This window comes from Hyla sarda, chromosome 11 (assembly GCF_029499605.1).
Source record: "Hyla sarda isolate aHylSar1 chromosome 11, aHylSar1.hap1, whole genome shotgun sequence".
Taxonomy (NCBI): Eukaryota; Metazoa; Chordata; class Amphibia; order Anura; family Hylidae; genus Hyla; species Hyla sarda.
In genome coordinates this window covers 71,056,270-71,191,424 of record NC_079199.1, presented here as the reverse complement: position 1 = coordinate 71,191,424, position 135,155 = coordinate 71,056,270, and the positions used below count along the sequence as shown (strand labels likewise).

The window sequence follows — 135,155 nt, the reverse complement described above, 5'->3', positions numbered from 1 at the left end:
TCATGGTCAGTACTGACCGCGGTATCTATAGGGTTAATACTGCAGAGAATGGCGCAATTTCAGTCTCACCAGTTGTGATGGGATTCTGGCTGTGGTTGGAAAAATCAAACAATTATGTCTCTTAAAAGAAAATGACTTTTTTTCTGATGTACCTTGATCGCCTTCCTCTGGATTAACTGAGAAATGCTAGAGACCATTTATGTAAATGTTCTAAGCATTGGATCTGTTGGATAAGGCATTGTTTCTTCTATTTCTTATCGTTTTTAATAGGTGAGCTAATGTTATTAAATTGTCCTCTTATATAAGCTTTACAGGGCATCCCATACAAATTAGACAGATACATCATGGGAGCAATTGGTATCAAAGAAAAGCCAAAGTTGTTGTTCAAGAAAATCTTTATGTTGGGTACAGCTCAGAATGGTTTCATCTAAATGCCATCTAGATAAATCTGAGATAGTGAACCTTAGGAATACAGGGCAGTGGACAGATATTTAGATATATTTAGTCTCTTTTAAAGTTGGAGATGAAGATAGAATTTACAGTAACTCCCTGGATGCACTAGCCTTTGTGTTAGTAAAAATCCTGTGTACATATTGCTTAGTAATGTTGGACATTACAAATGTGGATCAAGAAAATGCAACTTGTCAAGATACAGGGCAGTTTAAATATCCTGCTGCTGGGAAGCGTGCAGTCCGGTGCTACAGCCGATTGACCCAGTCCTCTCATTTCAGGTTTTGACCAGCCTACAGTGAAGAACAGCCCTGCAACGTGCAGGGCATGGGTTAGGACAATAAAGAATGCTGCCATCCGCCAGAGAGAGAAATTAAGTTGCTCAGAAACTGGTGTAGGAAAGAGGGGTTTGCGTTCATGGAAAACTGGCCCGACTTCTCAGTCGGATACAGGCTCTACAGTAAGGATGGGCTGCACATCAATGGGAAGGATGCAGCTGTGCTTGGGGAAAAGATGGCATGAGGGGTGGAAGAGTTTTTAAAACTAGGGACCAGGGCTGTGGGAAACTACAATATAGAGGGGGAAGACAGTGTAAATAGAGAGTGGGGATAGGTAATAAAACTGGGGGTGAAGTGGTGGGAGGGGATAGAGCAGCCATTACTGAGAAGAGGGAAGGAAATCTGCATAAAACAATCAGGTGTGTGTATATATATATATATATATATATATATAGTAGCAAATAGGCAGCAGCAACTCCATAAAGTGCAAAAAAAGTGGATTTTATTTACACAACGTGAGGCGACGTTTCAGTTTGCTCACCAAACCATTTTCAAGCACTGCTTGAAAAAGGTTTGGTGAGCAAACCGAAACGTCGCCTCACGTTGTGTGAATAAAATCCACTTTTTTTTGCACTTTATGGAGTTGCTGCTGCCTATTTGCTACTATTCTATGGATCCCTGAACCTGGGCCCTACGCTGACGGCACCCGTGCACTTTATATTGGGGATGTGCTGCTCTCCTTCTGCTTTTATATATATATATATATATATATATATATATATATATATATATATGTATATATATTTATACTAAAGCCAGAAGCCTCTGTAATAAGATGGAGGAACTGGACCTATCCCTGTTGGAGGAAGACTATGACGTAGTGGGGATAAGTGAGACATGGCTGGATGTGAGCTATAACTGGGCGGTTAATGTTCAGGGCTACATTCTGTTCAGGAATGACTGTACAAGTAAGATAGGGAAAGGGGTTTACTTAAATGTAAAATCATGTCTTAGGCCCATTCTACGAAAAGGTATAGGTGAGGGAAATGATCATATGGAGTCTCTATGGGTAAAACTATGGGGAGGGCGTAAGAACAATAAATTAATGATAGGGGTTGGCCAAGTCGCCAAGTATAATGGAAGCAACAGAAAGCAAACTAATAAGACAAATAGATGGAGCAGCAAAGAAGGGTTATTTTATGGGGGACTTAAAGGGGTTGTCCGGTGAAACTCCAGAATTTTTTTTTTTAAATCAACTGGTGCCAGAAAATTTAAACAGATTTGTAAATTATGTACAAAGAAAAGAGCTTGTAGGTGCACTCACCGCTTAGCGGAGACAGCTCGGTGTAGGAGTCCGGTTCACTGGGAGCTGGATCACAGCATCAGCGCAGGTGTGGCGCTCAGAGGCTACGCCAGCAGTTTCACACGAGAATGCGTGTTTCTTCTGGCCTCAATGTTACATCATCGCAGCAAAAACTGAGGTTACCATAGTAACAGTAAACAGTAAAGTTATGCAAAGATCCTCCTGTATCAGGTAAAACGATTTTCTGGAGACCACCAAATTTTAGAACATCTACATTGTTCTCGTGACATACCATAAGGTGTTCAGCCAATCTTGGAATCCCTGTACCTTTTTTTAGGGTATATAAATCTTCTCTAAAACATGCGCACAATTGGCACTTGGTCTTCCCTATATAGACAGATGATATAATATACTACATATACACTTTTGCATGTGATGAATTGGGTAATAGGGTGGAAGATGCCTCCTAAATTGCAGGATGTAGCACAAGTGTTAAAGTGGCAAAATCTACAGTTGCCACATTTGTAGTTGCCTGACATTCTAGCATCCGTCAACCAATTTGTAGAAGTGTCAGTTCTTGTCTAGAATTTCTTAGTACATTTTTTTAGGTGATCAGAGATAGTGGAATTCTTCCGGAATGATATTAGAGGGGGTCTTTTTGCTATCCCACAAATGTCCTTATCATTCTCTAGGAAATGCCAATATTTCCGTATGGTGGTGTTGATAATAGAATTAGCCGGAGAAATTTTGAACGAGAGGGTGAAGCGTTTATCATCCTTTTCTTTGGTCCTCTTTCTATTCTTGTAACAAAGTAAATCTTGCCTGTTCATTCGTGAGACTTTATCTTGTGCACTATCCAGATATGAGCGTGGGTAACCTATATCGAGGAGTCTGTTCTTTAATTCGTCTGCTTGAAGTATAAATGTGTTGAGGTCACTGTTAAGGCGTTTAAACCTAATAAACTCACTCAAAGGAATCCCCCTTTTAGTATGGTCTGGGTGCGAACTAGAAAAGTGCAGGATGCTATTCTTAGCAATTACTTTTCTGTAACCTTCGGTACGGAGGCGCTCCAGTGTAATCACAAAATTGATATCTAAAAATTCAAGATTTTTCGTGCTGAAAACACTGGTAAACCGCATGTTCATGGAATTGGTGATATTCAGATGGTTAACAAAGTTGTCAAAAAGGTCTTCTGATCCCCCCCCCCCCCACACTATGAGAATATCATCTACATAGCATTTGAAGGCTTTAATGTGCTTGGAAAATAGGTTATTCGTTGAGAAAATATAATTGATATGGGCGTCCCGATAACAGTCCCAATCCTTTGTTTATACCAGTTGTGGTCATGTTTAAAAGTGTTCTGTGTGAGTATGAAGTTAATTGAATCGCACACAAAATTAACAAAGTCAACGGATTTGTCAGTTTGTTGGAGGAAGAAGCGGACAGCCTGTACACCCACATCAATAGGGATGCGGGTGTACAGGCTCTCCACATCTATGCTAGCTAAGCTGTAAGTAACACAGAAATATAAAAAAGCAACAGGAGGTTGAGTGAGGAACGTTTGGACAAAAGTAAATCAGGGTAAAAGAAAAGATGGGTCCTTACCCTTAGGTGTTGCGCTCAGAGCACAAAACCTACAGTAGCATTTAGGATGAAAGGAGAGGCCGGACCGCTGCCAGGGTGCCAGGGTCTGGTGGAAGTGCAATTAGAGAAATGTTCGGAAAAGAGATGATGAAGACCCCTGTCCGGGGTCAAAATGCGTTGCTTTAACATAATAAAATATTCATATCCATGTATGGACCAGCTCCTTCATTGAGGGGAACTCTTTTCCGAACATTTCTCTTAGCTAAGCTGTAAGTGTAAGACCAAGGCAGACTCTGGACAAATTGAAAGACATCCGTTGAGTCCTTCATATAAGAAGGTATGGAGGGGAGCAATGGGCGCAACAACCAATCTACATATTTAGATAGGTGTTCGGTCACGGATCCAATCCTAGCCACAATCTGATGACCGGGCGGTCCATGACTTATGCACCTTTGGGAGAATTATCCACGTAGGACTTTTTGGAAAGGGGGTAGAAGGCATTCGGCGATTTTTCACGACTCCCCTCTCAACGTAGATACGTAAAAACTATCTTAATTTTTCTTGTATTTTTAGAGTTAGGTCCTGAGTGAGAAGTTGATATGTTTCATGGTTGTTTAAAAACTTCTTGTTCGCACAGAATTTTTTTTCATCACTACAACTCCTCCTTTATCAGCTTTTACCACCACAAGGTGACTCTGTGTGGCAAGCCAATCCAGGGCTTTCAATTCTGCAGGGGTTACATTTTCAGATTTTTGTGGATAAATTAAACACTTCATATCATACATCACTGCTTGCATAAATAAATCTATGGGGGACCCAGGCAGGCACAATAGGGGGATTATAGGTGGACGGATTCCCTCCCGAAAAAAACACATCACTATCTTCTGGAGGAACTTCAATATCAGAAGCATCTGACAATTCAGCCAACATGCTGACAAATTCATTATCGACTGCTTCAAAACCATGCACAGCACTAAAACCCAATGGGCCTATTTTACAAGGAATGGTACCTTCTTTAGGGATCCTAGCACCCACTGACTTATTACCATACATTTTATTGAGGGACATTTTTCTGGTAGCTTTAAAAAGATCAATCTCAAAATTCACTATATCAAAATTTTCTTGTAACCCAAAATTTAAACCTTTAGCCATGACACATTCTGGTGGTAGCTCTTCATCTGAAATATTACTTACATTATCGACTGCTCTCACGCACTTCCTTTTCTGGAAGGTCCTTGTTGGACCTCGCCCCCTAACGCTTCCGTCACCTTGTCTTATGTCTAAAGGGGTCTCACTCACTGCACTCATAGTATTGGCTGATATTCTAGGATCTTTATTTGTCTTGTCTGAAATGCCGGTGTCCGAGTCAGTCATCCTGTAGTCAGGGCTACGGTGTTTTCTTGGAAAACAACGTCTATAACCTCCCCTAACACCTCCTCTTTAAGGGGTACTCACATTTTTTTTTATCAACTGGTGCCAGAAAGTTAAACAGATTTGTAAATTATCAAGTAAATAAAGAAGTGATAAAGGGAGGCACATAACAAAACCACGTGTGCAGGTATAAGGGTGGAAGTAACGTGAACAAACAAAACTAAGGTCCACATCTAAAAGGTAATAAACAATGCAGTCCAACCAATGTAATAAACTGTAGTCCAGTAGTGGTGTCAGGATCCAAGAAATTGAAGCAAATATACGATAAACAAGAGAAAAGATCCAGCAACTCACCGCCGAGATGACCGAACAAATGGAGGCACAACGAGGAAGCAGGTGGACAGATGGATGTAACGGGACGCTCAGAGGGGACTAACCATTTTTTTCCCTACAGGTGTACTTCATCCAACCTCTATTCACGTTATTGCAACCCGTATTTTTATTGGATCATCTGGTGCCCACGTGATCACAAAAAATAAAAAAACAAAAAACGTGAGGTTAGTGAATAATAACCAAATAATACCATAAATAGTTAAAATAGAGTCACAGGATACTTGCAGTAATACTTCATATTTCTTATTCAATGAAAGGAGATAGATCCACTTTATCATTTAAACCCGCTGGACCTTGTGCTTCCAGTCTTAATATCCACCGGGCTTCCGTCCGGGTCAAAGCTGCCTCAAGATCTCCTCCATTCATGGGTGAGTTAACCCTCTCGAGTCCTCCAAATCTTAACTGTTCAGTTTTGCTATTATGAACTTGTTGCATATGTAGAATAAATCTAGTAGTACCTCTACCGGTTCTAATCGTATATAGGTGTTCCCGGAAGCGTGTATTTAATTGTCGCTTCGTTTTTCCTATATAAAACCTTTTGCAGGTACATTCTATAAAGTATACCACATGCGTGGTTCTACATGTGATTAAATCTTGAACATGATGAATATATCCACCAAGAGTTATTGTACCAGCAGCTACATTGTATTTACAGTAGGTGCAACAACCGCATCTTCTGTTACCTTTCGGTGAACTTCTATTAAGCCAGTTTTCCTGCGATTTTTGTGCACAACTTTTTTTCTGTTTATTTTTTATATAGTTAGCAATAGTTCTGTTCTTTTTTATAAGTGATTATAGGATATTGTGTTGTAATTTCAGTTATATCCGGATCTTTTTGTAACAAAAAACAATTATTCAGAATTGCTTTCTTTATTACATTGTTCATTTGACTGTTTTTAAAAGAAAAAAAGCAGCGATCACTATTTCTTTCATTACTGAGATTTCCACTGTGATTTCTGCATAACAGTTCGTCCCTGTTGAAATTATTAATTTTTTCGCTAGTGGCGTCAATGATTTTTTTAGGATAACCCCTTTTTTGGAGTCTATTAGCTAGTTCTTTTATCTGCGATTCACATTTCTTGCTGTCGCTATTGATTCTTTTCAGGCATGTCATTTGACTAAAGGAAATTGAGTTTTTGATGTGGTATGGGTGTGAACTATTATAATGCAAGTATGCGTTTTTTTGCAATGTATTTTCTGAACCCTTCGGTCTATCTTCTATAGTGATCCGTACGTCTAAAAAGTCCAGACTTTTGTCACGGAATACACTTGTAAATTTCATATTTTTGTCATTTGTGATGTTTAGATAATGTACAAAATTACAAAAGGATTCTTGTGTCCCTTCCCAAATTACCAAAATGTCGTCGACATATCTCATGTATCCTTTAATGGATCCAATAAATGGATTGGATATAGTGTATATATATATTGTCTCTCAAAAACAGAAAGAAAAATATTAGCGTACGTGCATGAGGTAGGTGTCCCCATGGCTGCTCCATATTTTTGTCTAAACCAATTATTCTCATATTGAAAACAGTTATTAGATAAAAGAAAGAATAATGCCTCACAGATAAATTATATGAAGGATGGAGATTTATCAGTATCCTGCATAGCTTGACGGACAGCCTGCACACCCGCGTCATGGGGGACGCGAGTGTACAGGCTCTCAACGTCAATGGAACATTAAGAAAAGGTAGGTTGCCATGAGAAACCATGCAAACATTTTAACAAGTGCCCAGTGTCTTTAACATACGAAGGGGTGGGGAGTACCCAATCAGTGAATTTGTAAATTACTTCTATTAAATAAATCTTAATACTTCCAGTACTTTTTAGGGGCTGCATACTATAGAGGAAATATTTTTCTATTTGGATTTCTCTTATGTCACGACCACAGTGCTCTCTGTTGACCTCTGCTGTCCATTTTAGGAACTGTCCAGAGCAGCATATGTTTGCTATGGGGATTTTCTCCTGCTCTGGACAGTTCCCAAAATGGACAGCAGAGGTCAGCAGAGAGCACTGTGGTCAGGACATCACAGGAAATGCATTTCTTTTTGGATTTCTCTTTAGTATACAGCCCCTAAAAAGTACTGGAAGGATTAAGATATTTTTAATAGAAGTGATTTACAAATCTGTGTAACTTTCTGGCACCAGTTGATTTAGAAAAAAAAAAAAAAAAAAGGTTTTCCACGGTAGTACCCCTTTAATCCCTTAAGGACATACACTCCCCGTTTCCAAGTCCTTAAGGACCGAGGGCGTATGGATACGCCCTTAGCATTTCCGGCCCCCACCGCTAGCCGGAGGGGAGCCGGGGCCGGATGCCTACTGAAATCGTTCAGCAGGCATCCCGGCATATCGCCCAGGGGGGTCATTATGTCCCCCCATGTCGGCGATTGCCGCAGATCGCTGGACAATTCAGTCCAGCGATCTGCGGCGGATTCAGGGTCAATGACCCGGAATTACTGGCTGATCGGGGCCCGAACAGCCAGAGCCTGCAGGAGTGAGGTGGCACCTCACGATCGCCCTGATTCGTCGGCCGGATTACCGGCCGACCAATCAGGGCGCCTGCTGCGGGTGTCACTCCCGCAACCCGCTCCGCCCCTCTTCCGGAGGACGTGAGCGGGTGCGGGCAGAGGACCCCGGGTGCTGGGGACCCCGATCCCCGGCGTCCCTGTTGGGATTGGGGCCCCAGGAGCGGTGGCGGCGGCGAGGGACTGACCTGCAGTGTGGATCGTTGGAGGTGAGTGACAGCCTCCTGCTGTTGCTTAGCAAAAGCTCCCAGCATGCAACAAGGGCATGCTGGGAGCTGTAGTTATGCAACAGCAGGAGGCAGACCACCACAACTCCCAGCATGCCCTTATGGGCATGCTGGGACTTGTAGTTTTGCAACAGCTGGAGGCACATTCTTTCTATGGAAAAGTGTACCTTCAGCTGTTGTGTAACTACAACTCCCAGCTTGCACAATCAGCTAAAGTGCATGCTGGGAGTTGTAGTGGTGCATCTGGTGGTTGCATAACTACAACTCCCAGCATGCCAGTTGGCTGTCAGTGACTGCTGAGAGTTGTAGTTTTGCAACAGCTGAAGGCACACTGAGTTAAGTAGTAAACCAGTGTGTCTCCAGCTGTTGCATAACTACAATCCCCAGCATCCCCAGCCAATGTAGTATGCCTCCGGCTGTTGCATGACCACAAGACTCAGCATGCCCTTCCGCTGTCCGTACATGCTGGGGGTTGTAGCTTTTGCAACAGCTGAAGGCACACTGGTTGCAAAACACTGAGTTTGTTACCAAACTCGGTGTTTCACAACCTGTGTGTCTCCAGCTGTTGCAAAACTACAACTCCCAGCATGCACTGATAGACCGTACATGCTGGGAGTTGTAGTTTTGCAACAGCTGGATGTTTCCCCCCCCCCCCCCCCCCCCAATGTGAACGTACAGGATACACTCACATGGGCGGAGGATTACAGTAAGTATCCGGCTGCAAGTTTGAGCTGCGGCAAATTTTCTGCCGCTGCTCAAACTGCCAGCGAGAAACTACTGCGAACCCCCGCCCGTGTGACTGTACCCTAAAAACACTACACTAACACAAAATAAAATAAAAAGTAAAAAACACTACATATACACATACCCCTACACAGCCCCCCTCCCCTCCCCAATAAAAATGAAAAACGTCTGGTACGTCACTGTTTCCAAAACCAAGCCTCCAGCAGTTGCAAAACTACAACTTCCAGCATGCACTGATAGACTGTACATGCTGGGAGTTGTAGTTTTGCAACAGCTGGATGTCCCCCCCCCCTCCCAATGTGAACGTACAGGGTACACTCACATGGGCGGAGGATTACAGTAAGTATCCGGCTGCAAGTTTGAGCTGCGTCAAATTTTCTGCCGCAGCTCAAACTGCCAGCGAGAAACTACTGTGAATCCCCGCCCGTGCGACTGTACCCTAAAAACACTACACTACACTAACACAAAATAAAATAAAAAGTAAAAAACACTACATATACACATACCCCTACACAGCCCCCCTCCCCTTCCCAATAAAAATGAAAAACGTCTGGTACGCCACTGTTTCCAGAACGGAGCCTCCAGCTGTTGCAAAACAACTACTCCCAGTATTGCCAGATAGCCACTGACTGTCTAGGCATGCTGGGAGTTTTACAACAGCTGGAGGCCCCCTGTTTGGGAATCACTGGCGTAGAATTCCCCTATGTCCACCCCTATGCAATCCCTAATTTAGGCCTCAAATGCGCATGGCGCTCTCACTTTGGAGCCCTGTCGTATTTCAAGGCAACAGTTTAGGGCCACATATGGGGTATCGCCGTACTCGGCAGAAATTGGGCTTCAAATTTTGGGGGGTATTTTCTGCTATTATCCTTTTTAAAAATGTAAAATTTTTGGGAAAACAAGCATTTTAGGTAAAAAAAATAAATTTTTTTTTTACATATACAAAACTCATGAAACACCTGTGGGGTATAAAGGTTCACTTAACCCCTTGTTACGTTCCCCGAGGAGTCTAGTTTCCAAAATGGTATGCCATGTGGTTTTTTTTTGCTGTCCTGGCACCATAGGGGCTTCCTAAATGCGGCATGCCCCCAGAGCAAAATTTGATTTCAAAAAGCCAAATGTGACTCCTTCTCTTCTGAGACCTGTAGTGCGCCAGCAGAGCAATTTTCACCCCCATGTGGGGTGTTTTCTGAATCGGGAGAAATTGGGTTTCAAATTTTGGGGGTTATTTTCTGCTATTACTCTTTTTAAAAATGTAAAAATTATGGGAAACCAAGCATTTTGGGTAAAAAAAAATTATTTTTTTTACATATGCAAAAGTCGTGAAACACCTGTGGGGTATTAAGGTTCACTTTACCCCTTGTTACGTTCCCTGAGGGGTCTAGTTTCCAAAATAGTATGCCATGTGTTTTTTTGCTGTCCTGGCACCATAGGGGCTTCCTAAAGGTGACATGCCCCCCAAAAACCATTTGCCGCTCCTTCCCTTCTGAGCCCTCTACTGTGCCCGCTGAACAATTAACATAGACATATGAGGTATGTGCTTACTCGAGAGAAATTGCGTTTCAAATCCAAGTAAAAATGTTCTCCTTTTTACCCCTTGCAAAAATTCAAAAATTGGGTCTACAAGAACATGCGAGTGTAAAAAATGAAGATTTTGAATTTTCTCCTTCACTTTGCTGCTATTCCTGTGAAACACCTAAAGGGTTAATACACTTACTGAATGTCATTTTGAATACTTTGGGGGGTGTAGTTTTTATAATGGGGTCTTTTATGGGGTATTTCTAATATGAAGACCCTTCAAATCCACTTCAAACCTGAACTGGTCCATGAAAAATAGCGAGTTTGAAAATTTTGTGAAAAATTTCAAAATTGCTGCTGAACTTTGAAGCCCTCTGGTGTCTTCCAAAAGTAAAAACTCATAATTTTTATGATGCAAACATAAAGTAGACATATTGTATATGTGAACCCAAAAAAAATTATTTTGAATATCCATTTTCCTTACAAGCAGAGAGCTTCAAAGTTAGAAAAATGCAAAATTTTTATTTTTTTCATCAAATTTGGGGATTTTTCACCAAGAAAGGATGCAAGTTACCATAAAATTTTACCACTAAGTTAAAGTAGAATATGTCACGAAAAAACAATCTCGGAATCAGAATGATAACTAAAAGCATTCCAGAGTTATAAATGTTTAAAGTGACAGTGGTCAGAATTGCAAAAAACGCTCCGGTCCTTAAGGTGAAAAAGGGCTCGGTCCTTAAGGGGTTAATGTAACAAGCCCTAAGGACATTAGTGCTATACTCAAAGACTAGAGATGAGCAAATTTTTTGGAAAATTCGATTTGGCCAATTTGCTGAATTTCCCGAAAAAGTTTGGTTTGGTCCGAATTTATTCCCAGCGAATTACTATTAAAAACAGCTATTTCTTGGCTACAGAGAGCCTCAATAGGGGTGAAGAACACTTTGCCTTGTCGTAACACGCATAGGGAGTGTGCTGTGTTAGTGAAATAATACTGTTATTCAGTATGACATGCAGATTACAGGCATCGCTATTAGAATCACTGCCGCAGAACGTCTGGATGTGGCAGCAGGGTCGGGGGACCATATGGCGTCACAATTGAAGAGATTAAAGAGATTTTCTTAATTTAATTTTAATTTATAAAAAAAAAAAAAATGTAATCCGTTTTTGAAAACCTATTCTCCCATGCTCTGAGTGTCCACTTGAAAACTTGAAAAGGGAGGGACTGCAGTACCAGCAACTTGGACAGGAGCACATTCAGCTTCTGCGCCATTGGATGAGTGAGCACATACTGCTATAAGTTGCAGCCAGCTACCGCCTGTCCAAGCCCCTGCCTTTAACCCCCTCCCATGCTTATGACTGAGTGTCCCGGGTGCCCGAAACATTTACTTTGAAAAAATACTGTCTAATTACAAGATTAATATAACAAGGATATCACATGGCGGCACAATGACACAGCCTAGAGGTGGCATCAGCATGACAAGACCATAGGGCAGCACTATGATAGAGCCTGGATGTGGCAGCAGTATGAGGAGACCATATGGCAGCACAATGACACAGCCACGAGGTGGTATCAGCAGCAATAGGAGTCCTGAAAGTGACCCAGTGACAGAGTGGGGTGGTGGGTGTTAACCTGTTAAGGACCAAGGGCATACCTTTACATCCTGGGTTCTTTCCCTTTCTATAACGTGGGGCCATGGCGTGGTCCACAGTCATAGCAGGTCAAACAATGGCCTGGACCCGTGGCTAATAGCGTGCAGCACTGATTTAGCGTGCAGCACTGATTGCGCACTATTAACTCTTTAGACGTGGCGTTCAAAGTGGATCGCCGTGTCTAAAGTGAAACTAAACTACCCCCGGCTAGCTTAGGGGGCTGTTCAGGACTGCCGCGGTGAAATTGCGGCATCCTGAAGAGCTGTAGGACATGAGGAGGGTCCCCTTATCTGCCTCCTGGTGTCCGATCGCCAAATGACTGCCCAGTGCCTGAGATACAGGCATGAGCAGTCAAGCGGCAGAATCATCGATCAATGGTTTCCTATGGGAAACAATTGATCAATGTAAAAAATCCCCTATGGGGGCTATAATATTGCACAAAAAAAAAGTGGGAAAAAAAATTAATAAAGATCATTTAACCCCTTCCCTAATAAAAGTTTTAATCACCCCCCTTTTCCCATTAAAAAAAAACAAAAAAAAAAAAACTGTGTAAATAAAAATAAACATATGTGGTATCGCCGCATGTGGAAATGTCCGAATTATAAAAATATATCATTAATTAAACCGCATGGTCAATGGTGTACACGCAAAAAAAAGTTCTTAAGTCCAAAATAGTGTATTTTTGGTCACTTTTTATATCATGAAAAAAAGGAATAAAAAGCGATCAAAAAGTCAGATCAATACAAAAATTGTGCCGCTAAAAACTTCAGATCACGGCACAAAAAATGAGCCCTCATACCTCCCCGTACACGAAAAAATTGAAAAGTTATAGGGGTCAGAAGATGACAATTTTAAACGTATCCTGCATGTAGTTGTGATTTTTTCCAGAAGTACGACAAAATCAAACCTATATAAGTAGGGTATCATTTAATCGTATGGACCTATAGAATAAAGGTAACGTGTCATTTGTAACTAAAAATGTACTGTGTAGAAACAGAAGCCCCCAAAAGTTACAAAATGGTGTTTTTTCTTCAATTCTGTCGCACAATGATTTTTTTTTTCTGTTTCGCCCTAGATTTTTGGGTAAAATGACTGATGTCACTGCAAAGTAGAATTGGTGGCGCAAAAAATAAGTCATCATATGGATTTTTAGGTGCAAGTTATGATTTTTTTTTAAAGGTAAGGAGGAAAACATGAAAGTCCAAAAACGGAAAAACCCCTGGTCCTTAAGGGGTTAATACCAGTACCCAGTGACGAAGGCGGATGACAGAAGGAGAACTTGGCATCAGATGTGTGGCATCAGGTGGTTGGCAGGATCAGAATAGTAGCTGAGGCAGGTAGACAGAAGAAAACAGTCTCTTTTGTCAAAGTGTTGGTGTGCACAAGTAAGTATTGAGGATATGCATTACGTAAAACGTAACTTTTAATATTATTCTTAGGATAAAAAAAAAATTGGGGTCAATATATTTTATCTAACAAAAGGAAAGGTGTGCAAAAAACTTTGGACTTTCAAGTAGGCCAGAGGCACCAGGGAGGCAAGATGTTTGTGAAAGACACAGAACGAGTCTGTAGCAGTCATTCGCAGTACCCAAGAGGGTTTCATAACCCCTTACATTTAAAGATCAATGTTTACATTTGCATTAAGCATGTATTTAGCTACTGCTAAACTTCAAAAAATTACAGGCCCAAGGCCAGAAGCATCAGTTTCCCCCATATTAGGAGCATAGTTGTCCCCCAGATTAGGAGCATAGATGTCCCCCAGATTAGGCAGCATAGATGTCCCCCAGATTAGGCAGCATAGATGTCCCCCAGATTAGGAGCATAATTGTCCCCCATATTAGGCAGCATAGATGTCCCCCAGATTAGGAGCATAATTGTCCCCCAGATTAGGCAGCATAGATGTCCCCCAGATTAGGCAGCATAGATGTCCCCCAGATTAGGAGCATAGTTGTCCCCCAGATTAGGCAGCATAGTTGTACCCCAGTCAGCGCGGGCCGGTCAGATCCAATCAAAGGGCCGTATGTGGCAAGCGGGCCGTACAATGCCCAGGTCTGCCCCAGAGGGTTTCATAACCAACCATAATAGAGAACATTTTGTTGTAGAAGCATGGTCAATCTACTCAGACCCATCTGTCATTGGTGGCTGGAAATCCTGGCTGATCGATCCCTGATTCATCTTGACAAACGTCAGTCTCTCCACATTTTTAGTGGACAGACGAGTTCGCCTTGGGGTGACTATGACCCCTGCCGCACTAAACACCCGCTCTGATGGCACACTACTGGCCGGGCAGGACAGCTTTTCCAGGGCAAACTCTGCTAGTTGTGGCCATAAATCAAGTTTGGCTGCCCAGAAGTCCAGCGGATCTTCAATGGTAGTTGGCATGGCCATGTCAAGGTATGCCACCACCTGCTGGTTCAGGTCCTGCTCCATGTCTACCTGCTGCTGATGAGTTGCTTCACTATGCGGGTGAAGAAAGCTACTCATCAGCGACTGTAGACTCAGGCTGCTGCTGATTGAGCTGGTACTGCTCCTCCCACCCCTCCCCTCCCCAGCAACCATGGCAGTGGAAGGTGAGCGCAGAGGGCCCCCCGAGTCAGACCTGCGAGTGGATGGATCATGTGGTCGATAGGCATCAGCCAACTGACTGCGTAGAATCTCTCTGTAGTAGGTCAGTTTGTCCTCCCTCTCAGTGGGTGTAAAAAAGGCCCCCATTTTGGGATGGTAGCGAGGGTCTAATAAGGTGGAGATCCAGAAGTCATCCCGCTGACTAATTTTGACAATTCGGGGGTCACCACACAAGCAACTGAGCATGCATCGTGCCATTTGCGCCAGTGACTCGGAAGGACTACCTGCCTCCATCTCCACTGCATACTGCCACGGTGTGTCTGGGTCCTCTGTCTCAACTTCCTCATAACCCTCCAGCTCCTCTGGCTGCTCCTGCTCCTCCTCTCCTGTCAGAAGACTAGAAACACCGGCCATCTCATCCAACCTAAACTGTGCTCCACTCTGCCCCTCATCATCCTCCTTCTCCAGTTCAGCCCCCACAGGGCTCATGTAGCCTTGAGATGTAGGCGCAACGTCTCCATTGCCGTGAACAGCCATGGTTTCAATCATTTGTTGTAGGAAATGTAGGAGTGGAACTACGTCGTTCATGGCGTAATCCAGGCGACTCACAAATAATGTGGCTTCCTCAAAGGACCTCAGCAAACGGCAGGTGTCACGTATGAGCTGCCACTGGTTCACATTGAAGTTACAAAGGGGAGTACTCCTATCTGCTTGGATCATCAAGAAATCGGTGATGGCTTTTCTTTGTTCGTATAGTCTGTCCAACATATGGAGGGTGGAATTCCGTGTGGCCACGTCACAAATAAGACTATGTTGTGGGATACCGTCCTGACGCTGCAGCTCAAGGAAGGTGTGCTTGGCGGTGTACGAGTGGCTGAAGTGCATGCACAGTTTCCTTACCATTTTCAGGATGTTTTGCAAATGGGGTGAAGACTTGAGGAAGTGCTTGACAACCAGATTCAACACGTGTGCCATGCAGGGCGCATGTTTCACACTTCTTTGTCGCAGCGCGGACACGATGTTCTTCCTGTTGTCTGTCACCATGGTTCCCATTTCCAGATTTCGTGGAGTAAGCCATACTCGAATTTCTTTACGAATTAACTTTAGCAGTTCCTCCCCTGTGTGACTCCGCTCGCCAAGGCAAACCATGTGAAGAACAGCTTGACCCCGCTGTGCCCTAAACACATGGTACGATGAATGGCCACCGAGATTTGGACATGCAATGGAGGCCGAGGACATGGTGGAGCATGAGGAGGCGGCGACGCACACTGTAACAGGACCAACTGCCTGGGAGCGAGAGCGTGGAGGAGGAAGCGGTGTGACCTGTCCAAGTTGCTGTTGTGGCTGTGCAGGAACCACATTTACCCAGTGAGCTGTAAAAGACAAGTATTGTCCCTGCCCGTAGTTACAGCTTCACACGTCGGCGCTGCCTTGCACTTTTGAACACACCGACAGGCTCAAGGACTGGCCCACCTTCTCTTGTACAAACTTATGCAGGGCTGGTACTGCCTTCTTCGCAAAGAAATGACGGCTTGGGACTCTCCACCTCGGCTCGGCACAAGCCATCAATTCTCTGAAAGGTGCAGAGTCCACCACTTGAAAAGGGAGGGACTGCAACACAAGCAACTTGGACAGGAGCACATTCAACTTCTGCGCCGTTGGATGAGGGGGCGCATACTGTTGTCTCTTGGACATGGCTTCGCCGATAGATTGTTGGCGGAATGGCTGACTAAAAGTGGGAGAAGCAGGAGCGACAGAAGGAGGGTTTGACACACAGCTCCCTTCGGCTGAGGTGGTGGAGCCTTGGTTGGATGAAGGAGGGAGCAGATGGCCACGGGGTGATGCAGCAGGCTGGACCACTACATCGGAGCCACAGTTCTCCCAGGCCACTTTATGGTGGCGAAGCATGTGTTGACGCAGGGCCGTGGTGCCGACATTGGGACCCTGGCCACGCTTCACCTTCTGCCGACAGATCTTGCATGTGGCTATGTGAACCTCCTCCGGATGCCTTATGAAAAACTTCCACACCGCCGAGTATCTGATTTTCCCACCCGCAGTCCGCACTAATTGACTGCTACTGGCGCCGTCTCCAGGAACCCCTGTTCCCCTACCTCCCAGAAAGGTAGGCTGCCGCGAAGCAGGTGGTCTCCCCCGGGCACATTTGGCTCCTGAAATTCCACTACTGCCACCACGCTGACTGCCAACCGTGCTACCGCCTTGCTGACTCAAGGGCAACCTGCAACTCTCTTCTCCTGATGATGATGAAGCCCCTTCTGCACCCGGCTCCCAATTGCGATCGGCTTGATCATCATCGACAGTTGTGTGCACGTCACTGATGTCCTCCTCAGGTTCCCCAACAGTGTCTGCTTCAGGACCCTGAACACTTGCAACACCGCCTCCCACGTCCCTCTCCGCATCACTACTTGGCCGCCTAGCGGAGCAAGCAGCGCATGTCTCCTCCCCTTCTTGGCTGTCCAGTAGCTGCTGACTGTCCTCTATTGGATCGTCCTCAGTAAATAGTGGAGCTCAACCCACAGCATAAGATACTTCTTTAGGAGAGGGAACAGCATAGGACAAAGGCAATGGGAGGACACAGACTGCTCCCGGGCCATGCCAACTGAGGGTTGTGTCTGAGGAACCCACCGACTGTTGACTGGGGGTGTCAGATGTCACTTGTGATGATGTGGATGAGTGTGTTAACCAATCGACGACGGCAGATGGGTTGCTGGTGGAGACACGACCGCTGGCTGATAACGGGAGCTCAGGCCTCTCGCTGCGACTCCTGCTGCCACTCGCCCCAAATCTGCTGCCAACTCTGCCTAAAAGTATTTAGGCCTCTGCCACTCCTCTGTGCACGTCCTGGCACTTCTCTGCCTGACATACTTTGTGCGTTTATGAGGGTATTACAATAAGCTACACTACTCTTTAAACAGTATTTGTCTAGAACAGCAGCAGGTGATTACTTATGGCTGTCCTTGAACAGTATGTAGGCCCTTGACAGATTAACAGGTACTAGATGGTACAATACTTGGATGTACATATGCGGTATGCACTGATGAGGGCAGTAATAAGCCTAACTATTAGCAGAAAAAAAATCTGTATTTTTGTAAAACACCAGCCGGTGTATAATATTGTTTGGACTTTGACGGTATGGAGCACCTTCACAGCTTAACAGGTACTAAATGGTACAATACTTGCATGTACCTATGCGGTATGCACTGAAAACTGTTTATAAAAAAAACAAACAGCCAGTGAATAGTATTTTTTGGACTTGCACCGTATATAGCCAGCCCCTGGACAGATTAACAGGTACAAAATGGTGCAAATGCACTACAGTCCACTGAACAATCATGTATTTCTGAACAGCAGCAGGACCCAACAGTGCAGCACCACAAAAAAAAAAAAAAAATCTAGGGATTAAACCCTAAATTGCACTCTGTCACACAATTCTGAGCAGCAGAAGTTTTGTGGAGCAAATAAAAATAAACTCAATTGGGCTGAACAATGAGGAGATAAGATGCTTCAGAAAGTTCAGGCAGCTTGGAGATCTGTATGAGGCAGCTGACAGCTATCTGCCCCTCTCTGCTGCAATGCTCAATAACATGAATAGGATAACTCTCCTAAACTGGTAATCACAAAGTATAGGAGACTGGATGCCGGTGCGGTACTTTGTGATTACCAGTTTAGGAGAGTTATCTTTGTTGGACATCCAGGCATCTATCCTCATTTCTCCTTCCTGCCGGTGCTACATCTTGTTTCATTATCCTTCATATCGTCTATCAGGGTTTGGTCAGTGTGAGCCCCTTACTTTGATACATCTTTTCTTTGATGGCGGAACTGAGCATAAAAAGTGCTATTTTACATTAAAGGGAGTTTGGCCTATTTGATCATCAACAGAGTCCTCTGAAATATATACCTGTTACAATATCAGACTACCATAAAGGCATTCCTGTGGATCCATCCACTATACTTATCACTCATGATTTATGTATTATTTTACTCTGAAACAATTATAACTATGGAATGAGTTATGTGCTTAGCCCTTTAGATAGTCTTCAATATCTATACATCGACAGTGACCAAACACCTGACTAAAATACAACACCTTGACAGACCATAAGTTGTGACTCCATAAGACACGTATCAGTATTAGTACTTTATGTAACTTAGATCTCTGTGTGCATGTTTATGTGTGTCACACAAATTTTGTAAACTTTCAATAAATTATATAGCTTTACTACAATTTATCATCATTATTATGACTATCTAAGCCCAATTGGTGGATCCAAATAATTGTTTTTCTAATTTCTATAGTTTCACCAAGGGATAATTTTATCATATAGGCTGTGGGTGCCGATATCCATTACCCAACGTTGTGTGTTTTATGACCCACTTATATACCAGCTGAGTGTGTATATGTTACACTTATGAGAGGAGGACAATACGCTATGCTTAAAACTGTATTTGGCTACAAAAGCAGGTGTGTAGTTTTGGCTGGCCTTTCAGAGTAACTATGCCCTTATGACTTCAACAGGAACAAAATCGTACACCACGTAGGTGTGCGTACAGTATACATTTATGAGAGGAGGACTATACGCTCCACTATGCTTAACCCCATAAGGACTCAGCGTTTTTCCGTTTTGACAATTTCCTTTTTTCCCTCATCACCTTCTAAAAATCATAACGCTTTCAATTTTGCACCTAAAAATCCATATGTTGGCTTATTTTTTGCGCCACCAATTCTACTTTAAGTGACATTAGTAATTCTACCAAAAAAGCCACAGCGAAACGTAAAAAAAAATCATTGTGTGACAAAATTGAAGAAAAAATTTCATTTTGTAATTTTTGGGGGCTTCCGTTTCTACGCAATGAATTTTTTGGTCGAAATTAAACCTTATCTTTATTCTGTAGGTCCATACGTTTAAAATGATACCCTACTTATATAGGTTTGATTTTGTCGCACTTCTGAAAAAAATCATAACTACATGCAGGAAAATGTATACGTTTAAAATTGTCATCTTCTGACCCCTATAACTTTTTTATTTTACCGCGTATGGGCCGGTTTTTATCGGTACCATTTTTGTGTTGATCGGACTTTTTGATTGCTTTTTATTCACTTTTTATGATATAAAAAGTGACCAAAAATACGCTATTTTGGACTTTGGAATTTTTTTGCGAGTACACCATTGACCGTGCGGTTTAATTAATTATATAATTTTATAGTTCAGACATTTACGCACGCGACGATATCACATATGTGTTAATTTTATTTTTATTTACACAGTTTTTTTTATGGGAAAAGGGGGGTGATTCAAACTTTTATTAGGGAAGGGGTTAAATGACCTTTGTTAACTTTTTTTTTCACTTATTTTTTGCAGTGCTATAGCTCCCATAGGGAGCTATAGCACTGCACACACTGATCTCATATGCTGATCCCTGCAAAGCCATAGCTTTGCACGGATCAGCGAGATAGGGGCTTGATTGCTCAAGCCTGTAGCTCAGGCTTGGAGCAATCAAACCCCGATTGGACAACGCGGAGAGAGGTAAAGAGACCTCCGCCTGTGTCCCAGCTGATCGGAACATCACGATTTTATCGTGATATCCCGATCAGCCCGACTGAGCTGCCGGGAAGCGTTTACTTTTGTTTTCAGACGTGGCGATCAACTTTGATCGCCATGTCTGAAGGGTTAACAGCGTGCGGCACAACGATCGGTGCCGCACACTGTTAACCCAGGGTCCCGGCTACAGTTAGCAGCCGGGACCGACCCGGTGTGATGCAGGGTCACGGCGTGACCCCATTTTTCACACCGGGACCGGGCTCAGGGCGTATAGGTACGCCCTGAGTCCTTAAGAGGTTAAAACTGTTTAAGACTACAAAAAGTCTGTAGCTTAATTATTTTAACAGGAAAAATATAATTGACACTACGTAGGTGTGAGTACAGTTTACACTTATGAGAGGAGGACTATACGCTCCGCTACAAACTGTATAAGGCTACAAAAACAAGTGTGTAGCTTTGGCTGGCCTTTCACAGTAACTAGGCCCAAATTATTTTAACATGAAAAATATAAAGGACACCATGTAGGTGCACGTACAGTTTACACTTATTAGAGGAACAAGTACAAAAGAATGGGATGGAGTAATAAATTGATAAAAATATATTATGACTTTATTGATAATTCATTACATATTAAAAACAAGAAAAAACATCATTAAAAAATCATAAAAAATATATAGGACACTACGTAGGTGTGAGTTCAGTTTACACTTATGAGAGGAAGACTATACGCTCCGCTACAAACTGTATAAGGCTACAAAAACAAGTGTGTAGCTTTGGTTGGCCTTTCACAGTAACTAGGCCCAAATTAGTTTAACAGGCAAAAAAAAAACAACATAAACCACTTAGGTGTATGTACAGTTTACACTTTTGAGAGGTGGACAATACGCCCCGCTTAAAATTGTATTAGGCTACAAAAAAACAATTGTGTAGCTTTGGCTGGCCTTTCACAGTAAGTAGGCCCAAATTAGTTTGACAGGGAAAAAAAACGAACACCACCTATGTATGCACAGGTTACACTTATGAGAGGACAACATGCTCCACTACGCAACCTGTATTAGGCACTGAAATCAGGTGACTATGGTTTTTCGTGCTCACCCTAACTGGCCTGTTAGATTTAGAGTTGTAGTACACACTAGTGCTGCAGCACAGGGTCTCTGTGTAGTACAGCCCAGTACAGTATTATTATGCACTAATAGCAGATGACAATGGCTTTTAGTGCTCACCCTAACTGGCCCCTATAAGCGGTTGTTGCTGTACACCACACTGCAGCAGTACAAAGTCGCTGTGTAGTACACCCAAGAGTGTACTTTCTCTCTCTCTCTCCCTTCCCTGTCAGTGCTTTGGGCTTGTGGTGAATCGCTGCTGTGAAGCTGTTTTTCTGTGCAACACACACACTGCTCTCTCTCTCTGTCTGCAATAAAATGCTGTCTCTGAAATACAATGCTGGAATGGCTGGCCGCCGATTATATAGGGCTGTGACATCACAGGGTGGCTGATCGGCTGCATGCTGCATGTAATTCAGGGTCATCCCGCCTACCCTCCTTCCCAGAGTTCCTTGCCCCATGTCCTCACATGTGGATCCGCCATTTTAGATGCCCTGGAGCCTGGACCGCACTAAATGGAGTTTAATGAAGCCATTCGTTTCACCGAATCGCGGCGATATTCTGATTCATTGGGAAGCAAATTTTTCCTGAGATTCATAACAAATTCGGATTTGTTAGATTCGGTTCTCTCATCCACATCAAAGACTACTTCCACACTCTTTACTCTGAGTTCCTGCCGGACACCCCTCCAGTGAGGTATTGGTTGGGGAATGCTAGTCTTCCTACTCTGACTGATGAGGAAAGGGGTCACTTGAATGCGTTTGTGACCACTGAGGAAAGACATACGGCGATCAAAGTGCCGGGGCCAGACGGCTTTATAAGTGATATTTATAAAATGCTTAAAAGATGAGGAGGTAAAAATAAAAACGCAAAAAAACAAAAATCACTGCTTCATTAAGAGGTTAACTGACAGTCACAAGTGGGTTACCGCACTGGTCAGTACTGGGTCCACTTCTTTTCAATTGGGGAGATTTATCAAAACCTGTGCAGAGGAAAAGCTGACTAGTTGTCCATGACAACAAATCCGATCGCTTCTTTCATATTTGAAAAGGTGTCTAAGAATTAAAAAAGCAATCTAATCAGATTGCTATTATCAACTAGTCAGCTTTTTCTCTGCAAAGGTTTTGATAAATCTCCCCAAATATGTTTATTTATGACCTTGTAGAGGGTTTACAGAGTAGAATTTCTATATTTGCAGATGACACTAAACTGGGTAAAGTAATTACTACAGCGGAGAATAACATAATATTACAGAGGTGCAAAGAGAAAATAACATCACTAAGAGGATTAACGTCCTCGTATTTTGTGAAAGCTGGGATATGGACTGTATGATGAACTTGGCATTATAGGAGGTGCAAGTTACAAATGTGTATCAATAATATGGTGCAAACGGAAGACTTGTAGTACAGCACTCACCTTTTAAATGCCTAGAGGGTGAGGTAGGACCAGTTGGAAAGCCCACAAAATGAATTTGTCGCCCACAAGCTCCACAGTACTCTCAGTGCTCCTCTATTCTACTGTGACCTGTATTGATGATTAACCCCTTCCCGCAGAATGGCATTTACATTTTCACAAGAGGTAAAAGGGAAAAAAGCCCCCCAAAATTTGTAACGCAATTTCTGCCGACTACAGAGATACCCCATATGTGAGCGCAAAGTGCTCTGGGGACGCACAACAAGGCCCAGAAGGGAGAGCGCACCATGTACATTTGAGGTGATTTGCACAGTGGTGGCTGATTGTTACAGCGGTTTTGACAAACGCAAAAAAAAAAAAAAAAACCACATGTGACCCCATTTCGGAAACAACACCCCTCACGGAATGTAATGAGGGGTGCAGTGAGAATTTACCCCCCACAGGTGTCTGACGGATCTTTGGAACAGTGGTCCGTGAAAATGAAAACTTGTACAGCCCACTGTTCCAAAGATCTGTCAGACACCAGTGGGGGGCAAATGCTCACTGTACCCCTTGTTACGTTCCTCAAGGGGTCTAGTTTCCAAAATGGTATGCCATGTGTTTTTTTTTTTTCTGTTCTGGCACCTTAGGGGCTTCCTAAATGTGACATGCTCCCCGAGCAAAATTTGCTCTCAAAAAGCCAAATATGACTCATCTGAGCATTGTAGTTCGCCCATAGTACACACTTCAGGTCAACTTATGGGGTACCTCCATACTCAGAAGAGATTGGGTTACAAATTTTGGGGGGTATTTCCTCCTATTAACCCTTGCAAAAATGTGAAATTTGGGGGGAAACAAACATTTTAGTGGAAATTTTTTTTTTTTTTTTTTTACATATGCAAAAGTCGTGAAACACCTGTGGGGTATTAAGGCTCACTTTATTCCTTGTTATGTTCCTCAAGGGGTCTAGTTTCCAAAATGGTATGCCATGTGTTTTTTTTTTTTTCTGTTCTGGCACCTTAGGGGCTTCCTAAATGCGACATGCTCCCCGAGCAAAATTTGCTCTCAAAAAGCCAAATATGACTCCTTCTCTTCTGAGCATTGTAGTTCGCCCATAGTGCACTTCAGGTCAACTTATGGGGTACCTCCATACTCAGAAGAGATGGGGTTACAAATTTTGGGGGGTATTTTCTCCTATTAACCCTTGCAAAAATGTGAAATTTGGGGGGAAAAACATTTTAGTGGAAATTTTTTTTTTTTTTTTTTTACATATGCAAAAGTCGTGAAACACCTGTGGGGTATTAAGGCTCACTTTATTCCTTGTTATGTTCCTCAAGGGGTCTAGTTTCCAAAATGGTATGCCATGTGAGGGTTTTTTGCTGTTCTGGCACCATAGGGGCTTCCTAAATGCAACATGCCCACCAAAAACCATTTAAGAAAAACGTACTCTCCAAAATCCCCTTATCGCTCTTTCCCTTCTGAGCCCTCTACTGCGCCCGCCGAACACTTTACATAGACATATGAGGTATGTGCTTACTCGAGAGAAATCGGGCTACAAATATAAGTATACATTTTCTCCTTTTACCCCTTGTAAAAATTCTAAAATTGGGTCTACAAGAACATGCGAGTGTAAAAAATGAAGATTGTGAATTTTCTCCTTCACTTTGCTTCTATTCCTGTGAAACATCTAAAGGGTTAAAATGATGACTGAATGTCATTTTGAATACTTTGGGGGGTGCAGTTTTTATAATGGGGTCTTTTGTGGGGTATTTCTAATATGAAGACCCTTCAAATCCACTTCAAACCTGAACTGGTCCCTGAAAAATAGTGAGTTTGAAAATTTTGTGAAAAATTGGAAAATTGCTGCTGAACTTTGAAGCCCTCTGGTGTCTTCCAAAAGTAAAAACTCATCACTTTTATGATGCAGACATAAAGTAGACATATTGTATATGCGAATAAAAATTTTTACTTACAGAGAGCTTCAAAGTTAGAAAAATGCTAAATTTTCAAATTTTTCATCAAATTTTAGGATTTTTCACAAGGAAAGGATGCAAGTTTCCACAAAAATTTACCACCATGTTAAAGTAGAGTATGTCACGAAAAAACAATCTCGGAATCAGAATGATAACTAAAAGCATTCCAGAGTTATTAATGTTTAAAGTGACAGTGGTCAGATGTGCAAAAAACGCTCTGGTCCTTAAGGCCAAAATGGGCTTAGTCCTGAAGGGGTTAAAGAAAGAAATAAAGCTTCTACCACTTTGCAACTAAAGGGTGAGTGCTGTACTTCAATTCTCTTTACACCATAATATTACAGAAGCATCTGAGGAAGCTGACAGACAAGGCAAATGAAGTTTAATACATAAATATAACACTTATAATTATGTGCTAAATATACTGCTCAAAAAAAATTTAAGGGAACACTTAAACAACTTTAGTAACTACAAGTCAATCACACTTCTGTGAAATCACACTGTCCACTCAGGAAGCAACACTGATTGACAATCAATTTCAAATGCTGTTATGCAAATGGGACAGACAACAGGTGGAAATTATAGGAAATTAGCAAGACACCCCCAATAAAGGAGTGGTTCTGCAGGTGGTGACCACAGACCTCTTCTCAGTTCCTATGCTTCCTGGCTGATGTTTTGGTCACTTTTGAATGCTGGGGGTGCTTTCACTCTAGTGGTAGCATGAGACTGAGTCTACAACCCACAAAAATGGCTCAGGTAGTGCTGCTCATCCAGGATGGGACATCAATGCGAGCTGTGGCAAGAAGGTTTTCAGTGTCTGTCAGCGTAGCGTCCAGAGCATGGATGCGCTACCAGGAGACAGGCCAGTACATCAGGAGACATGGAGGAGGCTGGAGGAGGGCAACAACCCAGCAGCAGAACCGCTACCGCCACCTTTGTGCAAGGAGGAGCAGGAGGAGCACTGCCAGAGCCCTGTAAAATTACCTCCAGCAGGCCACAAATGTGCATGTGTCCACTCAAACGGTCAGAAACAGACTCCTTGAGGGTGGTGTGAGGGCATGACGTCCACAGGTGGGGGTTGTGCTTACAGCCCAACACAGTGCAGGACAGTTGGCATTTGCCAGAGAACACCAAGATATTCCCCACTGGCGCCCTGTGCTCTTCACAAATGAAATATAAACAACAACTTTAGGGGAAACCCCCAAAGGGGTGCCCTAAACTAGAAACCCCCCCAAAAATAAGATTAAAATGTAACTTTTATTAATGCATTTTAAACGCACAAACTAATCCAGAGACAATTGGCAACAGGTGATGTGTGTGTACAATAGTTAAAATGACATGGTCTGTCTAGCACACTTGAATCATAGTGATGGAAGAACCTCTTGATCTGTGTGCCGCAACACTTGTATGGCCACCACTGAGGCCCTAGCTCACAAAGTGTAATGGTGCTGACAGAAAACCCTGCATGTTAAAAATTAACCACAAGCCAGAGTTCTGACGGCATTTCACTGGCTACCCAGTGCCATCAGAGGCCAGAAACAGACTCCATGAGGGTGGTATGAGGGCTTGACGACCACAGGTGGGGTTGTGCTTACAGCCAAACACAGTGCAGGACAGTTGGCATTTGCCAGAGAACACCAAGATTGGCAAATTCCCCACTGGCGCCTTGTGCTCTTCACAGATGAAAGCAAGTTCACACTGAGCACATGTGACAGAGTCTGGTGACACCGTTGAGAACGTTCTGCTGCTTGCAACATCCTCCAGCGGTTTGGCAGTGGGTCAGTAATGGTGTGGGGTGACAGCCCTCCATGTGCTTGCCAGAGGTAGCCTGACTTCCATTAGGTAAGGAGATGAGATCCTCAGACCCCTTGTGAGACCATATGCTGGTGAGGTTGGCCCTGGGATCCTCCTAATGCAAGACAATGCAGACCTCATGTGGCTGGAGTGTGTCAGCAGTTCCTGCAAGAGAAAGGCATTGATGCTATGGACTGGCCCGCCCGTTCCCCAGACCTGAATCCGATTGAGCACATCTGGGTCATCAAGTCCCGCTCCATCCACTAATGCTACATTGCACCACAGACTGTCCAGCGGATGCTTTAGTCCAGGCCACCTCATCAGGAGCATGCCCAGGCATTGTAGGGAGGTCATACGGGCACGTTGACTTGTTTTAAGGACATTACATCAAAGTTGGATCAGCTTGTAGTGTGGTTTTCCACTTTGATTTTGAGTGTGACTCCATATCCAGATCTCCATGGGTTGATAAATTTGATTTACATTGATAATTTTTGTGTGATTTTGTTGTCAGCACATTCAACTATGAAAAAAAAGAAAGTATTTCATACGATTAGTTCATTCATTCATTCGGATCTAGGATGTGTTATCTTAGTGTTCCCTTAATTATTTGAGCAGTGTAATAAAACATTAGGTAAAACTTCTACTGAAAAAAGGACTTGGTGGTACTGGTGGACAGTAAACTCAACGTTACCAAGTGGCTACCAAGGCTAACAAAGTCATGGGATGTTTTAAAACAGGCATAGAGGCTCATAACAGGAACATCATTTTGCCTCTTTATAAATCATTAGTCAGACCACACATGGAGTATTGTGTCCAATTTTGGGAACCTGTATATAAGGAGGACATGGCTGAACTAGAGTGTGTATAGAAGGGCGATAAAGATAATTGATGGTATGGGAGGATTACAGGACCAAGACAGGTTATCAAGCTTGGGGTGATATGGTTTGGAGAAAAGACATCTATGGGGTGATTTGATCACATTGTACAAATATATGAATGGAAAGTACAGAGATCTTTCTAGTGATCTTTGTATGCTTAGGCCCGTTATCATGACAATGGGGGCATCCTTCACGTTAAGAAAAAATGAGGGGGATTCTTTTCTGTAAAAGCAGAGAGGCTATATAACTCTCTGCCACATGATATTGTGATGTCTGACTGAATGAACAAGTTGAAGTGGGGTGGGGCATGGAGTGGGGTCTATGATTCATATAATGATGCCCTGAAAGCCAATGGGGGCTCCTCTCCTTCTTGGTCCTACCAGGCGGCCAATCAACCAGTTATAGCCTAAGTAGGGGTACTGCCCAGCCAGGGATGAACAGCGTGATAAAATATGGGGCACATTTCCTCTATTTCAAAAGCGACTTACCCAAATGATGTCCCACAAAAAGAATTTGTGGAAACGAAAGCTAATTGCTATTTTTTCCACTGACTTTGAAATAATTTTAGCCACACATAAGGGATCAACGTACTCACTTTTGCCCTAGATGAATACTTTAGGGACTGTAGTTTCGAAAATGGGGTCACTTCTTGGGGTGCGGTATTATTCTGACAGCTAGAATGCTTTGCAAGATGAAGTGTGGCCTATAATTTGTATAATAATACTGTATCTTGAAAGCCAAATGGCGCTCCTCTCTTTTTGGGTCCCACCATGTGGCCATGCAACCAAATATGGCCTAAGCGGGGGTATTACCGAACACAGGACAAACAGCGTAATAAAATATGGGCGCATTTTTTACTTTTCAGATGCAATGTACAAAAATGATGCATTTGTGGAAAAAAAAAAACTTACATTTTTCCACTGACTTTGTAACCATTACAGCCACACAACAATGACTCAAAGTACTCACTTTTGGTCTAGGTGAATACTTTAGGGGGTGCAGTTTCCAAAATGGGGTCACTTGTGGGGGTTCTGTACGGTTCTGGCAGCTAAAACCCTTTGCAGGCATGAAGTGCGGCCTATAATCCATTCGGCCAAAAATGATGCCCAGAAAGCCAAATGGTGCATCTCTCCTTCTGGGTCCTACCACTCGGACAAGGAACCAAATTTGGCCTAAGTATTTCCAAACACTGGCTGGACAGCTCAATAAAAAATACAGTGCATTTCTTTCAATATCAGAAGCGATGTACAAATGTCCCACAAATGATGCATTTGTGAAAAAAATCTAATTTAAAATTTTTAACACTGACGTAATAATTCCTGCCAAAAAACTATGGTGTTAAAATACTCACTGTATCCCCTAGCGAATACCTTGAGGGATTTCGATTTTAAAATGGGGTCATTTGGGGGGGGTTCTATGTTCTACCACCTTCAAATTTCTGCAAACCTTACTTACCGTGATTGGAAGACTTACCTGAACCTGTAAGGCCTACTGTTGACTTCTAACCTGCGGAGAAACTGCATATATCACATACCTACTGACATGACTAAGCGGTAGAACTGTGCCTGAAAACCGCGACCGAGGGTTAGCCTTTAGAGGGCATACTCTATAAGAGAATATGAATAAAAAGGGGCGGGAGGGTGGGTTCGCCAAACGCAACGCACGCACCTGACTGACAGGGGTCGTGCGTTAAATACCCATCGCCTCTCCCACAAACACAGCCAAATAGGCTTATCCCTTGTGGTCGGGCACACACCGTGACTGGAAGACTTACCTGAACCTGTAAGGTCCACTGTTGACTTCTAACCTGCATATATCACATACCTACTGACATGACTAAGCGGTAGAACTGTGCCTGAAAACCGTGACAGAGGGTTAGCCTTTAGAGGGCAAAAACACAAAGCCGTGTGAGGATGAAAAAAATCTATTAGTTTATTGATAAATCACAAGACCAAATAGCTAAACACATCAGCCATATCTTTCTGTGGATCTGGTACATATGTGGCATAGCAGCTGGATTTCCACTAACCTAATTTCTGAATAACGTGAGGGGGAACCTTATGCCTAGATGCTGCAGAAGCTGCCCCTATCTGAAATGAGTGTCCTGAGAAGTGCCTAGGATTGCCCCCCCCCCAAAGTGGAAATTAAAGACCGGATGTGAGACACAAAGATAGATGAAGTTAGCACCGAATCCCCATAGGGTAGAAGAGGAGCGTCCTCTGAACTGCTGTCGAGATACCAATAACTCATGTAGCACTGCCACCGGGCACCAGGCATTCCGTGAAGGAAAATAGTTGACAGTATCCCCCACCTGCTAGTTTTAGTGACAGCAATCCTGAGCTTGAAAAACCCAGCCAAGTAGGTTCTAACCGTGCTTTGTGATAAGTGAAGTGCTCTGACGAAGTGGTCTGACGAAGCGCTGCTTGATCAGTGCGAAAGCAGCTGTTCACCTGTTCGTTCAAGGGTCCATGGCGTCCCGCTGATTTGAAGTTGTCTATGCACCGTTCACGGAATAAAGTCACCACCTGTTAATCTGAATCGTGAGTGCTCCCTCCATTTCTCACTTCTCTTTGAATGAGCTATAATACATAGTGAACTCTTCCGATGAAATGAGAGAATTTAAACTGGGTATGATTGACGAATATGGCGCGGACAAGTCGTAAATTAATCGTTTTTATTATAAAATTTACCACAAACAATTCCCATCGGGCTTACCCTCCAGGAATCAAAGGGTGCCGATGGAAACGGGACGATCATGTACCCCTTGTCGAGCTCAATTTGTAGTAGCTGAGAGATGGTTTCAGGGTCGCTGCTGGCTGACAGCAGGTTCCCACATTCGTAAGTACATTGCGGTTTCGTGACTAGGCCCGTGTGGAAACCATTTGCAAAACCGTCTAACAGCCACCTTACCCAACTAGCATCATGGTGATCAGCTAGCATCCTACCCAGGGCTGTCACCTTGACCCCGCCTAGTCATGTCTGCCCTTTTTGTGAGCAGACCGTACTGGGGTGAGCCATGTAGCACAAAAAACATACGTGCAACAATCTACAATTGCTATTATTGCATGATGACAAATTGGAATTATTACAAATTTGACTCCTTCCGAGGTACCTTACCGGCCGCCCCAACTTGTCCATGGAAGGAGTCGATTTTTGACCTGGAAAAGATGCCTGTCCAGAACCTTTGGAAGTACTCGGGTCATCTGCTCGACTGCCTATCGCACACCAGGCTGCTGTATGTGAAATGTACTGGCACAACGAACACGCTGGGGATTTGAGACCCGCAAAATGATTGAAAAACAATTCCGTATCCACATTGCTCCAATCCGTCACATACGCGTACTGGCTAAAAGCGGCCACCGCCTTTGCCGAAAAGTTTTTATGATAATCATAAAAATGCGATCCTCCATACTTATAGGAGAATTCCGTGATTTGCAACAAATATAAATCTAATTCCTCGCGGCGTTCAGGCTTGACCGAGCATATGACCTCTCTGAACTTACTGAATGCAATAACAAATTCATGGATATTGAGCTTACTACTCAGTCTAAGATCTTTGCTCTTAAGGACAACAGACAGTTCTTCACAAGCAACGGTTTTAGTATCCACCAGGTCCTGGGATGAAATAAGCAACAATGCTAAATTGATGTCGGTTCCATCCAAAATCTCTTTACGCAATTTAGCCAGTATGTAATGTATAGGCGATATCTTGGGTGAACATGCCTGCATACCTGAGGTACTCGGTACAGCAGGAGGAGAAACTACTGGAGTCACGGGAGCCGCTGCAGCCTGCACTGCTCTGTTCTCCAACGCATCTAATCTGGACTGAACACCCGACAATGATGCTAACATCGTATTCATCATGGAGTGCAACTGAGCTAGAGAGGTCTGACCAGCAGTCTCTTGCCGGCTACCACTCGCCGTAGGATCAGCCATCAACAATTTGTATAACTCGGCCTTGCAAGCCGTGGCCGGAAACAGCACCCCTCTCTTGCGTAACTCCTCCATTAGCTTAGGAATGCTCTGAAGCCGAGTCAGCCGCAACACCTGCGATAATTCCCCCTGAAGAACAGTCAGGTTTCACGGTAAATATATCGCCTTTTGTGTAAGTTAATTGCTGTTTAGACAAACACCACGGTAAAACAACAGCGCACCATAAGCTGCCCTATGACACGTGCCGGGTGACTAGCTACTGGTGCTAAGAGATGGACGATCTGAACGATGAGTCAGCGAACATCCTCCGTGATGAATCCCACCTGAAGATGAGTCAGGCTACACGGTAAATCATCACCTGTGTGTCAAGTAAATTGTTAGTAAAGTGTATCCGTTATAGTCAGCAAACACCTCTATAACCTACCACCACCTTGTGACTAGAACCAAAACCTTACAGCTACCATAACTACTGTACCTTCACCCTACTAACCAACCTTAACCAGCATATATGTGCCTGTGAACCTTAACAACCAATCCACAGTCCACACCAACCTTTCAGGAAATGAACGAACTATCAACGACGAAACGCTGTAACCACGGGCAACACATGTGTAATCAAAATGTGTTACTAAGCATGTGGCTATACCTGAGCTTATAGCCATCCTACATAAGTTATACGCAGATAACTATCCACCTAGGTAAAAGGATAAGTTAGCCAGCACTATTGATTCCAAACTATTATATGGACCTGGCTTACAGGTGCAAGCTGCTGGGCTAAATATACAGCAACAGAAGAATACAGCAGCACACTGCTAGCACAAAGATATAGATAAAACATGAGTATATATATATAGATACAACATGAAAAGCTATACAGCTATGGTGCAATAAATGGAAATATAAAATTATGAAGTTATGAAATAGTGAGGTACTTAGCTTGCAATTTGGCAGCCAAATAGCTTGGACCGTCCAACCACAGTAAGGTGACCTCATTTGGGACGGACCCTACACTATGAATATGCCTCTGTGTGAACAGTTCAGCAGGCATTGCAGGATCTGAAACATCCAAGCTATTTGGCCGCCAAATTGCAAGTACCTCACTATTTCATAACTTCATAATTTTATATTTCCATTTATTGCACCATAGCTGTATAGCTTTTCATGTTGTATCTATATACTCATGTTTTATCTATATCTTTGTGCTAGCAGTGTGCTGCTGTATTCTTCTGTTGCTATCCACCTAGGTACCTATCCTAAAACCTATGAGAACCCCTGTACCCCTGGCCGACTGTTGCTTATCCTGTATATCCACATCTGCACAAGTGACTACGGAAATATCATTAATCTGCCTGCAACGTGATGGTCATGTATGGAAGAAAAGGCACCAACGAACCAGCAACGATTGGTGGTTGTGCCATCTCACCCTCTAAAATTATCCCCATACCTATGAAGCATGCCCATCTACCTGAAACATAACCGTCCCTACTTACCCACCTGTCTGTCTAAATCAATGAACCCGTGTGACTGCGCACTATATAAAAGGTATATATATTTGCGCATATGCATATACACCCATATACGTCTTAACCCCCCCCTCTTTATTTTTTATTATTATTATTTTTTTATACTATGTACCTAACTCCACTAAAAAAAATATATATATATATATATATATATATATATATACGTCCTAATTAATTTACATGTTGTATATACATTTAATCTAACCAGCCACTGCTTTATTTACAATAGTCCTACTGACTGGCGGCGGCATCCATTCACTGCAGTCGTGCGGACCGGGGTGTGCGCCCCGGAATCAGCCTCCTGCATCACCGGGACACAGCAGGACAGTGGGGTAAGTCGCGGGGTGAGTCCCGGGGTACCCTGTACCATAGAGCAGGCACCAACAGACCGCAAGGAGCCACCCAAGTCCTGTGGTGAGCCTCTTGACAGCGAGCGGCAGTCCCCCTAAAACTGCCCGCCCATAATAAACATAGCCGTAGCATAATGAAACATGACATCTGAGCATAAAACCGAGCCGGAACACCGGCACTTACCTACTCTGTACCCAGTGCAGACCCCGACTTGACCCACGGACTCACCAACTGCTACCAGAGGGGAGGGACGTACGATCTAACAGCGATGCCATAAACTGAAATAATCGCCAAACGCAACGCACGCACCTGACTGACGGGGGGTGTGCGTTAAATACCCATCGCCCCTCCCACAAACACAGCCAAATAGGCTTATCGCATAGCACATAAAAAAAAGATTGTACTTTTTAAAATTTTCTAAATTTTTAACATTTCAAGTTAAATTGTTAGGCTTCTAATTAATTTAAAATGTTAATTAAAAACAAAAGAAATGCTTTCAAAATAAAGTAGACATCTGAAAAGTATACCGTATATACTCGAGTATAAGCAGAGTTTTTTCAGCACGATTTTTCGTGCTGAAAACGCCCCCTCGGCTTATACTCAAGTGAACTCTCCGCCTGTCAATCCCTTCTCAGTGGTCTTCAACCTGCAGACCTCCAGATGTTCCAAAACTACAACTCCCAGCATGCCCGGATAGCCATCGGCTGTCCGGGCATGCTGGGAGTTGTAGTTTTGGAACATCTGGAGGTCCGCAGGTTGAAGACCACTGCGGCCTTCGTCATCATCCAGACCCCCCTTTAGTTTTTTACTCACCTCCCCTCGGTGGGAAGGAAGGGTGAGCTGGTCCGGGCCATCTATGCTGCAAGGACCGTTCGGTGGGGAGGGTTAGTCGTTCCGGGCTGTCCATCTTCACCAGGAGGCCCTTTTCTCCGCTCCGGGCCCGGACTAGTGACGTTGCTTTGATGACGACGCACAGGGACGTTCGTTCCTGCGAATGAACGTCCCATGAACGTCAAGGCAACATCACTAGTACGGGGCCGGGCCCGGAGTGAAGAAGAGGGCCTCCCTGTGAAGATGGACAACCCGGAACAACTAACCCTCCCCCGGACAGTCCCTGTAGCTTAGATGGCCCGGACCAGCTCACCTTTCCTTCCCACCTTGAGGAGGTGAGTAGAAAACTAAAGGGGGGTCTGGATGATGACGAAGGCTGCAGTGGTCTTCAACCTGCGGACCTCCATGTGTTTCAAAACTACAACTCCCAGCATGCTGGGAGTTGTAGTTTTACAACATCTGGAGGTCCACAGGTTGAAGACCACTGATGAAGGGATTGACAGGCGGTGATGATGAAGGGGAGGGAATGATGACAGTGGTCTGGATGATGACAGGGGGGGATGATGACAGGCGGTGATGATGACAGGCGGTGATGATGAAGGGGGGATGATGACAGGCGGTGATGATGACAGGCGGTGATGATGACAGGCGGTGATGATGACAGGGTGATGATGAAGGGGGGGATGATGACAGGGTGATGATGACAGGCGGTGATGATGAAGGGGGGGATGATGACAGGGTGATTATGATGAGGGTGTTAATGATGGGGGTCTGGATGATGACAGGGGGGATGATGACATGGGGGGATGATGTATTTCCCACCCTAGGCTTATAGTCGAGTCAATAACTTTTCCTGGATTTTTGGGGTGAAATTAGGGGCCTCGGCTTATATTCGGGTCGGCTTATACTCGAGTATATATGGTAAGTTTAATAAACTATTTGGTCAGAAAATATAAATATATGCAACCTATTAATAAAAATAGTTTTTTTAAATTTCATGATTTTTTTGCATTGTAAAAAAAAAAAATACAAATTATTTCGGCTTACTTTTACTATGTGCATGAAGGACAACTTTTGACAAAAGAACAATGTCAGAATTATCATGATTGGCAAAATGTTACCATAGTTATTCTCTAATAAAGTCAGCCATCCCTGATTTGAAAAAAAAAAAAGGTGTTAAAAGGGGTTATCCAAGGAGCAAGACGGTTATTATCTTTCCATTGCAACCACTGCATGAGGGCAAAGACACACTCACTTGAAAAAAGGATTGGATGTATCAAATTTGGTGGTCAAACTTAACATGCAAAACTATTAGGTCAACTATTGTATGGGCAATGTTATATTTTAGTTGTTTCTGGAGATAAGCAGTGCAAGGTGTCAAATAAAGATCCAACTTCACCTGTTCCATCAGAATTGCATGCAAGTCTGCCTTGGATCAAGGCAAACAGACTGAGCGAAATAGCTACTGGACTTTTCTGGCATTGCTTACCTCTAGAAAGCAAAAGGATGACTTAAAAAAATAACAACAAAAGTAGTTGGTAATAATAAAAGGTCACCATCAGAATAAGAACATAATGGGTAAGCAAATAACAGAAAAAATACAAGAGCACAATGAGTAACTTCAAAAAGACAACGCATTAACTGAACACCTTTACATTTTATTGTGATGTAGACATATAATACAGTAACCAAATTCTTTAAAAATAAAAAATAAAAAAGGTCAGGTTGAAGAAATGTTGTCATTGTGTGGTTAATGAAATAAAGGATCCAGGCGACAACATTAACCCCCAAACTTTGGATTTACATATGACGGACATGTAATTCTAGCCTGTTTAAATCTAGATGCAACTGATGCCACAACTGATGACAACATCCAGTGTTTCTGAACATCGGACAGGGGAATGCAGCAAGATGCGCTTCCCTGTCTGGTGCCGGATGAATGTGAACTGTCCCATTCAAATGAATGGGATCAGTTTTAGCATCAGTTTCCTTCTGGTACATGTTCTACAGCGTCAGAGGGAAAAGATGCCAGACATATGTAATCCTAACCAACCTAACAGGACAGAGCTTGATTGTGACTTGTAAATCTCTAATATATGTTAACAGCTGATCAGATGCTCAACTGTAATATGTGAGTCTGCATAGCTCCAATCCATTTAATACCAGAAGGATTTCCTGTGTCGTCTGTTTTCTACAATATCCATTACTTCCATGATTTCTTCCTGAAAGGTCTTCAATGATGGGACATAGGTTCGCTCCAAAGCATCTTCTACAGAGGTGTCCTTAGGACCATCTAATGTAAGAGAAAACAAATAGGTAACAAGAACAAGAGAGGGGCTGTGTTCACACAGTAAAAAAAAAAAAAAAAAAAAACTGCTGTAAAATGAGCATAAAAAGCAGCAGCATTTTTTACTCTAATAATGTGTTCTATGAAAGTCTATGGGAAAGCATCCAGCTGATAGGCTTAACAAGTTGTCTCGCAATTGTCTCCGAGGGTGGGGGCCAAAGAGCTGAGGGTGGGTAAGTAGCGGGGGCCCTGTGCAGGAGATCATGGATCCTGTGGATACGGAAGACCTTTAAGGTCCCTAGAGTATCTCTTTAACCCCTTAAGGACTGAGCCCTTTTTCACCTTAAGGACTCGGCCATTTTTTGCAAATCTGACCACTGTCACTTTAAACATTAATAACTCTGGAATGCTTTTAGTTATCATTCTGATTCCGAGATTGTTTTTTCATGACATATTCTACTTTAACGTAGTGGTAAAATTTTTTGGTAACTTGCATCCTTTCTTGGTGAAAAATCCCCAAATTTGATGAAAAATTTGAAAATTTTGCATTTTTCTAACTTTGAAGCTCTCTGCTTGTAAGGAAAATGGATATTCAAAATAATTTTTTTTTTATTCACATATACAATATGTCCACTTTATATTTGCATCATAAAATTGATGAGTTTTTACTTTTGGAAGACACCAGAGGGCTTCAAAGTTCAGCAGCAATTTTAAAATTTTTCACAAAATTTTGAAACTCGCTTTTTTTCAGGGACCAGTTCAGGTTTGAAGTGGATTTGAAGGGTCTTCATATTAGAAATACCCCATAAATGACCCCATTATAAAAACTGCACCCCCGAAAGTATTCAAAATGACATTCAGTAAGCGTTTTAACCCTTTACACGCTTACTGAATGTTTCACAGGAATAGCAGCAAAGTGAAGGAGAAAATACACAATCTTCATTTTTTACACTCGCTTGTTCTTGTAGACCCAATTTTTGAATTTTTGCAAGGGGTAAAAAGGAGAAAATTTTTACTTGTATTTGAAACCCAATTTCTCTCGAGTAAGCACATACCTCACATGTCCATGTTAATTGTTCAGCGGGCGCAGTAGAGGGCTCAGAAGGGAAGGAGCGTCAAATGGTTTTTGGGGGGCATGTCACTTTTAGGAAGCCCCTATGGTGCCAGAACTGCAAAAAAACCCACATGGCATACCATTTTGGAAACTAGACCCCTCGGGGAACGTAACAAGGGGTAATGTGAACCTTAATACCCCACAGGTGATTCACGACTTTTGCATATGTAAAAAAAAAAAAAAATTTTTTACCTAAAATGCTTGGTTTCCCTAAAGTTTTACATTTTTAAAAAGGGTAATAGCAGAAAATACACCCCAAAATTTGAAGCCCAATTTCTCCCGATTCAGAAAACACCCCATATGGGGGTGAAAAGTTCTCTGCTGGCGCACTACAGGTCTCAGAAGAGAAGGAGTCACATTTGGCTTTTTTGAAGGAAATTTTGCTCTGGGAGCATGCCGCATTTAGGAAGCCCCTATGGTGCCAGGACAGCAAAAAAAAAAAACACATGGCATACCATTTTGGAAACTAGACCCCTCGGGGAACGTAACAAGGGGTAAAGTGAACCTTAATACCCTACAGGTGTTTCACGACTTTTGCATATGTAAAAAAAAAAAAAAAAAATTTACCTAAAATGCTTGGTTTCCCAAAAAATGTACATTTATACAAAGGGTTAAAGCAGAAAATACCCCCCAAAATTTGAAGCCCAATTTCTCCCGATTCAGAAAACACCCCATATGGGGGTGAAAAGTGCTCTGTTGGCGCACTACAGGTCTCAGAAGAGAAGGAGTCACATTTGGCTTTTTGAAAGCAAATTTTGCTCTGGGGGCATGCCGCATTTAGGAAGCCCCTATGGTGCCAGGACCGCAAAAAATACCCACATGGCATACCATTTTGGAAACTAGACCCCTCGGGGAACGTAACAAGGGGTTAAGTGAACCTTAATACCCCACAGGCGTTTCACGACTATTGCATATGTAAAAAAAATTAAAATTTTTTTACCTAAAATGCTTCTTTTCCCAAAAACTTTACATTTTTAAAAAGGGTAAAAGCAGAAAATACCCCCCAAAATTTGAAGCCCAATTTCTCCCGAGTACGGCGATACCCCATATGTGACCCTTAACTGTTGCCTTGAAATACGACAGGGCTCCAAAGTGAGAGCGCCATGTGCATTTGAGGCCTAAATTAGGGATTGCATAGGGGTGGACATAGGGGTATTCTACGCCAGTGATTCCCAAACAGGGTGCCTCCAGCTGTTGCAAAACTCCCAGCATGCCTGGACAGTCAACGGCTGTCCGACAATACTGGGAGTTGTTGTTTTGCAACAGCTGGAGGCTCCGTTTTGGAAACCATGGCGTACCAGATGTTTGTCATTTTTATTGGGGAGGGGAGGGGGGCTGTGTAGGGGTATGTGTATATGTAGTGTTTTTTTACTTTTTATTTTATTTTTTGTGGTAGTGTTGTGTAGTGTTTTAAGGGTACAGTCGCACGGGCGGGGGTTCACAGTAGTTTCTCGCTGGCAGTTTGAGCTGTTGCAGAAAATTTGCTGCAGCTCAAACTTGCAGCCGGATACTTACTGTAATCCTCCGCCCATGTGAGTATACCCTGTACATTCACATTGGGGGGGACATCCAGCTGTTGCAAAACTAAAACTCCCAGCATGCGCTGACAGACTGTACATGCTGAGAGTTTTAGTTTTGCAACAGCTGTAGGCACACTGGTTATGTATCACGGAATTTGTGACCTTACTCAGTGTTTCACAACCAGTGTGCCTTCAGCTGTTGCAAAACTACAACTCTCAGCAGTCACCGACAGCCAACGGGCATGCTGGGAGTTGTAGTTATGCAACCAGCAGATGCACCACTACAACTCCCAGCATGCACTTTAGCTGTTTGTGCAAGCTGGGAGTTGTAGTTATACAACAGCTGAAGGTACACTTTTCCATAGAAATAATGTGCCTCCAGCTGTTGCAAAACCATAAGTCCCAGCATGCCCATAAGGGAATGCTGGGAGTTGTGGTGGTCTGCCTCCTGCTGTTGCATAACTACAGCTCCCAGCATGCCCTTTTTGCATGCTGGGAGCTGTTGCTAAGCAACAGCAGGAGGCTGTAACTCACCTCCTGCTGTTGCTTCATCGCTGGACTGTCCCTCGCCGCCGCCGTCGCTCCTGGGGCCCCGATCCCAACATGGACGCCGGGGATCGGGGTCCCCAGCACCCGGGGTCGTCTTCCCGCACCCGCTCACGCCCTCCGGAAGAGGGGCGGAGCGGGTGCGGGAGTGACGCCCGCAGCAGGCGCCCTGGTTGGTCGGCCGGTAATCCGGCCGACGAATCAGGGCGATCGTGAGGTGGCATCAGTGCCACCTCACCCCTGCAGGCTCTGGCTGTTCGGGGCCGTCAGAGACGGCCCCGAACAGCCAGTAATTCCTGGTCACTGGAGACCCGATTGACCCGGAATCGCCGCAGATCGCTGGACTGAATTGTCCAGCGATCTGCGGCGATCGCCGACATGGGGGGGCATAATGACCCCCCTGGGCGATATGCCGGGATGCCTGCTGAACGATTTCAGCAGGCATCCGGCTCCGGTCCCCAACCGGCTAGCGGTGGGGGCCGGAATTCCCACGGGCGTATGGATACGCCCTGCGTCCTTAAGGACTCGGGATGCAGGGCGTATCCATACGCCCTGCGTCCTTAAGAGGTTAATGGAACACATTATTAGATTTAAAAATGCTTTTTATACCTATGCTAGTTTTTTTGGGGCTTTTGATTTTACAATGTGTGAACCCTAACTTAAAGTGGTTACTGAAATGTCACTAAAAGCTGCAGTGGCTATATTAAAGGGGTTCCAAACGTTGGGTGCGTGGGTCTTGAAATCACGGCCATGCCCCTCGTGCTATCACGGCCATGCCCCCTCAATGCAAGGCAAGTCTATGGGAGGGGGCATGACAGCCGCCACTCCCCCTCCCATAGACTTGCGTTGAGGGGGTGGGGCACGATGTCATGAGGGGCGTGGCCATGATATCAAGACCCCATTAGCCCGCACCCAGGGTTCGGAATTAAATGTTCAGGACGCTGGGGCGGTGGAGTATTCCTTTAAGTGACAGTAGTTCAGCCACTCTGTTTTTTGGGGAGGCAGCATTCAAGTATAGACGTTTGCCTCCTAAAACTGCTAGTAAGAGAAAACAGAGCTGTGTGGCTACATGGACTCAGGCTGTCAGGTGACTTTCCTCTGAGGCAGTTCTCACGATACGAGTGGAAGCCTCCTCAATCTTTCTACAGCAGCATGGTGGAGCATGTTTGTTTACTAATATCATCCCTCACAACAGAGACATTCTTGCTGGAGCAATATTCCTCAGAGTGTATAAGGAGACACCCATAAACATTAGGTTTGCCTCTGTCAGTCCCCGTGAGGCCCCGTGAGGCCTTGAAATTTGCCTCAGCCTCAAATGTAAAACCTCAAAATCAGGAGTCGCCAGGGGAAAGGGTCTTCTTGCCCAGCATATTTGGGTCAATCACAACAAACTGTAAATGCTTCGTGTGGGCTGACTGTACCCCTCCAAATAAACTTTTCTCTTAGAGATGGGCAATTTCTGACAGAGGTTAAATTTGCCCAATTAGCCTTTTAACCCCTTAAGGACTCAGCCCATTTTGGCCTTAAGGACTCAGACAATTTAATTTTAACGTTTTCATTTTTTCCTCCTCGCCTTCTAAAAATCATAAATCTTTTATATTTTCATCCACAGACTAGTTAGTATGAGGGCTTGTTTTTTGCGCGACCAGTTGTCCTTTGTAATGACATCACTCATTATATCATAAAATGTATGGCGCAACCAAAAAACACTTTTTGTGGGGAAATTAAAAAGAAAAACTAAATTTTGCTAATTTTGGAAGGTTTGGTTTTCACGCCGTACAATTTACGGTAAAAATGATGTGTGTTCTTTATTCTGAGGGTCAATACGATTAAAATGATACCCATTATTACATACTTTTCTATTATTGTTGTGCTTAAAAAAAATCACAAACTTTTTAACCAAATTAGTACGTTTATAATCCCTTTATTTTGATGACCTCTTTATTTTGATGAACTTTTTTATTTTTCCGTATAAGCGGCGGTATGGGGGCTCATTTTTTGCGCCATGATCTGTACTTTTTTTTATACCACATTTGCATATAAAAAAAACTTTTAATACATTTTTTATAATTTTTTTTTTAATAAAATGCATTAAAAAAGTAGCAATTTGGGACTTTTTTTTTTCGTTCACGCCGTTCACCGTCCGATCATTCATTCAAATCGCACACTGCCACAGATGCCGGGATCTGTATTGATCCCGGCACCTGAGGGGTTAATGGCGGACGCCCACGAGATCGCAGGTGTCGGCCATTGCCGGCGGGTCCCTGGCTGCGATCAGCAGCCGGGATCAGCCGCGCATGACACGGGCATCGCTCCGATGCCCGCGGTTATGCACAGGATGTAAATGTACGTCCTGGTGCGTTAAGTACCACCGCACCAGGACATACATTTACGTCCTGCGTCCTTAAGGGGTTAATTGCCTTTGGAAGAAGATAGTGCTTAGAAACTTCATAGGCATTCCAGATATCCTAGCATTATCCGAATCTCACCCTGAAGTCTCATTGAGTTTCCCAACCTTGAGACCAGCAACTTATTTGGCCCTGGCTTCATTTAGGAAGTAAAGGCAGATACAGGGCTAGAACATCCTTTAAAGGACTTCAAAAGCCATTTTCACAGGGAAAAAGGTTTAGATCAGCCACATTTTTCCTATTCTAAATCAGAGAGATCTACAAGACCCATTCTCAGTGTACAATCCCTAAACACATTCCTAAAATCCAAGCATTTCCATATATAAAGCATTGCATATCTGCGTTGTTCATTACAAAAAGACACGTACAGATGTCGCCATAATAAAAATGATCGCGTTAACCCGTCAGGATGCTTTTTCCTTTGTCAAGTTAAGGAAAGCTATCCTAAGATGTTAAATAAATGATTGGGTTTTTAGCATGTAACTGCAACTTTTCACCACCAGAAGGCACATGGAATAACTATTGGAATTACTGCGATCGATGAAGCTTCTGTAAGGCTAAGTTCACACTGCCATTTTGCACTGAAGGGACCTTGAATGGGTTTAAGCGCAACAGACACCGCCAGGATCCACTGACTTGAATGGGATCAATCAGGTGTCCGAGTATGTTACAGAAGTTGAGCAGAAAAAAAAAAAAAAAGATCAGAAGTATTTTTTTCTCCGCTAAACTCCTCCTGCCAAAGGACTGAGCGAAAGAGCACAGTGGTAGTGTGAATGTAGCCTTAGTATAATTGTAGTGTGTTGATGTTTAAAGAGTAGCTCCCACCTTCTGTATTTTTTTTTCCTGTCCCTACATATTGCTAAACTATCCCTAACCCCCTCCCTGCCTTTTAAAAAATGTTTGCTACCTTATAAATGTCTCATCTTCTGCTCTTCTCCCTAGCTCTCCCGGAAGCAGACTTCCCCAGCAGGAGCGACGTCACTGACGCCTGCTGGGTGAAGACTTCTGCCCTCACTTCATCTATGCTGTGCTCCTATAGGGAGCACGCATAGATGAGCAGTGTATCGCTCGGCACGCTGCTCCGGGGTCTCCTCCTCCCTGTTTAGCAGTGTAGTGTTATTCAGGGAGGAGGAGTATCGCCGCTTACCTACCGTGCTCACGGCCGAGACCCGGTGTGAGGTGGAATTTTGCGCCCCTGTGAATTCTCGCGTCCGCTCCTCCCCCAGCTCTCAGAAGATTTCCGAAAGCTAGAGCTGGGGGAGGGCAGAGCAAGGGGAGAGAGGAGGTACACGCCCCCTCCCTCCTCTCCCCGAGCTCAGGACGTAGATCTCCACGGGGAGAAGTACACGACCCCTCACTCATCTCCCCAAGCTGAGGACGTAGATCTCCACGGGGAGAAGTACACGCCCCTCCCTCCTCTCTCAGAGCTCAGGACAAAGATCTCCATGGAAAACCAGAGCAGGGGGAGAGAGGAAGCCAGAGCACTGTTCCATATCTCCCTTGCCTGAGCTCTGACTGTGTTTACTTTACACGGGCTGGGGATTCATACAGGGACTGGGAATAAATCTCTGCCTGGGGATGATTTCTATGTGAGGAGGAGGGGGGGGGGGGGTCCCTGTCATGTGTGTGTGTGTATGCTGAGAGTTGTAGTCCCTGTCAGGTGTGTGTGTATGCTGAGAGTTGTAGTCCCTGTCAGAGGTGTGTGTGTGTGTGTATGCTGAGAGTTGTAGTCCCTGTCAGAGGTATGTGTGTGTGTATGCTGAGAGTTGTAGTCCCTGCCAGGTGTGTGTGTATGCTGAGAGTTGTAGTCCCTGTTAGGTGTGTGTGTGTATGCTGGGAGTTGAAGTCCCTGTTAGGGGTGTGGATATGTATGCTGGGAGTTGTAGTCCCTGTTAGGGGGGTGGTGTGTAGGCTGGGAGTTGTAGTCCCTGTTAGGGGGGGGTGTAGGCTGGGAGTTGTAATCCCTGTTAGGGGGGGGGGTTGTAGGCTGGGAGTTGAAGTCCCTGTTAGGGGGGGGTGTAGGCTGGGAGTTGTAGTCCCTGTTAGGTGTGTGTATGCTGGGAGTTGTTGTCCCTGTTAGGTGTGTGTATGCTGGGAGTTGTAGTCCCTGTTAGGTGTGTGTATGCTGGGAGTTGTAGTCCCTGTTAGGTGTGTGTATGCTGGGAGTTGTAGTCCCTGTTAGGTGTGTGTGTGTGTGTGCTGGGAGTTGTAGTCATTGTTAGGTGTGTGTATGTATGCTGGGAGTTGTAGTCCCTGTTAGGGGTGTGTGTGAGTGTGTGTGCTGGGAGTTGTAGTCCCTGTTAGGGGTGTGAGTGTGTGTGCTGGGAGTTGTAGTCCCTGTTAGGGGTGTGAGTGTGTGTGCTGGGAGTTGTAGTCCCTGTTAGGTGTGTGTATGTATTCTGAGAGTTGTAGTCCCTGTCAGGTGTGTGTGTGTGTATGCTGGGAGTTGTAATCCCTGTTAGGTGTGTGTATGCTGGGAGTTGTAGTCCCTGTTAGGTGTGTGTGTGTATGCTGGGAGTTATATTCCCTGTTAGGTGTGTGTGTATGCTGGGAGTTGTAGACCCTGTTAGGGGGTGTGTGTATATATGCTGGGAGTTGTAGTCCCTGTTATGTGTGTGTATGCCAGTGTTTCAAAACCAGGGAATGCTGTGAGTTGTAGATTTGCAACACCTGGAGGCACCCTGGTTGGGAAACTGGTGTATGCCCTGTAGAGGTGTGGTGAACTACAACTCCCAGGAGACTACAGAGGCAGCATGCTGGTGTTATACCACAGACTGAAGACTCCTGAAGGACACATGCTGGGAGTTGTAGTCCCTTTTGTGTGTGTATGCCAGTGTATCCCAACCAGGGCTGTGTTACATTAGTGTGCTGTGTATAATGCTGTATATATATACATATATATATATATATATATATATATATATATATATATATTAGTGTGCTGTGTATAACGCAGGTTTCCTCAAGCTGAAAGAAGGGACGAACTGCACGGGCTGGTTTCTGCTTTTTCATGGGGTGTTCATTAGCCCATTAAAGAGGACATAGAAATGAATGGGGTTTGTACAGGACATGAACATCACTGTATAAACCCTGTGCATTTATATGTCAGCGTTCATATAGGGACATAGAAATGCACGGGGTTCATACAGGCTTGTAGAAATGCACAGGGTTCATCCAGGGGAGCAGAGATGCACGGGGTTCATACAGGGAAGCAGAGATGCACAGGGATCATACAGGGAAGCAGAGATGCACAGGGTTCATACAGGGAAGCAGAGATGCACGGGGTTCATACAGGGAAGTAGAGTTTTAGATTAAATCATTAACCTGTCTAGGACCAAGGGCGTACCTGTATGCCCTCAGGGTTTCCGGTCACCTCCGGTAACCGGGCGGTGAAGGGAACGGGATGCCTGCTGAAATCGTTCAGCAGGCATCCCGTGCCTGGGGGGCTCCTGAGGCCCCCCATGTTGGTCAGTTCAGACCGGTGATTTGTGGTGATTCCAGGTCATATGGGTCTCCGGTGACCCAGTAAATAAGGGTGGTCAGGGCTGTGAAAGACAGCTTCGATCACCCTGAAGTGATAGGAGTGAGGTGGCAAGGGTGCTACCCCTGCTATTGGCCGGTCAGAAGCAATGGACCAATAGCAGATCGGGGAGGTGGCGCGAGGGTTAAAATTCAGTTCCTCCGCTCTACCCACCTACGGTAGTCCGGGCAGAGCGGGGGAACTGTGATGTGAGCAGCGGTGGAGGTCCCTTACGAATTGCGGGCGGAGATCCTCCTCTAAGTGTGGCCGGCAGCGATCGTGCTGTTGACGGGAGCCAGGAGGTGAGGTAATTGCCTAGCAACATCTGGAGGGCCACAGTTTGGAGATCACTGTGCAGTGGTCTCTAAATTGTAGCCATCCAGATCTTGCATAACTACAACTCCCAGCATGCACGAACAGGAAATGGCTGTCTGGGCATGCTGAGAGTTGTATTTGTGTACCTCCAGCTGTTGCATATCTACAACTCCCAGCATGCCCTTCGGTTATCAGTGCATGCTGGGAGTTGTAGTTTTGCCACAGCTGGAGGCACACTGGTGAGGAAGCACCCAGTTAGGTAACAGAACCAAACTCTGTGCTTCCCCACCAGTAAGCCTCCACCTGTTACAAAACTACAACTCCCAGCATGTATGGTCTGTCAGTGCATGCTGTGAGTAGTAGTTATGCAACATCTGGATGGCCAGAATTTAGAGACCACTGCACAGTGATCTCCAAACTGTGGCCCTCCAGATGTTGCTAGGCAACTATTTACCTCCTGGCTCCCGTCAACAGCACGATTGCCGCCCGCCACACCTAGAGGAGGATTGCTGCCCGCAGTTGGTAAGGGACCTCCCCCGCTACTCACATCACAGTTCCCTCGATTTCAGCAGGCATCCCGTTCCGTTCACCGCCCGGTTACCGGTGGTGACCGTAAACCCTGAGGGCGTACAGCTACGCCCTTGGTCCTAGACAGGTTAATGATTTAATCTAGAACTCCACAGGCAGAATTCTGCAAGTATAGATTTCAATTGGCGGCCGCCGCCAAATCTGTTTTCCCCTCCTTCTCAATTTCCCCTGCATGAAGCTGTACATGCTACTGTGTTATTTCTCCTGTACGTCCCTCCTGACATGATTTTCTCTCAAAGCTGTTGTGCAATGAACGCTGACATGAAGACCTCTGTACAAAACCCGTGCATATCTGCTTCCCTGTATGGACCCCGTGCATATCTGCTTCCCTGTATCAACCCCGTGCATCTCTGCTTCCCTGTATGAACCCCATGCATCTCTGCTTCCCTGTATGAACCCCGTGCATCTCTGCTTCCCTGTATGAACCCCGTGCATCTCTGCTTCCCTGTATGAACCCCGTGCATCTCTGCTTCCCTGTATGAACCCCTTGCATCTCTGCTTCCCTGTACGAACCCTGTGCATTTCTACATCACTGTATGAACTCTGACATATAAATGCACAGGGTTCATACAGTGATGTTCATGTCCTGTACAAACCCCATTCATTTCTATGTCCTCTTTAAGGGGCTAATGAACACCCCATGAAAAAGCAGAAACCAGCCAGTGCAGTTCATCCCCCACTTGCAGCTTAAGGAAACCTGCGTTATACACAGCACACTAATATATATATATATATATATATATATATATATATATATATATATATAGAATTATACACAGCACACTAATATAACTCCCTGGTTGGGATACACTGGCATACACACACAAAAGGGACTACAACTCCCAGCATGTGTCATTCAGGAGTTTTCAGTTTTGGTATAACACCAGCATGCTGCCTTTGTAGTCTCCTGGGAGTTGTAGTTCACCACACCTCTGTAGGGCATACACCAGTGTTTCCCAACCAGGGTGCCTCCAGGTGTTGCAAAACTGCAACTCCCAGCATTCCCTGGTTGGGAAACACTAGCATACACACACCTAACAGGGACTACAACTCCCAGCATACACACACCTAACAGGGACAACATCTCCCAGCATACACACCTAACAGGGACTACAACTCCCAGCATACACACACACCTAATAGGGACTACAACTCCCAACATACACACACAGACCTAACAGGGACTACAACTCCCAGCATACACACACCTAACAGGGACTACAACTCCCAGCATACAAACACAGACCTAACAGGGACTACAACTCCCAGCACATACACACAGACGTAACAGGGACTACAATTCCCAGCACACACACAGACCTAACAGGGACTACAACTCCCAGCATACACCCAGACCTAACAGGGACAACTCCCAGCATACACACACACCTCACAGGGACTACAACTCCCAGCATACACACACACCTAACAGGGATTACAATTCCCAGCATACACACACACACACACACACACACACACACCTAACAGGGATTACAACTTCCAGCATACACACACACACACACACCTAACAAGGACTACAACACCCAGCACACACAAAGACCTAACAGGGACTACAACTCCCAGCATACACACAGACCTAACAGGGACTACAACTCCCAGCATACACACACACCTAACAGGGACTACAACTCCCAGCATACACACACATAACAGGGACTACAACTCCCAGCATGCAAACACACCTTACAGGGACTACAACTCCCAGCATACACACACACCTTACAGGGACTACAACTCCCAGCACACATACACCTAACAGGGACTACAACTCCCAGTATAAACACAGACCTAACAGGGACTACAACTCCCAGCATACACACAGACCTAACAGGGACTACATTTCCCAGCATACACACAGACCTAACAGGGACTACATTTCCCAGCATACACACACACACACCCCTAACAGGGACTACAACTCCCAGCATACACACACACGCCTGACAGGGACTACATCTCCCAGCAGACACACACCTAACAGGGACTACAACTCCCAGCATACACACACACACACCTGACAGGGACTACAACTCTCAGCATACACACACACATAACAGGGACCCCCCCCCCCCCTCCTCCTCACATAGAAATCATCCCCAGACAGAGATTTATTCCCAGTCCCTGCAGTGTATGAATCCCCAGCCCTTGTATAGTAAACACAGTCAGAGCTCAGGCAGGGGAGATAAGGAACAGTGCTCTGGCTTTCCGTGGAGATATTAGTCCTCAGCTCGGGGAGAGGAGGGAGCGTGTACTTCTCCCCGTGGAGATCTGCGTCCTCAGCTCGGGGAGAGGAAGGAGGGGGCGTGTACCTCCTCTCTCCCCTTACTCTTCCCTCCCCCAGCTCTAGCATTGGAAATCTCATGAGAGCTGGGGGAGGAGCGGACGCAGGTATTCACGGGGCGCGGGACCAAAATAAAGTACGGGTAAGTGAAATAAGATCTCACTTACCCGTACAGGACATGTATAGTCCTGGAGAATCAGCGCAGCACTGAGATTCAGTGGCACACTGCCTCCAGACTATACATGCGAGGCCAGACAGCCAATGAGCGCAGCCCCGGCGTTCACATCGCTCGCTCCCGCCTGTCTGATTGACAGGCAGGGACCGAGTGCAGCCTGAGAGAAAAAGGCCCGCATCAGTCCGAATTCAGGCGTGACGTCACGCCAGGCTGCAGCCGGCCACCAGGAAGGAGACCCCTAGTGGCCGGTTTTCAAATGTAAATTATACCATGTTAATTAAAAAAAAATAATAATGACACTATATTAGAGATATGTTGTAGTACACATGTACTACAACATATCAAAACAAAAAAAAGTTGGTGACAGTGCCCATTTAATAGTATACTTATGTTTGTTGTTGTTTTTTTCTTTGCAGATCGTTCATACAGACTATGTCGAGGGGAGTTTTATTTTTTTAGATAAACTGGTAAACCCGGGCTGTGTCGGGGTGTATTTTTGGAATAGAAAAAAAAAAAAAAGAATATTTTCAATGTGTGTGTTTTTTTATTTTAAATCATTGCTATTGTCTTAGTAATGGTCACTCTATGATTGATTGTGTCCAAAACTCTGGTGGTCTTAGTGGTCTATATTGGCAATTACTAACACCCCATTATTATCCTGGTATCCACCACACCAGTGGTACCAGAAAGGCGGCATCAGGCTGTTTTTTAGGCTGGGAAGGCCTTTTTTATTAATAAAACTATGTTGGGTTGCCCCTGTTTTCTATAACCAGTCAGATAAAATTAACACCAGCCTGGCATTACTAGGATTGCAACGCCTATGATTTTTGGGCTTTTCTAGGCTAATACAACCAGCTTAATGTTGACCCAATAGATAGTCTGGTAGTGGACCACACCGGCTGTTCCCAGTAACCCTGGTGCGGTAGGTGCCAAGGTAATAATGGAAAAATAAAAACTTCCAAACACAACCTCCTAGAGGGTCCCAGGGCGCTGCCAATAAGAATGGTCAAATGGACCAACGTTAAAAACAAACATTTATTGCTTTCCTTTAAGAAAAATTAATTTACCTCAAAAAACATTTATTAATAAAAAATTAACGTACTATGCTATTCAAAGCTGGTAGGCTTCTTCCTCACGAATTGTGCCAGAATTTGCACAACTTGTACAGGCGAGTCTGCCATTGACTTTCACCTGCATTTGGTCTTCATTGGAATAGTTTCACACAAGGGAGTGCCTTGTATTGTGTTTTGTTAAGGTAACAATGGAAGTTAGAGTTCGCCAATTTAGCTAGCATAAATTACAAGCATTCTAAACCTGACGATGCATTAGCCAACATTCTTATGGTGGGGGGGCTTAACTCAAATGATTCAAAATACCGGGGAGCTATTAAAGGGAACCAATCATCAGATTTTACCCTATATAATGCTTGGCAAAGCGTTATATAGGGTAAACTTGTTGTCCTCACCATCCCCGGGGGACGCTCCTGCCTCCAGGGATGGTGAAGATATGAAGTTATAAACTAGTCACCGCCGCCGCCGTAAGTAGTCCCCTGGGCGGGGAGCTCTTCTCACCTACTCCCGTTCTTCGGCCGGCAGCGATGCCCCCTCCGCTTGGTTGATGGGCCGCGTCATTGTTCTGCTCACTGAACAGACAAAGTAGAGCGATGACGCTGCCCATCAATCAAGCGGAGGGGGAGCCGCTGCCGGCGAAGAACGGGAGTAGATGAGAAGAGCTCCCCGCCCAGGGGACTACTTATGGTGGCGGCGGTGACTAGTTTATAACTTCATATCTTCACCATCCCTGGGGGCAGAAGCATCCCCCGGGAATGGTGAAAATAAAGATTTTACCCTATATAACGCTTTGCCAAGCGTTATATAGGGTAAAGTCTGATGATTGTTTCCCTTTAAGTGCATCCAATCTAGAATACAAAAAAAAAAAGGAGGAGCAGCAATAAGATACTAGTGTAGCTGTACGGGTTCCACCAAAATCCCCACATGTTCCGTTGCAACTTCCTCAGGAGTGTTATAGATGTAGGTAAAGAGATGCCTCATATACAAAATGTATTAATTTCACAATACATGTCAGGTGAGAAGACGACACACAAAGTTAATGTCCATAGAACGGCAACCCTGCTTCCGATGTGTATGCCAGTCCTCTGGATGCACCACATCATTATATGACGTCACTTGACTAAGCAGCAGTTACTGATGAAGTGCACACAGTGTGCCTACATGAGTCCAATTCCACAGGATGGATAATGTCCTACCGTATAACCTCTAATGTGGGAGTGTGCAGACCAGAAATGTACCTTGGCTACAGAGCACTTATATGTTTGTAGCGTCCTTACCACTACAACATGTGCGTGCAAGCTCAAACAATACCAGGGCTGCACAGCTCTTGTAGGTAGGTGAGTGTTTAGGGACCCATCCGATAAGAGGCCACCTCCGCGTGGTGGATGGGGGACACGTTTTGATCAAAAAGTGCGCTAAGAGCCTCCATTTTGTTGACCAAGTGTGCTGCTGCCATTTTCTTTTTTTACATGTTTTGTACTTGCCACAGCAGCGTGCACCCGTGTATTGGGTTTAGGTGCTGGCTACATTTTCAGTTTTTTTTTTCTTTGCTGTGCAAATTTGGGGGGAGTGGCTCCCTCTGTAGCCGTGCATCCCCTCCCCTATTTTCACAGGAGGTGGTTTGGATCGTTAGTGGATCCAACATGTCACCCAGCCTGAGGTAGGTGAGTGTTTAGGGACCCATCCGATAAGAGGCCACCTCCGCGTGGTGGATGGGGGACACGTTTTGATCAAAAAGTGCGCTAAGAGCCTCCATTTTGTTGACCAAGTGTGCTGCTGCCATTTTCTTTTTTTACATGTTTTGTACTTGCCACAGCAGCGTGCACCCGTGTATTGGGTTTAGGTGCTGGCTATATTTTCAGTTTTTTTTTTCTTTGCTGTGCAAATTTGGGGGGAGTGGCTCCCTCTGTAGCCGTGCATCCCCTCCCCTATTTTCACAGGAGGTGGTTTGGATCGTTAGTGGATCCAACATGTCACCCAGCCTGAGGTAGGTGAGTGTTTAGGGACCCATCCGATAAGAGGCCACCTCCGCGTGGTGGATGGGGGACACGTTTTGATCAAAAAGTGCGCTAAGAGCCTCCATTTTGTTGACCAAGTGTGCTGCTGCCATTTTCTTTTTTTACATGTTTTGTACTTGCCACAGCAGCGTGCACCCGTGTATTGGGTTTAGGTGCTGGCTACATTTTCAGTTTTTTTTTTCTTTGCTGTGCAAATTTGGGGGGAGTGGCTCCCTCTGTAGCCGTGCATCCCCTCCCCTATTTTCACAGGAGGTGGTTTGGATCGTTAGTGGATCCAACATGTCACCCAGCCTGAGGTAGGTGAGTGTTTAGGGACCCATCCGATAAGAGGCCACCTCCGCGTGGTGGATGGGGGACACGTTTTGATCAAAAAGTGCGCTAAGAGCCTCCATTTTGTTGACCAAGTGTGCTGCTGCCATTTTCTTTTTTTACATGTTTTGTACTTGCCACAGCAGCGTGCACCCATGTATTGGGTTTAGGTGCTGGCTACATTTTCAGTTTTTTTTTTCTTTGCTGTGGTAATTTTTATTGTATAAAGATAGATGTGTAGATCAGCTCTCCCCCGAAGCCAACGGAATTGAGCACGGAAAGGGAATGGACTATTCCCAACTTAAATGAACAAAGATGAAGAAAATCCAGCTCATTTGTAGATCTAATAGCTGTCTTTATTCACACAAAGTTACATGGATCACAGGTACAGGACAGGATGTGACGCGTTTCGGCCAGGTGCTGGCCTTACTCATACATGGATTTTCTTCATCTTTGTGCATAATTTATATTGTGTACAGATCCCATGAACATAAGTACCGGAGTTATGTTGAACAGATCACTTTAGTTAAACACAACTGAAAATAGCAATGTCTGTTGTAGTGAGTGTACCTTTGTGGGTCCAACATTGAGCCACACTGTTTCATAATACAATAGTACCATATAGATAACTGTACTGCAACAATGTGACTTCTGCTCAGTATGTCACTTCCCACAAAATGTCAGGTATATGAATGAACACGTCCTATGCTACATGATAATTGTTAGATAAAAATATAACCCAAACCATGGGGTAAAGAAGTTAGATAAATACTGAAAATGAGCAATGAAATAAGCCTCAAACACTGCCTGAAAGCTTTAAAGCCATGTATAAGGGTTACCTAGGAACATATTCAAGTAGCTTTAACCCCTTAAGGACTGAGGGTTTTTCCGTTTTTGCATTTTAATTCTTTCCTCATCACCTTCTAAAAATCATAAAGCTTTCAATTTTGCACATAAAATTCCATATGATGGCTTATTTTTTGCGCCACCAATTCTACTTTGCAGTGAAATTAGTCATTTTACCAAAAAAATCCACGGTGAAAAGGAAAAAAAATTCATTGTGTGACAAAATTGAAGAAAAAATCTAATTTTGTAAATTTTGGGGGCTTCCATTTCTACACAGTGCATTTTTCGGTAAAAATAACACCTTCTCTTTATTCTGTAAGTCCATACGGTTAAAATGATACCCTACTCATATAGGTTGGATTTTGTCGTACTTCGGAAAAAAATCATAACTACATGCAGGAAAATTTATACGTTACAAAATTCTTTTTTATTTTTCCGCGCACAGGCGGTATGAGGGCTAATTTTTTGTGCTGTGTTCTGATTTTTTTATCGGTACCATTTATGCATTGATCGGACTTTTTGATCGCTTTTAATTTTTTCATTATATAAAAAGCGACCAATATGCTATGTTGAACTTTGGAATTTTTTTGCGCCATTGACCATGCGGTTTAATTAATGATATATTTTTATAGTTCGGACATTTCCACACGCGGCGATACCACATGTTTATTTTTATTTACACAGTTTTTTTTATGGGAAAAGGGGGTGATTCAAACTTTTATTAGGGAAGGGGTTGAATGACCTTCGTTAACTTTTTTTGTTTTTTTTTGCAGTGTTATAGCTCCCATAGGGGGGCTATAACACTGCACACACTGATCTTTTACCCTGATCCCTGCAAAGCCATAGCTTTGCATGGATCAGCGAGATAGGGGCTCGATTGCTCAAGCCTGTAGCTCAGGCTTGGAGCAATCAAAGGCCGATTGGACGTGACGGAGCAAGGTAAGGGGGTCTCCACTCACATCCTAGCCGATCGGGACATCGACTGTGGTGCCGGGAAGAGTTTACTTTCATTTTTAGATGCGGCGATCAACTTTGATCGCCACGTCTAAAGGGTTAATAGCGCAACGATCGGTGCCACACGCTATAGGTACAGGTACGCCATGTCCTGAAGGAGTTAAAGTGGTTTTATGTCTAAGTCAAAGTTTGTTGGCAGATGTCTGCCAGTGGTAAAATGTACACAGAGGTATCGTAAAATGCAATGGCTTTTTCAAAGCATTTGAAAAATTATCCATATTTGGTAGCAGCAACAGGTTTTATTCTGTGAAATGAATACGTCACAGATTTTCCCAAGTTGCTGGCAGACCATCTTTTCGCTTAGGGGTGAAGCTGCCGGCCACATTAAGCACTCTCTCTGATGCTACACTGGAGGGTGGACAAAAAACAAAACACCCCTGGAAAACTGGCCAAGTTCTGGCCAATGGTCTAAATCAGGCGACCCAGTAGTCCATGGGGTCTGGGCTTATAGTATCTGTCAGAGAAAGGGCACCTCTTAAGTGATTCATGTCAGGGTGGAATACAGGAGGCAAAAACGTTGTCATCATGTACTCCAACATGAAGATACCGCTGCTCCTGCCTCTTGCAGGGGTAATGCTGGCAGAGGAAGTGGACTGTCAGTGGGGACCGGAGAGTGGACCCCCATGCAGCAAGCGTTAGTTGCTTGAAAGCCATGACCAGCTTCTCCCAATAAAAATCCTATTTAGCCTCCCCATTCTGGCATTATACAGAGGGTCTAAGAGTGTGGCTATCCAGTACTCATCTCGTTTCTTCAAGTGTGCCTACATGCCAAATATGCCTGTCAGTGCACAAGCAAGAAAACATACAGCTCATCTTTTCCAGCTTTACCGAGGGCCCGGCTTGTTCCACCTTTGTCCCATAATGCCAAAGTTGGTCATCATGGTCCTCATTGATATAGATGAGCTCCTGGTTTTCCAATTTTCCACAGGTTGTAAAGACAGTGGCTCATAGAGACAAACTTATAGCACTTCTTGCAGACACAGGTTTCTCAAACAAGTCGAAAAAAATCTATTTCTGGGTTTTACTCTAAATATCACAGATCTAAGCTTCAGTGTGCCAAAAGAGAAATGGTTAAAATGAATTCCCTGAGAATTCTTAGGTCCAAGACGGTTACCGTTCGAGAACTTTGAATGTTGGTCTCCTGTTAGGTGGCTGCATTTATCCCCTACAACTAATATCGTTTGCAAGTCAGAGCTTCCTGCAAACTGCACACAATCCTATAGATAGGCCCAATATTGCATAAAATAGTTCAATATGTTGTATACTTAATAAAGAAGATTCATTTGAGATTCTCTAACCTGTCCACTGCTCAGGGATAATCCCATCTCTTCTCTGAAAAACAGGTTTAGGAATGATCCGGCCGGTTCGTAATGACACTCGCACACGCTCACCATCTTCTGTGTATCGCCATTCCACCTCTGTTGGCTTCCTGGAAAGCAAAATGAATTTCTATAAGAACATACTTATTGAGAGATAATTCAATTACAAGTTCTTTCCCTAGTGGCCACACCCCTTTTTCAGGTTTTCTGAGTAACATGGAGAGTTGGTTGGGTTATTGGGATTTTATGGTGTCGAAACGTGTGACCGTGAATTGGGAACACGGTAGTAAATAACCCCTAATGTGTCAGTTTTACCATAAATAGCACTGTGTAAAAACAAACCCCACACCCTTAAAGAGTACCTGTCATCAACAAAAACTTTTAATATGTTGTTCATAATCATTAATGAAGAGATACTGTAATATATCTTCATTAAAAAATATTAATATTTATACCAGTTTTTTCATTTTATACTTTTGGGCACTAGGGGTCTCTCTTCTATGCCTGGTCTGCAGGCAGCTTCCTATTCTTTTCATAGTAAGTGTACAGTTTTTAGGACTAATGCTGAAAGGGCTCTGGTCCTTTCACCGGAAGTTCAGTACTCTCAGCTCAGGACTCGCTCCCAGCCTGTGAGCTACAAGCTTGCACATGCCTCTCATATAACAGCCAGTCACCTCCCCCTCCCCCCTGCTCTGTGTTCTCCCTTCCCCTCACCACACGTTATCTTATACATTGTATTATCTCACTGCACTCCCTGCTCTGTGCACCCCCCCCCCCCCCCGACATTCATCTTAATCACTGCCTCTGTAATTGCTCCCACCGCCCCTCGTTCTCAGCATTGACTTTTTAGTGCAGAGAGACACAGGAGAGAGAGAGAGATAGAGGCTGCCGCCCCTCCCCTGTACTTAGTCTGTATGCACACTGCAGAGCAGTGTTTCCCAACCAGGGTGCCTCCAGCTGTTGCAAAACTACAACTCTCAGCATGCCCGGACAGCTGTTGGCTGTCTGGGCATGCTGGGAGTTGTAGTTTTGCAACAGCTGGAGGTACCCTGGTTGGGAAATACTGCTGCAGAGGGAGAGCAGCATACAGGAAGACTGGAAGAAGCAGAGTCCCGGCCAGGCTTCATGTGACATCATGCCTGCCGGGACCCGCCTCCTTCCACCCCTCAGAAAGACAGTGCTCCTGAGCTAATGAAGAGGGATAAAAAAAGGTATTTCCACAGCGTTTTAAACCTCAATAAACACAGGGATAGGCATAGTTAGAGTAAGGGACAGATGGGGAGGGGGATCAGGGAAAGTTTAGATGATGACAGGTACTCTTTAAGAGTAGCAAAGTTGTGAGGCACAAAGCTGCCAATAAACATTCCAGAAAAATTTGTGCTAAATATGCAAAATGGTGCTCCACCCCTTTTTAGCTCTATCATATCCCAAAAAGCAGTTTACGATCAAATATGGGATACTACCGTAAAATATAACTACGCCCCTATATAAATTCCTTGAGGGACATAACCACAGGGTGCTCTGTTATTTTTTAGGCCTGTTTTCGAGTCTAGCAGCACCCTAGGTCCTTCACACAATACTGGACCTATGGATCGAGGATTATTAAAGGGGTTGTGCGCTGCCCTGCCTTTCGGAGCTCCGCTCGCAGCATCCGGAAGTTCATTACTCCGAACGCTGTGTGCGGGCTTCCGTGTTCGCGGCCGCCCCCTCGTGATGTCACGCCCATTCCCTCAACCAAAGTCTATGGAAAGGGGGCGTGACAGCGGTCGCGCCCCCTTCACATAGACTTTCGTTGAGGGGCCGGGCGTGACATCACGAGGGGCCGGGCGCGAACACGGAAGCCCGCACACAGCGTTCGGAGTAATGAACTTCCGGATGCTGAGAGCGGAGCTCCGAAAGGCAGGGCATCGCATAACCCCTTTAAAGGGGTATTCCAGGCAAAAACATCTGCCGCTGGGACCCCCCGCGATCTCCCTGCAGCAGCCCGCATTCTTTGCGGGCTGCTGCAGGGAGATCGCGGGGGTGTCCCAGAGGCGAGCTCCCCGCGATCAGACATATTATCCCATATCCTTTCGATAGGGGATAAGATGTTTTTGCCCGGAATACCCCTTTAACTACAACTTCAATGAACAATTGATCGCTAAGCGATTAGAAGAACCCTAGATTTCACATCCACTATCTAAAATAGATAAAATCCAAATTTTTATTAGGCAACTAAAAAAAATGAAAAGCCTTAACCCACCAGTCCTATCAGTATGAGCAGAGACAAAATTTTATTTAAAGGGGTACTCCGGCGCTTAGACAACTTATACCCTATCCAAAGGATAGGGGATAAGATGCCTGATCGTGGGGGTCCCCCATGATCTTGCACGCAGCACCCTAGTTAAAATCAGTCCCCAGAGCGTGTTCGCTCCGGGTCTGATTACCGGCGACACAGGGCTGGCGGCGTGTGACGTCACACTCCGCCCCTCAATGCAAGCCTATAGGAGGGGGCGTGACAGCTGTCACTTGCCTGCACCTCTGATGAAGCTCATGTATATGAGTGAAACTAGTTAGGTGGCAGTGTCTGTTTGCTTTTAAAATTTCATTGTTGTCATGGTTTATAGCCTAATGGACTACAGCCTTGGGCTAAAATAATATATACTAATAATAATATATAATATATTACAGTGTTGGAGGCATTGGCCTTAGTATTGGGTGTTAAATAATTTTCCCAATACTTTTCACACTGTCTCTACTTATGAACTTTATAAGACTGTGACAATATAGGTATTTTTAATTCACGGCAATCTTAATACACATCAAATAAAAGTGACGTTTTATTAAAAACTGGCTTTTTGTGCCTTTTTGGCACTGGTGTTTTGTAGTTGATGGCCTTCCCTAATAAGGGTCTCGGTGGTGTTTTTTATTTTTATTTTACGTGCACCTCTGTAAATCACAGTTTTTAGGTCTTTAGGTTTTAGTTCTGCAAGCGCTGTACCTTGATGACTTTATAATCTTTTTTTTTTTTTTTGCTTTTTTTACATTTACAGTCATGGACGTAAATGTTGGCACCCCTGAAATGTAAGTATTTCTCACAGAAAGGATTGCAGTAACACATGTTTTGCTATACACGTTTATTTCCTTTGTGTGTATTGGAACTAAGAAAAAAAAAAAGGGGAGGAAAAAAAGCAAATTGGACATGATGTCACCAAACTCCAAAAATGGGCTGGACAAAATTATTGGCACCCTTTCAAAATTGTGGAAAAATAAGATTGTTTCAAGCATGTGATGCTCCTTTAAACTCACCTAGGGCAAGTAACAGGTGTGGTAAATATAAAAATCACACCAGAAATCAAATAAAAAGGAGAGAAGTTCACTTAGTCTTTGCATTGTGTGTCCGTTTGTGCCACACTAAGCATGGACAACAGAAAGAGGAGAAGAGAACTGTCTGAGGACATGAGAACCAAAATTGTGGAAAAATATCGACAATCTCAAGATTTCAAGTCCATCTCCAGAAATCTAGATTTGCCTTCGTCCATAGTGCGCAACATCATCAAGAAGTTAGTCTGCAACCCATGGCATTGTAGCTAATTGCCCTGGGTGTAGCCGGAAGAGAAAAATTGATGAAAGGTGTCAACGCAGGATAGTACGGATGGTAGATAAGCAGCCCCAAACAAGTTCCAAAGCTATTCAAGCTGTCCTGCAGGCTCAGGGAGCATCAGTGTCAGCGCAAACTATCCATTGACATTTAAATGAAGTAAAACACTATGGCAGGAGACCCAGGAGGACCCCACTGCTGATACAGACATATAAAAAAAAAAAGCAAGACTACATTTTGCCAAAATGAACTTGAGTAAGCTAAAATCCTCCTGGGAAACCATCTTGTGGACAGATGAGACCAAGATAGAGCTTTTTGGTAAAGAACATCATTCTACTGTTTACCAAAAACGGAATGAGTCCTACAAAGAAAAGAACACAGTACCTACAGTGAAATGTGGTGGAGGGTCAATGATGCTTTGCTGCCTCTGGCACTGGGTACCTTGAATGTGTGCAAGGCAACATGAAATCGGAGGATTAATAACGGATATTGGGTCACATTGTACAGCCCAGTGTCAGAAAGATGGGTTTGCGTCCGAGATCTTGGGTCTTCCAGCAGGACAATGACCCCAACCATATGTCAAAAAGCACCGAGAAATAGATGGCAACAAAGCACTGGAGAGTTCTGAAGTGGCCAGCAATGAGTACAGATCTAAATCCCATTGAACACCTGTGGAAAGATCTTAAAATTGCTGATGGGAAAAGGCGCCTTCCAATAAGAGAGACCTGGAGCAGTTAGCAAAGGAAGAGTGGTCCAACATTCCGGCTGAGAGGTGGAAGAAGCTTATTGATGGTTATAGGAATCAACTGATTTCAGTTATTTTTTACGAAGGGTGTGCAACCAAATATTAAGTCAAGGGTGACAATAATTTTGTCCAGCTCATTTTTGGAGTTTGGTGTCACATTCCAATACACAAAAGGGAATAAACATGTGTATAGCAAAACATGTGTTACTGCAATCCTTTTCTGTGAGAAATAGTTCATTTTCTTGAAAAAAATGTGCCAACATTTACGGCTATGACTGTATATATTAAAACATATTAATTGCTGTTTACAGACGGTTTCCAGAACAATGGACTAACATTTTCATCTCTAGATGTGCAAAGCAGGTAGAGACATGCATCAAGGACCAACATCTGTAATTGCAGCAAAAGATGGGTTATCCAAAGTATGAACTCAGGGAGTGAATATTTAAGTATCCAACAGATGTCAACTTCATTGTTCTCATTATTGTTTAATGTTTATGGTCACAAAAAAAGGAATTTTGCACTTTCAAAGCACTGTGCATGTTGGTGATCCAATGGTTAAAAAAAAAAAAAAAAAAAAAAAAAAAAGTCTATTTAAAGCTATTTGAATTCCAGTTTGTAACAGTAGCAAAATGGTCAAAAAGTCCAAGGGGGTAAATACTTGTGCAAGGCACTGTATATATTGTAACAATATAATAACAGTGACTCCTTGCTGGAGGTGGAACGCGTGGGGTTAGCTTTTCCCCATACAAGAGATGTAGGCAGTCCCGGCATCCATACAGACATACTCTGTGTCCCAAACGGCTATTTCTCTGCACATGCACTTTACAGGCCTGTAGCACACACACATATACAGTGATCCCTCAACTTACAATGGCCTCAACATACAATAGTTTCAACATACAATGGTCTTTTCTGGACCATCGTAAGTTGAAACCTGACTCGACATACAATGCTACAGACAGTCCAGATCTGCGAAACGTGTCAATGGCTGGAAGAACCGACCAATCAGAATGGGCATTCACTGGTAAACACCTGTATTACTCAAGTGCATGCACTGACTGGTGTCTGGTAGCGCCACCCTACAGTACAGGGAGGTATTACATGTTCTGTACACTTTACCTGTACCAGGGTTACCTGCTCCTTTGGACACCAGGTGAGGGCGACTCCATGTTACTTTTTTAGGACACTGTGTACTGTACAGGACCCTGAAAAAGCTCCTGTCCTCTACATAGACCAGTGTTTCCCAAGCAGGGTGCCCCCAGCTGTTGCAAAACTGCAACTCCCAGCATGCCCGGACAGCCTTTGGCTGTCCGGGCATGCTGGGAGTTGTAGTTTTGCAACAGCTGGAGGCTCCCTGCTTGGGAAACACTGACATAGACAGTGATTACAGCTCTCAGCATTTCTTTCTTACTTTTACATGGAAGGACTTGCTTTATCTATATTACTTATCTACTTATTTTTCTTTAATTCTCACTTTTTCCTATTTTTGGATGACATTTAGTGCCTTTAGAACCTATTACCAGGTTTCCATAGAGTTCTGGTCTCAGCATACAATGGTTTCAACATACAATGGTCATCCCAGAACCAATTAAAGGGGTATTCCGGTGAAAACCTTTTTTTCTTTTAAATCAACTGATGGTAGAAAGTTAAACATATTTGTAAATTACTTCTATTAAAAAAATCTTAATCCTTCCTGTACTTATTAGCTGCTGAATACTACAGAGGAAATTCTTTTCTTTTTGGAATGCTCTCTGATGACATCACGACCACAGTTCTCTCTGCTGACGTTATTATAATAATAATAACGTTTTATTTATTGTTGTTCTTACTGGGCTTTGAACCCAAGTCCCCAGCACTGAAAGGCAGCAGTGCTAACCACTGAGCCACCATGCTGCCCTTAGCATGCATCTGCTATGCATGGTTGCTAAAATGGACAGAGATGTCAGCAGAGAGCACAGTGTTCGTGATGTCATCAGTGTTCCAAAAAGAAAGGAATTTCCTCTGTAGCATTCAGCAGCTAATAAGTACTGGAGGGATTAAGATTTTTTAATAGAAGTAATTTACAAATATGTTTAACTTTCTGCCACCAGTTGATTTAAAAGAAAAAATGTTTTCACCGGAGTACCCCTTTAATATTGTAACTTGAGGGACCACTGTATGTATGTATGTATGTATGTATGTGTGTGTATATATATATATATATATATATATATATATATATATATATATACATACACACACACACCTTCACTTATTTGAATCAGTCAGCACCTTATATTCCTTTGTGGTCATTTGAGTATTATTATGTGGTGTTTTTCCTCATACATTGTAACTATTGAATGTATACACTAAATAGACTATCTAGGCATCTTGCTGTGTTGATGGGCATATTTGGGCATAGGTCTGTTTTTGTTTGACAACTTGTGGGGCCCGCATGTTTAAATTTTTGCTACAACATTGTTTTTTGTCTAGGACAGCTTTTATCTTTTTTTGGGTTACTATCCCTAGTACGGGGTGGGCGTTGCAGAACTACACTCCTCTGCCAGATTATTGTGTGTTTTTAAATGGTTTTAATTGTCTGTACGCTCTCTTCTTTGTATGTCCAAATTTGTGAACAAAGATACCTTTTATATGCATATACCGTTATTCTTGGAGTGCATCACTTTATAGTTGCTAGCTTGTTTCTGTCGTTTTTTTTCTACTATAGTGTAACAATGATAGGAATGGTGGTCGGGTATTGCTATATTTTCCCAAAGGTACCTGTCATATGTAGCATTGAGGTTTCAGGAAACGCATATCACATCCAGGGAAAGCTGGGTAAGATATGAGGAATCTAGGAATAGATGAATCCCTATGAGATTACAGCTGCTGAGGACTTTTATAAAGGATATTTTCATGCCTATAATTTAATGGAATGAAAAGCAGATTGGTAGTGGAACTTCATTTTCCCTTCCTGGCCAGTCAAGTTTTCAGTGCAACCAAAATCATCACAGGTGCTAATGACATCTGGTTAAAGAGGTTCTCCGGCCCTAAGACATCTTATCCCTTATCCAAAGGATAGGGGATAAGATGTCTTCTTGCTGGGGACCTCCGCTATCTTGCATGCAGCACCCACCTGTGTGAGCTCCACACAACGCTGGAGGCTCAGAGTCTGAATCGTTACGACCACGGGACAGGCGTATCGAGATGTCACGTCTTCGCCCCGTGTGACATAACGACCCACCCCTGCAAGTCTATGGGAGGGGGTGTGACGTCACACGGGGACAGAGTCGGGACCCGGCAGACTCCGAGGGGGGTGCTGCATGAGAGATAGCGGGGGTCCTCAGTTGCGGGACCTCCTTGATCAGAAATCTTATCCCCAATCCTTTGGGATAGGGAATAAGATGTCTTAGGGACGGAGTACCCCTTTAATGGGCTTTAAAACAAAGTGTAACTCAGTCTGCAGGCTAAGGCTGTGAGGAACCTGTAAGAATCCTGAGATTTTGCAGCCTCAAAGCGGAAATTTTGACATGTGAGAATAACACGTTTGATAACTGATTTTTTGAGTCAGATTTTGTTGATGTCAAGTGAATGAGCAAACTAGTTCGGGATGACTGAAAGGCAACAGTATCAGAACCACTCATTACAACCCAGATGTGCAGAATACCATCTCTAAATGCACAACGTTTCTACCCTTGAAGCAGATGGGCTACAGCAGAAAAAGACTACACTGAGTACCACTCCTGTCAGCTACGAACAGCAAATCAAGGCTAGAATTAGAACTGGCTCACCAAAACTGGACAATGGGAAGTCTGAAAGAACATTGTCTGATCTAATGAGTCCTGACTCCATCCTGCCTTGTATCAACAGTTCAGGCTGGTGGTGGTCAATTAATTGTGTAGAGGACATTTTCTTGGCACACTTCGTGCCTCTTTGTGCCAATTAAGCATTGTTTAAACATGACAGCCTTTCAGAGTATTGTTTCTGATTATGAGGAAGATTTATCAAAACCTGTGCAGAGGAAAAGTTGCCCAGTTGCCCATAGCAACCAATCAGCTTACTGAAGCAATCTGATTGGATGCTATGGACAACTTTTCCTCAGCATAGGTTTTGATAAATCTCCCCAAATGAGTATACCATTCTCCAATGGCCTCGAAAGTCACCAGATCCAATAGAGCACCTTTGGGATGTGGTAGATGTGGCTATCACATGACAGCTGTACAGGCATGAAATCTGCAGCAACTGTGCCATTTACATAACTCTCCGAGTAGCCTGCAGGGTTAAACTCCCATTAAAGTCAACAAGAGTCACCCAAATTGTGTAACTTCACTGCTTTAGCTGCTTTTAGCTTTCCTGTCCACCTCCAGCCGAGACCAGAGGTGGCCGGAAAAAGCCAGCGGGGCATCCCCATTAAGGGTTTTACAGTAAAGGCGGTAAATATATACGCACTCATCACATTTTCAGATTTTTATTTGTAAACAATTTTGAAATCAATGTAATATTTCCCCCCACTTATTACTGCTGTACCCACCCAGGCAACCCACTCTATTTGTTTGTTCAGCTGATCATCTATCTCTGTGATGTTGGGGGGGGTCCATAAATAACACCAACATTTTTCCTAGTATTTACCTCCCTTTTGTAATTCTACTCACAAGGATTTCACATTCTCACAACAATCACCCACTATTGCATTTTTCACACTGACCTTCATACAACTTACATACAGAAATATTACTTTCCTGCTCACCCCTGCAGACTGACAACCCAGTCATGTGAGGAGTCATGTCTCAGTGACACCAACTTACATTAGTGTGTTTCTCCAGTATCAAGATCTCGAGCTCCATCATTTTGCTATCTAGACTTCAAGAATTTGTGAACACACACTTTAAGTTGCCATCTAGCTTTGCAAAGTTCATATCAGTAAAGTGATTAATTGAATTGTGGGGGGTAACAAACAATCATATTACCCAATCTACCATAAAGTGTACCTATGAATGTGGTTCAAAAACCGCAGAACTCGGACCCCCTGCGATTTAAAACTTATCCCCTTATCCTGCAGATAGGGGATACGTTTTTCTGTACTGATCGGGCATGGGACTTCTTTAACCTGTTAAGGACCAAGGGCGTGCAGGTACGCCTTTGCTCCCTGGTACTTAAGGATCAAGGGCGTACCTGTACGCCCGTGGGAATTTCGGTCCCCGCCGCGCGCCGGGCTGGGACCGGACCGGGGTGACTGCTGATATCTATCAGCAGGCACCCCGCACAAATGCCCAGGGGGGTCATCAGACCCCCCGATGTCGGCGATCGGCGCAAATCGCAAGTGAATTCACACTTGTGATTTGCGCGATTCCGGGTCATTATGGGTCTATGGTGACCCGGAAAATAAGGGGGATTGCGGTTGTCCATGACACCCACGATCCCCCTGATGGGATAGGACTGAGGTGGCAGGGGTGCCACCCCTCCTATCCCTTCAATTGGGCATCTAGAAACTACATCCAATAGCAGATTGGGGGCAGGGGGGGGGTTAACTTTCGTTTTCCCCGTTCTGCCCACCCACAATAGGCGGAGCAGGATGGGGAAACGAAGGGGACCGGGCACAGACGTCCACTTACCCTGCGTGCGAGGCTGTGGGCGACGATTGGTGTCGGAGTTCAGCGCGGGCAGCATGTTGTGCGGCTGGCTCCCTGGATCCAACGGAAGCCGGTAAGTTGCTTAGCAACATCTAGGAGGGCTCCAGTCTGAGACCGCTATACAGTAGTCCCTAGCTTGCAGCCCTCCAGATGTTGCAAAACTACAACTCCCAGCATGCCCAGACAGCTGTCATGCTGAGATTTGTAGTTTTGTAACAGCTGGAGATCACTGTGTAGTGAACTGTGGCCCTCTAGATCTTGCAAAAGTACAACTATCAGAATGCCCACATAGCAGTTTGCTGTCTGGGCATGCTGGGATTTGTAGTTTTGCAACATCTGGTGGTCCACAGTTTGGAAATGACTGTGCAGTGGTGAATCCCAGCATGCCCAAACAGTTGTCTCGGCATGCTGGGAGTTGTCGTTGCGTACCTCCAGCTGTTGCATAACTACATCTCACAGCATGCACTTCGGCGATCAGTACATGCTGGGAGTTGTAGTTTTGCAACAGCTGGAGGCACACTGGTTGGAAAATACTGAGTTAGGTAACAGACTCTAACTGAAGGTTTTCCAACCAGTGTGCCTCCAGCTGTTGCAAAAGTACAACTCCCAGCATGCGCGGTCTGTCAGTGCATGCTGGGAGTTGTAGTTTTGAAACAGCTGGAGGATTGCCCCCCATGTGAATGTACAGGGTACATTCACACGGGCGGGCTTACAGTAAGTTTCCTGCTTCATGTATGAGCTGCGGCAAATTTTTCGCTGAGGCAAACTCCTAGTGGTAAATTCACTGTAAACCTCCGCCAGTGTGAATGTACCCTTAAAACACTACACAAACACAAAATAAAAGGGTAAAACACTACATATACACCCCCTTACATTGCCCCCCCCCCCCAATAAAAATGAAAAACGTATTGTACAGCAGTGTTTTCAAAACTGAGTCTTCAGCTGTTGCAAAACAACAACTCCCAGCATTTCTGGACAGCCACTGACTGTCCAGGCATGCTGGAAATTTAGCAACAGCTGGAGGCACCCTGTTTGGGAATCACTGGCGGAGAATACCCCTATGTCCACCCCTATGCAATCCTTAACTTAGTCCTCGAATGCGCATGCTGCTCTCTCACTTCGGAGCCCTGTCGTATTTCAAGGCAACAGTATAGTGCCACATATGGGGTATTTCTGTACTCGGGAGAAATTGCACTACAAATTTGGGTGGCTTTTTCTCCTTTTATCCCTTATGAAAAGGAAAAGTTGGGGGCTACACCAGCCTGTGTATTTTTTTTTTTTTTTTTTACACTAACATGCTGGTGTTGCCCTTTACTTTTTATTTTCACAAGAGGTAAAAGGAAAAAAGACCCCCAAAATGTGTAACGCAGTTTCTCCTGAGTACAGAAATACCCCATATGTGGGCATAAAATGCTCTGTGAGCGCACAACAAGGCTCAGGAGTGAGAGCGCACTATGTACATCTGTGGCCTAAATTGGTGATTTGCACAGGGGTGGCTGATTTTACAGCGGTTCTGACAAACGCAAAAAAATAAATACCCACATGTGATCCCATTTTGGAAACTACACCACTCACGGAATGTAACAAGGGGTATAGTGAGCCTTAACACCAAACATGTGTTTGACGAATTTTCATTAAAGTTGGATGGGAAAATAAAAAAAATAAATAAAAAAAATTCACTAAAATGCTGGTGTTACCCTAAATTTTTCATTTTCAAACGGAACAATAGGAAAAAAGCCCCCCAAAATTTGTAACCCCATTTCTTCTGAGTATATAGATACCCCATATGTGGATGTAAAGTGCTCTGCGGGCGAACTACAATGTTCAGAGGAGAAGGAGCGCCATTGGGATTTTGAATAGAAAATGTGTCTGGAAATGAAGGCCACGTGTGTTTACAAAGCCCCCATAGTGCCAGAACAAGGAACCCCCCAATTGTGACCCCATTTTGGAAACTACCCACCTCATGTAATGTAATAAGGGGTACAGTGAGCATTTATGCCCCACAGGTGTCTGACAGTTTTCTGGAACAGTGGTCCGTGAAAATGAAAAATGTAATTTTGCATTTGCTCAGCCCACTGTTCCAAAGATCTGTCAAACGCCAGTGGAGTGTAAATACTCACTGCACCCCTTATTAAATTCTGTTAGGGGTGTAGTTTCCAAAATGGGGTCACATGTGGGGGGGGTCCACTGTTCTGGCAACACGGGGGGCTTTGTAAACGCACATGGCCCCAGACTTCCATTCCAAACAAATTCCCTTTTCAAAAGCTCATTGGCGCTCCTTCTCTTCTGTGCATTGTAGTGCGCCAGCAGAGCACTTGTTGTCCACACATGGGGTATTTCCATACTCAGAAGAAATGGTGTTACAAATTTTGGGGGTAGTTTTCTCCTATTACCCCTTGTGAAAATGTCAAATTTGGGGAAAAAACTGCATTTTAGTGAAAAAAAAATGTTTCTCTTCATTTACATATCAGACTTTAAAAAAAAATTGTGAAATACCTGTGAAGTGTTAAGGCTCATTGTACCCCTTGTTACGATCCTTGAGGGGTGTAGTTTCCAAAATAGTATGCCATGTGTTTTTTTTTTCCTTTTTGCTGTTCTGGCACCATAGGGGCTTCCTAAATGCGACATGCCCCCCAAAAACCATTTCAGCAAAATTTGCTTTCAAAAAGACATAAGTGACTCGTTCTCTTCTGAGCATTGTAATTGGCCCGCAGAGCATTTTACGTCCTAACATGGGGTGTTTCCATACTCAGAAGAGAAGGGGTTACAAATTTTGGGGGGCATTTTCTCCCATTACCCTTTATAAAAATTGTAAATTTGGGGGGAAAACTGCACTTTAGTGAAAAAAAATGTTTTCTTCATTTACACATCCGACTTTAGCGAAAAATCATCAAACACCTGTGGGGTGTTAGGCTCACTGGACCCCTTGTTACGTGCCTTGAGGGGTGTAGTTTCCAAAATGGTATGCCATGTGGGGGGTTTCTGCTGTTCTGGCACCATAGGGGCTTTCTAAATGTGACATGCCCCCCAAAAACCATTTCAGAAAAACTCAATCTCCAAAATCCTTCCATTCTGAGCCCTCTACAGCGCCCGCCGAACACTTGACAATGAGGTATTTCCTTACTCGAGAGAAATTGGGTTACAAATAATTTTTAGAGGATTTGTCTCCTTTTAACTCTTGTAAAAATTCAAAAACTGGTTTTACAAGAACATGCGAGTGTATAAAATGAAGATTTTGAATTTTCTCCTTTATTTTGCTGTTATTCCTGTGAAATATCTAAAGGGTTAACACACTTACTGAATGTCATTTTGAATACTTTGAGGGGTGCAGTTTTTATAATGGGGTCATTTGTGGGGTATTTCTAATAGGAAGGCCCTTCAAATCCACTTTAAACCTGAACTGGCGCATGAAAAATTCCGATTTTGAAAATGTTGTGAACAATTTGAAAATTGCTGCAGAACTTTGAAGCCCTCTGATGTCTTCCAAAAGTAAAAACATGTCAACTTTATGATGCAAACATAAAGTAGACATATTGGGGGAGATTTATCAAAGGATTTAGACTGGTTTTTCTTGTCTAAATTTGTTGCACAGAAAGTCGCAGTCTAAATATGTGCGACTTTTCTGCGACTTTTGCTCTAGAGGATTTTTAGAACATGATGCATGCAAGTCTATTTTAGACTGAAATGCATTGGAAAATGCATTGGTGCTAAATTTATCAAAAGCGACTTTTCAGCGACAAGTCGCATAGGCTGAAAGTACGCCGAAATGTCAGACCATGTTGGAGCAGGTTTAAATATAGACTAAAGCATAGATCATGCAGTCTGTGCACAGAATTTATCAAGAGCTGTGCGCCATTTGATAAATTAGGTGCACAATAGACCAGACTAACCCTCTGTAGTTTGGTCTATATTGATGCGGGACATAGACAACTTTGATAAATATCCCCCATTGTATTTATGAATCAAAATATAATTTAATTGGAATGTCTATTTTCCTTACAAGCAGAGAGCTTCAAATTTAGAAAATGCTACATTTTCAATTTTTTCATCAAATTTTGGAACTTTTCACCAAGACATGATGCAAGTATCGACAAAATTTTACCACTAACATAAAGTAGAATATGTCACTAAAAAACGAACTCGGAATTAGAATGAAAGGTAAAAGCATTCCAGAGTAATTAATGCTTAACCCCTTAAGGACACATGACGTACTGGAACGTCATGTGTCCACTCCCGATCTATAACGCGGGGCCACGGCGTGGCCCCGCGTCATAGCGGGTCGGGCCCGGCCTCTAACAACGGCCGGGACCCGTGGCTAATAGCGCGCGGCATTGATCGCTGTGCCGCGCGCTATTAACCCTTTAGACGCGGCGTTCAAAGTTGAACGCCGCGTCTAAAGTGAAACCGAAAGCATCCCGGCTAGCTCAGTGGGCTGTTCGGGATAGCCGCGGTGAAATCGCGGCATCCCGAACAGCTGACAGGACAGCGGGAGGGCCCCTACCTGCCTCCTCGCTGTCCGATCGCCGAATGACTGCTCAGTGCCTGAGATCCAGGCATGAGCAGTCATCCGGCAGAATCGTTGATCACTGGTTTCTTATGAGAAACCAGTGATCAACATAGAAGATCAGTGTGTGCAGTGTTATAGGTCCCTATGGGACCTATAACACTGCAAAAAAAAAGTGAAAAAAAAAAGTGAATAAAGATCATTTAACTCCTCCCCTATTAAAAGTTTGAATCACCCCCCTTTTCCAATAAAAAAAAAAACACAGTGTAAATAAAAATAAAAATAAACATATGTGGTATCACCGCGTGCGGAAATGTCCGAATTATAAAAATATATCATTAATTAAACCGCTCGGTCAATGGCGTGCGCGCAAAAAAATTCCAAAGTCCAAAATAGTGCATTTTTGGTCACTTTTTATATCATTTAAAAATGAATAAAAAGTGATCAATAAGTCCTATCAATGCAAAAATGGTACCGTTAAAAACTTCAGATCACGGCGCAAAAAATGAGCCCTCATACCGCCCCATACACGGAAAAATAAAAAAGTTATAGGGGTCAGAAGATGACAATTTTAAACGTATTAATTTTCCTGCATGTAGTTATGATTTTTTCCAGAAGTCCGACAAAATCAAACCTATATAAGTAGGGTATCATTTTAATCGTATGGACCTACAGAATACATATCAGGTGTCATTTTTACCGAAAAATGTACTACGTAGAAACGGAAGCCCCCAAAAGTTACAAAACAGCGTTTTTTTTTTTCAATTTTGTCGCACAATGATTTTTTTTCCCGCTTCACCATAGATTTTTGGGCAAAATGACTGACGTCATTACAAAGTAGAATTGGTGGCGCAAAAAATAAGCCATCATATGGATTTTTAGGTGTAAATTTGAAAGAGTTATGATTTTTTAAAGGCAAGGAGCAAAAAACGAAAATGCAAAAACGGAAAAACCTCCGGTCCTTAAGGGGTTAAAGTGACAGTGGTCAGATGTGCAAAAAACACTCTGGTCCTACAGTGAAAATTGGCCTGGTCCTTAAGGGGTTAAGTATTACTTTCATCAGGTCACCCCCTTTCCCTTTATATTTTCCTAAACTGTTTCTTACATGACTTACCTAGATTTATCCTACAACAGGTTTTGATTTAAAAAAAATTCATTATTCAATAATTTCATTTCCCGTATAACCTTTCTAGTGGTATTAAACTATTTTAATTTACTTAAGAAACAGAATAGTCGGCAAAACTCACCAGTTCCATTCTGTACATGCCTTTGTGTATCACCAAGCACTGCACACTAGACAACTTCCATGAAGCTTGTTGCTAAGCCAGATATAATAGATGCAAGAAAGTCACTCGAACAATTACCTCAATGGAGTGAAGAAAACAATGGTGGCACTCAACACAGGATAATTCTCAGGTTGGCGTTTATTAGATTACATGGTCAGGGACATCGGCAATTCAAAAGGGAGCATGTGGGCAAATAAATGCACACCTTTGATTCATCCTGTGTAGAGTGCTGCCAGGGTTTTCTTCACACTATTGAAGAAAACACTTCTTAAAGGGGTACTCCGGTGCTTAGACATCTTATGCCTGATCGCGGGGACCCCCGTGATCTTGCACGCGGCACCCAGTTTGTAATCAGTCCCTGGAGCATGTTCGCTCCTGGTCTGATTACCGGCGACCACAGGGCCGATAGCGTGTGACGTCAAGCCTCCACCCCTCAATGCAAGCCTACGGGAGGGGGCGTGATAGCTGTCACACCCCCTCCCGTAGGCTTGCATTGAGGGGCGGAGCATGACATCCCACGGGGGCGTGACGTCACACGCCGCCCGCCCTGTGGTTGCCGGTAATCAGTCTCGGAGCGAACACGCTCCGGGGACTGATTACAAACGGGTTGCCGCGTGCAAGATCAAGGGGGTCCCCAGCAGCGGGACTCCCGCGATCAGGCATCTTATCCCCTATTCTTTTGGATAGGGGATAAGATGTCTAAGCACCGGAGAACCCCTTTAAAGAGAACTACAACTTTTTAAGTTGAACGTACATGAAGTAATGACAACAGGATCATTACCAGCTTATGTCGATCGGATCACTATCACATCTGTTATTAGATCATTCTGGTTGTAGAGACTGATAATACAAAAGGCTATTAGTAAGAAAAACAGGCAACACACCTGTCCTCAGGATCCACAAGGGCTACTTGGTTAACCAGAAGAGGAGCTTCACTAGCCACATATGTTCCTCTGTAATGACCGGACCTCCCAACATAGCGATAATGCTAAACATTCAAGAAATAAAATGCGCAAAACATTAGTAATTAACAATTACTGACAAGCATTAGGATTCTCAGTAAACACATCAGAAGAACAGCAAAGACAAACAGCTGCCAGACATGAAGGGTTGTCAGGATAATTCATACACCTTATCACAAAAGTCCCCATAGTAGCCAGAGCAGAAAGCCAGTATAATGATACTGATGAATACAAAATGGCTTCTACAACAGATTGAACTATTTAAATTCTGATTTCCATCACTAAACTAACACTAAATTAACAGGCTCTGGCTGGCAGACCTTGGACCTACCATATAGTTGCATCTTTAACTCTTCCCCATTTTTTTATTTCTCTCTCTTAGTCACAGAAACCATAGACTGAGACTTGCACCCTATATAGGATACGTTTTCTTTCTGTCGCCATAGTTCTTCCACATAAGCAAAGCCTGCACACATCCCCCGATCCTATTGCTGTATAGTGTGGTACTGTACTTCTTTTTACCTGTGCTCACTTCAAACACTATCACTATCAGCAGCCCACACTCACAATGAATGGCCGATGTCAGCAATCACAGAGATGTCAGTCATGCGCTGTGTACTCGCACACATCACGGCAGCTCCCCCTGCTACCTGAGCTAGGCCGAGAGCAGCCGCGATGTGTGCGAGTATACTGTGCATGCGCGCTGCGACTCGCACATAGCAGTGTCTCATAGCGTCGGATTGCTGCTCCAAGCAGGCACACTGTAGGGGTCCATCGTCGGCGGATCCGCAGCATAAAATACGCTGTAGATCCGCTCGTGTGAACAAGCCCTTAAGAGGTTTCTGACAGAAGTTGTGCTCCCAAAACCCCCTACAATGATCGCAACAGTCTGTGCTGGCCAATCAGCGATCTGCTTATAAAGTCTGCCTAAAGCAGACAAACAGCAGAGCGCCGATCACAGTCAGGAATCCTAGGCAATAGCATAGCATTGTTTAGTATTAGCAATCTGATCATTGCTTATAAAAGACCCATATGGGAATTTATTTAAAAAATAAAAAAATAAAAAAAATTCTACTAACAAAGTTGTATTAGGGCTTACTTTTGTGCCACAGGTTTCACTTTTTATTGAATTTATTTTATCATATAAAGCCATAAAAAAATATATGTAGGACAAAATTGAAAAAATATGGAATATTTTTTCAGAGTTCACAATACAGTAAAACTGACATGCATACTTTTATTCTATTGGTCAATACTAGAGATGAGCGAAGTAACAGTAATTTGATTCTGCACGAACCTCGCAGCTCGGCAGTTGCTGACTTTTAGCCTGCATTAATTAGTTCAGCTTTCAGGTGCTCCGGTGGGCTGGAATAAGTGATACAGTCCTAGGAGAGTCTCCTTGGACTTTATCCACCTTTTCCAGCCCACCGGAACACTTGAAAGCTGAACTAATTTATGCAGGCTAAAAGTCAGCAACCGCCGAGCTACGAGGTTCGTGCAGAATCGAAGTACTGTAACTTCACTCATCTCTAGTCAGTACGATTCCAATTATACCAATTTTTCTCTCGTTTTATGAAAACTTGGAAAAGAAAAATAAAACAGCAGTTCTTTTGTATGGTGTGAATGGAGAAGTAATAGGCCTGTGTAACCACAGCTCCATTCACTGCCATTGGTGCTGAAGGAGGTAGCCAAGCACATTGGCTGGTATCGCTATCAGTCCCATAGACCGTGTATGAGGTTTTGGTTATGTAGGTGTGCTACCGCTCCGTTAAAGTTAGGCTGCTTTCACACTGTTAGGCTGCTTTCACACTATAAAGTTCACCCGTTAATAAATGGCTGTTATAATGTATTGTTAACGGACGTTTAATAACGGGTGAATTAACGAATGCCAACGGCTGAATAATGTCTGTCCAAATAACGGGCATATTCATCCGTTAAGCCCCGTTATAACATCCAGAGGTTTTAAAACCACTATCTACAGACTCCAACAGCCATGACTACTACTACTCCCATCATGGAACAGACTTGTTTTCATGAACGGAGTAGTAGTTCCCCGGGTGCAGGAGTCTGCTGGTGGCTGGGAAGGTTAATTCACAGAAAAGGACCTAAAATCATACTTTATTACGTGCCCCTAAAAAGAAATCATTCAGATTTCAAAAAGTTGCTCCAAGAGCCACACAAACAAAAAATACAGCAAACGACACTCTGGAGCAGCCAGCTCCCAGATACAGTACGACTGATAAAGCATACAACACAGTGCGTGCTGAATGATGAACAGACCAAAAAAGTCAAATAATAAATACATACAAGAGTACCACGGTAGAGTATTCTATTGCACCCTAACCCCAATGGCTCAGGTAGTGGCTCGGGGTGGGACAACAGAGTGGGAGGGGGGCAGGGACCTGATAATCCCTATTCCTAGATCTACACTAGTACCTAGGCGGAATTGTCGTCCTAATAAGGACGGTCCCGCTCTGGAACCTCCCCTACACTGCTACTCTTCCCCTAAGTAAACACTACCTCACTTGCTAATATGATTACTAGCTCTCTACCCGGACATATCCCTATTGCTAATAATGTAATATATGTACAGAGGGATGTCCTAGATTTATTAGGAAAGTAGTAGGCAGATATCACTAGGGATAGGAAGATATATTTATATGCAGTGTAATCCCACTATTCAATCACAGATACTTAAGATAATATCCTGTCCTATAATATCCTATGACCCTATCATATATTGCTACTGTAGAGATGGTACCAGTGTATAATGCCTTTACAATGAAACCGTTAATTACAACCTAGATGATATCCTTATCAATATTCACCAGGCACCAAACAGCAGAAATTATCATCATTCTCAGATATACAGAGACAATCATACTTCTTAGATATGCTGATACTACGAGACCATATTGTCATCTCCAGGATTCCCCCAATCAGGGCACAATAATTGTACATACAAAGGACAGCCATGCCACAAAACTATAGATCAACTTAAAGACACATATACCATCTCATTCTGAATTAGTTATGCAATTATTAGCAGTAGCAAATAGTAGGATAAATAAGGTGGATACTCAAGTGAGCAAAGGATGCATCTAGATATTCAATCGCTCTCAACGCGTTTCTCCAGGTTACGGATCATCAGGAGAGAGAGATATAACCGATCAGGCTCGATCCACCGGAGCTCCTGTACTCATGGTCCAGCTGGGGGTGGCGGCGATACAACGCTTTATGAACATATCTGGATGTTCGCGCGCCGGTCTAATGACACGACTCCTTCTTCCCTATTGGTCATAGCTGGACCGCATACATACAGCGTCCTCCAGCGTACGTATCAACTGCCGGAAGTGACCCCTACATCACTTCCAGTAATCGCTGATTTGTCTGCTGTTGGTAACTAGGGAAACCAGGTACGCAGACTTGTAATAGGCTTATATTATAGCCAATCAGAGCGGCGCACAATCCTCGCTGTTGGTATCAGGCCAGTGATAGATGGGATTGGTATTTACTCATAGCACGCCCCATAACGGTAAAATAGATAAACCGCGGGGCTATAATAACACTAATCCCTCATTCTAAACAAATTATAGGGCTGGTCATGAGGATTAATTAAGCTGAAGATAGATAAATATATATTGATTCCAACACACAGAGAACATAATACATGGGGCAAAAATGATATATAATGATAAATATGGTCAGCAATCGATGAAGCTATACTGCTACCATATATATGACACATCATGTGCAGATGAAACCAGGACTGGAACATAATAGTGATCGGAGACCCTTATAACTAAGTCTAACAAAAGACAGCTCTCCAAAATAGATGACAAAATAAGGCACCACTACAATAGGAAATTTCCTATGGAATCAACCTTAGGAGATCAAATAAAACAGTTAAAGGCCAATGCCTCATTAAGACCGTGTGGGGCAAATGACATCACCCGAAATATCCATTATAGTTCTTTCTGCAACAGAATCTTATCAAAATTCCCCTTTCGAGGGGACGGACGCACAATTTCCAAAACAAAAAACTTAAGACCAGTGTACTCGCCCCCATGATGTTCATGCATATGTTTGGATATGGAAGTATTCCTACTATAGCGAATGTCGCCCAGGTGCTCACCCACTCACCGTCTGAGCTCCCTCAGGGTCTTCCCCACATAGTCCATCAGGCCTTTTGATCTGCAATTAGCGAATTCCCTAGAAGTGAAATCTGTCCTGTGTTGGAACTGACAACCCCATTCCGTTTAGCCACATGAGGCCAAGCGATACACGCACCGCACGGGAATGTCCCAGAGGGTTTAGATGTAAGCCATGTTCCTGCGGGTTAATTGTTGGTATTGGCTGGGAAGGTTACATTAGTGTTTGTACTACCCCCATCATGGAACAGAGTCGGTTCCATGATGGGGGTTGTAGTACAGGGGCTGAGGGATTGATCGCACTGGGTCTCACTTCTGACACCCGATCTGATCAGAAGTTATTAAGCAGGGGAGCGGGCGTCATGCTCCGCAACCCTGCGATGTACACAATGTATTTTTAACTTACATTTTTAAATTCCCCGCTGGGAGCCCTGAATGCCTGGTACTGAGGAGCCGTTCAGGGATCCCAGCTGGGTTTTTAAAATGGAAAATGTGAGGGGACATATGTATATTAAAAGTGTTGTGGGGGGGGGGGGGGCATAGAGCGCTATATATCTAGCACCCCAGCACATTAATAAAAATATGACCCCCGCCAGCACATTTAAATATGACCCCCGCCAGCGCATTTATATGTATACATCTATACCCCCCGCCAGCGCATAATGTGACCCCGCCGGCACATTTGTCTTAATTTTCCATTGCAGCGCTATATGTGAATGGTATATCAGAATGCATCCAGCAGCCGCCGGCCAGATGATCCTGATAGATATACTATTCATTCATAGCGCTGGCGGCTGCATATGTATATAGATGTGCTGTGGGGGGCAGACAAATAGCGTTATCTGCCCCCCACAGCGCTTCTATATACATATGCAGCCGCCGCTCTATGAATGAATAGTATATCTGTATACTGGTCACATATAGCGGATTTGTGCAGCGCTATATGTGATATCTGTCAGCAGCACATCCAGCAGCCGCCCGGCCGAAGATGCTGCCAGATATACTATTGATTCATAGAGTGGCGGCTGCATATGTATCGCATCGGGTGTCAGAAGTGAGGCCCGGTGCGATCAATCCCTCAGCCCCTGTACTACAACCCCCATCATGGAACAGAGTCTGTTCCATGATGGGGTAGTAGTACAAACACTAATGTAACCTCCCCAGGCAGACTCCGGCAGTGGGGAATTACTACTCCCATCATGGAAACAAGTCTGTTCCATGATGGGAGTAGTAGTAGTCCCTCAGCACTGCAGGAGTCTGCTGATGTCAACTCTTCTGAGCATGTTCAGAAGTAATAACGGATATTTTAAAACAGGGCGCAAACGGATGACATAAAGGCTCATCCGTTTGCCATAGACTTCAATGTTAAAAATAACGTCTGTTAATTTACCCGTTTTTTGTGACGGGCAAAAAATTAGTGCATGTCACGTTATTTCTCCCGTCACAACTAACGACCGTTAGGCATGACGGGCTATAATGGGTGATAACGGGTAAACAAAAACAAAAAAAAAACATTGACTTGAATGGGGTCGTTTAACGGGCGTTAATAATTATTTTTCAAACATATGTTTATTAACAGGTGAACTTCATAGTGTGAAAGCAACCTTAAACTGCTCTTCTCATGATCTGTAGGCATCCAAGCAGTTGGACCTCCAGTGATCATACATTTATCACAAATCCTGTGGTTTAGGGATGTCCCGATACGGATACTGGTATTGGTACAGATACTGGACATTTGCACAAGTACTTGTACTCGTGCCAATGACCCAGATACCTAATACAATAGCTGAGCGCACATCATAGCCGGGACTCGCATTAGCGGTGTCCTGATAAGCTGTGAGGAGGGTCGGAGGTCCCTTACCCTGCCCCGTGTGTATGGCAGGCATTAGTAAAGGAGCATCGATAACACTGACCACTGCTATGCTATGGCATAGCATTGATCAGTGTATGCAATCTACAGATTGCATTTAATAGTCCCCTATGGGGACTAAAAAAAAAAGTTTTAAAAAAAATTGTAAAAAATAATAAATGTGAATTAACCCCTTCCCAATACCAAATTTAGAATCACTCCCTGTCAGGGACCGACCAGGAGACAGGGAGAGTGAGCCCTAAAATGACCCTGCCTTCTCTCCCTTCCTACTTACCCATCTACCCTAAACGGTGGATCGACAACTGGGCGCCGGTCCCTCCCTGAGCTAAAGTGCAGTGGCCTAAAAACACTAACAAACAGTCACAAAACAGAAACATAAACAGGAACATAGAACTCTATAACAGATTAAAGGGGTACTCCGGAGAAAACCTTTGTTCTTTTAAATCAACTGGTGCCAGAAAGTTAAACATATTTGTAAATTACTTCTATCAAAAAATCTTAATCCTTCCAGTACTTATTAGCTGCTGAATGCTACAGAGGAAATTCCTTTCTTTTTGGAACACTGATGACATCACGACCACAGTGCTCTCTGCTGACATCTCTGTCCATTTTAGCAACCGTGCATAGCAGATGTATGCTAAGGGCAGCATGGTGGCTCAGTGGTTAGCACTGCTGCCTTGCAGTGCTGAGGCCTTGGGTTCAAATCCCACTAAGGACAACAATAAATAAAGACTTATTATTATTATAATAACGTCAGCAGAGAGCACTGTGCTTGTGATGTCATCAGAGAGCATTCCAAAAAGAAAAGAATTTCCTCTGTAGTATTCAGCAGCTAATAAGTACAGGAAGGATTAAGATTTTTTTAATAGAAGTAATTTACAAATCTGTTTAACTTTCCGGAGCCAGTTGATTTAAAAGAAAAAAGGTTTTCACCGGAGTACCCCTTTAAGTTCAGAGGACACAGATCAGAGAGCAGACACTATAGACCTATGGTAAAGCACAGAGGAAAACACTAGCTAAGTGATCATGTACTCTAAGATCAATGCATGTACAAAAACTCCAAAACATCGGAATAAAGACTTAATAAACAAATAGAGTTCAAAACACCAGACAGGAAACTGTATGAGTCTAAACAGACCACAAGAAAAAACAGGAATATAGCATAATCCCCCAGAACCTCCAGTAGACACAAAGTCCCCATGGACCAGTAACAGGGATCTATCGCTAAACAGGAATAATTGCAATCCCTCATAAAACCTCCAGTAGACACAGAGTCCCAGTGGATAGGTAACAGGGGATGCCTAGTTACAACTCAGAAAACAGATACAGAGACCCCCGACCTACGATGGCCCCGACATACGATAATTTCAACATGTGATGGCCTCTCAGAGGCCATTGCATGTTGAAGGCAGCATCAACATACGATGCTTTTGTATGTCTGGGCCATCGCATAAACGGCTATCCGGCAGCGCTGACTGCTTCAGCTACCGCCGGATAGCCGTTTGTGGTGCCCCGTGTGCTCCGGTGATGGTCTCCTACCTGTCCTCGGGGCTCCAGAGCGTCCTTTTCACGATCCCCTCCATCGCCGGTGCTCTCCGTCGTCATCACTTCGCGCACACGCCGTCCTGTCATCCAATAGGAGCGGCGTGCGTGCGTAGCGACGTGATGACGGCGACGGAGATCGAGGATCCCGGGGAAGCAGAGATGTCCGGAGCTTCCGTGACACCACGGGGACGTGGCGACAGCGATGGAGGGCGACATCCAGGGCAGCGGTGACAGGAGAGTACAGCTTCCTATACTTTACATTGCACGGATAACCTCAACATATGATGGTTTCAACAAACGATGGTTCACTTGGAACGGATTACCATCGTATGTTGAGGGACCACTGTACAACAGGATATTATAGAATACTGTTCACACTGAACACAAGACAGGGATCGCAATCCCTCAGAAAACCTCCAGTAGACACGGAGTCCCCATGGACAGGTAATAGGGATATCTAGATCAGAGCCTCCAGTAGACACAGGAATGTCCCAATGGAGCGATAACACAGAAAATGGATACAAGAGAGAACAGTGTGAATAGACACATAGCAGAAAGAATATACAAATCCTAAAACAGACTATACAAACACATCTTAAAATCTAAGAGCATGCCACATAACCATGGATAAAAACAGAACATACAAGGTGCATGCTAAGACAGAGATAGTAGATTAAAAGCTCAAACAAGGAATGTTTCACCGAAAATTTCTTGCAGAATGTCCAGCATCTTAGCAGCAAGACATCAGGAAGTCAATATGAAATCTGATCTCAATCACCAGTCCAGAGGATAGACTGGGCTGACTTTAAATAGACACACCCTACGAGCTACTGGCTAGCAAGCCAAAGGCTTTAACTATTCCCTAATTGGGGAACATAAAACTGTTCACACAAAAGCAAATCCAATGGCTGTGTGTGAACACAGACCAAGACAGACATGACACCCCCTTTTCAAAAAAGTTTAAATTAAATAAATATATATTTTTTTAACATAAAAAGCCCTTTCTCTTATAAAAACAAAAATTAAAAAAACACCCCTTTTTCCCCATTAAATTTTACACTGCGGATCTGCCGTTGAAGGACCGCTACAAACTTCTCGGCTCGGCAGTTGATGACTTTTCCTGCATAAATTAGTTCAGCTTTCAGGTGCTCCCGTGGGCTGGAAAAGGTGGAATACAGTCCTAGGAGACTCTTTCCTAGGACTGTATCCACCTTTTCCAGCCCACCGGAGCACCTGAAAGCTGAACTCATTTATGCAGGATAAGTCATCAACTGCCGAGCCGAGAAGTTCGTGACGAATCAAATTTACTGTAAGTTTGCTCATCTCTAACTGTAAGTAATAATTTATTTATTTTTTTACTTTCTGGTCAGATGGCTTGATTTTTTACACTACAAATTGACTTTTTCATTGGTGTGATTTTTTTGGTACATGCAACAATTTCATGGCTTATTTTCAGACTTTGTAGGAGGTAAAAAGAATGCAATTTTGGCAATTTTTTATGGCATTGCCCACATAGTGTAAATGACAAGTCAACTTTATTTCACACGAATGATTTCAATACCAAATTCATGTATTTTTTATGGTTTACTATTTTTACCTAAAAACTATTTTCAGGAAAAAAATATATTTTGGATGTTTTCATTTTAAGAGCCTTAAATTCTTTTCTTTTTTCAGTGACTTAGCTGCATAAGGACTTGTTTTTTGCAGGATGAGTTGACTTTTTAGTGGTACCATTTTGGAGTATATGTTTGGGTACATGTCCAGCACTCTTACCGCATGCTGGACACATCTACTAGAATACCAGTCTCAGACTTATCCCATAATGGATGGAACGAATGTGAGATTGAACAGGGTATGACATATATACACAAAACACACATATTGAAATATACAATGAACAGTTATTTCCTTATTTTTCTCAAGCTCTCACCGTATTTAGATTCTCTATCAACACCCAGTTGCGGGCTCTTATAACCTGTGACACCTTCCCTTGTTTTCCAGTGTCTTTACCATAGAGTACTTCAACCTGGAAAAAACAAAACAAATACATTATAAAAGACCTAAAAACTGCTGATGTTTAACCCCTTAAGGACTCCGGGTTTTTCCGTTTTTGCACTTTCGTTTTTTCCTCCTTACCTTTTAAAAATCATAACCCTTTCAATTTTCCACCTAAAAATCCATATTATGGCTTATTTTTTGTGTCACCAATTCTACTTTGCAGTGACATTAGTCATTTTACCCAAAAATGCACGGCGAAACGGAAAAAAAAAATCATTGTGCGATAAAATCGAAGAAAAAACGCCATTTTGTAACTTTTGGGGGCTTCCGTTTCTACGCAGTGCATATTTCGGTAAAAATTACACCTTATTATTCTGTAGGTCCATACGGTTAAAATGATAACCTACTTATATAGATTTGATTTTGTCGCACTTCTGGAAAAAATCATAACTACATGCAGGAAAATTTATACGTTTAAAAATGTCATATTCTGACCCCTATAACTTTTTTATTTTTCCACGTACAGGGCGGAATGAGGACTCATTTTTTGCGTCGTGATCTGAAGTTTTTATCGGTATGATTTTTGTTTTGGTCGGACTTTTTGATCACTTTTTATTCATTCATTTCATTTATTCATTTTTATTCATTTTTTATTCATTTTTTAAACCAAAATACGTTTTTTTGGACTTTGGAATTTTTTTGCGCGTATGCCAATGACCGTGCGGTTTAATTAATGATATATTTTTATAGTTCGGACATTTATGCATGCGGCGATACCACATGTTTATTTTTATTTATTTTTTACACGGTTTTATTTTTTTTATGGGAAAAGGGGGGTGATTCAAACTTTTATTAGGGAAGGGGTTAAATGACCTTTATTAACACTTTTTTTTTACATTTTTTTTGCAGTGTTATAGGTCCCATAGGGACCTATAACACTGCACACACTGATCTTCTACACAGATCACAGGCGTGTATTAACACGCCTGTGATCAGTGTTATCGGCGCTTGACTGCTCCTGCCTGGATCTCAGGCACGGAGCAGTCATTCGCCGATCGGACACCGAGGAGGCAGGTAGGGGCCCTCCCTGTGTCCTGTCAGCTGTTCGGGACGCCGCGATTTCACCGCGGCGGTCCCGAACAGCCGACTGAGCAGCCGGGTCACTTTCACTTTAGAAGCGGCGGTCAGCTTTGACCGCCGCTTCTAAAGGGTTAATACCGCACATCGCCGCGATCGGCGATGTGTGGTATTAGCCGCGGGTCCCGGCCGTTGATGAGCGCCGGGACCGACGCGATATGATGCGGGATCGCGGCGCGATCCCGCTTCATATCGCGGGAGCCGTCGCAGGACGTAAATATACGTCCTAGGTCGTTAAGGGGTTAAAAGGAGATTTTTTTATGCTTACCGTAAAATCTGTCTCGGAGGATCCATTGGGGGACACAGACCTTGGGTATATGCTGCTGTCACTAGAAGGCTTGACATTATGGCAACAAGAAAAGTCGGCCCCTCCCAGCAGGATATACCCGCCAACAGGCACCTGAGCTAATCAGTTTTAGTCCCAGAGCTGTAGGAGAGGACCAACAGGTAAGGAAAAAAAACAAACTGTCCGAGGAACCACAGAATAAAAATAAACAAACACCCTCGGACAGGTAACCAAACCAGGAACACCAGAAAAATGGGTGGGTGCTGTCCCCCTCCCCCCCCCCCCCCCCCCCCCCAATGGATCCTCTGAGAAAGAGATTTTACGGTAAGCATAAAAATCTCCTTTTCTCTATCGGCTCCATTAAGGGACACAGACCTTGGGATGTACCAAAGCCGTCCCCAGGGTGGGTAAAAGGAGCAAGCTAGGTGGAAGGCTGGACCACAGCCACCTGCAACACCTTGTGACCCAGACTAGCATCAGCAGATGCAAAGGTATGAACCTGGTAGAATTTTGTAAAAGTGTGCAAAGATGACCAGGTGGCCGCTTTACAAACTTGCAAGGCCGAAGCCCTGTTGCTAAGAGCTCAGGAGGCCCCGACAGAACAAGTGGAATGAGCTCAGACCCTGAAGGGTGGAGTCTTCCCCTTACAGCGGTAAGGTTCCGAAATAGCAGACCCGATCCACCGAGAAATGGTGTCCTTGGAAGCAGGTAGTCCTTTACGATGACCCTCCGTAAGTACAAAGAAGGAGTCACTCTGACAAAAAGAAGAAGTGACTGAGAGGTAGGTCCGAATTGCCCGTACCACATCAAATTTATGGAGTAAACGTTTCTTTGGATGAGATGAGGTCGGAAAAAAGGATTGGAAGGATGACGATGTACTCATTGAGATGAAAAGCGGAAACAACTTTAGGTAGAAAGGACGGAACCGGAAGAAAAACCACCTTGTCCTGGAGGATGACCAGGTAGGGGGGGGGGGGGAGGCAGAATAGAGCTGCCAGCTCCAAAACCCTCCTAATATAAGTGACCGCAATAAGGAACGCCACCTTCCAGGAAAGTAGACGTAGAGGAACGACCCTAAGAGGTTAAAAGGGAGCACCCTGCAGGGCACAGAGAACCAAGTTCAGATCCCAAGGGGGAGTAGGCAATCTGTGAGGCGGGGCCGCCTGAGCCACATCTTGAAGAAAGGTCTGGATATGAGGATCGGACGCCAGGGGACATTGAAAAAGAATGGAAAGAGACGAAACTTGTCCCTTAAGGGAACTGAGAGACAACTGTTGTTCCAACCCCGACTGTAAAAAGGAAAGAAGCCATGGGAGAGAGAAAGTAACGGGGGAAAAGGCGTAAGATTCACACCAACAAAAAATAAGACTGCCAAGTACGGTGGTAAATCTTCGCAGAAGAGGGCTTTCGGGCCCTGATCATAGTGCGAACAACTTGGTTAGAAAACCCCCTGGCTCTCAAAACCGCGGTCTCAACCGCCACACCGTAAGATGCAGCGACTGTAAATTGGGGTGGCAAAGAGGACCCTGAGAGAGCAGGTCTGGACAGAGTGGATAGCGCAGTGGTGCGTTGTCCACTAGCCGAAACACATCTGCGTACTACGCCCTCCTGGGCGAGTCCGGAGCCACGCCTTCCGCCTCTAGCTTCCTCAGGACCCTGGGAAGGAGAAGAAGAGGAGGGAAGAGATAGGGCAGGGCAAAGTGCGACCAAAGAATCACCAGGGCATCCACCGCTAGAGCTAAGGGATCCCAGGACTTTGCCACAAAGCGGGGAACCTTCTGGTTGTGGCGTGACGCGAACAGGTCCACGTCTGGAGTGCCCCAGAGATTGCAGATTTCCGCAAACACTTCTGGATGAAGAGACCACTCGTTTGGGTCGGCTAAGGAGCGGCTGAGAAAGGGAGGAATGATCCTGTGATCGAAGGATAGTGGAGATCTGTCCCATCGGGACACGAGAGCAAGTTGAAGAGGTCGATAATGAAACAGGGCAAAAGGAATGGCTTCCATGGCTGCCACCATCCGGCTCAGGACATCCTTGCAGAATCGAATGGAAACTGGCACAGGTTTCCATAGAATCTGAACTCCTGATAAAAAAAGCCATCCGCTTGTGCGACGGGAGCCGGATCCTGGTGGACGCCGTGTCGAACTGGAGTCCCAGGAAGACTAGAGACTGGGTGGGAGTCAGGTTGGACTTGTCCTGATTGATCATACAGCCAAACAGAGACAAGGTCTAAAGAGTAAGGTGGACACACTCTTGATTATGGGCCCTGGTTGGAGCATTGACCAAGAGATCGTCTAGGTAGGGGATCACTGATGACACACCGTGCTCGCAAGAGGAAAACCACTGCCGACAGGACCTTGGTGAAAACCCTCGGAGCAGTGGCTAGTCCGAAAGGAAGGGCCACAAACTGAAAATGGCCCTCTGGAACTGAGAAGCGAAGACAATGTGCTGGAAAAATAAGGGTGTTGGCATCTCGGATGTCCACCGAGGAAAGAAACTCCCCTTGATAGATGGACGCCACTACCGAACGAAGAGACTCCATACGAAAATGACGGAGGAGTCGTTGAGGCACGTCAGGTCCAAGAACGGGCAAATTGAACCCCCTTTTTTGGGGACCACAAACAGGTTGGAATAAAAACCTGAAAATGCTCCCTGGGAGGAACTGGGATAATCACTCCCTGAGCCATAAGGGACCGAAGCGCTCCCAGAAAGGCCCTTGCCACAGTAGGGGAATGAGGGGGCGCGAACGAAAAAAAAGGAAGTAAGCAAACTCAATCCGATAGCCGTTGGAAATTACATCTCGGACCCAGGAGTCCTGCACGTGGGCAGACCAGACGTCCCAGAAAAGTGGCAGCGCCCTCCCACCTGAGAAAAATCTGCAGGTGGGGGCATCCCTTCAGGCAGAGGTAGGTTTACGGGTTTCCGCCTTGGCCGCAGAACGGCCTGAACGGTTCTCCAATTTCCAGGAGGGACGGGCCTTGAAGGAAGGAGCCTTCTTGTCCTGTGAAGGCGCCTGTCTGGTCGCCCTACTGGAGCCATACATACAAAAGGACCGAAAGGAGGTTGACCTCCGACGGTAGTTGGTTTTGCGAGACTTATTCTGAGGCAATAAGGAACTCGTACCTCCCGTAGTCTCTGAGATAATCTCATCCAGGCGTTTGCCAAACAGGCGAGAACCTGTAAAAGGAAGCTCCGTTAGAGATTTCTTGGAAGCGGCATCAGCGTCCCAGGCCTTGAGCCACATGGAACGACGAAGCGCCACCAGATTACCCATGGCAAAAGCCGTACAACGGGGCGGCTGCATGGAAGCTGAGCACAGAAAGTCCCCAGCAGTGGAGAGTTGAAGTGCCAAATCCACGAGTTCCTCCGTATGGGACCCAGATAAAATACCCTTTCGGAGTTGAGAAGCCCAGACAGAAAGAGCTTTTGACACCCAAGCAAAAGCAGGAAGTAATGAAGATGCTACTTCAAAAGCAAATTTTGCCAGATTTTCAATCCTCTTATCCGCCGGATCTTTAAAGGAAGCTGCGTCTGTGTCCAAAGGCAGAGTAGTGGATTTTGACAGGCGGGAGACTGGTGGATCCACCGTTGGAGGGGATGTCTACCTTGCAATAAGGTCCCTGGCAAAAGGGAAATTATGCCTGAACCTTTTTAATACCTTGAAAATGCTTGTCAGGATGTTTCCAGGCAGTTTCCAGTAAGGCATCAAATTCAGCATGAGAGCTGAAAACCTTAGGTGAGGGACGGGAGCGGTGAAAGGAAACTTCTGGAGATGTGTCCAAAGTTCCTGGGTCCTCAAGGTGAAAGGTGTCCCTAATGCCCGAGACCAAGCTGTCTACCATGCCAGTTGTGTCGGTTCGGTCCTCTGAGTCATAGGCAGAACCTGAGGCCTCATCTTCCAGTTCCCCAGGAGAGTGGGAGCGGGAGGAGGCGGCCTTGGATGAAGGCGAAACTGACTTAGTATGCAGATCTGGAGACCCAGAGCGGTTTCTTCTACTGGACTCTGGAGACGAGCCAGAGAACAAACCCCTAGGGCACTTGTGAGGGCACCTGGAATAAGGGGAATGAGAGCCAGGCTCTCTGGAGGGTTGGAGTAAGGAAGACTTCTCCAAAGCAGTCATCACAGAACAGGAGACCTGCGCCAATAGGGTAATCATCAGGCTCACAATGCGCACGCTAACACGTGATAGGGCCTGAAACCCCGCCGGGAGAGTGGGCAGGGCTAAGGTCCATGAGCAGAGTGTGCAGCGGCCATAATGAATTTGCCCCCTAATGTCGGCAATGTAATGTGGTTGAGGCCGGAGGAGACAGGGATACGCCGGGCTAATGCGAACAGCGCTATTGACAGGGTAAGGGATCCCCGACAGTCCGGTTGCATCGCAAAGTGATGCGGCCGAAGTGAAACAAATATATATATATATACCAGCGCATTAGCAGAAAGTAAGCGCCGGTGAAGTACATGTGAATAAAAGTGAACATTATTCCTGCACCACATAACATCCCTTATATCAGAATGGCCGAGCAGGGCAATCCCTAGGGGGAATAAAAAGGAGTGGGCACCAAAACAGGGGGCTACAGAGGTTGAGAATCGAGAAAGAAAAAGGGGAGGAATACTCACGTTTCCATAGAAAACTTACCTCATGAGGTCTTCAGTCAGCATTTAGTCACCTGCATCATGCAGGCTGAGACAGTGAGACGAGCAGGGAAGGTAGGGGGACCCTGACCCAAAGGTACAACCCCAGGCGCTGACCGGTGGCGAGAAGGGGTTAACAGTACATGACTCGATGTCTGTGCCCCTTCTTCGCAAATGGGGAAACAGTGAACGCTATGTTCCTGAGACCCTCCTGAAAAGAGAAAAATAAAGGGAGAGAAAAATCTAACTAAATGTCCCTAAACTGAAAAACAATAAAATAAGTGACCAGGTCTGCAGAGCTCCAGACCAGCATCTGCCTCCTAAAGACACTAATCTAAAACTGATTAGCTCAGGTGCCTGTTGGCGGGTATATCCTGCTGGGAGGGGCTGACTTTTCTTGTTGACATAGTGTCAAGCCTCCTAGCGACAGCAGCATATACCCATGGTCTGTGTCCCCCAATGGAGCCGATAGAGAAAGAGTGTTTATCAGTGTTAGACAGGAAACGTTCTATATAACAGTATCAAATGCTCACATAATACCTCATTAATTCTGTGGAGTTATAAATTGCATATATAAAGATCAAAATCTATATTCAAGCATAAAACAGGGGGGTTGGAGAGGTACCAGCACTACCCATTAAGTAACATCCTTCTCATCACTCAACCTGGCAAACATTTGGGGGAATACCAGATGAGGACTAACCCGAGTTTTCCCTTAACCTCTCCTTCTGGCACCCAGCATCATTATGCAACCATTCTCCCCCACATCAGCCCCACAAAATGTATTTCACTAGTATCAATGGATCTCAGTGTAGCTTATTTAGATTCAGGATCTATGCTTTCAAATGTGCAACAGACCACATTTTACACACCAATACCAAACCTCAAATGGCTGTTCAAGGATTGCATACATTCAACAAGATGTACAAAAGATATCATTTATAAACATCAAGCACATTGTTATTATTATTATTGAACTCTAAAGTCATTTAATTTAAAGGCACACATACAAGCTCCCATTCTTTTCCAAATCGATTTAAAAGCAGTTTTTTCCACTCAATTGCCACAGCAGCTGCTAGTGACTAGGGATGTCCCAATATTGGTCATTTCCCCGAGAACTTGTACGTGTGCAAATGTCTCTGGCATCTACCAGGGTGACAGAGCAGAGGATGCAGAGCCCCAAGGGAAGGGGAGTGGGAAGTTTTTTTTGGAGGAGAACCTCTTTGGGGAAAGCTACTTTATGGGGGCATCTACACATAGGGGAGATTTCTTATCTATTGGGGAGCTTCAACCTAATAGATGGGAGGGGGGGTTCTCTACCTACCTACTGGGGGATTGTACATAATAGGGGTGGGTTCTCTACCTACTGGAGGCTTATTTCTAATAGGGGGATTCCCTATCTATCTACTGAGGGCTTTTATCTAATAGAGGAGAAGATTCCCTACCTACCTACTGGGGATTCTTCTAAATGGGGGGGGGGTCCCTACCTATCTACCTACTGGGAAAAGGTGGGGGGGGGGGAATATTCCCTACCTATGCAAATACTATTGGTTTACCTAATAGGGGGCATTCCTATTTTACGACTAGGAATATCCTAATTTATGAGTTTCAGCTAAGGCCTCATGTTCCAGTTTCACCTAAGGCCTCACAAAATCAAGAGCATCCTCCGCTGTCACATGACTTTAAAAAAAAAAAAAAAAAGGATCTGTAATTGTTATCAGTGAATGTTTGAAAAAAAGTAGCAGTACTCCAAGTCTTTAAAAAATTGTATCGTGACATCCCTACTAGGGTCTGCTCTGTTTCCAGAACAGAAATCTGGTCACTGGGTCACATGAAAACAGCACTTTACTTACTGTGTCACCCCGGAAATATGACCATTCATCTTTACTAATAGGCTCCACAAATATTATAGATCTTCTTTTTCCAGGAGGGTTTTTTCTCTGAGCAGCCACAGTAGGTGGTCGGCTGGTACCAAAACGGTAATCTCTGGGCAACTTAATCACCTTAGAAGGGAGGGCAAGGAGTGCTGTGAGACGCATTTCTGTAAGAGACCCAAAGAATTTCAATGAATAAAGGTGTCCTGCAATGTTAGTATAAAGTAGCATTTGTGAGACCACAGCACAGCTGACTTAGCTTTAGTAAGTAAACCATGTAGTTATAAGGCAATGTTCACATGTCAGCATGTCCGCAAGGAAAATCTCGATATACCGGAGACTGGGGGCATCAGCATAAGGAATGCGCCGTCTCATAGACTGCTATGCATTCCGTGCAGAGCCCAAAGAAAGGTTCACTCTTTCTGCGGACACGAAATTCAGGAATTTCCATGCAGGAAACACCTGGCACGGAAATTCCGCTGTGTGCACAGTGCAGTAGAATCTCGTTAAATTCAACGGGACTCTGCTGCAGCAGAATCTACAAGCAGAATGCCAATGCGGAAGAGTCCACAGAACTTTTTGTGTAAGGGCAACAAATTCACACCAAAAAGCTGTGTAAAAAGCTTGATAAATGTCCTCCATGAGGTTTGGGCTCCTTCTACATTAACAGGCAGCTAGGGGCACATACCGTATTTTTTGCCATATAAGACGCACTTTTTCTTCCCCAAAACTGGGGGGAGAAAAGTTGGTGCGTCTTATACGGCAAATACACATTAAAACCAGCGGTCCCTGCGGCCATCAACGGCCGGGACCCGTGGCTAATACAGGACATCACCGATCGCGGTGATGCCCTGTATTAACCTTTCAGACGCGGCGATCAAAGCTGACCGCCGCGTCTGAAGCAAAAGTGACACTAGCCCGACTGGTCAGTCGGGCTGTTCGGGACCACCGCGGTGAAATTGCGGCATCCCGAACAGCTTACAGGACACCGGGAGGGACCTTACCTGCCTCATCGGTGTCTGCTCCATGCCGGGATCCCCTGCATGGCCGGCGCTCTCCTTCGTCGTCATCACGTTGTCGCGCACACCGTCCCGTCATCTAATAGGAACGGCGTGCGTAGCGACGTGATGGCGGCGACGGCAAAGGATACCGGGCAGCAGAGACGTTTCAGAGCAACAGGGACACCCCGGGGACGCGGCGACAGCGATAGAGAGCGACGTCAAGGGCAGCGGTGACGGGTCCGGAGCGGCAGGGACACGTGAGTACTACCTCCTATACCAGTGGTCTTTAACCTGCGGACCTCCAGATGTTGCAAAACTACAACTCCCAGTATGCCCGGACAGCCAACGGCTGTCCGGGCATGCTGGAAGTTGTAGTTTTGCAACATCTGAAGGTCCGCAGGTTGAAGATCACTGTCGTATACTTTACATTGTATTTGGCTCAGAATCTTTATTTTCTAGATTTTTATGCATTAAAATTGGGTGCGTCTTATATGACAAAAAATACGGTACTTCTATTAAAGCCTTCCAGTACTTAGCTGCTGGATGCTCCACAGGAAGTTGTGTAGTTCTTTCCAGTCTGACCACAGTGCTCTCTGCTGTCACCTCTGTCAGTGTCAGGAACTGTCCAGGGCAGGAGCAAACCTCGTGTCAGCAGAGAGCACTGTGGTCAGACTGAAAAGAACTACACAACTTTCTCTTGAGCATACAGCATCTGATAAGTACTGGAAGGATTAAGATTTTTAACCAGAAATAATTTAAAAATCAAGTGTAACTTTCTGAAACATGTTTTTTCTTTTTTGGATCCCCCCCCCCCCCCCCCCCTTTAACTTTTTCCCTAATCTAACTTACAAATGATCATCTTCAAATGATCATCAAACTTACAGTAAATTCGATTCGTCATGAACTTCTCGGCTCGGCAGTTGATGACTTTTCCTGCATAAATTAGTTCAGCCTTCAGGTGCTCCGGTGGGCTGGAAAAGGTGGATACATTCCTAGGAGAGAGTCTCCTAGGACTGTATCCATCTTTTCCAGCCCACGGGAGCACCTGAAAGCTGAACTAATTTATGCAGGAAAAGGCATCAACTGCCGAGCCGAGAAGTTTGTGACGAATCGAATTTACTGTAAGTTCGCTTATCTCTAATCTTCTCCACTATTTTTTTTTTCCGATTTAACAAAAAAGTAAGAAGGAAATTATTAATGCAAAAAGTCATTTTTTTTCTCTACTCAAAGCCTACTAAACAGACACTAGGCATTATATAGATGGACCCCATAAAAGTCAATAGGAACTGTTTGTGTCCCTTGCGCAACAGACCGGACCGTTCAGCTCAGTCTTTCGGACATGAATGGAGTCTGTGATGGAGCTCCATGAACGAGGCGCCCGCGTAGATGTGCACTTATCCTAAAGACTTGTCTTTGTTTTGCACAGCTGAAGGCACACAGAAATCTTAAAATGGTGAGAAATTCATTTATTTTATTGTAAACTAATTAAGGGGGTCTTGGCATTATAGCTCACTCTATAACTATAGTGATGGCATTTTGGCTGGATATCAGTTGAAAATTATCTTCAGGAAGATTTTTTTATGCAGCACCATAAAAACTTTTGGACATAAACCATGTCCCCTTTACGTGCCACAAGTAACTTACCTGCTAAGTAACAAATGCTGCAAAGAATTTATATTCCCAGCAGCATTTGTCACATAGCTTCCTTGTGATAAGACCCATTTTGTGGACATATAATGACACACAAGGTCTAGTGTCCAGAAAAGGCCATCACATCCTCACAACAATCATCACTCAGTGTTCCTAGATTCCTACAGATATGCATCCTCAAATAAAAAAAAGAGCCTGTCCTTTACAAAGATGTGGACAGAACGTCTATCTCCACTGCGGCAGCTAGACCACTATACAGTCTATTGTGCTGATGCCCTTTGTACATACACTAAGTTTGAGTCTCAAAACACAGCAATCCTAATCCAGGGCTCGACAAATCTGTTACGAATCTAGGAGCCAGGATGCCGAACGTCATGTAACATGACATCATACAATCAGTCATTAGTGTACCCTCATCTCTCCCTGTGGAAGTCATTAGTGTCCCCTTACCTTACATTGTGTCACAGTGATTAGTGTCCCCTCATCTCTCCCTGTGTCACAGTGATTAGTGTACCCTCATCTCTCCCTGTGTCACAGTCATTAGAGTCCCCTCAACTCTCCCTGTGGAAGTCATTAGTGTCCCCTCATCTCTCCCTGTGTCACAGTGATTAGTGTCCCCTCATCTCTCCCTGTGTCACAGTGATTAGTGTACCCTCATCTCTCCCTGTGTCACAGTCATTAGAGTCCCCTCAACTCTCCCTGTGGAAGTCATTAGTGTCCCCTCATCTCTCCCTGTGTCACAGTGATTAGTGTCCCCTCATCTCTCCCTGTGTCACAGTGATTAGTGTCCTCTCATCTCTGCCTGTGTCACAGTGTCCCATCATGTCTCCCTGTGTCACAGTGATTAGTGTCCCCTCATCTCTCCCTGTGTCACAGTGATTAGTGTCCCCTCATCTCTCCCTGTGTCACAGTGATTAGTGTCCTCTCATCTCTGCCTGTGTCACAGTGTCCCATCATGTCTCCCTGTGTCGCAGTCATTAGTGTTCCCTCATCTCTCCTTGTGTCACAGTGATTAGTGTCCCCTCATCTCTGCCTGTGTCACAGTGATTAGTGTCCCCTCATCTCTGCCTGTGTCACAGTGATTAGTGTCCCCTCATCTCTGCCTGTGTCACAGTGATTAGTGTCCCCTCATCTCTGCCTGTGTCACAGTGATTAGTGTCCCCTCATCTCTGCCTTTGTCACAGTGATTAGTGTCCCCTCATCTCTGCCTGTGTCACAATCAGTGTCCCATCATGTCTCCCTGTGTAGCAGTCATTAGTGTCCCCTCATCTCTGCCTGTGTCACAATCAGTGTCCCATCATGTCTCCCTGTGTCAATGTCATTAGTGTCCCCTCATCTCTCCCTGTGTTATGATTATTAGTGTCCTGATCATGTGTCAGGGGATCTGTACAAGAATGGAGGAAGAGGTATGTAAAACAGTGATTAGTGTCCTCTCATCTCTGCCTGTGTCACAGTGTCCCATCATGTCTCCCTGTGTCGCAGTCATTAGTGTCCCCTCATCTCTCCCTGTGTCACAGTGATTAGTGTCCCCTCATCTCTCCCTGTGTCACAGTGATTAGTGTCCACTCATCTCTCCCTGTGTCACAGTGATTAGTGTCCCCTCATCTCTCCCTGTGTCACAGTGATTAGTGTCCCCTCATCTCTCCCTGTGTCAAAGTGATTAGTGTCCCCTCATCTCTGCCTGTGTCACAATCAGTGTCCCCTCATGTCTCCCTGTGTCGCAGTGATTAGTGTCCCCTCATCTCTGCCTGTGTCACAGTGATTAGTGTCCCCTCATCTCTGCCTGTGTCACAGTGATTAGTGTCCCCTCATCTCTGCCTGTGTCACAGTGATTAGTGTCCCCTCATCTCTGTCTGTGTCACAGTGAATAGTGTCCCCTCATCTCTGCCTGTGTCACAGTGATTAGTGTCCCCTCATCTCTGCCTGTGTCAGTGATTAGTGTCCCCTCATCTCTGCCTGTGTCACAGTGATTAGTGTCCCCTCATCTCTGCCTGTGTCACAGTGATTAGTGTCCCCTCATCTCTGCCTGTGTCACAGTGTCCCATCATGTCTCCCTGTGTCGCAGTCATTAGAGTCCCCTCATCTCTCCTTGTGTCACAGTGATTAGTGTCCCCTCATCTCTGCCTGTGTCACAGTGATTAGTGTCCCCTCATCTCTGCCTGTGTCACAAATAGTGTCCCATCATGTCTCCCTGTGTAGCAGTCATTAGTGTCCCCTCATTTCTGCCTGTGTCACAATCAGTGTCCCATCATGTCTCCCTGTGTCAATGTCATTAGTGTCCCCTCATCTCTCCCTGTGTTATGATTATTAGTGTCCTGATCATGTGTCAGGGGATCTGTACAAGAATGGAGGCAGAGGTATGTAAAACAGTGATTAGTGTCCTCTCATCTCTGCCTGTGTCACAGTGTCCCATCATGTCTCCCTGTGTCGCAGTTATTAGTGTCCCCTCATCTCTCCCTGTGTCACAGTGATTAGTGTCCCCTCATCTCTCCCTGTGTCACAGTGATTAGTGTCCCCTCATCTCTCCCTGTGTCACAGTGATTAGTGTCCCCTCATCTCTGCCTGTGTCAAAGTGATTAGTGTCCCCTCATCTCTGCCTGTGTCACAGTGATTAGTGTCCCCTCATCTCTGCCTGTGTCACAGTGATTAGTGTCCCCTCATCTCTGCCTGTGTCACAGTGATTAGTGTCCCCTCATCTCTGCCTTTGTCACAGTGATTAGTGTCCCCTCATCTCTGCCTGTGTCACAATCAGTGTCCCATCATGTCTCCCTGTGTCAATGTCATTAGTGTCCCCTCATCTCTCCCTGTGTTATGATTATTAGTGTCCTGATCATGTGTCAGGGGATCTGTACAAGAATGGAGGCAGAGGTATGTAAAACAGTGATTAGTGTCCTCTCATCTCTGCCTGTGTCACAGTGATTAGTGTCCCCTCATCTCTGCCTGTGTCACAGTGATTAGTGTCCCCTCATCTCTGCCTGTGTCACAATCAGTGTCCCCTCATGTCTCCCTGTGTCGCAGTGATTAGTGTCCCCTCATCTCTGCCTGAGTCAGTGAATAGTGTCCCCTCATCTCTGCCTGTGTCACAGTGATTAGTGTCCCCTCATCTCTGCCTGTGTCACAGTGATTAGTGTCCCCTCATCTCTGCCTGTGTCACAGTGATTAGTGTCCCCTCATCTCTGCCTGTGTCACAGTGATTAGTGTCCCCTCATCTCTGCCTGTGTCACAGTGATTAGTGTCCCCTCATCTCTGCCTGTGTCACAGTGATTAGTGTCCCCTCATCTCTGCCTGTGTCACAGTGATTAGTGTCCCCTCATCTCTGCCTGTGTCACAGTGATTAGTGTCCCCTCATCTCTGCCTGTGTCACAGTGATTAGTGTCCCCTCATCTCTGCCTGTGTCACAATCAGTGTCCCATCATGTCTCCCTGTGTAGCAGTCATTAGTGTCCCCTCATCTCTGCCTGTGTCCCAATCAGTGTCCCATCATGTCTCCCTGTGTCAATGTCATTAGTGTCCCCTCATCTCTCCCTGTGTTATGATTATTAGTGTCCTGATCATGTGTCAGGGGATCTGTACAAGAATGGAGGAAGAGGTATGTAAAACAGTGATTAGTGTCCTCTCATCTCTGCCTGTGTCACAGTGTCCCATCATGTCTCCCTGTGTCGCAGTCATTAGTGTCCCCTCATCTCTCCCTGTGTCACAGTCATTAGTGTCCCCTCATCTCTCCATGTGTCACAGTGATTAGTGTCCACTCATCTCTCCCTGTGTCACAGTGATTAGTGTCCCCTCATCTCTCCCTGTGTCACAGTGATTAGTGTCCCCTCATCTCTCCCTGTGTCAAAGTGATTAGTGTCCCCTCATCTCTGCCTGTGTCACAATCAGTGTCCCCTCATGTCTCCCTGTGTCGCAGTGATTAGTGTCCCCTCATCTCTGCCTGTGTCAGTGATTAGTGTCCCCTCATCTCTGCCTGTGTCACAGTGATTAGTGTCCCCTCATCTCTGCCTGTGTCAGAGTGATTAGTGTCCCCTCATCTCTCCCTGTGTCACAGTGATTAGTGTCCCCTCATCTCTCCCTGTGTCACAGTGAATAGTGTCCCCTCATCTCTCCCTGTGTCACAATGATTAGTGTCCCCTCATCTCTCCCTGTGTCAAAGTGATTAGTGTCCCCTCATCTCTGCCTGTGTCACAATCAGTGTCCCCTCATGTCTCCCTGTGTCGCAGTGATTAGTGTCCCCTCATCTCTGCCTGTGTCAGTGATTAGTGTCCCCTCATCTCTGCCTGTGTCACAGTGATTAGTGTCCCCTCATCTCTGCCTGTGTCACAGTGATTAGTGTCCCCTCATCTCTGCCTGTATCACAGTGATTAGTGTCCCCTCATCTCTGCCTGTGTCACAGTGATTAGTGTCACCTCATCTCTGCCTGTGTGTCACAGTGATTAGTTTCCCCTCATCTCTGCCTGTGTCACAGTGATTAGTGTCCCCTCATCTCTGCCTGTGTCACAGTGATTAGTGTCCCCTCATCTCTGCCTGTGTCACAGTGATTAGTGTCCCCTCATCTCTGCCTGTGTCATAGTGTCCCATCATGTCTCCCTGTGTAGCAGTCATTAGTGTCCCCTCATCTCTGCCTGTGTCACAATCAGTGTCCCATCATGTCTCCCTGTGTCAATGTCATTAGTGTCCCCTCATCTCTCCCTGTGTTATGATTATTAGTGTCCTGATCATGTGTCAGGGGATCTGTACAAGAATGGAGGCAGAGGTATGTAAAACAGTGATTAGTGTCCTCTCATCTCTGCCTGTGTCACAGTGTCCCATCATGTCTCCCTGTGTCGCAGTCATTAGTGTCCCCTCATCTCTCCCTGTGTCACAGTGATTAGTGTCCACTCATCTCTCCCTGTGTCACAGTGATTAGTGTCCACTCATCTCTCCCTGTGTCACAGTGATTAGTGTCCCCTCATCTCTCCCTGTGTCGCAGTGATTAGTGTCCCCTCATCTCTGCCTGTGTCAGTGATTAGTGTCCCCTCATCTCTGCCTGTGTCACAGTGATTAGTGTCCCCTCATCTCTCCCTGTGTCACAGTGATTAGTGTCCACTCATCTCTCCCTGTGTCACAGTGATTAGTGTCCACTCATCTCTCCGTGTCACAGTGATTAGTGTCCACTCATCTCTCCCTGTGTCACAGTGATTAGTGTCCCCTCATCTCTCCCTGTGTCAAAGTGATTAGTGTCCCCTCATCTCTCCCTGTGTCAAAGTGATTAGTGTCCCCTCATCTCTGCCTGTGTCACAATCAGTGTCCCCTCATGTCTCCCTGTGTCGCAGTGATTAGTGTCCCCTCATCTCTGCCTGTGTAAGTGATTAGTGTCCTCTCATCTCTGCCTGTGTCACAATCAGTGTTCCATCATGTCTCCCTGTGTCGCAGTCATTAGTGTCCCCTCATCTCTCCCTGTGTCACAGTGATTAGTGTCCCCTCATCTCTCCCTGTGTCACAGTGATTAGTGTCCCCTCATCTCTGCCTGTGTCAAAGTGATTAGTGTCCCCTCATCTCTGCCTGTGTCAAAGTGATTAGTGTCCCCTCATCTCTGCCTGTGTCACAGTGATTAGTGTCCCCTCATCTCTGCCTGTGTCACAGTGATTAGTGTCCCCTCATCTCTGCCTGTGTCACAATCAGTGTCCCATCATGTCTCCCTGTGTAGCAGTCATTAGTGTCCCCTCATCTCTGCCTGTGTCACAATCAGTGTCCCATCATGTCTCCCTGTGTCAATGTCATTAGTGTCCCCTCATCTCTCCCTGTGTTATGATTATTAGTGTCCTGATCATGTGTCAGGGGATCTGTACAAGAATGGAGGAAGAGGTATGTAAAACAGTGATTAGTGTCCTCTCATCTCTGCCTGTGTCACAGTGATTAGTGTCCCCTCATCTCTGTCTGTGTCACAGTGATTAGTGTCCCCTCATCTCTCCCTGTGTCACAGTGATTAGTGTCTCCTCATCTCTGCCTGTGTCACAGTGATTAGTGTCCCCTCATCTCTGCCTGTGTCACAGTGATTAGTGTCCCCTCATCTCTGCCTGTGTCACAATCAGTGTCCCATCATGTCTCCCTGTGTAGCAATCATTAGTGTCCCATCATCTCTGCCTGTGTCACAATCAGTGTCCCATCATGTCTCCCTGTGTAGCAGTCATTAGTGTCCCCTCATCTCTCCCTGTGTTATGATTATTAGTGTCCTGATCATGTGTCAGGGGATCTGTACAAGAATGGAGGCAGAGGTATGTAAAACAGTGATTAGTGTCCTCTCATCTCTGCCTGTGTCACAGTGTCCCATCATGTCTCCCTGTGTCGCAGTCATTAGTGTCCCCTCATCTCTCCCTGTGTCACAGTGATTAGTGTCCCCTCATCTCTCCCTGTGTCACAGTGATTAGTGTCCCCTCATCTCTGCCTGTGTCACAGTGATTAGTGTCCCCTCATCTCTGCCTGTGTCACAGTGATTAGTGTCCCCTCATCTCTGCCTGTGTCACAGTGATTAGTGTCCCCTCATCTCTGCCTGTGTCACAATCAGTGTCCCATCATGTCTCCCTGTGTAGCAGTCATTAGTGTCCCCTCATCTCTGCCTGTGTCACAATCAGTGTCCCATCATGTCTCCCTGTGTCACAGTGATTAGTGTCCCCTCATCTCTGCCTGTGTCACAATCAGTGTCCCATCATGTCTCCCTGTGTCAATGTCATTAGTGTCCCCTCATCTCTCCCTGTGTTATGATTATTAGTGTCCTGATAATGTGTCAGGGGATCTGTACAAGAATGGAGGCAAAGGTATGTAAAACAATGATTAGTGTCCTCTCATCTCTGCCTGTGTCACAGTGATTAGTGTCCCCTCATCTCTGTCTGTGTCACAGTGATTAGTGTCCCCTCATCTCTCCCTGTGTCACAGTGATTAGTGTCCCCTCATCTCTACCTGTGTCACAGTGATTAGTGTCCCCTCATCTCTGCCTGTGTCACAGTGATTAGTGTCCCCTCATCTCTGCCTGTGTCACAGTGATTAGTGTCCCCTCATCTCTGCCTGTGTCACAGTGATTAGTGTCCCCTCATCTCTACCTGTGTCACAGTGATTAGTGTCCCCTCATCTCTGCCTGTGTCACAGTGATTAGTGTCCCCTCATCTCTGCCTGTGTCACAGTGATTAGTGTCCCCTCATCTCTGCCTGTGTCACAGTGATTAGTGTCCCCTCATCTCTGCCTGTGTCACAATCAGTGTCCCATCATGTCTCCCTGTGTAGCAGTCATTAGTGTCCCCTCATCTCTGCCTGTGTCACAATCAGTGTCCCATCATGTCTCCCTGTGTCACAGTGATTAGTGTCCCCTCATCTCTGCCTGTGTCACAATCAGTGTCCCCTCATCTCTCCCTGTGTTATGATTATTAGTGTCCTGATCATGTGTCAGGGGATCTGTACAAGAATGGAGGCAGAGGTATGTAAAACAGTGATTAGTGTCCTCTCATCTCTGCCTGTGTCACAGTGATTAGTGTCCCCTCATCTCTGTCTGTGTCACAGTGATTAGTGTCCCCTCATCTCTCCCTGTGTCACAGTGATTAGTGTCCCCTCATCTCTACCTGTGTCACAGTGATTAGTGTCCCCTCATCTCTACCTGTGTCACAGTGATTAGTGTCCCCTCATCTCTGCCTGTGTCACAGTGATTAGTGTCCCCTCATCTCTGCCTGTGTCACAGTGATTAGTGTCCCCTCATCTCTGCCTGTGTCACAGTGATTAGTGTCCCCTCATCTCTACCTGTGTCACAGTGATTAGTGTCCCCTCATCTCTGCCTGTGTCACAGTGATTAGTGTCCCCTCATCTCTGCCTGTGTCACAATCAGTGTCCCATCATGTCTCCCTGTGTAGCAGTCATTAGTGTCCCCTCATCTCTGCCTGTGTCACAATCAGTGTCCCATCATGTCTCCCTGTGTCAATGTCATTAGTGTCCCCTCATCTCTCCCTGTGTTATGATTATTAGTGTCCTGATCATGTGTCAGGGGATCTGTACAAGAATGGAGGCAGAGGTATGTAAAACAGTGGTGTCTGAAATTTGTCAAGCCCTGTCCAAGCACCATGGTAAAGTAAAGCACCTCTAGCAGACTTTGACAACTACTGGAGACACCCCCTCCCCTTTTTTTTTTTTGTGTTCCTGCACAGTGACCTTGAACACAAATGCATGACCCACCCCAACGTGGTATGATTTCAAATGCTGAATGGAATACAAGCTGCCATAGTGTATAGATGTAGCTGAGCAGTAAGAAAAAAGTGCATTGCCATCTAGAGATCGTGCCGAGTACTGCAGCCGATCATCCCAATATGCAGTTTTGTATGTCCCCAGTAAGAACGCCGACACAATACAGCTTGTCAATACTATTTACCTCCCATATACAGGAGTCGTTAAGCCGCCATGTAGCTGGGACCTAGACTACAGAGGGTCTCCATTCCTAAACATAACATTAGCTTCCAGTCTCACCTCTAGCGAGGATACCTCCTACATGCAACTCCTTCACCGGAAACCGGAACTGTCCCTAGCACGTGACCCCCGCCGACTCGCACAGAAACTTACAAATCTCTCTCCGATCTGTCACTTTTCTTCCAAAAAAGAAATATCCGATACTTAACAAATCCGACAGGTTTAAAACCGGCAACTGCTTTGTCTAGGGTCTTAGTGCCGCAATGTGTCATGGGAGCTGTAGTTTTACAGCCTTTTTTTTGTTGTTGTTTTTTTAGTGTACCTGTCACTAATAAACTTAAAAAAAACAAAACCTTTTACAAGTGCTAGAGCAATGGTCTTCTTTAAACTGTGGTTCTCCAGATGTTTCAAAACTACAACTCCCAGTATGCCTGAATAGCCAACAGCTGTCCGGGCATGCTGGGAGTTGTAGTTTTGAAACATCTGAAGGGCCGCCGTTTGGAGACCACTCTCTTAGAGAGAAAATCGCTGGGGTCTGAGGGGGAGATTTATCAAAGTCTGTGCAGAGGAAAAGTTTCCCATAGCAACCAATCAGATCAATTCTTTCCTTTTTAACCCCTTAAGGACCAGGGGTTTTTCCATTTTTGCACTTTAACTTTTTTCCTCCTTACCTTTAAAAAATCATAACTCTTTTAATTTTGCACCTAAAAATCCATATGATGGCTTATTTTTTGCGCCACCAATTTTACTTTGTAATGTCAGTCATTTTACCCAAAAATCTAATGCGAAACGGGAAAAAAAAAATGTGAAACAATTGAAAAAAAAACACGCCATTTTGTAAGTTTTGGGGGCTTTGGTTTCTACACTGTACATTTTTCTGTAAAAATGACACCTTATCTTTATTCCGTAGGTCCATACGATTAAAATGATTCCCTACTTATATAGGTTTGATTTTGTCGGACTTCTGAAAAAAATCATAACTCAATGCAGGAAAATGTTTCCTTTTAAAATTCTCATCTTCTGACCCCTATAACTTTTTTTTTTCCGCATATGGGGCGGTATGAGGACTAATTTTTTGCACCGTGATCTGAAGTTTTTAGCGGTACCATTTTTGTATTGATCATAATTGTTGATCACTTTTTATTCATTTTTTCATGATGCAAAAAGTGACCAAAATAAAACTATTTTGAACTTTGGATTTTTTTTGCACGTACGCCATTGAACGTGCGGCTTAATTAACAATATATTTTTATAGTTCGGACATTTCCGCACACTGTGATACCACATATGTTTATTTTTATTTACACAGTTTTTTTTTTTTAAATGGGAAAAGGGGGGGATTCAAACTTTTATTAGGGGATGGGTTAAATGATCTTTATTCACTTTTTTTTTTTCACTTTTTTTTTTTGCAATGTTATAGCCCCCATAGGGACCGATAACACTGCACACACTGATCTTTTACATTGATCACTGGTTTCTTGACTGCTCATGCCTGGATCTCAGGCACTGAGCAGTCATTCGGCGATCAGACACCAGGAGGGAAGGTAGGAGAACCTCCTCGTGTCCCAGAGCTGTTCGGGATGCCGCGATTTCGCCGCGGACATCCCGAACAGCCCCCTGAGCTAACCGGCAGTGATTTACTTTCCATTTAGACGCAGCGTTCAATTTTGAATGCCGCGCCTAAAGGGTTAATAGCACTATAGTTCCCGCGCTATAGAAAGGGAAAGGACTCAGGACGTACCGGTACATCCTTGGTCCTTAAGAGGTTAACAAGACCTCTGCAAAATGAAAGAGGAGATCTGATTGGTTGCTATGGGCAACTGGGCAACTTTTCCTTTGCACAGGTTTTAATAAATCTCCCCCTGAGTGTTCAGACCCTGGCCGATCATTAGAATAAGCGGAGAAAGAGAAGCATGTGCTGACCGTTACAATCCCATAGACTTATATTGTAAGTTTTATCTAGCTTAGGATATGTTCACACAGGGAAATGTCCACACAGAAAATCTCTGTGCGGACATTGCCCTGACAGCGGGAAATGCACCGTCTCATAGACGGAAATGCATTTCCATGCAGAATCAGCAGAAAGAATAGACATTTCTCTATTTCCTGTGGACACCGAAATATGAATTCTGCTATGTGAACAGCGCTGCAGAATCACATTGCAATCAATAGGGCCCTTAAAGGAGTACTCCGGCGCGCACTTTTTTCCTTTTATCCTGTCCGGGCTGCAAAATAAAAGAAAACACACTTTCTCTTACCTGCCAATGAGCCCCCGTAGCTCCGGTACACTCCGGTACAGGTGTTCGGTCCCCGGGCTGTATTCTTCTTACTTCCACAGCGATGTCCCGCCTCGGTCAGTGATAGGCTGAAGCTCCGTGTGACGTGCCGGGCTAACAGGAAGTAAGAAGAATACAGCCCGGGGACCGAACACCTGTACTGGAGCTTCGGGGGCTCGTTGGCAGGTAAGAGAAAGTGTATTTTCTTTTATTTTGCAGCCCGGACAGGATAAAAGGAAAAAAGTGCGCACCGGAGTACTCCTTTAAGCGCGTTCTTAGGCTCATTCTAACCATAATTTGGGGTCTCAACACTCAGACCCCCAATGATCAAAACATTAGACATGTCTCTTCAAATTGTCAAAATTTGTAATTTTTTTTTTTTTTTAATGACAGGGCCTATTTAAAGGGGTTCTCCGGCGCTTAAACATCTTATCCCCTATCCAAAGGATAGGGGATAAGATGCCTGATCGCGGGAGTCCCGCCGCTGGGGACCCCCGGGATCATGCACGCGGCACCCCGTTTGTAATCAGTCCCCGGAGCGTGTTCGCTCCGGGACTGATTACCGGCGACTACAGGGCGGGCGGCGTGTGACGTCACGCTCCGACCCTCAATGCAAGTCTATGGGAGGGGGATAAGATGTTTGTTTAAGCACCGGAGAAACCCTTTAAAGAGGCACTCTGGTGCTAAGACATCTTTGGATATGGGATAAGATGCCTGATAGCGGGGGTCCCGTCGCTGTGGATCCCCCTGAGATCTTTGACGCAGCACCCCGTAACCATCATCCCCCAGAGCATGTTCGCTCCGGGTCTGATGACTGCCGATCACGGGGCCAGAGTATTATGACGTCACGCTCCACCCCCTCAATGCAAGCCTATGGGAGGGGGCAGAGCCGTGACGTCACAATACTCCGTCCCTGTGATCAGCAGTCATCAGACCCAGAGCGAACATGCTCCGGGGGCTGATGGTAACTGGGTGCTGCATCAAAGATCAGGGGGGTTCCCAGCAGCGGGACCCCTGCGATCAGGCATCTTATCCCCTATCCTTTGGATAGGGGATAAGATGTCTTAGTGCCGGAGTACCCCTTTAACCCCTTAAGGACTCAGCCCATTTTGGCCTTAAGGACAATTAAATTTTTACGTTTTCATTTTTTCCTCCTCGCCTTCTAAAAATCATAACTCTTTTATATTTTCATCCACAGACTAGTATGAGGGCTTGTTTTTTGCGCGACCAGTTGTCCTTTGTAATGACATCACTCATTATATCATAAAATGTATGGCGCAACCAAAAAACACTATTTTTGTGGGGAAATTAAAATGAAAAACGCAATTTTGCTAATTTTGGAAGGTTTTGTTTTCACGCCGTACAATTTATGGTAAAAATGACATATGTTCTTTATTCTGAGGGTCAATACGATTAAAATGATACCCATTATTATATACTTTTATATTATTGTTGCTCTTAAAAAAAATCACAAACTTTTTAACCAAATTAGTACGTTTATAATCCCTTTATTTTGATGACCTCTAACTTTTTTATTTTTCCGTATAAGTGGCGGTATGGGGGCTCATTTTTTGCGCCATGATCTGTACTTTTTTTTGATACCACATTTGCATATAAAAAACTTTTAATACATTTTTTATAATTTTTTTTTGAATAAAATGTATTAACAAAGTAGGAATTTTGGATTTTTTTTTTCGTTCACGCCGTTCACCGTACGGGATCATTAACATTTTATTTTAATAGTTCGGACATTTACGCACGCGGCGATACCAAATATGTCTATAAAAAATGTTTTTTACGCTTTTTGGGGGTAAAATAGGAAAAAACGGACGTCTTACTTTTTTATTGGGGGGAGGGGATTTTTCACTTTTTTTTTACTTTTACTTTTACATTTTTTTACATTTTTTTTTTACACTTGAATAGTCCCCATAGGGGACTATTCATAGCAATACCATGATTGCTAATACTGATCTGTTCTATGTATAGGACATAGAACAGATCAGTATTATCGGTCATCTCCTGCTCTGGTCTGCTCGATCACAGACCAGAGCAGGAGACGCCGGGAGCCGGACGGAGGAAGGAGAGGGGACCTCCGTCCGGCATTCTGAATGATCGGATCCCCGCAGCAGCGCTGCGGGCGATCCGATCGTTCATTTAAATCGCGAACTCCCGCAGATGCCGGGATCTGTATTGATCCCGGCACCTGAGGGGTTAATGGCGGACGCCCGCGAGATCGCGGGCGTCGGCCATTGCCGGCGGGTCCCTGGCTGCGATCAGCAGCCGGGATCAGCCGCGCATGACACGGGCATCGCTCCGATGCCCGCGGTTATGCACAGGACGTAAATGTACGTCCTGGTGCGTTAAGTACCACCTCACCAGGACGTACATTTACGTCCTGCGTCCTTAAGGGGTTAAGTAAATTGCATTTACAAAACTGCTAAAGAATACCATTCTTCTATTGAAATATTGTGCTTTTAGCTCTACGCAAACTTTATTTACAGATTTTCATTTTTATCTAAGCAAACCTTATTTATAAAATTGCTAAAAGTAGTTTTCTAAGTATTGTGATTTACATGCTAAGAACATTGGGGGTAATTTATCACTGCTTTTACCCAGTTTTTATGGTGTAAATTTGTCGCACAGTTTGTCTCAGATGCTGTTTAGAGACTTTTCATTGCGACTTTTGCTTTGAAAGCTTTTTCAAAAATTGCAGAGCTGTGCCATAGTCTGGTGAAATGTTTGCAGTGGTCAGGGATTTATCATGTTCGATTGCTGCAAACGTACAGAGACAAAAAAAAGACAAAAGTCGCACATCCACAATATGCACTAATGATCTAACGCTTCGTCACGGCCACCCGGATGTGGCGGGTCCCTAACATACCTAGCATAAAATGTCGCGGCACCCACCACCACCACGACACCAGTGCCCACGGGAGGGGAACGACCCGCTGGCCGAGCAGCCCCAAATGCCAGCCCTGCATAAGTTTGTACAAGAGAAGGTGGGCCAGTCCTTGAGCCTGTCGGTGTGTTCAAAAGTTTACGGCAGCGCCGACGTGTGGAGCTGTAACTACGGGCAGGGACAATACTTGTCTTTTACGGCCCACTAGGTAAATGTGGTTCCTGCACAGCCACAACAGCAACTTGGACAGGTCACATCTCTTCTTCCTCCATGCTCTCGCTCTCAGGCAGTTGGTCCTGTTACAGTGTGCGACGCCGCCTCCTCATCCTCTAGCGTGTCCTCGGCCCACTCAGTGGCCCTTCATCGTACCATGTGTGTAGGGCACGGCGGTGTCAAGCTGTTCTTCACATGGTTTGCCTTGGCGAACGGAGTCACACAGGGGAGAAACTGCTAAAGTTCATTCGTAAAGAAATCCGAGTATGGCTTACTCCACGAAATCTGGAAATGGGAACCATGGTTACCGACAACAGGAAAAACATTGTGTCCGCGGTGCGACAAGGAAGTGTGAAACATGCGCCCTGCATGGCACACGTATTGAATCTGGTTATCAAGCACTTCCTCAAGTCTTCACCCCATTTGCAAAACATCTTGAAAATGGCAAGGAAACTGTGCATGCACTTCAGCCACTCGTACACCGCCAAGCACACCTTCCTTGAGCTTCAGCGTCAGAACGGTATCCCACAACATAGTCTTATTTGTGACATTGCCACACGTTGGAATTCCACCCTCCATATGTTGGACAGACTATACGAACAAAGAAAAGCCATCACCGATTTCTTGATGATCCAAGCAGATAGGAGTGATAGAACCAGTGGCAGCTCATACGTGACACCTGCCGTTTGCTGAGGCCCTTTGAGGAAGCCACATTATTTGTAAGTCGCCTGGATTACGCCATGAACGACGTAATTCCACTCCTACATTTCCTACAACAAATGATTGAAACCATGGCTTGTCACGGCAATGGAGATGTTGCGCCTACATCTCAAGGCTACATAAGCCCTGTGGGGGCTGAACTGGAGGAGGAGGATGATGAGAGGCAGAGCGGAGCACAGTTTAGGTTGGATGAGATGGCCGGCATTTCTAGTCATCTGACAGGAGAGGAGGAGCAGGAGCAGCCAGAGGAGCTGGAGGGTTATGAGGAAGGCGAGACAGAGGACCCAGACACACCGTGGCAGTATGCAGTGGAGATGGAGGCAGGTAGTCCCTCCGAGTCACTGCCGCACATGGCATGATGCATGCTCAGTTGCTTGCGTAGTGACTCCCGAATTGTCAAAATTCGTCAGCGGGATGACTTCTGGATCTCCACCTTATTAGACCCTCGCTACCGTCCCAGAATGGGGGCATTTTTACACCCACTGAGAGGGAGGACAAACTGACCTACTACAGAGAGATTCTACGTAGTCAGTTGGCTGATGCCTATCGGCCACATGGTCCATCCACTCGTAGGTCTGACTCGGGGGGCCCTCTGCGCTCACCTTCCACTGCCATGGTTGCTGGAGAGGGGAGGGGTGGCAGGAGCAGTACCAGCTCAATCAGCAGAAGCCTGAGTCTACAGTCGCTGATGAGTAGCTTTCTTCACCCGCATAGTGAAGTAACTCATCAGCAACAGGTAGACATGGAGCAGGACCTGAACCAGCAGGTGATGGCATACCTTGACATGGCCATGCCGACAACCATTGAAGATCCGCTGGACTTCTGGGCAGCCAAACTTGATTTATGCCCGCAACTAGCAGAGTTTTCCCTGTAAAAGCTGTCCTGCCCGGCCAGTAGTGTGCCATCAGAGCGGGTGTTTAGTGCGGCCGGGGCCATAGTCACCCCAAGGCGAACTCGTCTGTCCACTAAAAATGTGGAGAGACTGACGTTTGTGAAGATGAATCGGATATATCAGCCAGGATTTCCAGCCACCAATGCCAGATGCCTCAGAGTAGATTGACCATGCTGCTACACCAACATTTCCCAATTATGGTTGGTTATGAAACCCTCTTGGGTTATCAATTAGGGTTATGAAACCCTCTTTGGTACTGCCATTGCCTGCTCCTGGCTCATCCTGTGTCTTTCACAAACTACTTGCCTCACTGATGCTTCTGGCCTTGGGCCTTTATTTTTTGAAGTTTAGCAGTAGCTAAATACATGCTTAATGCAAATGTCAACATTGATCTTTAAACGTAAGGGGTTATGAAACCCTCTTGGGTACTGCGAATGCCTGCTCCTGACTCAGTCTGTGTCTTTCAGGAGCCTCCAGCTGTTGCAAAACAACAACTCACAGCATTTCCGGACAGCCACTGACTGTCCAGGCATGCTGGTAGTTTAGCAACAGCTTTAGGCACCCTGTTTGGGAATCACTGTCGTAGAATACCCATATGTCCACCCCGGTGCAATCCCTAATTTAGTCCTCAAATGCGCATGGCGTTCTCTCACTTCGGAGCCCTGTAGTATTTCAAGGAAACAGTTTAGGGCCACATATGCGGTATCTCCGTACTCGGGAGAAATTGCACTACAAATTGCACTACAAATTTTGGGGGGCATTTTTTCCTATTACCCCTTGTAAACATTTTAAATTTGAGGGAAAACTAGCATTTTAGTGAAAAAAAAAAATAGATTTACACATCCAACTTTCACGAAAAGTCGTCAAACACCTGGGGGGTGTTAAGGCTCACTGGACCCCTTGTTACGTGCCTTGAGGGGTGTAGTTTCCAAAATAGTATGCCATGTGTTTTTTTTTTTGCTGTTCTGGCACCATAGGGGCTTCCGAAATGTGACATGCCCCCCAAAAACCATTTCAGAAAAACTCACTCTCTAAAATCCCACTGTCGCTCCTTCCCTTCTGAGCTCTCTAGTGCCCCTGCCGAACACTTGACATACACATATGAGGTATTTTCTTACTCAAGAGAAATTGGGTTACAAATTTTAGGAAGATTTTTCTCCTTTTACCCCTTGTAAAAATTCAATAACTGGGTCTACAAGAACATGCCAGTGTAAAAAATGAAGATTTTACATTTTCTCCTTCAATTTGCTGCTATTCCTGTGAAACACCTAAAGGGTTAACAAACCTTTTGAATGTCATTTTGAATACTTTGAGGGGTGCAGTTTTTATAATAGGGTCATTTGTGGGGTATTTCTAATAAGAAGGCCCTTCAAATCCACTTCAAAACAGAACTGGTCCCTGAAAAATTTAGATTTTGAAAATTTGGTGAAAAATCTGAAAATTGCTGCTATACTTTGAAGCCCTCTGATGTCTTCCAAAAGTAAAAACATGTAAACTTTATGATGCAAACATAAAGTAGACATATCGTATTTGTGAATCAATATATAATTTATTTGGAATATTCATTTTCCTTATAAGCAGAGAGCTTGAAAGTAAAAAAAAATGCAAAATTTTAAATTTTTTCATCAAATTTTGGAATTTTTCACCAAGAAATGATGCAAGTATCGACAAAATTTTACCACTAACATAAAGTAGAATATGTCATGAAAAAACAGTCTCAATATCAGAATGAAAGGTAAAAGCATCCCAGAGTTATTAATGTTTAAAATGACAGTGGTCAGATTTGCAAAAAATGGCCGTGTCCTACAGTGAAAATTGGCTGGGTACTTAAGGGGTTAAAGGGGTATTCCAGGCCAAAACTTTTTTTATATATCAACTGGCTCCGGAAAGTTAAACAGATTTGTGAATTACTTCTATTAAAAAATCTTAATCCTTCCAATAGTTATTAGCTTCTGAAGTTGAGTTGCTGTTTTCTGTCTAACTGCTTTCTGATGACTCACATCCCAGGAGCTGTGCAGCTCCTATGGGGATATTTTCCCATCATGCACAGCTCCCGGGACGTGACATCATCATTGAGCAGTTAGACAGAAAACTTCAGAAGCTAATAACTATTGGAAGGATTAAGATTTTTTAATAGAAGTAATTTACAAATCTGTTTAACTTTCCTGAGCCAGTTTATATATATATATAAAAAAAAAGTTTTTGCCTGGAATACCGCTTTAATGCAAATTTCAACATTGATCTTTAAATGTAAGGGGTTAAGAAACCCTCTTGGGTACTGCTCCTGACTGCTCCTGACTCATTCTGTGTCTTTCAGGAACTACTTGCCTCCCTGATGCCTCAGGCCTTGGGCCTTCAATTTTTGGATGTTTAGCAGCAGCTAAATACACGCTTAATGCAAATTTCAACATTGATCTTTAAATGTAAGGGGTTATGAAACCCGCTTGGGTACTGCAAATGACAGCTCCTGACTCATTCCGTGTCTTTCAGGAACTACTTGCCTCCCTGATGCCTCAGGCCTTGGGCCTTCAATTTTATGATGTGTAGCAGTAACTAAATACATGCTTAATGCAAATTTCAACATTGATCTTTAAATGTAAGGGGTTATGAAACCCTCTTGGGTACTGCAAATGACTGCTCCTGACTCATTCTGTCTTTCAGGAACTATTTGCCTCACTGATGCTTCTGGCCTTGAGCCTTTAATTTTTTGAAGTTTAGCAGTAGCTAATACATGCTTAATGCAAATGTCAACATTGATCTTTAAATGTAAGGGGTTATGAAACCCTCTTGGGTACTGTGAATGCCTGCTCCTTACTCATCCTGTGTCTTTCAGGAACTATTTGCCTCACTGACGCTTCTGGCCTTGGGCCATTAATTTTTGGAAGTTTAGCAATAGTTAATACATGCTTAATGCAAATTTCAACAATGATCTTTAAATTCCCTGCGCTCTGCCAGGGCCTTCTCCTACCCCTCCGGGGCCGATCCGAGGACCTCACTAAACCATCCAATCGGTAGTAGAGACACGCAGTGTATACAAAGGGCAGGGACTTAATGAACCCGAGCTTATGACCCGCACTTAGTTGTGGCAAATAATTGCAATCCCTGATCCCTATCGCGAACGGGGTTCAGTGGGTTACCCGCACCTGTCGGTTAAAGATAGACACACGCTGGTTCGTTCAGTGTAGCGCGCGTGCAGCCCTGGACATCTGAGGGCATAACACACCGGTTATTGCTCGATCTCGCGATTGATCGTGCAATGTAAGGGGTTATTGAAGCCTCTTGGGTACTGCTGATGCCTACTCCTGACTGCTCCTGTGTCTTTCGGGAACTACTTGACTTCATGATGCTTCTGGGCTTGGGCCTTTAATTTTAGTATTTTTGAAATACATACATACATGCTTAATTTAAATTTCAACATTTATGGTGCAATGTATGGGGTTATTAAACACTCTTGGGTATTTTTTTTTCAAATTTTCAGATAATTATCACAGTAATAAACTTGAATTTTCCAGAATAATAACCATTACACCATTGAATGCTTGTTGCGTGTGATTTTTTAAGTAACATTTTTAAAAAAAATACGGAGAGGGATGAACTATGCTTCTTTATTTCATAAAAAATTATTTTATAGAAGAATGTCTTTGGGTGGTCCACCGTTCTGCATTATAGAGTCTTCTGGACTCTTGGATATGTGCTTGTTCTTAAACAAAGGTACAAAAAACAAAAATGGCCGGTCAGGGCTAATGGAGACGTTGCGCCTACATCTTACGGCCACATGAGCCCTGTGGGTGCTTGTGAGATTAGGTCCTTTGCACCAACACGGTGGGGTCCGGGACACAAATTTTGATTAAAATTTCAAATAAAAAAATCAGACATTTCAATGGTCTCCTCATGCTGCAGCCAACTCCAGGCTGCGTCATTCTGGAAATATATAGAGAGCACCTTCTGTCCTAAATTTTCATAAAAATTTTTTGTCAAAAATGTATGTCTTTTTTATTAGGGATTGTGAAGCTTTGGTGCATACTCATGCATCAGCCAATTCCAGCCTGTGTCATTCAGGCAATATATGGTTTACTGATGCCGCTGCTGGGCCTGGGTATTTCAAATTTTCTCATAGGTAGCACCCGCTATCCAAAAGTCTTCTTCATAAATTTCTACAATTGTTGTGTTTTTTGGGGGGGATTATGAAGCCCTGGAGTGTACTCATGCATCAGCCAACTCCAGGCTGTGTCATTCAGGCAATATATAGGTAGCACCCGCTGTCCTAAATATTCTTAAAATTTATTTAAAAATGGTTGTTTTTTCTTTGGGATTCTGAAGCCCTGGTATGTACTCAATGCTGCTTCCTGTTACACTCTTTCAGCCCGTTGGTCCTGTGACAGTGTGCTACTCCGCCTCAACATCCTCCACTGTGTCTTAAGCCTCCACTGCCCGGACAAGTCTCAGTGTCCCTTCAGCATACCATGTGTGCGGGGCACGGCGGTGTCACGCTGTTCTTCACATGGTTTGCCTTGATGAAAAGTCTTGGAAACAATGGCCGGTCAGGGCAATGGAGACGTTGCGCCTACATCTCACGGCCACATGAGCCCTGTGGGGGCTTGTTGGATTTGGTCCTTCGTACCCACACGCTGAGGTCCGCGACACTGAAAGTTTGTTTTAAACTTCAAATCAAAAAATGATGGCGCTGCTGGGCCTGGGTCTGGGAATTTCAAATTTTCTCATCGGTAGCACGCGCTATCCAAAATCTTTTTCAAAAATTTCTAAAATTGTGTTGTTTTTTGGGGGGGATTGTGAAGCCCTGCTGTGTACTCGTGAATCAGCCAACCCCAGGCTGTGTCATTAAGGCAATATATGCTTTACTGATGTTGCTGTGGGGGCTTGTTGGATTTGGTCCTTCGTACCCACACGATGGGGTCCGGGACATTCAAAGTTTGTTTTCATTTTCAAATAAAACAAATTCTGGTGCTGCTGGGCCTGGGTCTGGGAATTAAAAATTTTCTCATAGGTCGCACCCGCTATCCAAAATCTTTTTCAAAAATTTCGAAAATTGTGTTGTTTTTTGGGGGGGATTGTGAAGCCCTGCTGTGTACACGTGCATCAGCCAACTCCAGGCTGTGTCATTCAGGCAATATATGGTTTACTGATGCCGCTGTGGGGCCTGGGCCTGGGAATTTCAAATTTTCTCATAGGTAGCACCCGCTATCCAAAATCTTTTTAAAAAATTTCTAAAATTGTGTTTTTTGGGGGGGATTGTGAAGTCCTGCTGTGTACTCGTGAATCAGCCAACTCCAGGCTGTGTCATTCAGGCAATATATGCTTTACTGATGTTGCTCTGGGGGCTTGTTGGATTTGGTCCTTCGTACCCACACGCTGGGATCCGGGACACTGAAAGTTTGTTTTAAATTTCAAATCAAAAAATGATGCCGCTGTGGGGCCTGGGTCTGGGAATTTTAAATTTTCTCATATGTAGCACCCGCTATCCAAAATCTTTGGTTTACATTTCTTAATTCATCTTTTAATCTTAGGGATTGTGAAGGCCTAGTGCCTACTCATGCTGCTGGCAACTCCGGGCTGCGCCATTCATCCACTATATGGTCTCCTCATGCTGCCAACACCTCCACGCTGTGTCATTCAGCCACTATATGGTCTCCTCATGCTGCCAACATGTCCACACTGTGTCATTCAGCCACTATATGGTGTCCTCATGCTGCCAACACCTCCACGCTGTGCCATTCAGCCACTATATGGTGTCCTCATGCTGCCAACACCTCCACGCTGTGTCATTCAGCCACTATAAGGTCTCCTCACACTGATGCCACCACCAGGCTCTGTCATTGTGCTGCTGTGCGGCAGTGATTCTTAAAGCGATGCCGGTAATCTGCATGTTATTCTGAATAACAGTATTATTTCACTATCCCAGCACACTCCATATGCGTTTTAGAACACAGCAAAGTGTTCTATACCCCTATAGAGGCTGTATGTAGGCTAGAAATAGCCTTTTTTAATATAGATTCGCCGGAAAAAAATTCGGATCAAAACAAACTTTTTCGGAAAATTCGGTTAATCGGAATCGGCCGAATCGAATTTTTGAAAAGTTCGCTCATCTCTAATCAACACCATATTTATCACATGCCCTGCACAAATTAATAATTTGGTGCAGTTTCTACCACACAAATTAATGGGGTAAAAAGATATTCTCCTACACTACTATTGATGAACCCCCTCCCCCCCCACCATTGTTCAAGCTTCCCATAGAGCCACAAATGCTCAAAATTTTATTTGTTATCTTTAGCAAGACATTTACAGTGTATTCTGAATCTCTTTAGACACTTTACCGTTTCCCTTTTTGTTATTTGCAAAAAAAATAAAAAATCAGGTTGCCTCCCCATCATTCTGCACTCAATACTCCATAGTGACAAAGTGAAACTGTAAAGTGCATGGAGCTCTCTCACTCCTGGCACACTTTCAGGCAACAGTTAACCCCTTAAGGACATAGGGCGTATCCATACGCCCCCGTTTCCAAGTCCTTAAGGACCGAGGGCGTATGGATACACCCTGAGCATTTCCGGCCCCCACCGCTAGCCGGAGGGGAGCCGGGGCCGAATGCCTGCTGAAATCGTTCAGCAGGCATCCCGGCATATCGCCAGGGGGGTCATTATGTCCAGCGATCTGCGGCGGATTCCGGGTCAATCGGGTCTCCAGTGACCCGATGACCCGGAATTACTGGCTGATCGGGGCCGTCAAAGACGGCCCCGAACAGCCAGAGCCTGCAGGAGTGAGGTGGCACTGGTGCCACCTCACGATCGCCCTGATTCGTCGGCCGGATTACCGGCCGACCAATCAGGGCGCCTGCTGCGGGTGTCACTCCCGCAACCCGCTCCGCCCCTCTTCCGGAGGACGTGAGCGGGTGCGGGAAGACGACCCCGGGTGCTGGGGACCCCGATCCCCGGCGTCCCTGTTGGGATCGGGGCCCCAGGAGCAGCGGCGGCGGCGAGGGACAGTCCTGCAGTGTGGATCGTTGGAGGTGAGTGACAGCCTCCTGCTGTTGCTTAGCAACAACTCCCAGCATGCAACAAGGGCATGCTGGGAGCTGTAGTTATGCAACAGCAGGAGGCAGACCACCACAACTCCCAGCATGCCCTTAAGGGTTTTGCAACAGCTGGAGGCACATTCTTTCTATGGAAAAGTGTACCTTCAGCTGTTGTGTAACTACAACTCCCAGCTTGCACAATCAGCTAAAGTGCATGCTGGGAGTTGTAGTGGTGCATCTGGTGGTTGCATAACTACAACTCCCAGCATGCCCGTTGGCTGTCGGTGACTGCTGAGAGTTGTAGTTTTGCAACAGCTGAAGGCACACTGAGTTAAGTAGTTAACCAGTGTGTCTCCAGCTGTTGCATAACTACAATCCCCAGCATCCCCAGCCAATGTAGTATGCCTCCGGCTGTTGCATAACTACAAGACCCAGCATGCCCTTCCGCTGTCTGTACATGCTGGGGGTTGTAGCTTTTGCAACAGCTGAATGCACACTGGTTGCAAAACACTGAGTTTGTTACCAAACTCGGTGTTTCACAACCAGTGTGTCTCCAGCTGTTGCAAAACTACAACTCCCAGCATGCACTGATAGACCGTACATGCTGGGAGTTGTAGTTTTGCAACAGCTGGATGTCCCCCCCCCCCCCAATGTGAATGTACAGGGTACACTCACATGGGCGGAGGATTACAGTAAGTATCCGGCTGCAAGTTTGAGCTGCGGCAAATTTTCTGCCGCTGCTCAAACTGCCAGCGAGAAACTACTGTGAACCCCCCGCCCGTGTGACTGTACCCTAAAAACACTACACTACACTAACACACAATAAAATAAAAAGTAAAAAACACTATGTATACACATACCCCTACACAGCCCCCCTCCCCAATAAAAATGAAAAACGTCTGGTACGTCACTGTTTCCAAAACGGAGCCTCCGGCGGTTGCAAAACTACAACTCCCAGCATGCACTGATAGACCGTCCATGCTGGGAGTTGTAGTTTTGCAACAGCTGGATGTCCCCCCCCCCAATGTGAACGTACAGGGTACGCTCACATGGGCGGAGGATTACAGTAAGTATCCGGCTGCAAGTTTGAGCATACACATACCCCTACACAGCCCCCCTCCCCTCCCCAATAAAAATGAAAAACGTCTGGTACGCCACTGTTTCCAGAACGGAGCCTCCAGCTGTTGCAAAACAACTACTCCCAGTATTGCCAGATAGCCACTGACTGTCTAGGCATGCTGCGAGTTTTACAACAGCTGGAGGCCCCCTGTTTGGGAATCACTGGCGTAGAATACCCCTATGTCCACCCCTATGCAATCCCTAATTTAGGCCTCAAATGCGCATGGCGCTCTCACTTTGGAGCCCTGTCGTATTTCAAGGCAACAGTTTAGGGTCACATATGGGGTATCGCCGTACTCGGGAGAAATTGGGCTTCAAATTTTAGGGGGTATTTCCTGCTATTACCCTTTTTTAAAATGTAAAATTTTTGGGAAAACAAGCATTTTAGGTAAAAATTTTTTTTTTTTTTTTACATATACAAAAGTCATGAAACACCTGTGGGGTATAAAGGTTCACTTAACCCCTTGTTACGTTCCCCGAGGGGTCTAGTTTCCAAAATGGTATGCCATGTGTTTTTTTTTTCTGTCCTGGCACCATAGGGGCTTCCTAAATAAGGCATGCCCCCAGAGCAAAATTTGCTTTCAAAAAGCCAAATGTGACTCCTTCTCTTCTGAGACCTGTAGTGCGCCAGCAGAGCACTTTTCACCCCCATATGGGGTGTTTTCTGAATCGGGAGAAATTGGGCTTCAAATTTTGGGGGTGTTTTCTGCTATTACCCTTTTTAAAAATGTAAAAATTTTGGGAAACCAAGCATTTTAGGTAAAAAAAAAAAATAAAATCACATATGCAAAAGTCGTGAAACACCTGTAGGGTATTAAGGTTCACATTACCCCTTGTTACGTTCCCCGAGGGGTCTAGTTTCCAAAATGGTATGCCATGTGTTTTTTTTTTTTTTTTTTGCTGTTCTGGCACCATAGGGGCTTCCTAAATGCGGCATGCCCCCAGAGCAAAATTTGCTTTCAAAAAGCCAAATGTGACTCCTTCTCTTCTGAGACCTGTAGTGCGCCAGCAGAGCACTTTTCACCCCCATATGGGGTGTTTTCTGAATCGGGAGAAATTGGGCTTCAAATTTTGGGGGTGTTTTCTGCTATTACCCTTTTTAAAAATGTAAAAATTTTGGGAAACCAAGCATTTTAGGTAAAAAAAAAAAATAAAATCACATATGCAAAAGTCGTGAAACACCTGTAGGGTATTAAGGTTCACATTACCCCTTGTTACGTTCCCCGAGGGGTCTAGTTTCCAAAATGGTATGCCATGTGTTTTTTTTTTTTTTGCTGTTCTGGCACCATAGGGGCTTCCTAAATGCGGCATGCCCCAGAGCAAAATTTGCTTTCAAAAAGCCAAATGTGACTCCTTCTCTTCTGAGACCTGTAGTGCGCCAGCAGAGCACTTTTCACCCCCATATGGGGTGTTTTCTGAATCGGGAGAAATTGGGCTTCAAATTTTGGGGGGTATTTTCTGCTATTACCCTTTTTAAAAATGTAAAATTTTTGGGAAACCAAGCATTTTAGGTAAAAATGTTTTTAGTTTTTTTACATATGCAAAAGTCGTGAAACACCTGTGGGGTATTAAGGTTCACTTTACCCCTTGTTACGTTCCCTGAGGGGTTTAGTTTCCAAAATGGTATGCCATGTGTGTTTTTTTGCTGTCCTGGTACCATAGGGGCTTCCTAAATGCGGCATGCCCCTAGAGCAAAATTTGCTTTCAAAAAGCCAAATGTGACTCCTTCTCTTCTGAGACCTGTAGTGCGCCAGCAGAGCAATTTTTACCCCCATATGGGGTGTTTTCTGAATCGGGAGAAATTGGGTTTCAAATTTTGGGGGGTATTTTCTGCTATTACACTTTTTAAAAATGTAACATTTTTTGGGAAATCAAGCATTTTAGGTAAAAAAAAAAATTTTTTTTTACATATGCAAAAGTCGTGAAACACCTGTGGGGTATTAAGGTTCACTTTACCCCTTGTTACGTTCCCTGAGGGGTCTAGTTTCCAAAATGGTATGCCATGTGTGTTTTTTTGCTATCCTGGCACCATAGGGGCTTCCTAAAGGTGACATGCCCCCCAAAAACCATTTGTCGCTCCTTCCCTTCTGAGCCCTCTACTGCGCCCGCCGAACACTTTACATAGACATATGAGATATGTCCTTACTCGAGAGAAATTGGGTTTCAAATACAAGTAAAAATTTTCTCCTTTTTACCCCTTGCAAAAATTCAAAAATAGGGTCTACAAGAACATGCGAGTGTAAAAAATGAAGATTTTGAATTTTCTCCTTCACTTTGCTGCTATTCCTGTAAAACACCTAAAGGGTTAATACACTTACTGAATGTCATTTTGAATACTTTGGGGGGTGTAGTTTTTATAATGGGGTCTTTTATGGGGTATTTCTAATATGAAGACCATTCAAATCCACTTCAAACCTGAACTGGTCCATGAAAAATATCGAGTTTGAAAATTTTGTGAAAAATTTCAAAATTGCTGCTGAACTTTGAAGCCCTCTGGTGTCTTCCAAAAGTAAAAACTCATAAATTTTATGATGCAAACATAAAGTAGACATATTGTATATGTGAACCCAAAAAAAAATTATTTTGAATATCCATTTTCCTTACAAGCAGAGAGCTTCAAAGTTAGAAAAATGCAAAATTTTCATTTTTTTCATCAAATTTGGGGATTTTTCACCAAGAAAGGATGCAAGTTACCATAAAATGTTACCACTAAGTTAAAGTAGAATATGTCACGAAAAAACAATCTCGGAATCAGAATGATAACTAAAAGCATTCCAGAGTTATAAATGTTTAAAGTGACAGTGGTCAGAATTGCAAAAAACGCTCCAGTCCTTAAGGTGAAAAAGGGCTCGGTCCTTAAGGGGTTAAAGGGGTACTCCCCTAGAAAACATTTTTTTTTTTAAATCAACTGGTGCCAGAAAGTTAAACAGATTTGTAAATTACTTCTATTTAAAAAGCTTAACCCTTCCAGTACTTATCAGCCACTGTATACTACATAGGAAGTACATTTCTTTTTGTATTTCCTTTCTGTCTGACCACAGTGCTCTCTGCTGACACCTCTGTCCATGTCAGGAACTGTCCAGAGCAGCATAGGTTTTCTATGGGGATTTGCTTCTGCTCTGGACAGTTCCTGACATGGACAGAGGTGTCAGCCGAGAGTACTGTGGCCAGACACAAATAAATTTGAAATGAAAAGAACTTCCACTGGAACATACAGCAGCTGATAAGTACTGGAAGGATTAAGATTTTTAAAATAGACGTAATTTACAAATTTGTTTAACTTTCTGGCACCAGTTGATTTAAAAAAAAATAATTTCCTCCGGAGTACCCCTTTAAGAGCCACATAAAGTGCAGTGTAGGGCTCAGGAGTGAGAGAGAGTAATCACAGCCCACTGTTCCAAAAACCTTGGAATCACCTGCGGGTGATTCCAAAATGTCACTTATAATGTGTTTCAGCTGTTCTGGCACCATGGGAGCTTTGTAAAAACGGCATGGTCCCCAAAATCCATTCCAGCCAAATCCTTTATCCAACAGCCCTATGGGCATGTACAGCACTTTATGTCCATGGGAGTAATTGTGTCCCAATTTTTGAGTGTCAGAAACTTCCTCCTAGTATAGTGGGATAATCAGGCGCTGCACACTTCAGGTAGGTGGACAAAAGTATTTATTACCCACAATGCTTAGCGCCGCGTTTCCCGGTCTTTTTACTGCTTCCTCAGGCTGAGGAAGCGGTCACATAACCGGGAAACGTGTCATTAAGCATTGTGGGTAATAAATCCTTTTGTCCACCTACCTGAAGTGTGCAGTGCCTTATTATCCCACTATACTGGGAGGAAGTTTCTGACATATTGTTGCATTCCAGTGGAAAGGCTGCAGCCATTTACTTCATACTCTGTCCAAAGTTGTCCAAAGTTGTGCTTGTTTTTTGCACAACCATCTCTGGTAAGCAGCACCATATTTGCGCCCACCAGTTTTATCCCTCAGTATCACACTATGGAGAGCTGCTCTCTCCTTTCTTTTCTAGCCAATTTTTTTTGTGGCTTTGTCTCCTTTTATTACTTGTGAAAATGAAAAATATGTAGCTATACGAGCATTTTAGTGTACAAAATGTCATTTTCTATATTCACAGCCCACTGTCAAAAATCTGTCAGATACCTATGGTGTCCAAATACTCACTGCTACCCTTGTTACATTCCTTTAGGGGTTGTTTACAACAAGAAGAATTAGTTATACAAACCACACCCTACTAAAAATAGATTGCACCTTTATCATAATATATTATTAAAAACAGTATAAGTAATTAGTAGAACATTTTATAAATGTTGCCAGGATAACACTGATGTACATAGAGGGGCATTTACTAAGGGGTTTAGTAATTTTTTTCTGACTATTTTTGGCGCTAAATTGTCGCAATTGCGCCTACCCTATTTTTCGTGCGACTTTCTCTAGCAAGAGCTAGAAAGTCAAATTTTTTTCCCGCTTGATTTATGCTAGTTTGCATTTTTGACTTGCAGTGGTCAGGTATTTATTAACTGCGCAATAAACAGTCGCAACGGCCGTAAAAATTGACAAAATTTACTCCAGCTCCAACATGGAGCAGGAAAAGCTACTGACATACTTTCTCCCCGCTACCCTCACTTTGCTACAGGGACACTGCAGTGATTTACATCCCCCCCTTCTCACCTGCCAGCACCACACAACTCCCATCTGTCTGCTAACTGTTGCAAGACTACAAGTCCCAGCATGCCCATACAGTGAGGACATGCTGGGAGTTGTAGTCTTGTTGCAGCGGGAGCTAAGCGGCGTGGGCGGGAGACAAGGGGGGGGGATGTATATCAGTGTTCCCATAAGTGAGGGAAGCGGGGAGGCAGTACGAAGAGCCCCGGCGGCTGCACTGTAATGTCAGCCCGGGCTCCTGCTCTGACAGCCAAAGGCTTTGGCTGTAAGGGCATGCTGGGTGTTGTAGTTTGGCAACAGCTGGAGGGCCACAGTTTGCAGACCACTGGTTTGTGGTCTGTAAACTGTAGTCCTCCAGCTGTTGCAAAACTAAACAGCTGAAGGGGACCGGCGAAGACGCTCACTTACCCTTCCGAGGCTCCAGCGACGATCGGTGACAGAGATCGTCGGGCGGCACTGTCGTGTGGCGCTGGATCCTACGGAAGCCGGTAAGTTGCCCAAGCCCTAAAACAGTGTTTCTCAACCAGGGTGCCTCCAGATGTTGCAAGACTACAACTCCCAGCATGCCTGGACAGAGTTTTGCAACATCTGGAGGCACACTGGTTGGGAAACACTGGCCTAAAACAGTGTTTCCAGACCAGGGTGCCTCCAGATGTTGCAAAACTACAACTCCCAGCATGCCTGGACATCCTTTGGCTGTCCAGGCATCCTGGGAGTTGTAGTTTTGCAACATCTGGAGGCACCCTGGTTGGGAAACACTGTGCCGGCCTTCGCCCCATGCTGGGAGTTGTAGTCCTGCAGCTAGGGGCAGGGGACAAGCTTGTCACTTGCCCACACATCTTCTGCACCACACAACTACAACTCCCAGCATGTCCTTACTGTAAGGGCATAATGGCAGTTATAGTCGTATGGGGCGGGAGATGTGTGAGCAGGTGATAATAAATGTACTAACCCATTTTTTTTCCTTCTCATTTCAGATCCGTTTATCCTGTGTACTCCTTCGGATTCAGTGGGCTACTTCGATGACCAGCGTTTTTCTTTGTTTGATTTTAATAAATGGTTAACGAGGGCTTGTGGGGGAGTGTTTTTTGTAATAACATTTTTTTAAAACCTGTTGTGTTTTTTCCTTACTTTACTTGACAGACTTAGTAGTGGAAGCTGTCTTATAGACGGAGTCCATTACTAAGCTGGGCTTAGCGTTAGCCACAAAAACAGCTAGCGCTAACCCCCAATTATTACCCCGGTACCCAACGCCACAGGGGTGCCTGGAAGAGCCGGTACCAACAGGCCCGGAGCGTCAAAAATGGTGCTCCTGGGCCTAGGCGGTAACAGGCTGGTGTTATTTAGGCTGGGGAGGGCCAGTAACAATGGTCCTCGCCCACCCTGGTAACGTCAGGCTGTTACTGTTTGGTTGGTATTTGGCTAAGAATAAAAATAGGGGGGACCCTATGTGTTTTTTTTTTTTTAATAAATAATTAAATATTGAAAAAAAAAACAGGTTTAAAAAAAATTTATTACAAAAAAACACTCCCCCACAAGCCCTCGTTAACCATTTTATTAACATCAAGCAAAGAAAAACACTGGTCGTCGAAGTAGTCCACCGAATCTGAAGGAGTCCACAGGATACACGGATCTGACGGATCTGTAGAATAAGTAACAAAAAAAAAAAAGAGTAAGTACATTTAGGGAGAAAAAACAGTGTTAAAAAAATTTAATAAACACACACACACACACACACTAAACGCTGTTTACCACTATTCTGAGCCATGACTACAATTTAGTTATTGAATTATTTAGATGTGGTGAAAAAGCTAAAAAAAAAAACTCAAAAACAAAAGATCCAGAAGGAAACCTAGCAGCCAAACCTATTCAGACAGCAGGAAAAAGGAACAGACTATTTTTTCTACTACATGACGTAAATTTCCCACTTTTACCTACGTGTGCCAAATTTATTAACGCCGTGCAACAATTTAGTAAATTTGTCGCACGTAGTCAAAAATGAAGTAGAAAAAAACAGGGTAAAAACCAGACTACATAGTAAAAGATTAGTAAATGCCCCTAATAGAGTCACCACAAATAGTATCAATGGTAACCTCAACAAAGAAAAGTAGGCTCAAAGGGGGACATGTATCCATGTTGGCTTATTATAGACTAAAATGTGGACGTTTTCACGATGTGCAAATTTTGCGCAGTTTGGCTAAATTTACCATTTTAGCGCAAGCCTCTTGATAAATTGGGCGGAAATTTTAAACTTGAAACATTCATCCAATGTGCACCAGATAAAGGTATGCTGCTCTATTCAATGTTACATGTCGGTTGTTCCAAAGTCAGCTAAAATAATTGTTGTTTGCTCGCTCTCTTTTGCAATTTAATTTATAGTAAGGCTGTTATTTATGCATTTTCCTTTTAGATTTAGATCATGTTGCAGAATGTTGTTGTGGATTCAGCATTAGAGGGAGACATAGGCATGGGCACTGGGTGTGCCGGGTGTGCCTGAGCACACCTTAATCAAGCCTCAAACTTGAGGCTCTATCACCTCCGTGCTGCACTGCCTTGCCGTGCATTTGTTCAGGCCCGTCCCTACAGGACAGGCAAACCAAGCAATTGCTTGGGGCCACGAGCAGAGCCAGTGCTTGTTGTGTCGGGCCCTCCTCCTGCTCCTATCCCGGTTTGGCAGATCGCCCTGTCGGATGGCCAGGCCAGCAGTGCGAGAGCCTGGAGCGGGACTCAGAGACTAAAGCCGCTCGGCCTCCGGCTCCTATTTTTGTGCCCAACTCACCTGTAGTTGCCGGGAACTCAGGATGTCCCCACCCCCAGTTAAGTGCTGTACAGCTGCGCGCGTCGGCCTCATATTGACGTTCGCTCACGACGCGCTCCCAGAATTCAAGGGCCGGCGTTACTACATCCTGACGCTGGATAGGTATTCTGAGAGCATGACGTCCGCGAACATCATTACCGTGCATTATGTGGAGCTCTGCAAGCCCTTATCTGGGGACTGGGGAAGGTTCTGCCCTGAATTCCCGGCAACTGGAGCAGCAGAGGTACCAGACGGGGGGTACTACCTGCCTACTGGGGGGAGGGGGTTAATCTGGGGTACTGCCTTCCTACTGGGGGGGAGGGGGTTAATCTGGGGGTACTATCTGCCTGCTGGGTGGAGGGTGTTAATCTGGGGGTACTACCTGCCTAATGGGTGGGGGAGATTAACCCCTTCGTCCCCCACTAGGCAGGTAGTACCCCCAGATTAACCCCCTCCCAGTAGGCAGGTAGTACACCCAGATTAACCCCCTCCCCCTCCCAGTGTTGAAATTGATTAAAATGATTCTGACTGCTGATCAATATATTAATACTTATATGCCATTGCTAATGCTTCAAAAATATATTTGTTACCCACCCTTAACCTATATGTCATGTTCCTGATGTCAGCTTGCTATCTGCTCGTGACTAAGATGAAGACCTTGGGATGAGGCCAAGAGAAGTGAGATAAAGAAAGCTGAAAGTTGGAAGACAAAATATTTGAAGAGATATAGACCAGTGGTTCTCAACCTTTTTTGCCTGAGTACCCCTTGACAGCCCATTCCCAAAAAATTGTACCCCCATATTAGAGCGCCTAGACCGAAATGAAAGGGGTTATCCACCATAAGGAGACGCACCTTGCAGGCAGTAATGGACATGCTTAGGAAGCATCCGCGCCTGTCTTGGGGCTAAATGGCTATCTTGTGAGATTACCATAACATTGTGGCTAGCCTTTTGTGAACTGGTATTTCCTGTTTGACTTTTCTTTTTTTTACTACAAATCCCACAATTCCATTTTCCTCCCTCCCACACATCAGCCACCCCACCCATTGAAACATAAATGAGCTGCATTCATTCAATCAGGGTGCCTACAGCTGTTGCATTAGTTGCAGATTGCTCTCTCTCGCACCAAGCAATCCCTCCACCCATTGAAGCAGACAGGCTCATGTCATCAGCTGACTACTTAGTCAGGTCTCGGCCGCATTGCAACCTGGGAAAAATCTGAGACAACAGTAATTTTGTATGCTGTTAAAAATAAATGTGAGAAAACTGTCACACACAGGTACAGACACTATATTATGAACTACACTAACTTTACAGCCCCCTGTAGCATAGTCAAATAAAAAAAATCCTGGAATACCCCTTTAAGATTTCTCCCAAACAAGACTTCTCCACAGAACCAGCCAAACAACCATTTTAGGCTCCTTTCTGCGGTACAGTGCCCACCTATTTACAAACTCCCCATGTTTGTAAAAACACTTCCGTTATGAACGGCAGTTATACGGCCGGTACAAAATCCCTAACGGCCGTTAGAAAATCCCATTATAGTCTATGGGATTTTTCTAATAGCCGTTTTAACCCGTTATCGACAGTTATTAATAACGGACGTTATTTTGTGACAGGCAATAGTAACGGGAGAAATAGTGCATGCACTATTTCTCCTGTTCATTCGCCCGTCACAAAATATCGGCCGTTATTAATAGGATTAGAGAAACAAATATAGAGACTCAACGTTTTGATGGAAAAGCATGTGATAAGTGAAGGAAAAGCATGTGGATATTAAGGCAGTTGAAAGTTTGGAATATACTGATGGTTAATGGACAGAAGTATTCATATACAGCAGTGTTAAAGGTGTCAGTTAAGAGGATGGGAAACAGTACGTTGCAGAAGGCGATGAGGAAGGTAGGATTAGCAAAGGTGATTAGGTTTATGTAAGTGATACTATGGTACAAGAATGTAGATCAGGAATGGTACAAGAATATAGAAGAGTCCAAAAAAGTTTGTTGGAACTGTAAAAAAAGGGTTAATACTTTGTTCAGGAATGTACTGAAGGTGTCAGTGGGGGACCGCAGGGGTCCCCGGGATCAATGAATGTAGATGAATGAATGGAGTGATTTTTCCCAATAGTAGGGGTAAAAGTGAAGATGATTATGATGAGGAGTGCTTAGTGCTATGGAATGCAGATGGTGTGGTAGGTCTCTGGGAAAGCTGTGTGTATGTAGTCATGTGATGACGTTCATAGGATGGTTCGTATGATATAAAGTATGTTGTATATGTGTGATGTGTATTAATGAATCAGGACTATATGGATTATGACCAGTGAATGTTTTCTCTGTGAAGCTGTTTGTGTTGTAATGGATCCTTTTTAGATTGGTGTAGAAAAAAAAAAAATCCACATGGTATTAATTGAACCTATTTGATGATTTTTCATTTCCTAATAAGTTTTGTTTTCACAGGATGGATGCCAAAAAATTAAGTGTATAAGGAAATTTGATAAATTTTCTGATTATATTACAGGAGTAACAAGAGAAGAAGTTTGCCCAAGAAAAATAAAATGAGGTATATAAAAAAGATCTCTATTTAATTGATAAATATTACTTAAGTAGTTAAAATCAACTTAGGGTTTATAGAATTATAAACTATGCGGATTGAAGGTGATTTTTCCAAATTATTTTTACATTTTTTGTTTTTGTTTTTTTGAAAGAGCTCTGTATATCTTTTATTCTTTTACATTTTTTGTGAGAATGTGGGCCCTGTGTGTTGAACGTTGAGTATTTGTAAATGTCGATATTGTTACACGTTACTTGTGTCTTGTATGTCTCTTGATGTAAAAAAACACAGGAATCCAGTCAGATACTAGACGTTCAAGAGTTGTTGAAGACTGACCAAACCTGAGTGAGAAGAAAATGCCAGACTCAAAGGGGTGGTGACATAGAGGAGTGGGAGGAGAAAGGTGGGTCCTGTAGAGAGAATGACTGAAACACAAAAATCACATTAGACTTGAAGGAAATATATATATATATATATATATTTACTGTTTAAAATTGAGTATGTTTACAGTACTTGCATACACAATGTGATATACATACACATTCTACATTGCATTTATTTGAATAATATCAATTTTGAGTGGATATCTTTATAATCTAAAGATGCTGAAAAAATTACTTTTTTTTTCTTCTCCCCCTTTTTTTAGCTTTGCTACTCTCAGATTATGTTTAAATTGTTTTGAAATTATGAGGTTAAGAATTCAAGAGCCATGATAAAATATCAGAGAATCCATGGTTGATGCTGAGTTATAAATGTAAGCTTACTCCAAGTAACGCAGATGTAATACATAAAACAGGATGTACGGTGAACACACGCAGAATGACGTTCTACTGTAATAAACCACTCGATCTGAGCTGGTGGTTCAGAAAGTAGAGTTGAATGTATTCACTGAGATGTGTAAAATATCTGAAGGTATGACACAATGAGTACGGATACACTTTTATTACCGCCCACAAGTATGGGCCTATTGGAGTAAAGTTTATTTATTTTTAATCCTTAGGCAAACCAATCTATAGTTTGTAATTCAAGTGTTCAAAGCCCTAGAGCTGCCAGAGAAGATGGCCATCATGAAGATCAAACCAACATGAAGGAAACAGCCCCAGAAGCCAAGGGGACTGATTGGTGAAGGAGGCTGCCAAGGCTGCAGTACTCCTGTCCCTCCACAGTTATGGTGCAAAGTGTACAGGTGGATGGGGAGTGCGGATTTTTTCTGGTTAGGTCTCTTGCAGGAACCGGCAATGCATGCTGAGAGAGACCAATGGAAGAAGAGAGAGGTGGTACAGGGCAAAGACGGCATATGAAGAGTTGGTGAGAAACTGTATGTGCCAGCAGTCTTGTACCCCATGGTAACATACGTGGCCTCATACGCTAAGCAGAAGGGAGCTATGTGTGTTGTAATGTCCATACATTGGGTGGCCTCAGGATTTAACAATGCAAAAAGAAGGTTTATGCAGACTTCATTATCTGCATCTGTTATGATCTAGGTAAAACAATAAAGGCACCTGATCAACACACTCCAGAATCATCTTACCTGTTTCAGAGCTGTATACTTTAACCCCTAAGAGTCCTCTATAATCTAGGAAGCAAAGGAAGGGGGACAAGGGAGAACCTTCCTGTCACATATTTGCAGCTTCATTTAAACATTTTCTTTTCCTTATCATCATCACATAGCAGAATCAAGGTCAAATGTACTTCATAACAATAATTAATTAAAACTGTAACTGAAGTGAAAAGTAGAAGCTTTTCACATCTGAGTTGCCAAGTGCCGGACTAGCAGCTGAGAGCCTTCACAGAGACACGTTTCTTAAAAATCAATAATCAAGACGTTTTTCCTACAGTGGTCATCAAAATAATTGTCGTCATCCTTAGCACACACATTCACTAATGGTCTACAACTAATATCCACATTAATACACTGAAAGTGATTTTGCATAATTATATTTGCACATTGGGTTTTTGTCGTAAAAGTACACACAATTTGTGGTCCATTTATTTTAAATTAAGGGTATGTTCTCCAGTATATGATAATGGGGAACACTTTACCTTTCCTTCATTTTGATTGAGTCAACTTCCTGTTGACTCACAGAAATTAAGGGGGGGGGGGGTTTAAATCCAGGAAAAAACTTTTATTTATACATCAACTGGCTCCAGAAAGTTAAACAGATTTGTAAATTACTTCTATTAAAACATCTTAATCCTTTCAGTACTTATGAGCTTCTGATGTTAAGGTTGTTCTTTTCTGTCTAAGTGCTCTCTGATGACACGTGTCTCGGGAACCACCCAGTTTAGAAGAGGTGTGCTATGGGGATTTACTTCTAAACTGGGCGGTTCCCGAGACACGTGTCATCAGAAAGCACTTAGACAGAAAAGAACAACCTTAACTTCAGAAGCTCATAAGTACTGAAAGGATTAAGATTTTTCAATAGAAGTAATTTACAAATCTTATCACTGAACTGAAAACTATAAACCAAAGTGTCAAACAAAGTCAGGATCACAGAAGGACACTAAAATTTAACTATCTGGTATCATCATACCACCAGCCATCCCGTCATCAGAATGCCATCCTCTGCCCCTTATTTTCCCCTGATGATTGGGGCAAGAAACGCATTGGGACTATTTTGAAATCAGAAAACTTGTCAGGCCTTGGGTCCAAGCTAAGTAGAACCCTTTGTACTCTGATACTCCCTTATAGGTTTTATTTTCAGTAAGCCTGGGATAGCATTGACAGAACTACCTGCCTCGTTCAACAGTCAGAAATCATTGTGTCTGTTACACCCCATGTTCGAGATATATGTGTACCATCTTTTACAGGATGTGGCAGGTAGCTAAATTGATACAGCAGAAACCTCAGAAATCACTATTTTTGCTACACCCCATGTCTGAGATATATGTGTACCACCTTTTATGGGTTGTGGCAGGTATATGAATTGATACAATAACCATAGAGGTAAAAATCATTTTCCAGTTTATGATAATCATTGATTTCTTTGAAAATCCACTTAATAAAGAAGAAAGTACAGGCAACACTTACAGGCATTGGTTTCTTTGAGCTTGCTTTCATTTGCAGGTCTTGTTATCATACATTTATACATATATGTATTTCTTCTCCTAGCTCATCATCATATGCAGGCTGCGTCATTTTGTATTTATGTATATACACACCTCTGGTTTTTGGTTTATAGGTCATGACATGCTGACCATATGACAAACTATATATTATTTTGGACACATTCTCCAACATGTCAGTGCAAAGGTCCACTTATGCTATCATATACATCAGTTAGGCAGACTCCTATTAGCAAGGAGTAATTTACAGGATATCCTTGATTTCCATTCTACTATTTGAGTTGTGACCATAGGTCAATTCTTTCCTTCTCCTATCCCTATATCTAGATAGCATTCATTAAGTGAGATAGTCAGCCTCCTTCATGTCTGTACTTAGGGTGAGTGAGGGCAACCAGGGGTAGGTTCCTGTCCGGGGCCGTCCTTATCAGGACGTACACTCTGCCTAGGGTCAGGGGTAGCACCAGGGCCCCAATTGATAGGGCTATCAGGTAGCGCCCACACATCCATAGGCTAAGTGATCCCTAGGCCCATCCCCCCCCTGTCCCATCTCCCTTTTTACCCCTATCTCTCCTTTAGTTTCATTATTTTTTGTATGACTCAAAGACCTGGCAAGTCTCCAGATTGGTTGGAGCAAATCGAAGCAGATACGAGATAAGAGACAGAGGGGATATGATTGAGACTTTTAAATACATAAAGGGAATGAACATGGTAAAGGAGGAGAGCATATTTAAAAGAAGAAAAACTACCACAAGAGGACATCGTTTTAAATTAGAGGGGCAAAGGTTTAAAAGTAATATCAGGAAGTATTACTTTACTGAGAGAGTAGTGGATGCATGGAATAGCCTTCCTGCAGAAGTGGTCGATGCAAATACAGTGAAGAAGTTAAAGCATGCATGGGATAAGCATAAGGCTATCCTTCATATAAGATAGTATATGAATGACAGGAAAGAACTCTGTTGAGAATTCTGAACAATGAATAATTCAGAATAATTTTAGTATTTTAGTATTTTTTGTAATTTTTGCCTGAATACCTTTTAACATTTTATAATGTTTTTATTACATCACTATTTTGTATGCATCTTATGGACCTTTTAAACATTTGGGGTTTACCACTAGTGCATGTTGTCACTTTAAGTTAGAGTGTACCTTTATATTCTGCTGCTACTGGTTGAGTAATGGTTAACCTGACACAATGAAGGGTTAATTTTTTGTTGTACTTTGTATTCCCTCATTGGATGCTTGTTTCTGACGATGAGGGGTTAATGTTGTCTGGAGTGTATAAAAAGTGCTTCCTGTTCCCCTTTCCATATGCCTGATGAAGCGCAGATGCGCGAAACGCGTTGCATACTGGGAATAAACGTATTGTTGTCCTGTGTCCTGAGACTTGCCTGGTCCTTCAGCGCCTGAGCTCCATCCTTCCTTGGAGGTGATTGTTCTTTTTCTTATTCATATACTTTAGATTGACATCCTTTTTCAAGTCCAACATACTTAGGTCCTAATGCGGCTAGAGAAATCACTCACCAACAATTCACCTCCTTATCTGAAACAGTAAACCCCGGTTTTTCTATGTTATATATTTTAGATCGATATTTTATTTAACTCCAATACAGATACGTCTATACTACCACGTATTGTTTATGCATCTACACATATTTCTGTTCACATGTTATGTCTTAATTCTCTTTATATATTGAAATGATCTCTGATTTCCAATTACTAGTACAGAATTTATAAAACTGTTTAAAAAGAAAAAAACATATACCTTCACAACAGAGATGCCTTTCAACATAGACTTACCTTTAAATTACAGACAATGGGTAGTTCTCACTGGGATCGGTCTCCCATTCAGAGACGGACAGGTTAGTGTCTGCACCGCTAGCTGCTGAATTCTGACAAGCTGACGGCTGTGTCACGGACACACACACACATATATATATATATATATATATATATATATATACACTTGTTTTTATTGTCAATGGCATAGTTATATTTTGAATATTAAGTGTTGCACCATGATCTCATTGTAATGTCTTTTTAAACACATTTTACGTGTGTTCACAATGTTAAGGGAAATTATGTTTTCGCGGGCAAACGCTGTATAAAAACCCGTCATCTTCCCAACAACCAATCACTGGACCTGACGAAGAGGGGTCAAGCCCCTTGAAACGCGTGGTCCGTTATTTTATATCTCAATAAACCTTTTTTATTTTCAAGTCCGTGCTTATGGTTAAGATTTATTTTTGGCTGGAGGAGCGCCATGAGGACATCCTTTCTGCTGTGGGAACAGCCTCTGCTCATCTGATCTTCAATACCGCGCCAAAAACGGGACCGATGTCGGCAGCACCTCAGCCTCAGTAAGCCACAATCCTGAAGTATTACGCTTTGTAGGCATTGAAAAAATCGCTATGAACAAATACGAGCGGATAGAGCATAAATTATTGCGTTTAGAAACATTATGGATATTAAGAACTAATGCCACAGGCAATATCGAGTTAAATGATAGGACGGAGCTCTCAGCGTGCTTCTAAAATCTTGTTTTTAGTGCACTCCCCCACCTGGAGCGTCACCTACACACGTGAGAGGTATGCAGGTACGCGATAGGTGTATCACCTGGTTCACTCACATAAATAGCAGTCACAGGTATTTTCAGATATGGCCGGACGAAGCACGCCAAGCGTGCGAAACAGGAGCTCGGTCGCCATTCACTATCCCCCCACTACCCTTCTCTTCTGTACCCCGTATGTAAGTATACTTCAATAAAGAAGACTTGCAAGCTGAAGTGGTGAGTGCCGATATCTTTTTTCTTACGGACTGATCTGAAGCCACAAATTGGGTTGGCTATATGCACATAGTGGTGTTGTACCCAGAGTATGACACAACAAGGTGAGCGTACTCCACTACAGCACACCTTTTACCTCACATTCATAAGGATTAACCACACATAGCTGCGCTTGTTTCTGTCCCCTTTTTCCTATACACGCATCCGTTAATAATATTGAAAGATTCTAGAACATCTGCATCAAAATGCTACTTAGCCCCTATCCACACGATAGGGGATAAGTGTTTCTTTGCGGCGTCTCACAGCTGCCCCCCCCCCCCTGTGATCTCCCCTGCAGCACCCCCTGTCATCTGTTGCACTAAGCAAGCTTTACTCCCTGCACAAGATGACATGGGTAGCTGAAGGAGAGATTGCGGGGATTGCCAACATTCTGACACACGCAATCAGACATTTCCTACCCTATCCTTTGGAGAGGGATAAGATGGAGGACCCCTTTATGGAAATCCAACTAACCCATCTGTGTTTTCATGTGTGCAACTGCAAAAATTTAAAGCTACAGATGTGCTCAATAAAAACCACAACAATTCACTTTAGACATTTACATAAATTTTCAAAGAATGGGACATTGCCCACCTAGAAGCAAGCCATCTCCAAAGGACCCATTTGCAAACATGTTTCCTACTAAGCTCTGTTGTAAAATATATGAATCATGGGTACAGCCAGGGTATGATGACACTACATCCAGGATTTCTAAATTGGGCCCACACACAATTTGGACATTGAGGGAGTGGAAAAGTTTATGATTGCGGTAACTTGACTCAAATTGTGCAGGGGGAATCAATGCCACATGTGTGCAATCGATGAGTCCAATAATGTTTGGGAATCCTGCCTTGGCATAAAATTGGCCATAATTTGCCTCTGTTCCGAACTGCTTGTAGGAAATTTAATGTAATCATTTACTAAATTGTAAAGAGCTTCAACCACTTCTCGAAGAATCCTGGAGAAAGATGACTGACTCATTGCAAATTTGGAAGCTACACAATATTGGAATGAGCCTGATGCCCGATAATGCAGCACGGCTATTAACTTTTTCATCCCAGGAATGGCTTTTGTACATTTTGTGGGTTTGTCCAAAATATGTTGTATTTTGAAGTAGAGTTCTTCGATTGATGCTCAACTTAATCTAAACTGCTGTTTTATCTCCATTTCAGTAAAGGAATTGAATGTCAGCCGCTCTCTGAACACTCTTGGCTTACAACTTTTTGGGATTAAGGCATCCAAGTCCTGTGTTTGTGTTGCCTCATTCTGCCACGTAATCATTATGGTAAGTGTGCGTCCATTGTAAGCTAGGTTGTTTTAGACTGTAATAGAAAAAGCGAAGAAAGTTTATGTATATACAACATTTCTTGAAGGGGTACACAAGTGTAAAAAAATTTTTGGGAAAATAAAAGTTAGATACTTTAAAGAATTTAATGTTTCTAGTACTTATCACCTGCTGAATACTACAGATGAAGTATTTTTTTTTTTTAGTTTAAATGTCCACAGTGCTCTCTGCTGACCCCTCTACTGACCATACTACAAGCAAAACTATCCTGTTCTGGACACTTCCTGATACGGGCCAGAGGTGTCAGCAGAGTGCATTGTGATCAGACTGCTAACAACACACAAAATAAACACACATTAATATGAAGCAGACAGCAGATGATAACTACTATAATGATTAAAGGAGTAGTCTGGTACAGACTACACTTTTGCCATCCTGCCCAGGCAGACCAAAAATCAACAAAACAAATTCACTTGCCTTTATGTGTTCCCCCTGTGCTCTGCTACAGCTGATCGTATGTCTGGCCTATCTTCTTTCATGTGCATGTATCATCACACAGCCCTTCAGCCTATCACCGGCCAAGGCGGGACATCGCTGTGGCTGTTGATAGGCTGAAGCGCTGTGTGGCGATTCTTACACAAGGAAAAGAAAAAAAAAGGACTCCAAAAAACAGACACGGGAGGAGGCCTTGTGGTTATGGATTACAAACAATATCATGAGGAAGCCCTCCGCATCCTATCCGATAAAGAGTTCTATTGCAAGATTATTACAGATCCTTTCAAAAAATGTGGACAGATCTTGGAGTTCTCTTCCAACAAGCATTTAATAACAATATCCTCAACAAACAAGAAAACCAAATTCTCACCGTTAATAATCACAACCCTCCGTATTTTTATTTCTACCAAAAATGTATAAATCACTCACAAAACCACCTGGCAGGCCTATCATCGCCTGTACTAACTCACCCACTAGCAATTTGGCAGATTTCATCGATTTATATTTACAGAAATATGTGGTAAGCCTCCCCAGTTTCCTGCGGAATTCTATGCAGCTTATCCAACACCTATCCTCTCTATCATGGGACCCCACCTACATAATGATTACCTGTGATGTAACCGCATTATATACCAACATTGACCATCAATTTGGACTGAAAGCAGTGGAAACATTCCTTGCCAACAATATGGAGATTGCTAAAACCCAAAGAGAATTTCTATTGGATGGCCTCAAATTCATTCTTGGGAATAACTTTTTTTTTTTTTTTTTACATACAATGGCACCATATACCAATAGAGGAAAGGCACTGCGATGGGGGCCATAGTGGCCCCTGCTTATGCTAACCTGTTTATGGGGGCCCTTGAGGTTGAATATATCTAAGGGAAATACCTCCATTATCAAACGAATTGTCTGTTACCGAACATTCATTGACGATCTGGTATTTATTTGGAAAGGCTCAGAAACATCTCCACATATAAAGAAGTGAAATCACTGGCACCACTAAATGTTTACACAGCCCTATATTAATCCGGTCATTCGGACACAATATTATCCAATACTCCGGCACTTAAACTCCACACCCGAGTCGTAGCATGGGGATAGACTATGCATATAGTGGGGGTGGTGCTCCTCTATCAGCAAAAATAAATTCCATATAGTACATCCAGAGAATTCAGAGCGCACTCACCCAGAGTCGGTTGCTGTCATCAGGAATTCCAACACAGGTTATCCTCGGTCCATCGGGAATATCGCAGGAGAGAGAGTGGGGGAGTTCTCAGACGCTGGCCACGGACCGTATCACGCCCTCCGGCGCTTCGTTAGGCCACTATGCGTCATCACGTTCACTCCGTTTTTAACGCCCATCTAAGTGCAAGTGCAGGTAAGTGCAAAAATTAACTGTTAAGATGCCAACTAAAATAGTGCATTGTGAAAAAAAGATGGTGAGTTAAAAACAAAGTAACTACTGCTGCTAGCAGGATGTTAAAGGGAAGATTAACATTATTTATGTATCAACTTATTTGTGGAATGCAATTAATGTTATATTATTAATACTGCATTCTTTTATACTTATTTACAGTAAAACACCGAACTCTTGTTTGTCATTTAATCCTAATGGACCATTAGCTTCCAACTTTAGGATTAATTTAGCCTCTCTTAGCAATAATGTCTGGCATTTATCTTTACCACTATATGGTTCCGTTACCTGTTCCAATGCTGCAAATTTTAGATCCCTAGCATTACTATTATGGTACCTTCTCATGTGTTCTATGAA

The 135,155-nt window shown here is 44.1% G+C and overlaps 1 protein-coding gene and 1 long non-coding RNA gene across 3 annotated transcripts; one reads left to right on the top strand and one right to left on the bottom strand.

The window, feature by feature from the left end:
- Positions 1–35,581: 35,581 nt before the first annotated feature.
- On the bottom strand, positions 35,582–100,745 carry MRPL24 (mitochondrial ribosomal protein L24). 2 transcript variants are annotated; one of them, XM_056546415.1, is made up of 6 exons: positions 100,606–100,745; positions 89,458–89,645; positions 81,481–81,576; positions 71,907–72,010; positions 55,275–55,405; positions 35,582–36,237 (listed from the first exon to the last, which is right to left on the bottom strand). In XM_056546415.1, exons 2-6 carry the CDS (start codon positions 89,641–89,643, stop codon positions 36,101–36,103), a joined length of 654 nt encoding a protein of 217 aa, XP_056402390.1. In that variant the 5' UTR covers positions 89,644–89,645; positions 100,606–100,745; the 3' UTR covers positions 35,582–36,100. The 2 variants fall into 2 exon arrangements, with proteins under 2 accessions (XP_056402390.1, XP_056402389.1); XM_056546414.1 differs by having other exon boundaries at positions 100,511–100,621.
- LOC130295564 (uncharacterized) lies at positions 100,634–126,118 on the top strand. Its single transcript, XR_008848912.1, has 3 exons — positions 100,634–100,765; positions 125,682–125,723; positions 126,006–126,118. It is a non-coding gene; the product is annotated as an uncharacterized LOC130295564 (long non-coding RNA).
- The last annotated feature ends 9,037 nt before the right edge of the window (positions 126,119–135,155 follow it).

Bases quoted from the DNA above. Each gene is read 5' to 3' on its own strand.
- MRPL24 (XM_056546414.1), bottom strand. The intron at 72,011-81,480 runs GTGAGAGCTTGA...TTGAATGTTTAG, and splicing joins TGATAGAGAATCTAAATACG to CATTATCGCTATGTTGGGAG. The intron at 36,238-55,274 runs GTTAGAGAATCT...CTCTTACATTAG, and splicing joins TATCCCTGAGCAGTGGACAG to ATGGTCCTAAGGACACCTCT.